The 112,572-nt window shown below is 40.6% G+C and overlaps 6 protein-coding genes and 1 long non-coding RNA gene across 9 annotated transcripts in view; 2 read left to right on the top strand and 5 right to left on the bottom strand.

Annotated features, from left to right (window-relative positions):
* Positions 1-1,670, bottom strand: part of wdr61 (WD repeat domain 61) — a 5,477-nt gene extending 3,807 nt beyond the window's left edge. Inside the window, exons 1-5 of the mRNA XM_044036536.1 lie at positions 1,581-1,670; positions 1,229-1,271; positions 1,101-1,128; positions 343-448; positions 1-14 (exon numbers count right to left, since the gene is read on the bottom strand). The exon at positions 1-14 is cut by the window's left edge and continues 159 nt beyond it. Coding sequence (XP_043892471.1) covers positions 1-14; positions 343-448; positions 1,101-1,128; positions 1,229-1,240 — 160 coding nt within the window. The 5' untranslated portion in view covers positions 1,241-1,271; positions 1,581-1,670. The remainder of the gene's footprint in view (positions 15-342; positions 449-1,100; positions 1,129-1,228; positions 1,272-1,580) is intronic.
* Positions 1,671-6,445: 4,775 nt separating this feature from the next.
* crabp1a (cellular retinoic acid binding protein 1a) lies at positions 6,446-18,364 on the top strand. Its single transcript, XM_044036733.1, has 4 exons — positions 6,446-6,768; positions 9,334-9,512; positions 15,227-15,340; positions 18,010-18,364. The coding sequence occupies exons 1-4, from the start codon at positions 6,699-6,701 to the stop codon at positions 18,058-18,060; spliced, it is 414 nt and encodes a 137-aa protein (XP_043892668.1). The 5' UTR covers positions 6,446-6,698; the 3' UTR covers positions 18,061-18,364.
* LOC122776284 lies at positions 15,334-25,340 on the bottom strand. The gene is made up of 3 exons (XR_006361192.1): positions 25,276-25,340; positions 16,325-16,452; positions 15,334-15,994 (listed from the first exon to the last, which is right to left on the bottom strand). It is a non-coding gene; the product is annotated as an uncharacterized LOC122776284 (long non-coding RNA).
* A 199-nt stretch (positions 25,341-25,539) lies between these two features.
* On the bottom strand, positions 25,540-42,512 carry sin3aa (SIN3 transcription regulator family member Aa). 3 transcript variants are annotated; one of them, XM_044036038.1, is made up of 22 exons: positions 42,459-42,508; positions 38,980-39,056; positions 36,427-36,643; positions 35,993-36,175; positions 35,159-35,265; positions 34,434-34,728; positions 34,017-34,265; positions 33,669-33,821; positions 33,324-33,479; positions 33,113-33,202; positions 32,738-32,856; positions 32,431-32,641; positions 31,999-32,115; positions 31,464-31,702; positions 30,828-31,011; positions 30,114-30,690; positions 29,703-29,872; positions 29,440-29,613; positions 28,895-28,987; positions 28,533-28,627; positions 28,125-28,317; positions 25,540-27,435 (listed from the first exon to the last, which is right to left on the bottom strand). In XM_044036038.1, exons 3-22 carry the CDS (start codon positions 36,610-36,612, stop codon positions 27,205-27,207), a joined length of 3,822 nt encoding a protein of 1,273 aa, XP_043891973.1. In that variant the 5' UTR covers positions 36,613-36,643; positions 38,980-39,056; positions 42,459-42,508; the 3' UTR covers positions 25,540-27,204. The 3 variants fall into 3 exon arrangements, with proteins under 3 accessions (XP_043891973.1, XP_043891974.1, XP_043891975.1); XM_044036039.1 differs by lacking the exon at positions 38,980-39,056 and having other exon boundaries at positions 42,459-42,512; XM_044036040.1 differs by lacking the exon at positions 42,459-42,508 and having other exon boundaries at positions 33,113-33,199; positions 38,980-39,209.
* Positions 42,513-43,140: 628 nt separating this feature from the next.
* Positions 43,141-68,574, bottom strand: ptpn9a (protein tyrosine phosphatase non-receptor type 9a). Its single transcript, XM_044036129.1, has 13 exons — positions 67,994-68,574; positions 58,826-58,969; positions 55,433-55,522; positions 52,588-52,712; positions 51,572-51,677; positions 50,870-50,980; positions 49,432-49,748; positions 48,553-48,640; positions 48,154-48,223; positions 47,915-47,993; positions 47,660-47,810; positions 46,573-46,780; positions 43,141-45,416 (listed from the first exon to the last, which is right to left on the bottom strand). Exons 1-13 carry the CDS (start codon positions 68,024-68,026, stop codon positions 45,226-45,228), a joined length of 1,713 nt encoding a protein of 570 aa, XP_043892064.1. The 5' UTR covers positions 68,027-68,574; the 3' UTR covers positions 43,141-45,225.
* A 4,518-nt stretch (positions 68,575-73,092) lies between these two features.
* Positions 73,093-80,263, bottom strand: snupn (snurportin 1). The gene is made up of 9 exons (XM_044036277.1): positions 80,169-80,263; positions 77,999-78,163; positions 77,513-77,696; positions 77,086-77,190; positions 75,077-75,173; positions 74,798-74,895; positions 74,556-74,633; positions 74,033-74,113; positions 73,093-73,868 (listed from the first exon to the last, which is right to left on the bottom strand). The coding sequence occupies exons 2-9, from the start codon at positions 78,154-78,156 to the stop codon at positions 73,554-73,556; spliced, it is 1,116 nt and encodes a 371-aa protein (XP_043892212.1). The 5' UTR covers positions 78,157-78,163; positions 80,169-80,263; the 3' UTR covers positions 73,093-73,553.
* A 767-nt stretch (positions 80,264-81,030) lies between these two features.
* Positions 81,031-98,006, top strand: snx33 (sorting nexin 33). Its single transcript, XM_044036276.1, has 2 exons — positions 81,031-83,357; positions 95,124-98,006. The coding sequence occupies exons 1-2, from the start codon at positions 81,926-81,928 to the stop codon at positions 95,375-95,377; spliced, it is 1,686 nt and encodes a 561-aa protein (XP_043892211.1). The 5' UTR covers positions 81,031-81,925; the 3' UTR covers positions 95,378-98,006.
* The last annotated feature ends 14,566 nt before the right edge of the window (positions 98,007-112,572 follow it).

The following is a 112,572-nucleotide window of genomic DNA, read 5'->3' on the forward strand; positions in this document are numbered from 1 at the left end:
GCTTCTCATCTGACCTGCATTTAAACCGTGACACAGAGTGTATTCAGCCTTAAGTCAAATCAGCTTTTTTTCCACAATACATTTAAGAAGGATTTCTAAAAAAAGCTGGGATCCATATCAAGAAACTTCACTTTTGAAAAAGAATTATAAAAGTCCACCTGTTTAGCATTTATGAGCAGCGCATAAACGTTTCATTACTGATTTACAGCACATTGTGTATGTGTAAATTCAATTCAAAAGAAGAAAGCAGACAAATAAAAAATGACAGTAAAGAATATAAACTATATAAGCAACTGTTGTTGTTAGTATTAATGAGAAGCAGTGTTAAAATGATAAACACACCATTTCCAGACTTTCACCATGTCATCTAGTGAACCAGTGACGATAGTTTCCGACCCATCTGCCTCACTTTTACCCCACGCTGCCGTCCAGATGGCATCATCGTGTGCTAAGACAAAAAACAAATCCATGTTACAAACTGTATAAGAGCAAAGGGTGTTTGATGACAGAAAATACTTGGTTGATAACAAAAGGGTCTAAAGCATTTTGTATCCAAAAATCCATGTGTTATCAGTATGACTTTCCCAATATGAAGATGCAAAGACACAAACCAAGCCCCAAAAAACAGTTTTTGCATATTCTACATTGAAAACAGCTCATACTGTTATCTTTATATTGTGAGTTGTGCATAATGTTGACTGTATGTCTATTATATATGTTATTTATCATAGCTCTTGCTTGCATTTTGTTTCCGTTCATATTACTGCTATCCTTTGCCCTTTTCCCAGAGGGAAATTTGTCTTGGACAGCAGTGCCACTTCGGGTGACATCCAATTTAATAACAACATACTTGACTCATAAAAACAGTAGCAATTGAGGTGCTGAGTGTATTCAAATTCAATAAAAAAACATTCAGAATTTCTAAAACATAAAACCAAAGATCATAACCAATAGACAAGATGAAAAGAACTCTAAAATAATTTCACAAGTTTCATAAAATAACCATAAGTTCATGAATAAAAAAAATGTTCTGTATAACAAAATGTTAGAATAGTGATTTCATCTGAGTCAGAACAACGTTTTTCTGTAATGTTACTTACCATGCTCTTGCTTGAAAAGGATGCTGTACTGAAAATACAAACACAAATCCAAAGTTAATCTCTTAATACAGACAAACACACGGGCAACAAAATCAAGGTCGGCACAGGATAGAGACTTTGAAACTTACTTGAGTGCTCATTGTTTTTGGTCCGAGAGTAAGATGGTTCAACCTAAAAGCAACATGAACGGTTACAGTTTGATTATTAGTATTAGATGGAAGACACGTTTAAACGTAATGATGCACCTTGGGCCAGAGAAGCTGAATGTTAAATGTTAAATTAACTGCAAATTTAATTTTCATCCAAACTACTATACGAGTTGAATCACGGCGGCTAACGGCGGCTAGCTGCGGCTAGCTCCGACCAGTAGCGCTGCAACCGGTTCCAACTTTAACGCCAGACTCTGGTTTTCGTAAACCAACCGTCCTATGCGAGCTGATATGAACATTATGTATAATAACATTAATCGCTTGTACGTACCTCCAATTCTTTTAAAAGAAAGTTTTTAATTTCAAGAGCTCAGCGATTTTACATGTGAAACGCCATGACAACATTCAACGTAACTTCCGCTTTTCTTCTTCGCTAGTTTAAAAGTGATTCCGATATCATTTACGAGGCACACTACCGCCACCAGCGGAAATGGAGGGATAACAATAATCGTATTAGTAAGTATTATTATGATTTTATGCCTAACCCTTATTATTATTATTATTACTATTATTATTATTATAATAGTAATAATAATATCAATAATAGCAATTATTGTTTGAATATATATATATATATATATATATATATATATTCACACACTCACACATCTGTGTATGACAATTGATATATAGTACTGTCTATAGTGCACATGGGGAAGTAGCAGATAAGCAGAAAAAACATGATAATATTTTGACATTTGCTGCAGCAGCAGTCTGGATTCAAAATACAGTTTGGGTTTTAAATAACTCCTGAAGTGAAGTTGCAGTTGACGTTTGCTGCAGAGAGAAAGTATGTCATCATGCATTTCTTGACAGCTCAGGAGCTGAGTGAAAAAGATGAGAGATGACCTGTTAAAACTGCATCTTTGTGTTTGGGTGTGAGGGAGAATTTATGTCCTAAGTTTCCAAATGATTTGCCAAAGTTATCCAGTAGCTCATGTTAATTTAGGTTCCAAAATCTCAAAATCTCAGCCAGAGGTTTAACCTTGTTAGGACAGAAAGTCCTCAAAAAACAGTACATCAGAAAAACCACACTCCACAAAAACTCATGAAATCACATTTCACGGTACTTAGAACTGGCAGATATTTGACATTTTTGTCACAAGTGTCCACATTTAAAAACACTTTTCTTCAATTAAATGTTAAAATAGTTCAGAAGACTCTAAGGATTGTGAAAATAACTGGGAACAAATGATGGATAGAGCCTTGAAATACAACTCTCTTCTCCCTAATAATGATGTAACTGGCAGAAATTTTGAACCACAGAAACAAACTGAAATGCAGATGGAGACAGCAGGAAGGACATTTTAAGAGTGTTTCTTTTAATGTACTGTATTTCTTAAAATGCTTCATATGAAGCACCGGATGCAACTGATCAAACATTATCAGGCAAGTCTCTCCTTATTTTGGGGGAACTTCTATAGCAAATATGTCATCAGATGCCTTTTTATTCAATTTTCACTTTCATTATTCTGAACAAATGCATCAACAACAATGAAGTTGTATGCTGTTGCAGCAGAATCAGCATCATTCCCTGTCTTTCCAAGAATGTCTGAGAGCCTATGCAGCCTTCAGTTAGCTTGAATCAAAACTTTTCAAAATTACACATATGTTTAATGTCTGAAATCCATGGCACTTGTACTTTCCCTGTTAGTGCTGCGGGCAACAGTTACACTAATGGATATAATAATGATGCTGCTATTTTTAAGCCAAGTGATTCATTCATGTTTTCATGGAAATATTATGAACCTAATGACATTTCATTAGCAGCAGCATGGAAGATATGCATGGTTAATGTTGTCATTATCTTTGACTGAAAAAAGGAAGTCTGTATTCTTGCCTCAAGACATATGTCCTTACAATATCAGAGAAATATTACTGTAAGGAAATTAGAATAGTGCCTCACTGTCGAATGTTTAGATATCAGCTAAACTCTTCAGCTACTCAGTGCTTCTGTATCTTTACCAAAAAAAAGATGGAAAGTGGAAAATGAATGCAGATGTCTTTAAAGCATCAGCTCCTTAGGGATTTTTAAATTACCAGGCTTGCTTGATTGTGAGATTTACTCTTGGCACATGTCAATGGAAATGAAACCGACTAATCTAAAAAGCAGAAACTTTCACTTGAAGCCGAGGTGTCTGTTTCTAAGAAGTTCTGAGTCATTCAAACCCTTGAGTTGAAAGTATTTTTGATCAAACCTCCTCACTTAGAATTGAGAAGTGTAAAATTGCAACACACATGACAATATTTACAGGTAAGAAGTTTAATTAGGTGATGATACACACAAACAATAATGAAGAAGATGGAAGGAGTATTTTGAGGAGCAGATGAATGAGGAAAAATTAGAAGACAGATGAAGGGGAAGAGGAAGTGCACAGGATTAGTAAGGAGGAAGTGAGGGCAGCTCTGAAGATGATGAAGAGTGGAAAGGCAGTTGGTTCCAAACCAGTGGAGGTATGGAGATGTTTGGGAGAGAAAGCAGTGGAGTTTTAGACCAGATTGTTTAACATAAAAAGTTGTTTTATCCATGTTTTATTGCGGAAAGGCACCTTACATGTTATAAAATGTTATTATTACAATCTTGGAGAGTGTGAAAATGCCCGAGGAGTGGAGAAGAAGTAGTATAAAGTTCAAGAAAAAGGGTGACGTGCAGCAAAAAAAAAAAAAGAATACCACAGATGTGATGATTGCTTTGTTGATGGAGAGGGTCAGAAGGAGTTGCACCGTGTCTTTGTGGATCTAGAGAGAGCTTATGATCGGGTGCCAAGAGAGGAACTGCGGTACTGTATGAGGAAGTGGCAGAGAAGTATGTGAAGGTGGTGCAGGACATGCATGAGGACAGTGAGACAGTGGTGAGGTGTGCAGTTGGAGTGACAGATGGGTTCAAGGTGGAGGCTGGTTTACATGAGGGATCAGCTCTGAGACAGGTGGGGGTCTGCTCTGGAGAGGAGAATAATGAAGATTAGTACGAGCAAGACATAATACCTGTGTGTGAATGATAGGTGGTACAGTGACGATGCAGTGAGCAGAGGTAGAGAAAGTGGATGAGTCTAAATACCTGGGGTCAACCATCCAAAGCAATGGACTGTGCACAAGAGAAGTGGAAAAGAGAGTGCAAGTGACAGGAGCAAAAAAGCAGCAAAAGTGAAAGAGAAGATCTACAAGATGGTAGTGAGACCTGCTGTGATGTATGGCTTGGAGACAGTGGCACTGTCTAAAAAAAGAGGAGGTTTTGTATGAAGTACCTTAAAGGGATACTTGAGTAAATATACAAGTATCTTACCAGAAAATGACTTTGGTAGAATTCAAGTTAAAGTATATGGCATTTACTGTACTTAAGTATCAAAAGTAATCTTTCTGGTATAAAATATACTTCAAGTTTTAGAAGTAAAAGCAAAAGTGGTAGGGTGAGTTGTCTTTCAACTGGAAGGTTGAGGGCTCAATTCCTGGCTCTGTTAGTCTATATGTGTCCCGGAGCAAGACACTTCACATCATGTTGCAGAGTGAAAGACTGTAGTGTAAAGACTAGAAAAGCTCTATATAAATACAGTACATTACCAACTCTTCTTCTTCTGATTTAATTTGGTAGTAACGAGTAACAAAGATAGTTAGAGGAAATGCAGTGGAGTAAAAGTGGTGTAAAAGTTGCTAGAAAAATAAATAACAAAGTAAAGTACAAATACTTCAATTTTGTAGTACAGTGACACAGTGTTTGTACTTCATTACGTGAACACACTGAAGACAAACCAATACAGTATGCAAAAGCACATTTAATTTTAGCTGTATTTGCAATGTATATCTGTTTTCTACAGAAGAAGGTAAAACATTGTAGCCTAAATCCATATTTGTAATAGAAATACTGTTCTAATCGACAATAGTTCTAAGAGAACTGGTGCTTAAAACAATTTCACGACTGTATTTAGTATATGTGTCAATAGCCATACTGTACGTATAGAATATATTAGTTTTTAGATATGGAGAGAGGGACAGGAGGTTCCAAAGAAAAGATGAATAATGCCTTTTCTTTCCTCCTTTAAAAAAACAAACCAAAAAAAAGATTTAAATATACAATCTAACCTCCCTGTTCACCCCAGTCATTTTCACACAGTCCCTAAAAGGCTGCTTTTTAAGCTTTTCTTTGTCACACTCACTTGGTCATTTATAATCTCCATTCATTATTCATTCTTTCATTTACTGTCAAGCAGCTCACTTGGGGCAGTTTGGGGTTAACAAAACACTCACTCAGCGAGTGAGCACTTCACTGCTAAATATGCAAAGACTATTCCAAAGCTTGCTGAACCTCCGCAGTGTAAAAAGAGTTCAGTTGATTACACCATTACATAATCATTCAAACTTGTTCATAATTAATACAGTTTGCATGTAAACAACTTATCTACTTATCCACCTATGTCAAATTAAGATGACATAGGTGCAAAAAAACAGACACATTACTTTGAAGTTCAGTTTTGTTTTGAAGCAAATGTTCAAATTTGAACTGTAATATCTTTTTAAGTTAGCAGTGAAGATCAAAGTACAGACGTATTACTAACATTTATTGGGCTGCATCCAGATGAATCATTATTTTTGTTAAATGTGTGGCTCTGGATTGGTTTTGGGGTAATTTACTCAAAGTGTTAATATCGTGTCCATATACAATCAGCGGTGCAGGACAAGTTGGATGACTGAAACCAGGTTTTTAGTTTGATGACAGTAACTTCACAAAGGAATGATGTGTGAAAATACAACAACAAAAAAAAGTTTTACAAACTTTCGCAAACTTTTTCTCCCCTCAAATTAATTTTGAACAAATTGGCAGTGTAAAGTCTGTGACCGCAGCACCATTTCTTTGCAAAAAAGATGTCAATGATAATGAAAACCGACCTTCAAAGCTAGGAATGAACTCTTAAAGAATTAATTCAGCCGTTTTGATTCCCATTGAATGCACTTACGTCACTCTTGCTCTACTGTATTAATGGGACATAGCTTTCAAGGGGAGGGACCTCCTTTGACTCCCATTAAACACAGTAGCTATAAAGGAGCTTAAGACAAGACTGCAGCCTGCACAGTGACACACACGGACGAGAAGGCGTTAGAGTGTGTGTGCGAATGTGTTTGTGTGTGTAAGCCTCGTCTCTCTCTGTGTCTGTGTGTGTGTGTCTGTGTGTGTGTGTGAATAAATAAAAGAATTGGGCAGAAGCACTTTGGTGTAACTGTGTGAACGAGAGGCTGAGCTCAGAGCAGAGGAGACAGGAGCACAGGGAAGGAAGAGGAGGAGGTTGAGAAAGAGTCAAAGAGAGACAGAGGAGAGCAACGAGAGGGAGAGAGAGAGAGAGACGAGAGAACGTGGAACAGGTTCTTTCTGCAGCCCTCACACTCAGCCTCAGCAGATATGCCTAACTTTACTGGCACCTGGAAGATGAAGAAGAGTGAGAAATTTGATGAACTTCTCAAAGCTCTGGGTAAGACCCTCTCCTCTCCTCCCTCCCCTCCATATTACAGACTACATCTCTGCATGAGGTTGACTATCCATCATGACCACATAGAAAAAGGCTTTTCTTGTTCTCTGGGAATGGTGTCCTGACTCCCGACAACATCTTATTGTCTGGAGAGGCTGCCTGGGAAAATGAGGCAGGGATTCACAGGGAGATGCTGCTGAAGGGGAATAGCTCAGCTTTACAGGAGATATGAAAGTGTGGATGTTGAATAGCAGCCTAAACAGACGTGTATTGTTATATGTAGAGAGGAGAGAGGAGGGAGGGGCACAAAATTATTCATGTTAAGCATTTAAGTAGGGCATGCCTCAGCTATGCCAGGGAAGCCCAATGTTGTTCTCTTTTGTGCTGTGTTTTTCATTCTTTCTCAGGCTTCTTGGTCCTGGTGTTTGCAAAGGTTTAGACTGTTACAGTTTAACTGGGTCAGTCGACTGTGTTGTAGTGTCTGATCACATCGGGACAAAAATCATTCACCATTCTTCAGGCAGACGTGCGACTGAGAGAGCAGCAAGCAGCCTCAGCTGTCCAGGAAGTGTTCATCCCTCGACTGCCAGGCGATTATAACTTTTTAGACATGAATGGTTTTCTATTTCAGTTTCATCCTAAGAAACACTTGATTGTGTATTTTGGCACGAAATGGACTCCAAAAGTGTCTGGTGCAATTTATTGCCTGGCATATACACCCAGTTTAATCGTTAATGAGGTTGGTGAAATTCAAAAAATATTAACATAATACATAAATCCAATAAAGAGCTCAAAAGTAACTGATCATCCACACAAACATTACATTACATGGAAACAACATGCTGTGCCCACAGATCAGATTTAAAAACTTAAAAGGAAGGCATACTTTAAGAACACAACAGACAGCAATTGTAAAAAAATATATACGAAATATACGAAAAAAACTATAATTTAGTACAATAATAAGTATAACCCATTCATTTGTGGCCACAAATTAATATATCATGGCCACAATTTAGTATTTCTTGCTCATGTTATACCTATTTCATACCACAAATGTCACAATTGTATTTACTACAAAGGCAGTGGTTTGTCCACCTCAGGGGGAAGAATGTTCTCAGGAGGTGAGAACAGACCAGCTGTGAAAGTAAGAAGTATTCAGTGATATTGACCAGCACATCGTTGGTGTCTTTAATCTAAATTCTTCATCTGAGCTCTGAGTTGTGTCAGTTTTAACATTCAGCTCCTCTTCACCACCTCTCCCCTGCATGTTTATAAGGCAGCTGCTCTGCCGACTTTAAAAGACTCACACTCACTCACTCACTCGCTCACACTTCATTCGTCCATTTAGAAACACATGAACCACATCTGCTGGGGCAGATCACTCGTCCGCTCTGACGCGAGAGGTTTGGTCGATGGAGATGCACAACTTGCGTGGATGCCAGTGCTGCAGGGCTGACACTTTACATCAACTTCTTCATAATTATCTGTTGACTGGTATGTTTCCCAACTGTTGGGGAGGATTTTCATATTCAGGATTCATGAGCATGTGTTGAGAGAACAGAGCTGTGGCAGCCATGTGTGCCTATAAGGCTTTAATGCAAACATAATATAAACTACTAAAGATAGATAAAATTCAGCATCATGTAGGGAAAAAAATAGAAAATAGAAAGTTATAGGTTTTTTCTACGGCAAAAGAGGGCATGGAAAAGAAAACGCCCAGACCTTTGGCAGCACAAACAGCCAGATGCCCTTCCAAAGTCAAACAGGGCAAACCAAAGTGTTTTGGCCGTGCCACGTACAAAATCACCACTTCACCACCAGACAAAAGGAGAGCCAGCGCTGATCTGCCCTGACATCCTCAGCCTTTTCTCCCAGACACGGCTGAATAATTCTCCACACAGACTCTGGAGCCAAAGTTCCACAGACTTTTCCCACTTTTAAGAAATTGCTGAGGTCTCTGTCAGAGCCACATGTAGAATTTGATTATTTTCTTACCCTGAAACATCTGCATTTCTGTCATTCCTGGTTCCAGTTTAAGTTTGCACACACACGTACTGTTCATCAACACGGAGAGACAGTTTACTGAATCAGGATGGGGTCGAGGGCAAAAATGGAAACACACGAAAACATGCCAATTCTGAGTCTGACAATGTGAAAAGAGCCAAGAACCCCATTGAAGTTCAAAAGTATTCCAGGGACCCACTTACGTGTTTCTTTTAGTATAATCTGACCATACATTGTTCGATTACAAAGTAATTTATAAACTATTTCATTTACAATACATTTACTACTCATTTACTACTAATTTAAAAATATACTGTAGATGGCAACTTTAACAGATGAATCACTGATGCCCTCACAGCGCAGCATGGACCCCCAAGAGTCCCGGACCCCAATTTGAGAAGCAGTCTTCTAATATGAAGCAAAAGCAGTGACCTCTCACACGACTGTAACACATAAACACATAAACATCCATTCCAACCGATTTGACTTTCTACAGCTAAAAAGAAAATCTCTGTTTCTCTTTCTTCCTCTCATGTCTCGACCTGCGTTGCACCGGCTCAGGGGTGAATGCCATGCTGAGGAAGGTGGCTGGGGCAGCAGCCTCAAACCCTCAGGTGGAGATCCGTCAGGACGGTGAACAGTTCTACATCAAGACATCCACCAGTGTGCGCACCACCGAGATCAACTTCCACATCGGTAAAGAGTTTGACGAGGAGACGGTGGACGGACGCAAGTGCAAGGTGGAGTCATAAAAGATACTAGATATTTGAAACATGCAGATTTTGACATGAAACTAACACCCACAGCTTTGGGGAACACACGTTTCAGAGTTTAAAGATAAAACTAAGGGGACTTTTTTCACTTTTTTCTCAGTGATAGAAACACAACACCATTTGTGTTCATTGTTCTCTTTTGCTACTCGGACAGTTTTGGCAAGAAAATGTCAACTTGATTTACAGGCTGCTAGATGTTTCTCCTGTTGCTTTACTCTAAGTTGAAGTTAAGAACTCCTGGAACTAAGAGAAATAATACATTAAACCCAATACATGCAACTTAATTGCACACAAGTGATTTTAATGTTCATCAAAGTGTATGCACAGCTTGAAGCTGTTCAAAACCTGTGCCTCAGCAGTGACGACTCAAAAGAAATCTCACAAACACCATAATTCTTCAAAATAATGTACCATATTCACTAGCACTGTAATTATTTAACTTAAGCGCTGATTCATTTGCAGTGTAAATAAAGTCTGCACCGAGTTGCTGCACAACAACAATGCAAGTTTGTTTTTGGACATTTAAGTCTTTCTTTGACAGTGACAGAGGTCCTGTGAAAATCACTTCAGTCCTACCGATCTAATTTAATGTATTTTCTCATCAATTAGCATCTTTTTTTATCTCCCCACTTATGTGTTTGTCTGCATTCAAGTCCTGAGAATTCAGAGTGCTCTGCTGCTGTTGAGAACTCCAATGAAAACATTCACATCTCCACGCCCGCTCGTCTATTGGTATCGTGCTCACGCCTGTGCCGCTGGATTAAGGGCAGCTTGAGTTGGGATGACATGAGATTCCCTTTGAACCTCTTCAGGCCCTTAGGGGGGAATTTCTCACACACACATACACAGCCAGGTGCATAGATTAAATATTTTGATTTAAAATGGAAAGGAAATCATCTTCAGAATCATCATACAAGCGAAATTTCAAGGTCAGACGGAGGATTGATCGGGAACAACCTGTCCGAATGTGTCTAACATTTGAACATGTTTTGATGTACAAACGTACCATGTACTCTAATCAAGCCTCAAAAGCTTAAGCAGTATAGATAATAGATGGATGAATGGACCGGTGGCAGCTAAATTTAATATATTAAAGAGGCCATAGCCCGCAAGTGCCAATAAACGCTGCTTTTGAGTGTGTATCTGTGTCATTACCTCGTTTATGAAGCCCTAAAGTTTAATATAAAAGTGAGATAAGCTCATGCTATGGCCTCTTTAAATAATATATAACAAAAACATCTTACCCTTATCAGATGAGAGACGTTTAGTTTCAAAAACTGGGTCAAGACTGAGTTTTTAAAACTTTTACATGATTTATGTTCCGTTGATTTCGTCCATTGGAATAAACACTCCGTTTATGCTGCAGCGTTATTATACCAAAACAACGTGGGAAGAGGGAAGTTGATGACATGATGTCACGGCAACAATCTGCTGCCGTTGATTCACTTTGAGTAATGAGAGTCTTTCATTAATGGTCCAGAGGCAGACGTTTCTTTATCATCCTCTGCTGAACAACCGTCCTGGACTAAACCAGATACAATCAAGTATTATCCTTCACTCTCCTCTTCTCTCATTACGCTTACGTAAAGTTAACTGAAAGGCATTTTTCGGGCCACACAAAACCTGCATTTCCATCGAGAGTACTTTCCCGAACACAAATAATACACAACTTGTTTTTGCAACCACACACAGAACATTAAAGGCTTAATTACGAGATCTGAGCACACAGAGCATTTCAGAATTTTCCGGAACAACTTACATACTCTATGTGTTGCACATAATAATGGAGTGGCTGCAGTATATACATCTATCAGTACGTACACACTGCTCATACAGAACAGGCTGCAGTGGCTGCTGCAGGGAAGAAAAGGAGTGTTTCATAACAGATGCAGGATCCTTCCCATCAGTGTTGACAGTCGCTTGTCGAGTCTCATTAACCAGGAGATACATTTCAGGTTTCATGGACAAAATTCATATGTCTATACTACAGCAACACTATAATAGCACTTTAATAATGCAACCCGAATTGGACATTTTCACATTTGCATTAATGTTCTCTGATTACAGGGATTTACCAACTATTATTGAAGGCTTAAAAACCAACCGTTTTTTTTTGGAAAATCCTTTTACAGCTCAGTCTCTACTTGTGTTGAGCTTTTTTTTAAAAAAAAGAGATAGGATTGTATTAAACATAGTTTGTGATGAAAAACTAGTCACATTTAATAAATCAATAGTTTGTTTGCTTTATTTCACCCTCTAATAACTCACATTAGTAGTCATCCGTGTGCAAGTGAATCAGGTGATAGCATCTTTTGTTTTAGATTGTAGTGATAAGCATTAGAAATCACACAATTTGCATTTAAGGACAATTAGAGCGACCCTGAAATTATGAATACATATAAAACAACATTCATAGAATAATGTGTATGACCACAGTCATTTTCTGAAAACCAAAAAAAGAAACATCCTCAAATGTATACATTTACTTAACTAAAATATAAGCAGCAATATGCATGCTTGTGGAGAATGCTATGAGGATGTTTGATTAATTAATTAATTATTAATTAATTAACTAAAACAAAATCGGCAGAAAACCCCCTGCGACTCTGCACTTTCCCTCACCTCTACAAAAGCATTTTAATGTGGTTTCACTGCACATTGTTGGTTTTCAGCAGCTGTTTACAGTGGAAAAAATGACATCAAATCACCACAAACTACTTTCCTTGATACAAATGGCAGAGAAGTGTGGACATATGGAGGATTTGGCCACTGGAGAGCAGTGGCCAAATCCTCCATATGTCCCCACAGATATTTCCCCACAGGAGAAGCTGAGACCAAAGCTGAGCTGTAAAACAATTCATTTGATTTTCCAGACACCAGATAAACGATAAAATAAGACATCTTAGTCGTAAAATGGTCTGTTTTAAAAAAAGACAGAGTTATGGTTGCATATTTACCTTAATCAAGTCAATGACTATGTGAAGTTTACAACAGAATTTAGACTCTTTTACCAGCTTTGCTTTGCTTTCAGTGGTGAAACACATGTTTGGTGTGATAAAGTGGTTAATACTGTAGCTCAAATCAGGTCACCGGCCATTTTCACATCACAACCTGCAATTGCTGAAACCCACTTCATCTCACAACCATCATTTCCCCCCAATTTTAAACATATTTTGATGTTGTGCCATCAAAACGCTGACCTGACATTGTATTATAAACCAAACCAGGTCAATGCTGTGACGCTGAAGCTTGAAATCAAATGAATATTTGTAGCAAATGAGTGGTGACAACTCATCTTGTCAGCAATGTGGCAAAAATGTCACAGAGGGAGCCGGCGTGCCCTGCTCACTGCCCAGTTCTCAGCAGACCTCAGGGCACAGACAGAAGGAGCCACGCTGTCTACTGGGTTTGAAAATAGGTCATTGTGTCTTCACCCTGTGACTGCAACACAACAAGTGCACTACACAAGTACAACACAATTAAAAACACGTCATTATCTTAATAGTTCTTGACTGCAACATTGTGCATTTTCTGTAGCAAGCATAATCTGCAGAAAGCAGCGAGCAATGATACTGGATCAGGTGCTGGAGTGTTGGTGGACTCTTAGGTGGAGCACTGGTCAGGAGTTGGGCTTTGGCAGAGGCCGAGTGCCGCCATAGTTCCAGGGATTACATGCTGATCTCTGTCTGGCAAAGAGGAGAGGGCTGATTAACACTGCAACCAGGTTAAAAAGCTCCAGTTAATCTGTTGGAGTGCTGTGAGATCCCTTCTCACTTCCAGGAGAAGAAAGTGATAAGGTGTTTCCTTTCAGTCGCAAAGATGACAGAGAAACAGACACCAGACAGGCTTATGTGGAGCATGGGCGTCGTAATGAGGTGATTATGTAACTGCTTTGATGGAAAGATCAAAAACCAGCACAAGAGGTTGAACTTTGCTGAAAAATAAGAGTGACTGATACGAGGCTGCAATAGTTTCAGCGCCATCATTTCTGTGCCAAACAAAAAACTTGGAGTCATGATGGCACAGGGGAGAATAATATGAATCGACATCAAAATCTGTTTAACTGTCATGAGCACAGCTTTCCACCACAACTGTAATAAGACAAGTAATAAGAATTCACCAAGGTGGACTGAAGCTGCTCTGCACGACCTACTGGTCCAACACTTTGCCTTTTCCTTAACTCCCTCACACTTCTGTCAGTGATCCAATAACGGAATGCCAAAAATACTCTTGACTCTATCTCTTAATGGGTATGACATTTTGTGGAAAAATCAAAGTTTGATTTATGGAACAAAAGAAACAGCATCTGTTCTGGTAGTGCGGACGGCACCTCGACATAAGTGGTGGAAATAATGAAATTAGGGAAACATTTAATAAAAATGAAAAAGAGGATCCCATTTTTCGATCGTCATTATTTCCATTAAATCTATGTCAGGTTATTAGCCACGTTACGAATGCAGGTGCAGTTAAGGAAAGTAAACATGATCTGGCATTTGCAGAGATGCTGGATACACATGTACGTGTTGCTTTAACACTTGACTTTGGGCCGTTCTGACTAAGAGTTTTTAAGTTATAGTTTTAAGTTAGTGAGGTCCACCATGTCATATCATGTTGCACATTTTATGTCCTCATGGCAAGTCTAAATTTAAGCTGCTGAGATCAGGAAAGGTGATGAACAAACACATACAACGCGAAGTCAAACTGTGGGAAGAGATGAGTCCATAAGACCTCTAAAATAACTGCAGTGAACATCCAACAAAAAAATCCTTAAATCAAGCAGGAAATTAAATGTTCTCCCGCCTCTGAAGCAATGTTTGTTTCTGGTCAGCAACGAAAATTGTCTAAAAAGAGACACCAACGCCAAAGGCAGCAGCTGTTTTGATAAGTAAAACTCTACAGAAAACAGGACAGCGTAAAAATAATAATCTTGGACTAGCTGCAGGGATTTGTCTTGGTCCCAAATCTGCGTGCACAAGCAAGAAACAAGCTAGAAAAAAAGACCATGTGTGAGTTTGTATGCAAAGAGGAAATCCATCCAAGTCAGGTGCTGACTTATGTTAGCACTTAGAAGGAGCCGTAGCTAATTGAATCTCGGGGTTCTGGCTTTTGGGGAATCAGGGTAGAGTTGTAGAAAGCTGTGGAGAGAAAAGCCCTGCTGTTGCTGCTCTTGGCAAAGTCTTCGGATGACAGCCTGCAGGGCTTTTATTACCTTTGATATGGTGATTAACATTTGCCTCCAACAAACCGAGGCTGCTGCCCCATCCAAACCTGAGGAGCAAAAAAAACAAAAAAGTGCAAATGATCAAACAAATTGTCCAGGAGAAGTATCACAAATACAAGAGAGTGCAGACTGGGAAAGATAGGACAGGCAACAGCAGCAGTGGTGTGGACATATGTCTGCGGACCTAACTGAGGAGGCCATCATGAGGTCAATGTAGCACCTGATACGGATGAGTTCTCTCGTCTCATTCCTACCTGTTACATCACTGCTGGTCGAGCTTGTTTGCTCACACCTTCAGATCACTGGGAGACCACCTGGGGCTCCCTACGGGCCATGACGTGCCACTGCATCCGACCACAGCCCAGCACACCCACAGGGATCAGTATAAACTCTGAGTTGGTATTGCCATGACTGACACCATCATGTTGATCTTCCCACCTTGTCACGTCTCCCCCTGCAGAGTCTCGCCACCTGGGAGTCGGAGAACAAGATCCACTGTGAGCAGACTCTGGTGGACGGTCCCGGCCCCAAGACGTTCTGGACCCGAGAACTGAATGGAGATGAGCTAACACTGGTGAGTACACTACTTCCTGTTACTGTGTTTGTTCTGCACCAAAAGACCAAAGCAAAGTTCATGCTTAATTGCCAATAAAACAGAATGAAATCAATCAAGACAAATATAAAGTTTATATTACAGCCTGTGGGTCCAGGTATGGAGGGAGAGCATGATCTGGTGGGCAGCTCATTTGTATGGTTTATCTGTTATGTGGCTTGTTCTCATTGCGGGCTCAGAAGTCATCAGATGCATTAAAATGGGATTTTCAGGAGGCAAGTGTACTCTGTTTGAGCAACGGTTTAATGAAACAAGGCAGAGAGTGAATGAAGTCACCCTGGAGATTCATCCATAAAGGAAATGAATCTCCAGCAGCTGTTTCCCAAGGAGCCCCAGTTTTCATCCACCCTGCAGAGAGATGTGAAAGGAGAGCAAGAGGAGCTGCTCTGCTGACATTGCAGTAATACCCCCTGTATTTAGCTAGATTAATATGGGCTTTAGTCAATGGGTCCAAAGCCCCTCCAACGATGTGCAGGGGGAGAAGTCCAAGAGCAACGGATCAAGACGAGCAGTTCTCAGGGATTCAACAGTTTTCCTCTCTCAGAGTTCAATGGTCCCACACTCTGCTTTGTTGTTTCTTGAGTACTTTTAAGATGAGCATCCAAGAGGCAATGACTGAAAACAACAATGTAAAATGGTTTAGATGCTGAAAATGAATCTCAGGATGTTGGCAGACTTTTACACTTTAAGCCACAAGTGCTGGATTAGACCAGGGACAGGCTTTAATCAGGCTTTAATCATAACGTCAGTGCAAAAGACAGTAGAGTAAGTATGTGTAATCTTTTCCTGTGTTGGGTTCAAAACAAAAGCAGAATATGTTACATTATACATGATCTCAGGGCACTTTACATGGTAAGGTCAAGACCTACAATTAATACAGAGAAACTCAACAGGCACACAATGAGAAAGCACTTGGCAACAGTGGAGAGAAAAAAAACAACTCACTTTTAACAGGAACAGAACCAGAGTCAGAGTGTACGGACATCTGTCTCGACAGGTTGGGGTAGAAGAGAGGAGAGATGCTGGCAACACTCTAGCCAGACTAAGCTGGAGGAGCTGAAGCATTAATGCACCTGTACAAAGTTAACAAAGTTAGGACATTTCATACTTCATGAGAAACTCAAGTGCAGAACTCCTGGGAAGTCCTCATAGGGAACGAGAACATTTCTGCATTAACCACACCCACTTCAAATCACTCAATAGTTCTGCCCAGACGACGTGTCAAAAACAAGCTGCAAGAACTCCCAACGAGGGCTGCAAGAAAATCATGACATCATTCTTTTCTCTCAGCCCTGGGAGACAGAACACTTTTCGGGACTTAGTGGAGATTGATTTGGCAGAGCTGTGACAGCTGCAGTGTCTCTATGTGTTTCTCTGCTTTTCTCACCTCAGTCCTCGCTGCTGTCACATTTTATCATCCTCTGACCCTCAGACAGACTATATTTAAACTGCAGTTATTTTTTATTTAAAAAAACCCAAAACAAACCAAAACAATCACACTCGTCTACCACAGAGAAGAATTTCAAGATGCTGCAGGTTTAAGGAATCAAATCTTCCTCACAGTACATGCAACTTGCATTTGTTGCCATGACAACACCAACAAGTAAATCTGCTCATCCTCCACCTGAGACAACTGCCCTAGTTTTGGATCCACACAGCAGCTTTGACAGTGTCACTGACAAACATGAAGGTTGTTGAAGACTCCTCAACTTTCCACGCACTATAGGGTGGAAATACATTTTACAAGCAACAGGACGGAATTAGATTTCGAAAAAGATATGTTTATTTTTGCAATTTTTCTGCTGAAAATCCTTCCCCTTTTCCATGATGCCTATAAAAATTATTTTCCAACGGGATGACAGTGAAACAGTCTTTAAACTCAACTCTGTGACAAGAAATAAAGACAAATTCACCTGTATGCACCACATGAACGTGTCTATTATTCCACAGACAAAGCACAACAACGTGACACTGATTAAATATATGCGTAAACATTAAAATCCTGCACATTTTTAGAGCCAGTCTGCAAAAAAAAAGACATGAGTCATCTGGAGCCAGAAAACCCTTTTCCTTTGGGACGACATCTGGAAAATACCAAATCATGAATCATATCTATCCAAACAGGCGACTGCACCATCACAGCCGTTCAGTTTAATATTCAAGGGACTATCAATCATAGAGTAATGGTCTGATTGACTGTGGCAGGTCACACTGTAAGTGGGCCACATTTCCATATGATTTGCATGAGCCGTTTAATTGGCTTAGAGTAAAAAAAAAAGAAGAAAAAGAGAGAGCAGGCACAGAGTTGTATGGACTTTCTGCAGCCACATCAACCCACAAAGAAATGATTCAGATGATGGAACATCAGAGGACGGGACTCATTTCAAGTCTGTGTATTCAAAGGCTGCATAAATACCGTTGACCCAGATTAATGGTCATCATTTTGTCTGCTGTGACAAACAAATTTCCTGACTGTGACCTCAGACCAAACTTACTATATATTATTATATACAATTGTATTTTTTCCTTAGGTGTGATTCTGCATGTTTCACAACAGTTCAAAGACCTTAGTTTTTGTGATTCATCACCGACTGGTGTCTAAAGTGCACAAATGTCTCTGTTTCCTACAGATATTTGGGGCCGATGATGTCGTGTGCACACGGATCTACATGCGGGAATGACACACCTGGATCAGGACAAAGCAGAAACCCAGTTGGACCACAACCCACCACACTCTGTCATGCTAACACATTTGCCAAGTATCCCGTGTAATCTGTAGGTATCAGTCTCCATATAGCCTCCACACGCAACAGCGTACAGTGTTTTCAGTAATCTGGTTTATCCGTAGTGAGTATTGTGTCTGCGGTGCAGTAGCTGGACATCTCAAGTGTCCACATCAGCAACTCTTGTGTCTACAGTTGACGTACCATTCAGTCGAGTTATTTCATGTTCAATCAAAGGAAACAATAAAAATGAGACAAACAACATCGGAGCCTCTTTCCTGTTAATAGTTATATCACATATTTATGAACACACTCTGCTGTGGTGTTGGGTAGAAGACGATGATGACGATACTTGGAGGAGGTTTTAGCCAAAACCTCAACTCAAACAGGGGACGAGTTTATGTTTACGATGGATTTAACACCTGTAGAGTACTATATTTGATATATGCTCTCTATATGACGGCTGTCAAGGCATTTGTTTTTTTATATTTCCATTTTATTTGGAGGCCATTTCCTCTGGTTAAACCTTTTAGGAAAAAATGGATACTGTACAATCTACTGATTCCAATCATGTGAAATGATACAAAAGCTCCAGAGCAGCTGTACGAATGTACCTTGAGGTGACGCACTCATTCTTCTTTTCAGACTCAAGTTATAGGTTATAAGTAAATCTTTAAGATATACGTCCTCCTTAGTGACGGGTAATTGGGTGACACAGCTAGGTGGGTGGTGTTGAGTGAGGGGTAAGGTGAAGGGTAATGTCTGCTTGAGGCAAAAAACGTTACGTCATATTAGCTCAGGTTTTCACAGGTTTGTGACTTTAAGTGCTGTTAGTGTTAATGGTCTCAGTGGTACAGTCGACCCATAAATTATGGACATTTATCTAGTTTAATTTTGCAATCTTACCTGTACAGTAAGCTTTTTAATTAAATGAATTCAACAAAAACAAAAACACTTACTGAAAGGTCAAAAATATAACAACAGGTGTAGGGATATTAGGAGTAATTATAGACAAGTCCAATTCATGATAAAAAATCACACTTATACACATCAAATCCTTGAATGTTAACTTAAAACACCTCTACATAACCATGATATTCCAGCTTTCCCTCACTTTCTCTGCTTCATCCCAGACGCTCCTTACAGAGAGAGAGAGAGAGACATCTTTGTGTCTGCATCAATCAACATTTCCAACAAATGCCATCGGTCGTCAAAACCAAGAGGCTTTCAGTCTCACCAAATTAGCTTTAAAGTAACAGAAAATGTGCAGACCTCTGTCATTGTTTACATACTGTATTTTTGGGGAATTCAAAGGGAAGTAGAAATGTGTGCACTCGCCCTCTGGCCCTGTGATGTGGAACACACGGACACGACAGCACTTGAAGTGGTCAGTTTGTCAATCTGACCTCTTTCACATCACTGGCTTCATTTCTAACCTGATTGTCCAGTCATTCATGCTGCTGCTAGTTTCGCCAACAAAGTGGTCACAGACGGGGACGATGACGTCCTACAGAGAATCCATTGACAATCAGAGGCAGTAAAACATATGATGGGCCCAATGACGCAATACCTCGTCCATTATCAGGAATGTGGGATAAGATGCCATAGAGACTGAAGGTCATTTGAAGGTTTGATGGCTATCCATCATGCAATCTACATGCATTTTCCTTTGATACTATAAAATCAATGAAGAGTTAAAGTACTGTGGTGATTCATGATCGCAGACCACACAATAAGTGTAAGGGATCCCCACAGGAAGAGCTGAATAAAGTTACTGGGTTGATGGATGGACATGGATGGACCACGTAGAATGAGTTAATATACTTCAAATTAGATTATGAATAAAGATAAGCTACTGTAATCCATTTTACTGCTGTCCTTGGACGTATTTTCTGCTTGGGTGCATGAACCAGGCAGTGCACTACTATAATGCAAATGTTTCTGTTGGAAATGATTCAAGGCACTCCCTCAGAGCAGGTGCACAACAGATTAGGACATAGTCTGGGCTAATACCGCCTTAATATAAAGGAATGTGTGGCCACCTAATTAGTAGTCACGGGCCTTGGCATGGACTTCTATGGGGTAGATATGATGAGAAAGTGGCACACCATCAAAAACAAAAAGCCAATCTGTCTCCGTCTTTCACAGCTGCCAGGGATTAAAAGGTTGTCCATTCAACACAGCGCTTGCACAGTGAATCGACGACTGTTTCCATTAGTCAACACCAAGGCTGCTGGGACGAGTCCACCCCTGCTTTTTGACCTGGTATCCGCTGAAAGAATGAGTTTCCTTCTCAGTGCACCACAATGCTCTGGGAAGCAAGGGCTATGGCGGACGCCTGCTGTGATGTTAATTTAATGACGAGCTGCTGTTCGGATGGCAGGTCCAAACAGCCAAATAAAGGGATTGTTGTGTCTTTGCGTGCGGAAGAGGCCCCTCCGCCTGTCTTACTGCTCTGTTCTGGGCACCAAACAGTGGAGCCTCTGTGAGTGCAGTGGAGTGCAATTCTGCTCCTCAAAGACAAAAAACAACAAGAATCTGCCCCTCCTCTTTCCACTTGGTGTCCCACTTTAACTCCTCCTTGAGTCTAATGGTTTTGGAGTGACGTGCGACTGAAAAAGGCACAGATTTGCATGCAATTATATTACATTATACTGTGTAGTGCGAAGGGGCAGGTCAAGTGAGAAAAGGTCCATCTTTTGGAAAAAAGGACAAAATTAATGATATTTATGATGATATTTCAAAATAAAAGTGTTTGTTTTGATAAGGAACAATAAATAGTTCACAATATGAATGTATTTATGATACTAAATGAATCTATTAATTTTAAAACTTCATATAAAGTGGCGGGCCGCATGAAACTGATTAGGGGGCCGCATGTTTGAGACCGCTGGCCTAAAGAAACCATCAGCTCGGCAAAAGTTCCACCACCACCCACCAGTTTAGACAGACTTGATTCAACTTTGACCATGGTCGCGTGTTACGATGTCTCACTCATAATTCATAATCAGACTACTCTGTCCACTTTGGACAAAAGGTACCGTGATGGACATATCATGTGAGGAACTTAACTCAAGCATTAATCAGACTACTGATGGAGTGTGTAGTGACGTCAGCCACGTTGCCTGATTTCAACACTTAATGACTTCAGTGGAACACAACAACACAAGTGTGACTTGTCATATAGTGACATTGGCAGAAGGATAATGAGTTCAAGTGACCAGTAATGCACTAACCCCATTAATCAAATAAATAATAAAATAAATAAAAGGATACTCCTCACAGCATCAGCTACAAATACAACTCCCTAAATAAATACATTTAAATCCAACTCAAAAAAAGTATTAACTAATGTAGTTTTAACATGTGTAAGTGGGATTTTTCACAACCTGCCAACTCAAAGGTTTGCTTTTATGACTGATAAGTAATCAATGTAAGTATGACTGTATGATCTATTAGCCCTTCATAAACCTGTTAGTCACCATGTCGTATTAACAAGTGATTCCCAAAGGTTTAGAACCTGCCTTGTTGCCGCGTCCTACAAAACGACAACCTATGAAAATCAATCAGATCAGTCTTGTGTGTAACTCGGTCAGATGGTGCCGACTAACCCTCCACTCTGCTGCTGCAAGACGTGCTACACACCAAGCACATCAATCGGAGCAGAACACAGAGGGAGGATGGAAAAGGTCAGGTTCGGCCAATTGTGTGTTTAGAGGGTAGGGTGGTGGTGGTGGTGGTGGGGTTGCTGTCACATTAAATTACCCAGCTTGCTTTGTGCCTCTGACGTCCCCAAAGACTTTCATCTTGTGATATATTTCCTCACCCTTAGGTCTTAAGGAATTGCTTTTTTTCAGGAGGGGACACACACACGCATGTGCACACATGCGCACACACACACACAAAATGATGTCACACAGCTGAATAACATTGTTGCCCAAATCATAACAGACAGATCCTAGTTGTGTGTTAAAATGAAATGTGTCTGTCGATATACACATACTCATTCTTTGTTGTCTGCTTTAGCACATTAGCTTCAAGCCATCAATATTTTTAGATGGGTCATTCCCAGAGATTGGGTCGTGTGAGATTTTTTTGGGATTGTAACAACATATTTGAAGATTCTTTTTTGTGTATATGCTTAAAATGGCCCTGTGATGGACTGGTGACCTATTCAGGGTTTACCTTCCCCCGCCTTTCACCCAATGTCAGCAGGGATTGGCACCAGTGCCCCCTGTGACCTTCATGTGGAGAATCAAGCGGTAGAAGACGGATGAATGGATGTTTGTTTATCAAAGCTTTGTCATCTTTAAAAGAAAAAAAACATCGAGCCGGGATTCTGCAGGGAATAACAAAGGGGAAATTATTACCAGAGATGCTATGGTATTTGGTAACCTTCACCACACGTGTCCAGCACTTTGGCTCACAAAAGACACATCTTTTATGAATATCCATCCATCCATCTTGTACTGCTTTGTCCTCCTCCACATGTGGGTCATGGGGGGCGCTGGTGCCAATCCCTGCTGACATAGGGTGAAACGGTGGGGAAAACCCTGGACAGGTCGCCAGTCCATCACAGGGGCACAAAGAGACAAACAACCACTCACTCACACATCTACTATCAATTTAGTGTCCAATTTCCCCAAATCTGCATGTTTTTGAACTGTGGCAGGAAACTGGAGAACCCGGAGAAAGGAAATCATGAAGGTTTTTTTAAAAAGTGCCAATATATCTAAAAGATGTTGAAATAGATCTCAAGAAAAGTGTATTCTTGAAAAAGGTCCAGTTGTCCACAAAGTCACTGAACCTCTACAAATGGATTCATTAAAAATTGAACCAAATCGTAGGACACTCCCTTCAGTGTGGATCACAGTGGTGGAACAAGCCACAGCCATGCTGTCTCTACTCCACATGTGTGAGCTGCATCTCATTAAAGACATAAAAGCACAAGGTGAAGCGTGAGTCCATCTATTTCAAGCATGAAAGGTCAAGATGTGGATCAACACCTCTGCCGGGAAGTGGCTTTTTAAAAGGTTCAACCTGTTTGGTGGAGAAGTCTGTTCTTGAAGTTGGTGAAGCCCAGCTCATAAAAATCAAATATACAGCACAGGAGCTTGCAGGGATTATGGAAGAGTGCCAGACCTCACGAATCTTGTTATAGATGAGAGAGAGAGGAGCCTACAGTAGTAACGATTCCTCATCATCAAGACAAATCAGCCGGTAAAGCAGACGACACACCTGGACCATGCAAATGCAAACAAACAGACAAAAAACAACCTCCGGGTGCAGTGGGTAGAAATCACCCTCACTGCTGCGAGATGGGTGATTATAAATTATTAAAAGCTCCTCTGCCTCATGCCATGTTTTCAGATCATTTGTTTTTTATCGCTGACAAGACTACGCGGCCTGTGAAAGAGTGCGAATACCAGGAGAAATCTAAAATACAGCAAACACTGCGATAAGCACACCTGCACAGACACAAAAGGTCAGAAATCCATGAGGTCACTCTCAGTGAATAAATTGCTCTGCATTGTGAGCGCCAAACTCCTCCGAGCTCGAGGGACAATGTGCGCTCTGTAGTTGTGACAATAGCGCTGCTCTCGGAGTCAGAAGCTGCTGAAGCACCGAAATTAGGGAGTTGAGAGCTGTTGAAAGTTCAGGAGTGTGTACTCCAAGGAAGTAATCATGCAGAAAGGCTTTTGGTAGAAGGGGGAACCCTCGACCCACTCTTCAGCCACTGCTGCCTTTGAGAAACTCATTATTGGCACTGGCAGAGGGAGAGCTCTGCTGGCATGTGTCAGCTTCACTCCTCATCAGGGCCTCAGCACAGTGGCAGCCAAGTGGGTGAAGGGTATCTGTCTGTGAGTGGATGTGTTTAGTTAAGGGTCTCAAAGGTGCAGGTACAGTAAACAGTGTGAAGTTGTTCTCTTTTGCATCTCTTTAGCCTCGGTGAATGGTAACAGAAGCAGCCGTAGAGGCCTAGGGGAGTCTGCCAAGTTTCCCTGTAGAATTGACTTCATCTGAACCTCACACCTGAACACTGCCACGAAGAGTCTGTCAGAGTCTGACGGACTATCTCCCAGATGATGCTTAGAGCTTTAACTTAAATATATATACATAACTTACAGAGTGTAGAACTGATTTAAAGAATAGTAATAGCTAAAAATGTCAAGATTTTTTGCCAATTAAATGTGAGGACTTGCTACTTGTAGTTTCTATGCAGTTTGTCCCCTCGCATTTTACTATTCTGTTACTATTTTACTTCTATTTTTATTGATTTTGTTGCTGTGCCCTTTGGTTCAACCGTGGTTGTTTTTAAATGTGCTCTAGAAATAAAGTTACCTTGACTGGATAGCAAACTGAATACTTATTGGTTTTAAACTTGCATTTGAATAAGAAAGAAGATTTTTTTTTATGAGCACCTAACACATTATAATTGGACTGAAAACAGAAATGGACATCAGTCCTAAACTGTGGACCAATATTTACAGCTGGAGACCCGGTGAACTTCAGAATAAGTTAATGATAATCTGTCAATGCCCACATACTCAGGGACTTACTACGGTCAGTCCATCTTCAGACTAATTAGGTGTCAAAACAGCTGGTGTAACGTGCAAGTGATGCTGGTGGGTGGTGTGATGGCTCCCTCTGCAGGTTTTGAAAACAAAATGTTTTCAGAGTTCACAAAAAAAGTCTAAAACCACTTAAAGTGCTTAAAATTTCCATTTATGTGTATGTAATTATTATTTGTGCTTATTTCTGAAAGAAGAAATGGTCTGTAGTTTTATAAACAGTGTGTATTTATGCAGCGCTTTTCTAGTTTTAATAATAATACTATACTTTCTTTTTAATTCAAGTCAGCTTTTTCATGAAGTTGACTTTGACATTTGTCAAACTCCACAGAAGCCTACACAAAATAAACATTTTGAGCATCTCATATTGAAAGAATTACAAGCTACTTTTGCAGTGAGAACAAGGAAGTCAGGTTTCTTGTGTGTATACAGAGTACACACTGGGGCTGGTGTTGGTGTACTGCAATTTGGGATTAAAAGTTCAATAAGATTACAGATGTTCTCTTTGCTGGTTCCTCCCAGAGTGAATTGACAGATTACAATTAAATTTGGATGGGAGTGCAGATTTGGGAATTAGGCAAATTGGACACTCTCAATTTACCGTAGGGGTGAGGATGATAGTGGATGGTCGTTTGTCTCCATGTGGTCCTGTGATGGACTGGTGACCTTCCCATGGTGTACCCCACCTTTGGCCCTACGTCAGCTGGGATTGGAACCGGTGCCCCCCCGACCCTCAAGTGGAGGATAAAGCGATAGAAGATGGATGGTGAATGAGGCCTGTTTGATTGTGGTAGTGTATCACAAACAATGGAAGTCAATGGTGGGAATAAAAATAACTCACTCAACAAGTCAACAAAAAGCTGTGTAGGCTACAAATGTTGTTTTTATTGTTACTTTAAATAATGTCTAAATAAAGGGACTAAAGACATGCTTGTGACGTGACTTCTTCCATTATCAAAAATATGGTGTTGGGTGATGTCTGCAGCAGAAATCTATCCAGGCAGGGAAGCGTGCATCACAGGGTGAGACTGTTGTGGAGTCCGTCGAGACTGACCTTTGAAATGAGTCTCACCCTCACCTCGGACGGTGTCGGTTGTCAAAAGGTGGGCAGTGATTGTTAACCAAACAAGGGTCACATTCAGAAGAAATAAAATATCATTTTTCAAATATAAAAACCGAAAGACCTGGATACATTTCTAGTTTTCTTTTACTACAGAAATTAAAAAGGGAAAAGACATAAAAGAACACTCAAAGGGGGGGAAACATCTATAATCAACTCCCTTTGGTAAAAACTGTAATAAATGGTCTTGCTTTTGTCTTTTTCATATACATACTAACTTTAGCCATGTATCACTAAAGTCCACAGTAACCTTGGAAAGTATTACTAGCACAACAACACAGATTTGTCATAAAAAGTCTGAGACTATATACAGTGTATTTACAATGTGAATGGCATGTGGACAGTCCTCCTACAATGAGACGTGTGTGTGTGTGTGTGTGTGTGTGTGTGTGTCTGTGTGTGTTTGTCCGTGTGTGTTTGTACAAGCTGGTGTGTTGGCAGAAGGGCGTTTTTAAAAGGGTTGGACTTCCAGGGCGGCGAGGATCATTTGTGTTATTAGAACTATATATAATATATATACACAACACATACACTGGAATACATGTCAGTATCTGACATTCACAAGCTGTACAATTTTACAGTCCGAGACCAAACAGTGTTGTGAGGCTACTTTTTTCATTTCTTTTTTTTTTTTTTTACATCAGATGCAACAGTGCATTTTGATGTTAACCTGACAATATTGTTTGGGGCTCAGGCACAGTTTCTAATAATGCTGCCATGTGTTTTCAGAAAAGGAAATGTAACCTCCTCCTTCCCTCTAGTGATAGGTACATATTTGTGATTTGGCCATAACACAGGAATGTCTGAACCAGACTTGTTTTGAGCTCCCTCCAACTGTTCAATCTGGGGAACCAAACTATTTAAAACGACTTTTCCCTATTCCTAATAAGTGCACTTGTCCACCATATTGTTTTTCGCTGATACTGTAGAATAACACTATCATAAAGAAATCCCTGTACGACTGATTGCTATGGAGTGCTTTCTCAGATGGCTTCAGACAAAAGGTTCAGTCAAAACGAAGCTCAGTTGTGATGAAGTACAAAAAAGCACCACTCTCGTCTCCCTCAGGCTCACTGTTTGTATTGATAAGCCCTGCAGTAAAGGCTTAAGGGAACTTTGTATGAGACGTGGCTCTGAGTGCTGGTAAGAGCTCATGTCTGTGACTGGAACATGACCATTCCCAAGTTTTGGCACCAAAGGCCCTGTGGAAAAAATGGGCCCAGCTAAAAACGCTGGTAAAATCAGTAATCCTGCCGCCCCAGGTTCAACGTAACACGGTAGCTAGCTTAATTGTGCTCCCATGTCTGCTTTAAAAACACATCAATAGGCCCTTGTCCCTACCTCTACTCCTGACCTGTTTGACGTCAGCCCAAAACACCCCCAGTCAGTCTCTCTCCAGTTTCTCCTCAGCTACGGTGACTTGCTTGGTGTTCCGTATTTGACACGGTACTTGTTGATGTTCACGAAGTGTACGATCTCGGGCTGGCGAGCGGTGGTGCAAGGTAGTAATCCTTCACGCCCTTCACCCATCAACCACTTGTTGGTCTCGGCGTTCATGTCGCGGGTGACATGCTCCTTGACCCACGTGTCCACCCAAGCCTGGAAGCGTTTGTGCAGCCGTGTGCTCACCCTCTCATGTGACTGAGGGGGAAAAAAGAGGAAGAAGTTCTTGATATAAAGCTGAATTGGTGAATACGTGTGTTAATACTGCTATTAACAGTCATGACTTAACTGTTTGCTAAATGACTTGCCTCAAGTTAAATTGAAAAAAACTAAATATTGAGCATCACTGATTGATGATTGTGCATTAGAGCTTCCCTCACGTCAACTCTCAAGTGATTTACAGTAACTGTAAACTTTTTAAACCAAATTTATCTCACATGAGCAGCCAAACTCTGTCTGTAAAGCTTTGTCTCTTGGCTGGTTCGCATGTATGATTTCTCTCAGTTCTGTACATTGATGAATCATTTCATCACTTTTTTGAAGTAGCTGTCGGCTGCAGAATAACAGAGTTTTTAATATGGTGATTGTTATTTAATGTTTTTAATGTGCTCGACAACATACCGTCACCTTGTTATTAGTCTGAAGTGAATCAGCAAAGTGATGGGAATTCACAGCCAACAGCAAAGCACTGAAATGTTAACTGTGACGTTCAAATAATGCATTTAACAATTAAATCAGGTTGTTGCATAATTCAGTTAGTAAGTTATGATAAACTTTTATTCTGGATGGTATTTTAATTAAAAAAAAAGTCAATGTCATGATCACAAAAGGTCAGAGTAAAAAGAGAGAGTACACAGAAACATGAATACACAACATGTAGTGAATACCTGGTGAGCTCTCAGCAGTGCAGTGCGTCTGTACATGTAATCCTCAGACTTGAAGACGTATACCATCTTGTAAGAGTTGAGCTTGAACATGCACTCCATTTTCTCTTTTTCCAGGGACTTCTTGCCGCCCTCGCACGCCTCCTTGTCCAGCTGCTCTCGGCCCTTCTGGTACTTTCTGATCCGTCTCAGATTCCTGATTATGAGCACAGAGATGGACGTAAAGAGAGTAAGTAATGAGATCCAGCAGGATTGTATCAGAACAAATCAATGAGAGTTAATTCAATCAAAAGGACTCGACTTTCATCGTTGAATGTCAGATGACAATAATGTAATCTAAAACGACACTAAGAAGATAAATCTTGAACATTACCTTCATTTGTTTTCAAATGATCCGATGTGACAACATACCTGGGAAGAAAAACTGGTTTCTGAGCAAGATGCTCCCTTAACTCAGGTGTGGTTGAATCTGGGTTTAAGTAGCGTTCGACATAATCCGACCAACGCTGCACACACAGAACGAGAAACAAAGGTCAAAGCTACAAAATATGAATATAGACGCTAATACAAACATCAGTGTGACAAGCTGAAATAGCGGATTCTTACACTTCTTCTGAACTGAGCATCAACCTACCAGGGAGAAGGGGTTTAAGTTCAACCAAAGGCTAAATGCTTTGGTTGTGAAATTCTGTAAGAGTAACTTGTGGAACGCCGGTTTAAAAAAAGGCTATGTTGCTTAGTTATCTATTCTTGGGTGGAGAAAAATAATTTACCTCTGCCTCCATGGGCTCGTCAGAGTTCTCCTCTTCCGTGTCCAGGAGCTCCACCATGAGATGCACTTGACCTCTGTTTCTCAAAAACATCACCTGAGAAAGTAACAAGGCGCTGATTCATTCACTTTATGAAGACCACAATGTCTTAAAGGCTGCAGTATTTTAGGCTAGAATTCATGATCTTTGAATAATAATGTAATTTCAACAAATCCTTCCTACCCTTTTTTAATTCTTGTCATCCTACACATTTTTTAAGCAAGGAAAGGAAATGTAAAAATATAAAAATAGAAAGAAAAAAACTTTAGCTACAGCACATGTCTGTCTGCCTACAGTCAGTTTTTGGCTACAGCTACAACTGTATTGAACCTAAAAAGATATCATATATAAACACATCAGTTCTAAGTGCATAACATTGGTAAGCAACTTATTAATGATTGCTAGTGTAATTATCAAGTGGAGTGCTCCACATTCTACTTCTACTAACATCTCCAGTTATCACGTAATATCATTCACATCGACAGTAGCAACCGTGTGTATTTATTTACCTTGAAGCAGTTTTCATCAGACATAAGCTGCTCGGCTTTCCGCTGGTAGATAGCCTCGGCAGAATTCCTCGAAGACTGAGTGGACATGGATCCTCCACTGGCCCCAGTAGAGTTCTCTGCCAGGAAGAGGTCCATTACTTGGACACAGATCTCATCGCTCACGATGTGTTGAAGCTGGGTGGAGAGAAGCGTTGGTGATTGATTGTCCAGCACTTAATATAACTCTAGGGGAACTGTTGCTAGGAGAACAAAAGAATTCTTACCTGTCGGACGATGCTTTGGATGAGCTTGTCCATCGTGAAAGCGATGTAAGCGTGGATGGTGAACATCTCCCTCAGCGAGTCCTCGTACTGAGAGGCCTCCATGTTTCCATCCAGCAGATTCCTAACCATCTCCAAGAAGGCCGAGTAGTAATCTTCCACCTCAATGTCCACTATAGGGATGAAATATTATCAAAATTCAGAAGGCAAAGTGGAGAGAGTGGTGACATTTTCAAAACCCATCACTGTATATTGCCGTCTAACCTAATTAAAAATGTTAACTTGTTCTGCTGCAGTCTCTTACTCATTTATAACAATCTAGGAAAAAAGAATGAGAATTATGCAAAAAAATGATAGGATGATGATAGGAATGGGCATGAAATGGGCATTCATCAGGACATAAACTGCACTCACTGGGCTCCTTCAGTCTCAGCTGGATGGCTGGATTGTCGTTCTTCTCCCTCTTGAGTCCAAGGACTTCCCTCTCCCAGTCGCGTTCTCTGACGTCCTCTTCGATCTGTCGCTCCGCCTGCCCGTACAGCTTCAGCAGTCGCGAGCACAGCGTCTGGTGCAGTCGCAGGAAGATGTACCAGTTGTTGTTGACGTAGAAGAGGTTGTAGGCGTCGTCGCAGCCGCGCAGCTTCTGTGCCGCCGTGTTGCTGAACAGCAACTTGGATTTAGAGGGGCTCCCACTGCTGGGGACGCCATTGTGCTTTTTGGATGCTCCTTCCTCCAGCTCCATCTCCTCTTCCTCCTCTTCCTCCTCTACGTCAGAAAGCTCACCACGCTGCGAGAACAGCATGTCGGGGATGAAGTGGAAGATGATTTGTTTGATTTTGAATTTTTCCTCCTTATGAATGCTTGTCTGCCGCTTGACATGGTGGATAATGAGTGCTGCAGCATCCTCCAGTATCTGACTGTCTTCGTAGGCCAGTGTGAGGTGGGGACCTGCGGGTGGGGTGGTGTTTTCCTCAGAAGCCTGCTCCTGGTGCTGCAGAGCAGTAGATAATTCAGTGTCAGCATTTTCAAAATAGAAAATTAAAAATTCAGCTGTCAATAACTGTTGCCTAAAGCTGATTTCATTACAAACAAACAATACATGTTGGTTGACTTTGTTTCATCGCTTACCTCATCATAGATGCTTTCTATTTCATTCAGTAAGGACTTGGATCGAAGCACTTTGGTGTCATTCTGTTTGAAGTGGATGCCTTGATGGTCAAGAGATTTGAGGTAATACTTCTCATTCTGCTCCCTCCATATCTTGTTGAAGCCCCGTTGCGCTTCCCGCCACTCTTCCTCCTTTGTCTTTAACCTGGATAGAACAAAGGTAAAAGTTCAGTATGACACACATTTTATATCACTGCAAAAATATGCAAACATTTGCTGCAACATGAGGCATTACAGGGAGGATTCTATAATAATATTAAAGGAGCGACTTCTTGTCAAATCTTTCTGCACTAATGGAGATTTTAGTCTATAAAAGCACACAGTTATTCTAGTAATTCTCTGGAGCTCTTTATATATCCACTACAAATACATCAAATTGCTTCTTCCTCTCTGGTGTGGACTGGCTGTAGTCCAGCAGGAGATAGTGTGCACACACATTTCCTGCATTATTAGTTTACAGTGGAGCTTGTAGGTCCTACAAGAAATCTCTCTGATTTGTAGTTTTTTTTTCCATTTAAGTCAAAATGTTTAGAAGTAACAAAAACATTTCATGATTTAATCAGACAAAATTATTCAGCCCTTGGTTAGGACAATCACCTCTTCAACACAATGGGGACAGAAACTGAAGGGTTTTTCTTCAGGCCATCGATGATGTCCGGTGCTTTGTCTCCATATATCCTCTGGACGGCCTTGCGGTGCACGACCTCCGAGGAGCCGCCCAGCGTGTTGTCCAAACGGAACTTGGCCTGCTCCTCAGCTGACATGCGAGACAATTTACGCTGTACGGTCTCCAATACTCTGATGGTGGACAAGTTGGTTTCCAGTACTACATCCAACTGGCGGGAGAAAAATACATATAATAGTTTAGTACGATTGTTTCTTTGAATGTCAAACCATTTTCTGTAAACATAAGTCTTGACTGACATCCTTTGGATAAATATATTCAAAAAAAAAAAAATCAAGAAAACATGAATGGCACACATATCTGGTACACATACAATCAAACTACGATTAACATTCAATAAACCGAAACATTAAATATTGCACAAATGCACATTATCTTCCAGGACAATGGTTTGCTATTCATCCTCCTGCTGCTGTGGTGACATCAACAGATAAGATTCCTGCTCACCTCAAAGCGTTCATCCTCACATCTGTAAATATGCTCCTCATACTGAGTTTTCTTTGAGCTGACAAAGGTGGAGTCCTCAGACCAGGAGGGGAAGGACACCCAGGTGTCATTTAAGACCTGAAGACAGCAGAAACAAACTGGAATGTTAACATGACAACAATGAGAATGAGATTATGACTGTGTACCTTAAATTAATGGGCATTCCATATCATGTTACATCTGCTGATTGTGTATTTTATCCATAGTGTTTCAAACAGAGGTACCACTCAGAACACAATTTTATATCATACCAATTTGAATGTTCGTATTTTAAGTTGTCAATAGTTAATAAACAGGTGAACAAATAAAGATAAATTAATTTGTAACACGATTTAGAGCAAACACTTTGTCACATTTTTAAATGTTCAGTGTGTCAAAATATTCGCCTCTCACCTCTTTACAAAGCGGAGTTCTCCCAGTGCATTTGGGCTGCTGGTAGCTTTTGGGCAGAGCTCTGTAACTGGAGCCTAGTCTCTTACAGGAAGCATAATCAATCTCCATGGCGATGCCCTCAGTGGCCCGTTCCTTAGGATATGCCTCAATGTGGGACATTTCCCGATATCCCAGGAAATTCTTAAACCAGTTGAAGAGTTCGGGAAATTTACTGTAAAACAGAATAAAGTAAATGTAAGACATGTGACATAAAAAGCAAAAACAAACAAAAACCTCTTTATATCATAAGCTAAGAGGAAGAACTCACCCTAAAAAGGGCAGCACCAGCTGCACCAGTTCAGCCCTGGAGATTACCTCTTGATTAAAGATGACCAGACACCGCAGGAAGTTGTCGTAGGCCTCTGCACTTCGCAAGGCTTTGCGCACCTGTAACAGACAACATCAAGAAGTCAGTTTGACGGACTCATGATTTTGGAAACATCAAACTGGCAGTATTTTGTGTTTAAAAAATAAATGCTACTACTATATATTTACTTAACTAATTGAAGCTAACTTACTAAATGAACCAGTAAATCTTACATTCCGAAGTTGTGTGAAATCATTAGAGTGATGTGCATTGTTTATCTTTTAAGGTGGACTTTCGACAACATAAAACAGTATTTTAATTTAAGATGAAATTCACCTTCTCAAAGAACAGAGATTCTGTGCCAACTCCATGCTTGCCAACTTCTGCCATTGACGGATCTTTCAAATTCAGTAACTTGGACTTCTTCTGCGGCATTCCCAAAAACAGCAATAGAAGAACATAGGTCCAATTATTACACTTCACTTTAACAACGGCAGACGAACAGAAGGCAGCAGGATTTGACCATAGCTTAAGCAGTAAGTGAGACCTTAACAGGTGGTGTGGACCCTGGAGTTGGATGGCGTCGGATCTGGCAGCCGTTCTGATTGGGCCTCTGTTTGTTGTTGAGCTGCAGCTTTTTCGCAGTTCCACCGTGGTCGTTCCGTACAGACTCTACCTTCTCAGCTGTGGTCTTATTTAACAGCTGAGGAGAATTCACAACGCTCGTAAGACTGGGGTACATGAACATGGTGATATACATTCATACAGCAGCTGAACAAACGGTCTCATTTAAAAGTAAGTTACCACTGTATATAGGAGCATAATTGAGCTATTATGGAGCTGATATTAGTGAGGACATTTCAAGTAGTACACATATCACGACGACTCTTACCACTGAACTGTTGGCGTCAGGCAGAAATTGTCCAAATTCGGACAGCAGGTCCTCTTGATTTTTGAAGAGCCTGGCCACCTGAGCATACACCTCCTGCTCCGTCAGAGCCGGTGTGTAGTTCCCTCCTGCCTCCTTAGCATTACGCTGCTCTTTCTGTAGTGGATGAGCAAAAGATTACTGTAATGTGAATGATATACGTGGTTACAGAGCCCTAACCCTAGCTTCCAAACTGCCCTTCCAGATTGTGCTTAACTGAAAGTGCAACATTTTATTTAAAATAACGAAAAACTACTTTTTATGGTGCGAGAGTTATGTTCCACATGGGACTTTTCTGTTCGGGCCACTGACCTGGTAGGTGTGGAGTATCTCCAGGAAGGCTTTGTAAATGTCAGGCTGGCCCTGGAAGCGATTCTTGATTTTGTTGACGTAGTTGATAGCGTGGTTGAACTCCACAGGCTGGTTGTTCTGCATGGGTGGTCCAGTGGGGGTCCCACTGAGAGGGGGGTGGAGCTGCATGGGTGGGGAGCGGGGAGAGGTGTGCCCAGGTATGGACGGACTGCTCTGGATGCTCGGTGTCAAGGCCTGGGGCTGGAGAGGCTAGAGCAAAGAAATTTGGGTCTATTAAATCAGATGCTGTACCATAAATTAAGTTTTTTTTTTAAACTTGAACCAGCTCCACCATTACACTTTTGAGAGCAGAATAATAGTTTTTTTTCCAAATTGGCTGGTGTTCAGTCACTCCACACTCTTTCATTTAGTACTTACTTTGGTCATTTTGGCAGGGGTAGGCTGTGTTAAAAGAGGGGAAGCAGTGGTGGTTGGTGCAGATGGGAGCTGCGGTTGGTGTTGGGTAGCTGCTCCTGTTAAGGGGATGTTCTGCACTGAAATGCCATGAGGAGTGATATGGTGAATCTGACCGGGTGTTGTCACATTGACCAAATCATTGGTCTGGACCTCAATCTTGTAGCCTGGTGGCAGGAAAGTGTTGAAGCCCATGATGAGGTCAGGATGACCTTTGAACAACTGTGACACACGGTTGATGACCCCTGGAGTGTCAATACTGGAAACAGACAAACAGAATTTAAATCTACTTCAGCTGTTAAACATGAGGTGTGACTGAGGGAATTCAGATCTCACAATGCTGTGAGGTGTGAAAAATTTCACCCTACAGCTTCTGGGAAAAATATTTTTACAAGTGGCAGACTAGTCCAATTAATTCTGCTTAGAGAACACTTTATCTTGCAAATTAAATAATACAAGAATAAATGGGATTTGTGGGTTAATGTATACAAAATATTAGTTTCCACAGTTTTCTATAAGCCAATGACATGCTAATTACATTAGTACTGGATTGTGCAAATTAGAGGCACCATGACACTGACTTTCAGAACAGAACAGTCAGAACTCATGGGGTGAAATATAAAAGAACCTTTTGATTTATAACCCAGTGTTTCACAGAATATACTTTTGAATTTAAAAGGCATCCTCACCTTTGAGACTTGAACTCTTTCATTATATCCAAGAAGTCATTGTAGACCTGAGGCTGGTTGCCAAACTGCAATTTTACTTGGTCCAAGTAAGACAAAGCATCTTCCACCTTTAGAGGAGAAACAAGTCAAGTCAACTTCATGTGTATCACGGCATTCTTCTGTTATATTCATGACAGACACTGGAAGCTGTTTTATTTTAATCAGCAAGTACACTAGACTTTCTTAGAAAAACATTGGAAGCACCAAAGAAAACTTTCCGATGCTCCAGATAAATAAAACCTTATTTACAGAGGATTGCACTTTCAAAAAGACAGTTAAAACATGGAATGCCGTTGGAAAGATTACTTTTCTTTTGAAAGAACTGACAGACAAGAGGGGAATAGTGGATTAGTGGAGTAAGCGGTGTCGATTTTCACATGAACAAATAAATAAACTATGAATTTGTGTCTTGAAGCTATGGAAGTTTCTGTTTATGTAATTAATTATGTAATCTCCTTTTCAGACAAAAGATCCACGCTGCAGGTTTAAAATTTGCCTCACAAGCTACTTAATAGACTGATGCTTCTCTACAAGCCCTACTGAGCTATATTCACTGCTACAGAAAACTGAAGATATGTGGGGAAAAAATGTTTTTATACTACGAGTGAACAGACAACTTGAATGTAATGTGTGCTCAAAGTAAAACCAATCAACCCACAACATATTTAATGTGCTAAAAATACTCAAATAACACAAAAACCTCTTACTCTCTATAACTTATTTAGCCTGTAAAATCATCTGACATTTTCAGGTGCCAGCTGCAACAGCCTGTCAAAATAAAAGTGACAAACTAACCTTGAGCCTTTGAAACTGCTGCTGACCCTGTGCAGAGGCCTGAGGAGCAGCTGTATGACTGTGTCCTGACATCACTGAGGGCCCGTGAGATTGGACTGCTGGGTTGTGATGATGGGACCCACCATGGACGGCTGGGCTCGGGGTGTGCCCATGTCCACCACTGTTCTGGGACACAGTGGGAACCTGGGAAAGCAGATTAACTTATTAACTTTTGAAAAGTATGGAAAATGGTAGCTGGATAAGGGCTGCGCTTGCAGTGATGCGTTTTAGAATAATTAGCAAATATACCAATATGTGATGGAAAAACCTGGGAAACATCAAAGAAACCTTTTAGACGCTCTTAACATTCAGATAACTGATATGTGTAATGATGGAAAATGAACAAAGTATCCATAGCATACAAACAAAAAAAACACACTTGCTAACAATTATACCTGGTATCCCTGTGGGACGGAGTACTGAACGCCTGCCGTGGGCTGCATGTTGTCTGGCACAGCCTCATACACAGCTGGAGCCGGAGCAGGGGCTAGAACGCGATGCTGGAAAGCCTCCACGTTACCAGTGAGGCGCCGCTGCTGAGATGCAAAAACCGTTTCCTGATCCTCCAGTCGCCGCTTCATTATGAACACATACTCACGAGAACTGAGAGCCCTGGGAAAATAGAGAACAACATGTAGACCCCAATTTCACATCTCTGTAAAATTCACTGAAATCAGCTTTTTCATCTCATTCAGTAATTTATTGTGCAATATTTGGCAACATTTTTTCAGCTGTGAATTAATGAATAGACACAGTTCCAGCCAGCCACTTGGCTAAGGCACAAAGCTATTACACCGTCTGTGGCCATAGATTTAATGAAACATCCAATGCTTTTAACAGTGCAAATAGGGGCCAATTGTTTTACTTGGGAATGTCAGCAAAACATACACTCAAGTATTTAAGATTAATTAATAGACAATAAATATAATATAATTTGAGCTGTTAATGTGAGAAAAACCCTACACTCTGCCACAAAATAGGATTTAAACTAATAGCTATAAAAATTAAACATAAATAAAAATATTCTGAAGGATAGCTTTAAATACATAAACAGCAATGCACCATAAATCTCTTCATTGTGATGCAGGTGCACTTTAGATGCTTCCGGCACATAGTGTTGTTGCTCAGAAAACAGCTTTAGACACTGTACATGTGCAAAAACAAAAAACTAATTCCAGGCTCATGTCAAATCATTGCCTGTTTAATGTCTATAAAGAACATTGTACTGATCAGAGTTACCAGGTCTGACCTTATTTCAGTTGATAATCCCTACGTTTTTGTTAAGTTTTGATACAACTTCAAACACAGTAGAGCTGTCCCTGGTACAAGAAAAACTGCATCAATAATTCTCTAATAATTCTAATGTTTCAAAACCTACTTTCCAGAAGGGACCAATTCTATTCTAATTCTATTGCAACTTTCACACATCTGTCCTTTATTACTAACATTTTTAGAGGAGTGAATTTTGCCAGCAGCATTTCGATTAGTGCTTGATTATGCAGATGTCATTTACAAGCATCTGCACAGTCCTTTAAGCCTCTCAATGCACTCTGGTGGCAGTGTTATGGCCCTTCATTGTGTCCTCTCCTCTCTCTATAAAACTATTCTAAATAAACGACCAGTTAATTGGTCATAGAAACTTTCACTACCACGCTTGCCCAAAAACACCTTGCTTTGGACGTTAGAGTTGTACCTTTTAAGTCGCACAAGTTAGGCAACACCCTCGAGGTAGACACATTTTATCCACTGAACAGTTTTTATATCAACTTCCTGAAATGAATGCTCATACTTCTCATAGTGGGTCTATAAACAATTTGGTGCAAGAACGTAAACTTTGCGCTCGTCGCATTTTATTGTACACACTGTGAACGGAAGCCCCGCTCGCAGCTTGTTCCCCAAGTTAAATAAAGATCACCCTGCTAACACAGGATTGTTAGAAGCAAAAATAAGCTGTCACGCAGGAGTGGAGCTCTAAATGTTCAAACGTAGCGAGCAAGATGTTCAAACTCGCGGTGTCTGTAGCCAATCACACACAGACAGTGTACGTCAGCAGCGTTGCAGCGAACAGGTGCTGCGGGAACGTGCAGAACGCCTCTCTACCATTCACAACTTAAGCAGCAACAGCTCCTCGTCTTGACGAGTGTGTTTTTTTTGAGAAAAATAAACGGTGGTGAAACATCGACAGAGGTGAAAACGTCAAGTTTCAAAACCCCGACGACGGAAAGAAATAATGACTGTAAAACTCGAAGTTTACTTGGTCAACGACTGGTTCTCGGGTAGCAGAGCTGCTCACAGACACAGTCGGCCCCTTCGCGGCCACTTGTTTACAGATATAGTATAGCCCCTTTACTCTGTTGGTGTAGCGTTTCAGGCACGAGCAGGCAAAACACGGCTGTGGTTGCTACATGCTAACAATCGTTAGCCGACCATCCACCCCCTTTTACGGCCTAGCAACACAAGCACCGACCTCGAGTTACAGAACGACGCTTCCCTTCAACGCCCGCCATTTAGACTGTGGCACGCGAGTCCAGCTAAAACGCTCCGTTTCACGCAGGTAAGCGCTGAAAAGTGGCGCACTGCTCACCCGGACGCATTTCATACTGTCCGCTTTATAACTTTACTTGGAACTTGTTTTACCGACAGCGTTTACGAGCTGCCAACTAGCTGCCACTGGCTAATGTAAACAACATGGGCAGTCCGACCAACCGAGCACCGTTTGGGGCTAACAGGGAAGCACATGCAGCTAAGCATTTGCGGCGCGAGTCGCTGCTGTTCAAACATCTGTAGCAAGAAATAACCACCGGGTTATTTGTACACTTGTGTCCGGTTCCGCATAACAAATGAAGGGGAGAAACGTCGACCTCCCGTGTGGTGTACTCAAAACGTATTCTAAAGGTATGTAGGCAGCTAGCTGTGTTAGCTTACTGAATGAATACAGCTGAACTCACCCCCTCTCCGTAAACAGCGACCCGAAGTTCGCCGATGATGCTCTGATGATACGTTTCTGATGGGTTCTCCGCAATGCCTTAAGGTAGAAGATATGGTAGTGATAAGCAAACTTATCAGTGATTTAAGTAAACAATTCTGGTTGTGGGTTGCAAAGTAAAAAATCTCCCCGAGAGAGGAAAACAATCTCCGCTCGGTTAGCGATGGGTGGGGGCGTGGTTTCTCGCATTACTCCGCCCTCTCTTAGCCGCTATTGGTCGGTTTGTCCAAGGGGTCCGCTTCGGGGCGGGGCGGACGCGCCAGATTGTACGATTCAGCTGTCAATTACGGATAATACGGTTCAGTCACCAAGCACGCCCATTTTAAGTTGAAGCGCGACATCAGTGACTACAACAGTTCAGTGTGTACGGAATCGGTGGCGTACTGATGTCGATATTTTAAAACTACACCTTTTTATCAGTAATGCAAATAATTCAAAAGTCCACTGACAACAGAGTTTAATGTGACATTTTAGATGCCATATCATCTCTCCATCGATGTCTCTTTTAGTGTTATAAGTCAAAGCAAATCAAGGTTATAACGGGGGACTTACATAGGTTTATTTAATCGAAGGGTGATTTCATTAATCAGTAGATTAATTATATATTATTATTATATTATCCAGTAACATGCCATTTAGTTGGACAATTATTAAAATAGCAGAATCTTTTGAATCACTCGTCAGTGGACACAGATGTATTGTGTGTTATATTTATAGTTTAGTTAATTTAAGTATAGACATGTTTGCAGTGTTTTAGATGTTTAGTGAAACAGTGATCCAACAAAGTGAAAATATGACTGACATTCTGAAAAACTGTCTCAAATATGTTCACAATTCAGAAACTTAATTTTTTTTTCTTTCAGTGTTTATCTGCCGAGCTAATGTTACTGGCAACACATACTAAATAGAAGACACCATAAGTGCATCTCAGAACTTAAAGGGATCTGCAAAAAGATTGGTTTTCTTTAGTGTAATTAAGGATTAAGGACAAATAGTTTTCATTGTTTTGGAATTATTTTTTATTAAAAAAATGTAAACATTGGTGTTTTCTCTGTGTGTATATGTATTTCACAATTCCATAATTAGTGAACAAGTACTTTGCAGCTGAAATATATTTCTTATATTAAAGTTGCATAAAGGAAACTGTATATCTGCAAAGCATTTACTGGTTGCATCTTCTTCAGTGTCATGATTTTTCTTTAACTTCCCTGTTTTATCGCCTGCACATTAAACTGAATTTCTCTGTGTTTTGAATGATTACATTTGCCAACAAAGTTATGTTTTCTGAGCCTTGTGTCTCTTGGCAGAAATACCCAGACACTAATTTCCATTAAATTCTGTGAGGGGGTGGATAATGACCCAAAAGATGAACCCACAACTTTTTTTTTAGAGTGAATCTGGTTAAAGGGGAAAATAAGGAATGGATTTACTGAGAGAAAACACTAGGCACACCTGAGATATAGGCTATAGGGCACAATCCTTGCCTTTTGCCTGTAGGTGACCCCCCAGTTTCTGAGAAAAAAAATCACATCATAATTTTTCTGCCCAGCTAGCATGTCAAACTAGAGGAAGATTATGTCTATTATAATTATTATTTTTAAACTTTTTTTTCTTTGAAGGTTGACGCCTTCAGGTGTTCAGGGGACCACAACATATGGGAAAACAGCCAAAAAAAGATTGTGAATTTTTATAAATTGATAGCACTGACAAAATGTGATTTCTGAATGTGTCATTTTTAAAAAAAAATGTATTAATGTAAAAATAACTTAGTAGGTAGGATTAGGGGTGGGAACCACACGGTACCTCATGATGCGATACACAGTCCATGATACAACAATTCTGTGATAACCAATATACTGCAAGACAATCATATAGTGATACATCACGATAATTGTGTAACTGAAGAAAACAAAACGTCGATGAAGAGTTAAAAGTGCAGATTTTATCTATCTATTCACAACATAGAGAACAATGTACAAGGAAAAAGTCATTTATCCAGCAAAGATGGTCAGCTGCAAACTGCCACAAGATAAGAAACGCAGAGCAATACAATTTTAAAATTGAAATAAACGATACAAAATCTCATAATATTACAAATTTATTCTCGAAAGATTTGTTTTTTTTTGTCTTTGTTGTTTGGCCCTGATACTCCGCCATACTTTCATACTTTGTAACTTTAAAATTTTTTGTCTCTCAATCAGTCACTTCCTGGAGTTTGGTAGCACGTGACTCTGCAGGAGGAGGAGGAGGAGGGGCTGCCTTTTAGCCCTCGTGTCCCTCCTCTTTGTGAACACTGCAGCCAATCATTGCACTCAGGCGTCTTTACAAATCCCCAAAAGGTGGAACTTCCAAAATAAACCCTCGCCCACGACAGGCGGAGCTGCTTCAACAGCTTCGGATTCCTGCTCCCGTTTTCCAGCACAGTTACACAGCGCACACAACGACACACGTTCAACATTAAACTAAACCTTTACACGAGACCACACCGAAACCAGCGCTTGACCAAAAAACACGCGCAACGTTAACGATTATTGTCTCTGTTGCATAACAAGTCGCTTATTTCCCCTGAGTTGTGTGCATAATCATGTAGACTCGTGCAGTAGTGGTGTGCACGGTCAGGAGGGTCGAGCTGAACCTGCCTCTCTGCACTCAGCGTCAGTCGACGTGTTTGCGTGTGTGTGTGAGCTGCGCTCAAACAAAAGGGTTTACGGGACAAAAAAACGCATCATCTGTCCACGCGTTGTAGAAGCGGGTGGACACGGGAAAGCCAGGCCTCCAGGTCATTTTTTTAGGACACGGGTTTAGTTCTCCTTTCTAAACAATGCCAAAGTCGAAGGGATAGGGAACTACACGGTGTCGCTGCGCAGGAACATCGGCACAGCAGAGCCGCGCCATTCTCATCCTCTGCGTTTCCCCAAAATAACGCAGCCAAACACACACACACACACACACACAGAGCGGCTCCATTTTCTTGCAGAGAGGACGAGGACTGGAGGAGCGCGCGCCACACAAATCGTATTCTTTGTTTACTTCAACAGCCGGGAGTAAAATGTCTAACATCCCTCACCACAACAACTCCCTCCCCCTGTCGATCCATTTGCAAACAAGCGTTACATGCTCGCACTCAAAAACAAACAACCCTGCAGACAAAACGCTTCCACTTTCAGACAACGGGATGCCTCCGATTATCCGCGCGCGCACAATGTTTACAAGCAGACACAACATCGCAGACGAAATTCACATTTTGCCACATCTACTAACACAATATGATTTGTAATCTGCAGTTCTGTTCTGCCGATTAAAAGCCCGCGATCGATTCATCTTTGCGCACAAAGGGCGCGAACGCCCGCAAAACATTTCACACCAATGGCGATAGGCATCTTTCACTGCTCATAGCAGCGATCCTGAAAATATAATTTAGTTTAAACAGCTGTTACATACCCAGGAAAAAGAGTCCTTACTCCGGATTCGTGTTTGTAACAAAATAGTTGGAGACGCCCCCCTCCACTGGCATTGGCGCACACTGCAGTCCACGTCATTTTCTTTTGAATATAACCCGGTAAAAGTGAGCCAGCGTCAACACCTCATAAAAAACTGTGCAGGACACACACTCTCAGGGAAAGGCCAAGAAAAAAGTCTGATATATATAATGATATATAACAAGGTGTTGGATGACAAAAGGTTGATTTTTGCACCTGAAGAAATTTGTACAATCAAATCAACACTTTACACAGGGCCAGCACAAGTCTGTATGGGGCCCTGAGCACAGGGGATCAGCAGTATTAAAAATAAATGTATTTAAAATACATATTTAAAATACCAAAATTAGATTTTTGTATTTGTATTTCATCACAGTGATACAAATGCCTTGATATTCGGTATCAAATACTTAAGTGTCATGTGTTTCTGTATTTTCAAAATACTGGATTTTATTTTGATACATTTTTAAGTCTGGTATTTGGTATTGTATTTGAAAATAGAGGATGCCCACAACCCTCATGTGGAGGATAAAGCGGTAGAAGATGATTTTTCAATCAATCAAAAACTATTTTATAGAGAAGTCTTATATTTGGTTGGCAAAAAACAAACAAACAAACAAAATAAACCACACACACAGCCTGAACACATTGACATGGTTTGTATTTATTACAGTATAGCTTGATTTAATATTCATACAAATGATAAAGTCATAGGTTATAACAGAACAAATATAAAATTAAAGTAGATAACTGTATAATCCTGGGTAACTGTATGAAAACGGTTGTTGAATACAATAGAAAAATAAAACGGGGGCACATTTTGCATCTGTCACAGAAAGGAAACAGAATTCTAAAAATCAGACGGCAGACTTAAGAATCGCTTCACTACAAGCAAAATTCAATATGAATTCTGTAGCAAAGAACACATTTTTCACCCGGCAACAACATAATGCAAAATATGATACACACTCACAAACACTCAGTACTTGTACACTTACTCGATAATCATGGCAAGACACTGGGACCAGATGAAAGCACTGATTACCACCACAGTCAGATGAACTTATGAATAGTAACACAATAACAATAATAATAATAATAATATTGTAAATATAACTGACTACATTTCTGACTCTCAAGTGCACAAGAAGGACTTTGTAGGGTGTATGTATAGGCACACATTTGTGCATGTTTTTCAGCTATTAGTCATTCATTTTGGTTTTCCCTGTAAAATCCTCTTGATCTGTCTTAATGAAGCTTTATGCAGACGTTTACAGTGAGTCCAAAGAAAAGGTGTGTTACCAAATATTTTTAAGCATTGCTAAATTTAACAACAATCAAGTTATCCCAGCAACACATGAAGACCTAGGGGATTACTATCAAGATTTGTCATCCCATCCTTAACAGCCACTGTAATGACTCATTTCAGAGCACACTGGGAATAGTTACTTAAAAGTGCTAAAACATGACTTGTGTAAAAAAAAAAAAAAAGAAAGAAAGAAAGAAAGAAAAGTATTGCACTATTCATGAGGTCTTAAGTGATGACACTGCAGCATGGACTGCTCTAAACAAGGGTGTATGTGTGTACGTATGGCAGGTGTGGTTGTGTAATACATTCCTACTTTCACTAAAACCTGACGGCAATGCGAACCAAAGACACTGGTCACTGTCTGTGCTGCCAATCACAAAGTCTCCAGGTTTCAGTGAGAGGGCAGGGATCTGTGTTTCAGTGGATATACTGGGGGGAAACAACAAAACAAAACCCTGAAGATGGAATCACATGGACAGCAGTTTAATGAGTGATCACAGACAGGACATAACAGCCATTTTTGGGGGAGTGTATACTGTAAGTCTGGTCATTTTTGGATGTTCTTCAGGCCTCCATACTGTCATCTAGTGACACCTCGGGTAGTTTCACCTCCTCGTGTTCAGAATGACAGACGCAGAACAAGTTCGTACCATCCACGAGACCATCTGCTAAAAAAAAATCCCCCTGCAGTGAAGGCAACGTTTACTGGAGACAGGAAAAACTCTCCTACTGTAGCTTTTTGAAAGAGTATTTCAGTTATGGAAAATTGGACTTTGCAATGAACTAAAACCCTCTCCATAACATTATTTGTGTACAAAAAGCACTTGTGCAGAAGGGAAATTGAGCAACAAAACCTTTCTACAGCAGTTGTGACACGGCCATGTTGACGCCGACTTCTTGTTCTGCACTCATAAAAACATCAGTGGAGCTTTAAATGAAGTGGGACAGAGGGTTAATTACTGATTTTGGGGGTGTACTACACCTTTACACAAAAGGTCCTTAAACAATACTTAAAAGAGTGGGGAATATATAAACATAAGGCTAATGAGCATTACCTCGATCATTTCACCCAGTGTCCCTGACCACAGGCCAAACATCGGCACTGGAGCAGTGTGTTCACTCTGCCACATCATTTTCTGAGAAATGTTCAGCAAAAACAAAATGTCACATTGTTGGCGGACAGAATGTTATCACAGTGAAACATCACAATTTCAGCAGTAGAGCGTTATATTGTTGGTATCATGTCTTGGTCTGGCCAGTGAAGAATGGCTTAAGTTTCATATGACAGCTTCTTTCCTGGAGTCACTAATTGGTCACATAAGACGGCGTGGGGTTAACAGGTTGACCACAGAAAGCTCGGGGCTCATGGGTTGGTTGTGGAAGTCGGGGGGGTGGGGGGCGAGGGGTTGGTCGCTGCGGCTCACTGATTGGCAGGGAGCAGACCCTGTCTCTGGGCGTGCTCCAAGATGGCATTGTAGCAGAAGTAGTACTGGTCTGGGGTTTGAATGCTGAAGGCTCGCTGTGTTCGCATGCGCCGCACGGTCTGGCACACATTAAGTGAGCCCACGTCCTGTAGCTGGGACAGACAGATGTCCAGGGCACAGAAGGTACCTGCCAACAACAGGTTGTTGTTGTTTTTTTTTTTAAACAGATTGAAACATTGTTGATTACATTTTGCATGTTAAGACTGACCAGTGTAAAAATATAATAATACAACCTTTATATCCAAGTTTTACTGAACTAATAATAGTGAGGTATTCAATGTTATCAACATTCTGGAGGATGTTGTTGAACTATTGCCGCTTTTCCACCACATGGTCCCGGCACGACTCGACTCGGGACGGCATGGCTGGACTCTACACTGTTTGGTTGGTTTTCCATTACTATAGTACCTCCTCAGTGTGGGCGGAGTCATCACAGCACGGCTGCATGAAACTGCCGTGACTTTGTTTTACACGTGACACACACAAACTAGTGACTCGTAAAGCAGTTGTTTTCAGTGTAACTGAATCTTTAGAATCAGTTGATAAAAAAGATTTGTTCAGTACTTCCTGCATGACCGGAGCACAGACTCCGACTGACACAGTCACTGAACTGAAACACAGCAGCAGGGGTTAGTGATGTGATCGCAGGCTTCCAGCAGTGCTATTGCTAAATACACCAGACTCCTCTGTTAAATATTGAGATTTTAGACATTTCCAAGCTAAATGTTGGAGAGTAAAGCAAGTCTTTCTTTAATCATTGTTCGGTTTGATTCTTGTGTCGGACGTCACGCACATGCCTCTTCCAGTGACAACACTCTGACCAATCAGTGGCTGGCATTCTGATGACGTCACAAGCAGGTACTAAAAAAACTACCAGGTACTATCGCTAATGGAAATGCAAAAAAATCATACCATGCCGAGTCGAGTCGTGCCGGGACCATGTAGTTGAAAAGTGGCATTAATGATGTGACCTTCATAACAATTATACCTTGATTGATATAACACTTTTTCAAAACAGGTTACAATGACAGAGAATTAAAAAAAGAGTGCTTTGGGTCAGATATGCACTGTATTCTGGAGCGCACCTGCTACAAGCCTTAAAATGTATAGATTCAAAAAGTATAATATGTTCCCTCCTGTCATGATTCTGTCTGTAGCGTTTAGAATTAAGTGCTTGACACTGTTACATGTTCATGAGAGGAGTGACAGCAGAGCTTTTTGTATCACTAGCTTTAGTTAGGTGTTGTTGGGCAACTGGGGGCATGTTCAATCTCAGGACTCACCTGTTCTTCCAATCCCTGCACTGCAGTGGACCACCATTGGGGGTCCCAGTGGGTGGCCGGTCCACTGAGGTCCCAGAGCCTTCACCATTTTCCTCTGTTGTTTCTTCACGGCTCCCAGGAAGTCGATGAGAGTCACAGCTGAGGTGGGAACGCCATAATCCGGCCAGCTGAGGTACTGGAAGTGACTCACGTGTCTCTGTTCACACGTCTGAAACGACCAAAGAAAGAACACGGCCGTTGACGAGCAGTATAAGGAAATAAATCATACTTAATTTGAAAGTGAAATTATTTTTACTTTGGCAGAAATTAAAGATGAAATAATTATTCTTATTTTTTTTTCCAAGAGTACAATAACCTCATGTGGATGAATTGTTGTTTTCCCATACCCCAGAATAAGCCTTTTATATATTCTGTACATATAGTGTGTATGTAAAAGAGTGAGGTCAGCTCTACCAACATTTTGGACCACCATGTGTCTACAATAAACAAACTTAACATCTTATACCTCAAACTTGCTGCCCATATGTGACCGAGTCATGAGTTACTTCTGTATTTTTTCATTTCAAAATAAACACTTATTTTGAAATAATTCATTATTGCAATATCACGATGGAATATCATGATGTCATCTTAACTTCATACCTCCTACCCCTTGATTTCTCAAAAGAATATCGACTTTTTTTTCCACATGTCCCGCCCAGTACTGACCATATTGGAAACTCAGTGAGCATCAAAACAGGGGTCACAAACTCACTAACGGCTCCACACTGTCATCAACACACTTGGAAGGGCAGTGTGAGGTGACGGACTGCAACATGCAACTTCACCAGTACATTTTAAACACAGCACCTTTACAATTTGAGCTGAGCAACACCGAAAACAAACTGATCCTAACTTTGTACTTGTTATCCAGTTTCTTTAATCTGTACACAGGCTTTAATGATTTGGTGTGGAGCAGTGACTACACTCACACAGAGAGTCTGGGTTACACCTTAGAGATGTTTTATTTCTCGAGTCTTTTTGAGCAATTCAAATGATGCACTTTCCACTCAGGATCTGCATCCGTGTGGTGCTTCATGGCTTTTACCTCAGTGTTGTGCAGTTCAAGGGTTGTGTGGTTGTAGTGGGTGTGGTGGTCCACCCTTTGGTTCACCACTGCCATGTGGCCGTACACCTCTTGTCCCCCTTCATCCAACGGCCAATACTGTCCACATTTCCTCCGACTGCCCTCGTCCGTCCTGCGGCACAGAGACACGAGGACACATGATGAAATAAAACCCCCGCAATTCACACCTTTCGGCACTTAAACGACAAACCACTTGGAAAAGTCTGCTGAAATTACCTGGTAGTCATGACAATAACTAGCACATTTTGCTCCCAAACCATTCTCCAGAAATCCCCATAGGTCTTTTCCAGTGGTCCTACACAGTGCAACAGGAGAAAATGATCTTTATTAAAAAAAGTAAAACATCCAGTAGTTCAGTGTAGTGGTGCATGTCTACTTGATTGTGTAGAAATACCAGCCTAATGAGTCACACCTGGATTAATACATATATTCTAAACGTGTGACAGTTGATGTACCTTGAGTACCAACGTATGCATTCTTCTGCTTGTAGCCATCCATGAAGCTTGCATTGATGTAGTCCGATCTCTGAGGGAATAACAACAAAGTGTTATCCTGAGAATTGAAGGCAGTGCAATTTTAAGATAAGTCTTAGGAAGATAGTTTGGCTCAGCTGTCTCCGTGCGGCTGCAGAAATATTCACTTACTTTTTAAGCACATGCAACCGAATCCAAGTACTTTGTTTATACCTTTTGCTCAGACTGCCAGAATTCTCGCTGGCGCGAGTCCAGCGTGGCTGCCTGTCAAAACTTTGAAGCTTTGAATATTTCTTCGGCAGCCGAGTGATCATGAATGCAACTAGTCTTTTTCCTTTTCTATGAATGACACTCGCAGTGTGAGAAATGAGAAGCACTGACCTCATTCCGTCTGGGTTTCAAACGAACTCTTGTTTGATCAAGGCACAGCACGTCTCCATAGCGATTCCTTTCCTGATTGCAGGCTGCTCTGTAGACAAATAACACAAACACAAAAAAAAATGATGAACCTGATGAGACGTTTAATATTGGGGCCACACGGTTGGCGTAGTCGGTTCGCGACCTGGTCAGAACAAGGAACCATTTTGCATGGAGGATTGCATCTCCATGTGTGCGTGGGTACAAAAACATGCAGATTTGTGGATTAAGCAAAGTGTTTATTTGTCTTTATGTGGCCCTGTGATGGACTGGAGATAAAAAATTCTATTTTTATTGATTCTTATTTTATTGGTTTATTGGTTTTCCTTAATGTTTTATTGTGAATTTTACTCCTGCAAACTTATTGAGTGTTTTTTATTCTTTCTTTTTATGTGAAGCACTTGCAAAGTAACTTGCAGATATTGTAAAGTGCTATATAAATAAACATTGATTGAAAAAGCACACTGAAAATACAGTCAATTCATTTGAAGATGGTAACCATTATTGCTGGGATGAGTACATGTTGCTCAAATACAGTATGTTGTTGACTGTAACAGTAATAGGACGAAGAGTTCCTTACCTACAAGACCTAAAGGCCAGGAGCTACATTATATTTAAAATCATCTAAATAAAACGGAAACACACTGCTCCAGTCATTTAAATGTTTAACGTGCCAAGAAAGAGCTGAAGTCAAAGCAGTAGTTTCAGGGTTTACTTCTGTCTGTCACTCTGAAACATCCCATAAAATGGCTGCTTTTGTTTACAAGGGAATTATTTCATTTTTTGAAATGAAGGTCAACCTTAGGCCTTGTGCATATACAGTATGTGCAACCATGAACTCACTGTGCACAGTGGAAGGTTCCAGGTGGCAGTTCTTTGCGGAGCTCGTCATACTCCTGATGGATGCCCGAGCGCTGGAGCCTGCCGAGGTGTGTCAGCAGTTCCTGCGGGCGCATGGACTCGGGCCCGGGGATGTGAATGGAGGTGTCCTCCAAAGGAATGGCCACCAGCTCATCCACGGGGTCTACGCTGCCGTTCTGGCCCGCCAGCAGCTGCTGGTTCCAGCTGTACGCGTCCAGAGGCAGCAGACCGCCAAGGTGCTGGGGGAGACAGTCTCTGGGGAGGTGTTGACGCAGCTCTGCCATTTTTACCATCTGAACCTGGGGTTAGAAAAAAGACACAGCAGGGTTTCTCAGGACCTACTGAAGAAACAGTTAAGGGTGCACATGCGGCTCAGATCAGTGCAACATGTGGTAAATTGCAGTGGGAATAATACACATCTCCTTATATGGACATCCTGGGGGTGTGTGTTTAAAAGGTCACATATTCAGGCTTTTAAAAATTTGTTTTTTTTCATCTTCTTATGTGTTGTTTAGTCAAAGCTATGAACCATCTTATATCTCATTTTTAGTCGTGATATAAAGTAGCGATAATTGTGCAGAAGTCACAAAATAGACTGTTTTTTCTTTTGTTTTTGTTCCTAAAAATGAGTCAAGGGAAGTTTGAACTGTGATGTATTTCCAAATTTCACTAATTCAATCTGATTTTAATCTGAGTACTTTTTGCTCAGGTGTGTTTAAACAGTTGGTGAAAACAAAAACAAAACATTTCACCGGATTGTGTAGGTTGTGCTTTACGTTTTGATATAGTAATGGAAAAAAGCAGCCTGAATGCTCTGTGTTCTAAAGGGTTAAGACTCCAGGTTCATTTTAGACATGAAAATGTAAATGTAATGGGAAGTCAATGAAACTTAAGAATCAAATTCATATCTCATAACTAACCGTGGAGCAAAACAACACAGTTGACAAAGACGTTTTATTACAAATCACAACCTTCAGTGAAAGCAATGTGGTGGAGTGACAGATCCCAACGACTCATGCTGCCACACGCACAGGACGTATGAGGCAGCAGAGGGGTTTACTGGGTTTGAGAGAACCTTGCAACTATTAGGGGTGAGTGAGTCATCTTCTAACTGGAAGGTTGTGGGTTTGATTCCTGGCTACACTTAGACTAGATGCCAATGTGTCCTTGGGGAAGAGGCTTAACCCCACGTTGCTCCTGACGGCTGTGAATGTGCAGCGTGTGAATGGGTGAAAGGAAGATGAGTGGTGTCAAGCAGCTTTGAGCGTCCATTAAGACTTGATAAACGGGATATAAATACACCCCATTTACCGTTTGTTCCTGGAAAATCCAAACAGAATTTGTGTTTGTGTGTCAACATGAACGTGGAGCTGAAGAACTGACGTGTGTGAAAATGAAAACAAAGCGCTTGTTCATTTACCCTCTCCCTGAGTTTCTCTTTGAGCAGCAGACTGAGCAGATTGTAGGGCACTCGAAACCAAACAGGAGCCCCGACGATCAGCACTTTCTTCAGCCTGGCGGGGAATGCCCCCTGGTGGAGAAAAACAGCACCACAAAAAAAAAAAAACATGTTAAATGAGACTCAACAGTAATGATTTTAGTCTTTTTTTTTTAGATCCTAATATGTAAAGACTTGTATAATTACCTCAGATCTTTCTATTGTGGTGCATATAAAATAAAAACCTTTCTCCTGAGGACATATCACCTACTCCAGTCAATGCTGAGATCAATATGTGGGCACAGTACACCGTGCATGCCCCTGCTGCTCAGTGTGGTCACATAAGTGTTTGAGGTCGACTTCAGATGACATAATAGAAGATCCTTAAAGGGTAAACCACTTACATATAGACAAGCATGGCAGGTAACTGCCACATTACGCACCGCTCTGAGTAACACAGCCGTAATGAATGGATAAAGTCATTCCTCCCTCGTCTCATCAATCTCGCCCTCTGGACAGCCACAAAATTCCAACCATGACACAACCATGAGTTATGGATGAACATATTCCTGGTATGAATCTGTTTAAAAACTCATTTTAATCAATATTTAAAAAGACTGCTGCATGTGCAGCAGGACACTGTACATGTAGACAAATATTTCTTGTGCCCCATGCGAGTCTGACCTTGAGTAAGTTGAGAATCTTCTTGCTCAGGTCCAGCTCGAAATTTGTGTAGTTGGAGCCGGCCATGTCATAGATGAACACCAAGCCATTCCTCTGGGTCTCAAAGCTACAGAAACAACCACAAAAAAAGGTCAAACAATAAGAGTTAGACTTTGACGACACAGTATAGTTGATGTGGAAGACATGAAAAGCTGTCTATGAATACTTTTAACTTGAAAATGTATCCAACTGCGAGTAAATGTCAGGACGAATAAAGGAATTGTTGTATTTATTAAAGGTTCGAGGTAAAATATTAAGCCATCAGTTGTTGAATACCACCATTAAAAAAAAAAAGACTCTCTCTCTCACTCTCAATTGTGTCTGAAGAAATCTCTGATACCCACAAAAAGACCCAGGTGAATTTCCACAGTATTGTCACCGACAGCGGCCTTACTGGAGTCACGCTGGTGTGGTTTGGCAACATTTCTGAGCCATTAAAGACTGAGATGGACAGAAACAAAGAAAAAAAAGAATCTGCTTCAGAATTCTTTTTACACAGGAGAGAGAAAAGGCCTTAAGTGTTAAGACACCAGCCACCTAGCACATGGTCTGCTCCACATTCCTTTCCTCTGGGGGGAAAAGAAAACGCCTGGAGGATCATTACAGCTCAAATCATCCGTCTGACACTTTTCGTTTTACACTGAGATGCTTAGACTTGTGACCAAAATGCATATTTATATATCTTATTAATCAGTATATGCGAGTTTGGCATGAGTGGACGTGCTTTTTTTCTTTTTTCTTTTACCGATTGTCAATAATTCACTGAGTTTAGAGAATATTTTATCGCCGTGACACTTTTTTGTAAATGTATGGCCTTCGATTAAAAAAACAAATGTAGGTCAGCGAATGAACATGCATGATGAAGAGCAGATGGACAGAAAATATTTCCTGTGATATTTACAAATGCAAAGTATTTATAACAGAGAGTGCACAGGTTTATTGCAGATGAAAAGTGGATTATATTCTATGGAGCTCACCTTTCCACGGCCCGATCCAGGAGGTAGAAGAGGGCCTGAAGCACCACGTGGTTACCTGTCTTGTTGGGGTGGTGAAGTTTAGCTGTATACAAGGCAATGGAAGCTCCTGAAGGGTCCCGCACACTCTGAAACGACACAATATGAACATATCATATGAGCTGCGAGTTTTCACTAGCAAACCTCACATCTCTTGGTTGGTGGGGCAACTGCTCTTCACTCGCTAAGGTTATTCAGACAGGATGTCTGGAAATGTGGGTCTGAATGCTCCGCGGAGTTTGTTGTTCCCATATGACGAACACAGCGGGACATTGTCTGGGTGAGACATGTGCACAACAGCAGGAAACCCTCTGGAAGATCAAGGTGAGGGAGTGACGCCTGGTTGGAGCATGAAGGAAGCAGGAGACTCACCCATTCACCCACCATGGATTATCCTGAATGTCTCCTGCTCAGTTCTCATACTCTCACTTGGACAAGATCCAGAGACTTTACAGGAAAGCTGGCAGGAGAATATCTAGAGTGACTTCTGCTGACGAGTGCAGTACGTGTCTGAAAGCAGCTTTACGATAATTAGCAAACAAACCTTTTATGTGGAACACTTTTGTTCTTAAATGAAAACAACTCGTACAAGTGGAATTATTCAGACTTTCCTCAGAAATCATGTGGTACTTTTAGCCACTTATTGGAGATTACTGAGGCCTGTTTTTTTTACGCAACAGTGCCAAATGGAAGCTGCATGCAGAAGTGAAGGGTGAACAATGACCACAGGGGGGCACTTCAGTTCATATGCTGGTTACTGGCACATTGCCAAAGGGGGCTGTCAACAATTCAAGCAGGAGGAACAATTCTCGCCAGCACTGATGCTGCATGTATTCTTTCTTCCTGAGAGGGACACAGAGGGCATATTTTTTGTATATATATATATATATATAGCATATTTTCTGCTGGTGTCACAACGAGAGGCTCTTCTTCACCAGAGATACTGTGGAGCTGGTCTTTGTGAGCAAATGTTTTCTTGAGGATTGGGGGGGGTGGGCGGGCGGGCGGGCGGGGCTAAAAATACCTCAGACAGGATATGAAGCCCGCTGCTGAGGCTCGGGAACACAGACGTCAGACAAGAGGATATACAGCATCAATGCCACTGTGGCATGTCAATAGGGAAGGAAGAAGGGAAATGCAGGAGAGTGGGAGTGTGTGTGTGTGTGTGTGTGTGAGTGAGTTGGAAGTGGGCATTTGTCTGGTTGTTATTTTGGCTGACAAAATACTGCATTTTCTCTGGCACGAGAACACCACTTGGAGTGAAGTTTAAAAGGAGAGCCTGATTGAGAGCATGCCTTCAGATGAATAATGTAAAACCGTCTTAATACATTAGCAAGTTGGGACCCAGTGAAGTGCAAGTTATTGACTGATGGATTCTTAAGCCAAACTCCATACAAAGCAACTTAAATGTGCGTATAAAAAAAAGAAGTTACGAATCGGAATATTTCTGTCGGTGCCGTCAGTCTGAGTGCTCATGTTCAGACACAGAACTGGAGAGTGCTTAACTAATTCAGAAAAGAAACTGTGAGACTACGGTGGCAGTCTCCGGCAAACAAAATGATGAGCAACAGCTGAGTGTGGGGCGAGAGTCAGCAGAGACACTAAAAGATCCATGATATTCTACATTTGCTCTACACCCACAAAGCCATGACAAGAAGACCTAAGCCGGCAGTCTCGAGCTCACGTTGTCTGACATCAGCAGCGTGTCTGTGGCTCTGAAGTTTTGTCAAACCAGCAGGAAACTGCAATATGTCCTTTTTATTATTTACTGTTGACTATTCTCAGCTGTGGAGTAATACACGATACCTCACTGGTATTGTGGGATCGACACACTTGGATCCATCAACTCTTTCCATCTGTTTTTCGCTAAAAACATTATCTAAAAACATTATGCTGCATGATAGCATGATATTGGACTTTTAGCCGATATCTGATATAGTGGAGGTGCTTGGGCCGATAACTGATACTGATACCAATATACAGTCTTTCCTTTTGCCCAACTGCAGAGGTCATGTAGTCCCTTTATTGTAATTAACATAATATTTTTAATGTTCACATTGCAGCAGATGTGGATATATAGTATGTTTATTGTGCAAAATAATTAAGCATAAAAAATAGCTGTAAGAAGTATTTTAGTCATATTTGCTGATATCCGATAATCCATTGTAAAGCTAATATCTGCGCATACCGATATTGTGCCGACAATATCGTGCATCCCTAGTTTCCATCAATTCATGAATAATATTTACTTTATGTGTCTACATATAATTATTATTATTATTTTCTGTACTGTATGTCTCTGGGCATCTGAATACAAGTTTAACTGTAAACCTGTATGTTCATGTATCTATGTAAAACTTAAAGGGGGGGAGGGGGAATTGTGGGTGTGGGAGGGAACAGCTCAGCTTATGTCTGCTTTATTTACACCGACATTTAATCATTTTTTTAATATGCTGTGTATTACAACGCAGCCACAAACACAAACTGACGGATGTCTGCCATTGTTGCTCCTTGTTTTACTGTGTTCTTCTTCTTCGCTGAATTTATTGCTGGGCTATGACGATGTCACACTATTTACGGAGCTGACCAGGCTTTAGATGCAAAGCAGTTACGGGGGTTTACCGTTCCAAACTGAAATCCACTCTGCACCTTGGTGGAAATGCAGCTGTGTTGTTTTGTGTACTTCTCAGTGAAGACCCCCTTGATAAACTATCTCAAGGGTTTACACAAATAAAAAGGAGGTTAATCACATTCTATATGACCACACAGACTTCATGTAGGGGATGCCAAAAGGGACAGGGACACTTACCAACACAGTAAACTTTCCACTGAGCAGCTCTGAGCGCAGAGGCTCCTCGTGAGGCTGAAGTCTGACGATTCCTTCTTTGAGACGCGTTTCCTGGAGAGAACAGATCACAGCATGTGAGGCTGATGTTACTGTAACAGGCCGTCACTTTGGTTGTGAATTCTTCTCGGTGAACAATAGAGCATTACATGCCTGGCTTTCCTGTGGAGAGAATCCCTCTCTGTTAAGTTTCCATTCCCTTTTTTTCCTCCCCCAGGGACTTTGTGTGGGAGTTTCTTGAACTCACTGTTGAGGCCAGGCTTAAGAGTTGTCGTTTCCTTCTACAGTTTTATTTACTGGTTTACTTATTTTCAAACGTGTCACTTTATTATTACTCCTTTTAAACATTTTGAATGTGTGCGAGTGAGAGACAAATGTGAAAGTACACATATAAGCTTTTGAAAAACATCATAGTTATACAGCATTTACTGAAGTCCGGCCATAAGTCACGTATTATCCGTCAAATGTGGTCCTGACCAGTGAAACTGAGCTGTCATGTGATTGTTAAATGCAACTAAATGGAAAACATGATCATTTGGAGCCAAGTTGTGGATAATAATTTTTTTTCTTAAACAGAAAAAGCTATTCAGTGTTTAAACCTATTCGGTTTAACTTTATTACATTTTCAAGGAGGAGTGTATTTATATAAGATTATACACTGTATTATAATAGAACAAAGTTTAGAAACCAGCAACCTATGGGCCAAAAAACCAAATCAAAAACCTGAAAGATGTTAAAACACTCCATAGAGCTTAGGTACAGTCATTATATCCATCCAAATAAAAACATCTGTTTATATATTCTTTGACCATGCTCATGAGTCTCAGACACCAAGAACTAGCTTTTTGGCACATAAAATGGTCTCATCTTGAATAGAAAAAGAAAGGTTTAATCATGTGATATCGTAGGGAAAACCACATTATCTACACACATAACACATTTTTTTGACAAATGACTTGTCCCCAGTTTCCGTCCTGCTGCTGTCACCGCTTTAAAGCGTGTTAAATGAACTGTGGCATGACTGCGTAGTTTTAATCCTTCTCAAAGTCACATTCGAGGCCTCTGTAAATGAGCTGCGTTTATGCAGGGCAACCATTCCCTGCAGAAACATGAGCCCACCTTGGTGGCTGGAAACATCTTTCCCCCAAAAAAGTAGGTGGTAAAAGTCCTGCCCCGTCTCGATGCTATTCAGGTCATTAGAGCTGGGAACTTTCCGTTTGCTGCAGTGGACTAACTGGTGCAGATCTGAGCAGATAAATCCAATTTGTGAGTTCACATTTGGCCAGAATGAAATTTATAGCAGTATAGACCCATTTAGGGCCAAAAATGAGGCTCCTCCAGTGTCTGGTAGTCATTACGTGGCTTAGAGGAGAAGGTCTAACTTATGTTATTATCTCGATGCTATTTTCGGATGATGAAGTAAATGGGACCTGCAGTCGGATCCACGGGCCCCGCACTCCCAAGGAGGTTTCATCCTGATAATCAGATTCCTGTTTGATGGTTGTAATATCATTAAGGTCACCGATGAGTCACTTTAAACACTACTTTTCATTATTTTCTGGCCCCAGTGAGTGGTGACACTACTTCTGTAAGTATGGCACACTATCAGAGGAGCTCTCTCGGTAGGTATTTAGCAAGCTATATATATCTATATATATCTATATCTATATATATAGATATATATATCTATATATATCTATATCTATATATATAGATATAGATATATATAGATATACATACATATATATGTGTAAGTGTGTATCTATATATATATACACACACAGTATATATATACATATATACACGTATATATATGTATATATATATACACACACACACACACACATATATACATACATATATATACACGTATATATATATATGTATGTATATATATATATATACACACACACACATATATATATATATATACACACATACATACACATATATATATACACACATATACACACATATATATATACACACACATATATACACATATATATATATATATACACATATACACATACATACATATACATATACATACATACATACATACATACATATATATACACACACACATATATATATACACTACTCCAATGTGAGTTTTACACATGCATGGGTCTATGGTTCCCCTCATGGAGGTCATGGAGGTGGTTAGGACCGAAGCAAACAAACAGGAAACAAAAAAAGGGAAACAGCCATGCTCGTTAGAGATTCTGTATGTAGTTGTTTAAGCTTCAGAGAGATTCAGTGTGCTGGGAAATCACATTTAATAAACATTTGTTTTATCGTCGAGCATGTGTTGAAAGCATTGTGATCTATTTTTGTGTTTAATATCCTTAGAACCACCACTTTTTTTCCTCTGCTGGCAACACTTTGGAGTCTTAAGTTTTGTGGAAAGCTGAATATGTCTGCACATTACCTCTTGAAATATCCCCACAGTGTTTAATTAAAGTGTGTCGAGTTGGTGTGTGTGCAAGTTAGTACGTGCGTGTGTTTGGCCTCGGGTCTCTGATTCATCAGTTCAGGCAATCTCTTGCTTGGCGTGGCCGTCTGAATCACTCTACCTCACAGTCAGTCTGCAGGTCTGTGCCGTTTAGCTTCTAATGTTTGTGCACTGTGACATGTCTCAATGTTCTTATCTCATGCACCTTGTCTGATTAAATAGATTTTGGTGTATACATCAGTCAGTACTTCTGTACTTAGTGTTGTGCCTCAGATTTCTTTAAAATACCTGCTCCAGGTAGATATAACTATGACAATTAATGTTTTATTCTTTGTTACATATTGTTTTGCAGTTTCTGTCCATTTGACGATTTGACTGTGTTACTGTGTCAACATTTCCAAGTAGTAATAACAAGATATTATTAGTCTACATAATAAGCTAGAAAAAGGTGGAAACACGGAGAAAAGTGTTCCAGTGTAGGTACAGGACCTTTCAGTATTGGTGGGATGTTTAAAACAGATGTTTCTAAATTTAGATGACTAAAACCTGACTTATGTTTTCACTGAAACAAGCTTGAAATGAGTCATGTATCTAAAACTATTTCTTCACATGCTGATATTTGTCTTTTCTGGCTTGGTTGTTCCAACACAAGCATGGAACATTGTCCCTTTTTTTATTTTATTTTTTGTAAAGCTATGTCTACCAAAGTTCTGCTGATAGAAGCTGTGGCAGACATGATGAACATCACAATTATTTCACATTTCAATGTTGCCAGAATAATAAAATAAAAGGTATACTTCATCTTTGCATATCTTTGATTGTGACCTCATTTGCATATACCTTTTTTAACATAATACTGTATTTTGGCAGGAAAATTGATTCCATCTCACTCTCCTTACCCTGTAGCTGTGGAATAGCTCGATGGCTCGGAGGACATCGAATTTGCGAGCCATGAGGAACTTGACGGCCAACTCTCTGGACAGCGGTGACACTCCATGCTGACTAGTCCACTTGTTGATTTCCTCCAGAAACTGCCTGGTCGCCTGAAACAGACACATATGTGGTCACAAACTCCTGGAATCGAAAGGGCCAAACAGGAAGGAAGTGAAACCCGGGGCTTTAAACTTGATACATCCTCAAGGGAAGTGCCACCTACAGCCTCGCAGGGTGCTTGACACACTATGACGGCCTTGCAACACAGACAAGAGTTAAGGATTGGTCACTTAATTGGAGCCATGAACACACCCAGGGACAAAAAAAATAAAAATAAATGTTAAAGAGTGCATTCATGTAAACGACAGAACGTAGGTGAATTTTGTGCCAAAAAAAAAAGTTGCACAAGAAAAGATGGAATCCTGCTGAACTGGTGTTTATGACTCGAGGAGTGCAGTAATGACAGGGTAATAGTACTTTGCAAAAAAGCCAGTCACATGTGTATTTGTTGAAGGCAACACTGTGATGTTTGATGAAAGGATGTTTTTGATTTGATATCCAAACCTGATTTCCTGTCCCTCTTGGCAAAGAACAATATGATTAAATGTCCATCAAACTGTGAGATTAGAACGCTGGTCGATGCTTATTTGTTTATTGCAAAATCCGAATGCAACCTCAGGCGAGAACCACAGAAGAGGAAATTAGACATCAATTAAGAAATTAGACATAATGTCAACAATTATACTTGTATTAAATGTGCACTCATTCAGTTTTATGGACATTTGATGTGCTTAAGGACTTTTATTTTGAAAATATCTGCCGACAACAGGAGGTTTTCAGAGCTTTTATTTTGAAAATAGCTGCTGAGAACAGTTGCATTGCACCAGGGTTATGGGCTTCAAAAAAGAAAAGAAAAAATATATTATTATGAGCAGTAGTTAATAGAGGCAGCCCATGCCGCAGTGGGAAGGGTCACTGGAGGGTTGCCAGTTTAAATCCCAACAGATCAAGGGCTGGAGTTCCTTAATTGGACACTCGAAATTGTCCCCAGCCACATCCTAGTGCCGGTCCCAAGCCCAGATAAATGGGAGGGTTGTGTCAGGAAGAGCCTCCAGCATAAAACAATCTCTTCCAAAACAAATCAAATATGTGACTCACTGAAAAAAAAGAGTAGGTAATCTGCTGTAGTAACCAAGAGAGAGGGAGAACCCAAAAGAAAAAAAAGATTAGCAGTTAATAGAAAAATGTATTTTATAAAAGAAAAGTCTTAAAATCAAAACGTGTTTTTTTGTTTTCACACTTTTTGCCCTTCAGTAAAGTGATTAAAAAACACTGCACTTGTAAGTTGGAAAACGTTTTTACCATAAAGGCCTTGTAGCCATCTTACGGCAGTCTCTCAGGCGCTTCCTGTCCCTCCCCTCTGCTCTTAATATACACTCTCTCAGGCCAACACCCCTACCGCCCTCTGCCCTCACCCAGTGAATCGTCAAAAGGCGACACAGGAGGCAATGAAAGCTCACACTTTAAACACAGGGTTCCGCTTCTCTGGTCAGGCCCAGCAGCAGCAGCAGCGCTGGTGGTGGGGCATGCATAGGAGACAGGAAGTCAAGTTCTGGGAGTCGGCAGCTCTTCAGGAATACAAAACGATCACTGACGAATGAGCGGCGAGCCTGAAGACAGGATGCCACTGTCTCTCCGCAGGAAAGCCAGTGCTTTTACAGACAGGTGTGTGTGTGTGTGTGTGTTCTGCTCTGTTCAGATGCCTTAACATGCAAGGGATGGGGCTGAGTGCATCTGACAGGACTGAGGTCGCTTCATGTCCCGATTCCCATGGGGGAGAATGTGGAGGGCCGTTTTTCTCTGAATTCTTTTACAACATAAGGGAATAGATCTCTAAGGGTTATATTAAATTACCCAAATACTGGCATGAAATACAAGACATTTATACAAGATGTGACACATAAACTACGAAGAACATGCTCAAGGGATAGTTTAAGTTTTTTTAAGTGTGGTTATTAGGCAGCATCTATAGACAACATCCATACTACTACTACATACATAACTTCTGCTCCAGATAATCCCTAATAATCGTCCCCGTCTCCACAAAATGGAGAGATTTAAAAAAAAAACCTGCTGGCTCCAGGGCTGCATTTCAATCAGGATGGGCAAAATGGTCTGTATTGATAACCACTCAAAGCTCTTTTGCACCACAACATTTCCATTCACCTATTTCCTCACACATTATGAGCAACCTTTTTTTTTTTTTTACAAATCTATCATACCCATTTACTCACTGGTGGCACAGCCATCAAGAGCAACTTAGAGTTACTTTCTTGCACAGGGATAAGCAGAGCCGGGGGACTTTCAACCTTAACGGTTAATATCCGAATCGCTCCACTACGCTCTAAACAGCCATTAGAAATAATGATACACTTATTTGCATTTGTGACTCGACAATCGACCACATTGCCCATTTGATAAAAATCCTTGTTTTTACTTTTCACCATTGTTGTTTCTCATTAGTAGAATGAGAACGTAAACAACTGCAGAGGAGACAATTAACTGTCATTATTACCATGGACACAGATTACTCTTAAATTGGAGATGAAACGCAAGTGTGGACACCGATTTATCTGACAAAAGCGGTTTCTTTTAAGAGAAAACAGTGCTGCGAATTTAAGCTTACATGAAGCCAACTACACGCTACGTGCTGTTAGTGCTGAAAACAGCTGGGACAGATGGGAACAAGCTCATTGGAAAATGTGTCTTCCAGCAGGGACATCAGGAAAACAAACAAATGCAGCCACTTACAAGACTCACCTCATAAACATCTACTCCAGCTTAAACGTCAACTATTTTAAGAATATGTTTCCCACCTCGTCTCACACTCTTTAATCTGCTCACTCCCCTGCACCAAAATCCATGGATAAATTCTTGATTTTTTTTTTAACTACTTTGGTTAAGTTAATCTACTGATGAGGCAGTAAACTGTGCGGCAAACACTGACGACGCCCAAGCACCTCATACGACCCCACATACTGACACATTTCACTGAGAAATTGGTGACTGATCTCATTTCACTCTATAGCTATACTAAGTTGACCTTTGACCCTTGGGGAGCAGTAGGTGTAAAAAAAGCATTGGAGCCGGCCCGTGTGTCCCCACATGAGCCATTTGTGGAACTAATGTGGCATCAGTTGACTGAACACCAGACCAGGAGCCTGTATGTGGACCGGGAAAGATCAAAGAAGCCATTCACATCTCATCTCCCAAAGAACCTTTAAAAACAACAACAACAACATAGACATAGGTCATGATCTCCATACAACCAGCTCTTGTCACACGACTGACACTCAACTCTCGGGTCACATGATAAAAGCTGAACCAGCTGCATCCTCTGAAAGACTGCTGCGTACAGTGAAAGCTTTAAAAGGGGGACTGAACTCCATTTGTCAAAGACTTAATTCAACATTAAAAGTGAAAAAATGTGTTTCACGAAACATTATATATTTGAAAAAAATAAATAAAAAAAGAGTTGCTTGTGTGAAAACATACAATGGTGTCATTTCTCTAGTGGAAATTCTAAGAGGGATGACGACACTAATGCAATGATAAGATTTTCCTCATAATACAACTTTCAATGAACGTATTAAAGCAGAAAGAGAGAACTCAGCAGAGGTGGAAATCCAATGCTTTGGCTCAGAGCAATGATTTGCCTCAGTTGAAAATGACTCGACAAACAAGACTGTTGCAAAGTCAAAAAGGAACACACACACACACGTGACTTTAATTTTGGCCATCTGCTCTTTGTTGTTGCACTGTGACGGGTTAATGCTTCAGTGTTGGCCAAAGACAACTTCCTGTCAGACTGCTGTCAGGTACGCTCAGGTTTCCCACATTTCTATGCTCTGGCAGCTGCTCTTTCTTTCTGAGCCTTTTGAAGAGGAGCCTGCCAGCTCAAAGCAGTGACCCTCGGTTCCTGGAGAAGCCGCTCTTGTTTGGATTTTCTGCACTTGGGCCCATATCCGCCGAAGTGGAATTCGGACTGCAGTGGAGGACGCGCTCCAGAGGAGTGATTTATTCAGTTCCTGGAGGAAGCATAAATATTTGCTTGACCTGTTCCACTTCTGATGCGACGGGAGATGTTTTTCTAATCAAAGTTCTTGATTATTCATTGAAACACTTAATTCTGGTTTAAAATGCCTGACATCAAACATGTAAATAGAGAGAGGTGAGTGCAAGTACAGCATCAGTCTGGATCAGGTCAGAAGTCTTAATTTTCCCCATCTTTAGTTATTATTCACTGATTAGATTCTCAGCGTTCAGCATCTCTTATGCAGGGAACTAATGGACAATGGTGGCTGAAACTGAAAGTCCGGTTACTTCCACACGACTCCATTTTCATATAAAAATGCGCAAATTCTGGCATTTCTGAGTGAGGAAATCTCACTTCCTTCTTGGTTTTTGTTGATCACAACTTGATCTGAATAAGTCAATTAAATGGACTGTTAACACTGACTTTCAGTTTTAGGTTCAGTAGAAGCTCTCGGTGGTTCTTCAGCAGAAGTTCAAGGATCCGCTTTTTCTAAACATGTTTTAATCTGTAAATTCCTTTTTGTAACTGTTGTATGTTGCAAAAGTTGTACGAATGCAGCCTTAATATTTCTATTTTCAATGTTTATTTGCCCTGAATCATTTTATGAATCCCTGCCACCTACAACCTTGACGCTGGGCTCCATCCCACCATGATCTAGTTTGGCCTTTTCTCAAAGTACTGCAACACTTGGCGATTGTTGCTTCGAGCAGCTAACCACGACTACATTAAGGTAATATGTTGTATGCCGCAAAATGTATTTAAAAACAAAGATGCAGCATTTACTGTATAATGTATAGATTAAAGTTGATAATAAAGTATGGAATCCTACATTGTGCTGCTTTAATGGCGACAGAAAACAACAACACCATCCATATTTACTGTGTATTATTCACGTGACCACAGGAGGGACTTTAACAAGCTTTTATCAAGCTTTTAACATTTATTCAACATTATAAGAACAGATGGGATATGACCATTTGCAAATAAATTTTAGACTGTTGTGCCAGTCGTTGTGGTTAGCACTCTTGCCTTTGCAGCAACAAGACACAGGTTGAACAAGGGCCTTTCTGCATGGCGTTTGCATGTTCTCCCTGTGTGTGTGTGTGTGTGGGTGGGTTTTCTCTGGCTTCCCACAGTCCAAAAAGATGCATTATGGGGATTAGGGAAATTGGTCACTCAAAATTAAATAAATAAAATCAAATAAAAAATTCACACATTCACACCTATGAATGAAACCAATGTGTCATAAAATAGAGCCAAATTCAGATTTTCCCTCTTTCACTTTAAATATCTCTCTCGCCAATAAAGAAAGGCAGTATAAGATGACTTAAGCCACGACATTGTCTGTCAATAAAAAAATCCTCCTCCTATCTACGATCACCCAAGTTCCCAACTGGAAAACAAACAAACAAACAAACAAACAAACAAACCTCTACCTCTGATTGGCTTGTACTTGTTGCCATCAGGATCAGAGCCAATCAGAAGTAAGGTGTGGGTGGGGAAAAACTCTGCAGTCACCTGTGTGTCTGTGGGGAAAGGGAGGGGTTTGAATAACATATCAAAAATATTTGCTTGACAACTCGTGGAGCTGGGAGCGAGCCCAGATACACAAGCCCAGAAAACCCACAACTCACAACCACCAATATTTGTAAGAAACTTTACGGAGAAACAAGCCCAAAGTCGCTTATAATAAGCGGACTTGACAACTCTGCCAGCTGCCTTTTTAACTCCATCATTCATTTGACTAATTGCCTGAGTGGATCAGCTAAAAACAAAAACCTCTCTTTTTTAAGTGCTTGAATAGAAAACATTGTTGATCACTATTAAAATGGCCCAGTGTGTAATCATTAGTGACACCTAGAGGTGAGACTGAAGATCACAACAAACTGAGGACTTGTGCGTCAGGGAATGACGGACTTGACTCAACTCTCATTTTCTTAATCTTCTGCTTCAGAGCACATGCTGCCGAAAGCAAGGCCCTAAACCAGGGTTCAAATTATATAATCTGATCTGATGTGATCTGATAAGCAGCCCCACATTATATCGGGTAGATTGCAAATTCACTCATGGGCGATGTTGTAGTTTGGTTGTAAAACATGTTTCGGTCAACTAGTTTGTCTCCCACGTAATTTGATTTTTGATTTACCTAAAGTACACATAAAAAGGGCTTAAACCATCTTTTATTTGAGTGATGAAGCACTTGCACAAACATACATATTGGTGGTAGTATATTCATTTCCTGCCAGTAAACCCTCCGAAATGTCACACCCTTTTATCCTGCAATATTTTAAATGTTTTTAATAACGGCTGCGCTTCATTAAGATGCTGATGCGGTACGGTGCACGCTGACTTACTGGCTGACCTCCCCCGTTTCTATCGTCATGATCTTTTGTTACAAGAAATGGTCAGTGATGTCTCAGTATTGAGGCTTTGATGCCTTGTATCAACATTCCAGCCAGAGGGAGTCACAGTGTGGATGGGAACACTATTAATGTTTCAGCCGAAAGAAAATCTATGGCAGCATGATGGAAACAGTGGAGTGAGACTGTTGAGTCATGGTGACACTTTGACCCTAGAGACGGAGACGTTTTCTTATTGTTGTTATTATTATTATTATTATTATTGCTGGTAAGTTTGAGAGGGAATCACGAATGTCCTTGACATTGTTGGACTGCTGTTGCTAAGCGCCTGTGCTTCATTTCACTGAGTCCCATTGGGCACAAGTCAATACCAAAACAGGAAGTCAGCAACGTCACTCTCTCCCTATTCCCTACTTTCTCTCACTCCACTGCTTCCTGGGAGTAGACACAACACACACACACACTCTAAAAAGCACAAACTAGAATCACACACATGCGTGCACACACACACACACACACACACACTGTGTAACTCATAAACTCCCCCTCCTCCCGAGTCTTGTGGAAACGCTTTTAACAGCTGCCTTTAGAACGAAGTTCCACTACACCAGTGTACACTCCCAAGAGAGCCACCACACCACACACACGTGTACACACACACACAATCCACACAAAAACACCCCCCACATAGCTGTACATGTAATGAGGGCGTCCGGTACCCTAGCAGGGGCCCTGGCTCACACAGGAAATGGAGTAGCCAGATAAGGCTTTCTGCTGACCAGATGATGTGAGAAAGTCAGCGGAGAGAAGATGATGATTTACAAAATAATAATAATAATAATAATAATAATAATAATAATAATGATGCATATATATATATATATTTTATCACAATATGGTTTGTTTGTGTGTGTGTGGCCTGATTATTTTATCACCCACACAGTGACTCTTGTGAGCAAAACGAACAATGTACAAAAGGACAAACAGGGTGTTTTCTCTGCTCTTGTTGGATTTCTCACGGTTGGATCTGTCGCACGTGAACTACATAACCCAGATGAACGCTCTTATTTCGCACCAGATTATTAGATACGAGTGGTGAAAAGTGAGTGCAGTCTTAAAACGTCAGCTGAAAACAGTTGTAGTTCACTTTTTTTTGTTTTGTTCAAAGTGTTAACAGATTAAACAGACTGACCTACTTACTCACTGACTCTACAGTCTCCAAAATGAACAGTGAAGTTTTAGTCTGTGCGTTGACTTTTACTACAGATGCACAAATGTTTATCGGTGTAAACCAACAAGTTGATTCACATCGCATTAAGAGTTAAAGATAGGATTCATTGAAGTTTTAGTCACGTGTTACTTGACTTCCTTACTTACAATTATGTCTTCTACAGAGACAACTAAATAACCAGCGCCATTTATCCACTAAATGCCAAGAAATTGTTTTAAAAAATGTTCAAGCTCTCTAAAACTTTTAAGCTTAGTTTAGTATCACATACAGTCAACAAAGAAATGCAGTTCAAACATGTATGAGAATGTGGAACTAAAGAAAAAAGAAATGGAGGAAAACATGCAAATTTGATTTTTGATGGTTAATTGATTTACTGTTTCACCTCCAGGCTACTTGTGATAAACTGCCAACATTCAGGGAAAAGAAAAAGCGCAGCAAACTCAGATCTACCTCAAATTAAATTTGCTTTTCAGAGCCAAAGTTGAGTCTCATTTTCTTCAAGAGCAAGCTATGCTTTAGAATGATATTGGAAAACAAAGTGTTGATTCTCTTTCTAAAATTTAAATACACACAGAAATCCAGTATTTCTCCTGGGCTTCATGTGTTGATGTGCGACTTCCTGCATTATTACCTTCACCAAGAAAAAAGTAAAGGATAGATTTAGATAAAATTTTACAAGATATGATTACATTGACACTAAGAAAATGAGCAGCACTGGCAAAGGTTTGCACTCTCTCTAATAATAACAACAATAAGAATATTCTTTAAGAAACACAGGTTTGGAAAGTCCTTTGACAGCAGCTCAGACCCAGAAACTTTAGAACACCGTGAGAGAATTAAAAACGAGAAGTTTCACACGAAAGCAAATACGAGTAAATAGTATATTCAATGGTTAGATGGTTCATTTTTACAGATTAATTCCACATTTCCACTCATTTTGCTGCATTTCTGAATAAGAGGGAAAAAAAAGTGCAAATTAGACTCATCTTTACCAGAAGCTAAAAAATCGTAACCGTGATTATCGCGATATGTACCCATGAAGCAACAATTCCGAAAGGGCGGCGAAGTGTTACATGTGCAGAGGCTGCTGCTGCTGAGTGAGTGAATGAGTGAGTGAGTGAGTGAGTGAGGGCGAGCTCGGCCTGTTTCGCAAGCGTTCAGCTCCGGAGCCGCTGGAAAGACACTGACAGTGATGCAACGTGAGCAATAATGCGCCAGAAATCAATACTACATTTCCGCTCTTTACTCCGGGGCTCATTTCGCAACACATCATCCACCATTGCGCACCGACGTCGCCAGTGGCTGCGGTGCGCACATGCAGTGCACACGGACACAAACACCTCCAGGTAGGGCCGAGGCTGCTGCTTCTGCTGCTGCAGCCTCAAGCTCGCAGAGGGGGGAGAAGAAAATAAAAAAGAGTGTAAGCACTTAGACTGCTGAGGCCTACCTGCTCCTCGTCTGCTGATAAAGTAGCTGCCATGATTTCCGTCACTTCCACGATCCCTCTTCACCGAGACGCGTCCTTTTTTCACCAAGTGGAAGATAGCGGAGACGTGTGTTTGTCCCTCGTGTAGAGCAAGCAGCGGGGGCTTCAGGGTTCGTGTCCCTCTCGCTCAAAGTTTAAGAAGACATCTGAAGAGCTGCAGGATGAGCTCAACCTCTCTGTCTGTCTGTTTTCCTTTTGTCACTGTTTGACTGCGTAACACGCAGGCAAATTAGCCCGAGTCTGCCATCCAGAAGTGGAGTGGAAAAAAAAAAGGCGATGATGTAAAAGTCAGATTTCAGAAGAGACGGGGGAGAGAGAGAGGAAAGAGGGGGGGAGAGGACAACACTCGGGCGGAGAAACGAGGCTTTCAGTTCGGCTTCGATGATCACTGGGCTCGGACCGTGATCTGCCGCTCATCCATCAAGGCTTGCACGGATCAGATGGCTGCAGCTGCCCGACGGCTCCTCCATGCCATGAGCTGCTAGTTTGTTGCTTTGAATGTTGCCTTTATGTTGTGAGAGGGAGGTAGCTCTAGTCTGCGCGCGCGCGCACTCACGCGCACAGAGAGAGAGAGAGAGAGATTGGATGATGATGTTTCTGCGTGTTGCTCTACCCCCTGGTGGTGAGGACCAGGAAATACCAGCAGCTCATCTACCCCCGCCTTCATTCATAAAAATAGGAAACCAAACAGGAAAAAAAACAAAAAAAACATTTTCAGTGTCAGACCATAGATAGATAGATGAAACATTATTTGTATGACATGGTCCTTTGTCTGAAAACAGGCTTTGTCAAGCAACATTACCAGACCTGTTTTTGTTTTTGAAACACATAAAACATTGGGTGTCTGCTTTTTTTTTGTTGCGGCCTTGCGTACAAACCTGGCAACCGAGTGACACCAACACCATTACATGAACTTTCGACTTGTCAAACCCCACAAAGGAAGTCAGTTGGATGCTATTTTAATCTAGTTAACATGTTGTTTGGTCGAAAGCTGGTTATGGTGCCATTTTTTAGCCCAATATTTGAAATGCATCTCTATAGTTTAATGTCGGCCTAATGTCAGTATTTCATTTTAAACAATTCAGCTGTATGAGATGAAACGGTCCATAAAAAGCATTAAAGCATATTTAAATGTGGAATATCTGGTTAATCATCTTCATCCTCTATATTCATATACGGCTTGACTCGTATAACTTGCTTGATTCTTGCAAGAATGACTTCAGACTTGCTCGAGAGACTTGAAGGTTTAGACGTGTGACTTGCGTATGTGTGACTTGCCCCCTTCTCTGGTCTCTGTCGCCTCAGTCTTGACATAAAACAAATCACTTCCTGTGTGTAGCGCGGAACAGCGCGTGCTGTTATTGCATGAAACAAAATGAGAGGAAATTACTAATAAAGGGAGCAGGCCCTTCCCCAGTAGCTGACTGCAAGAATAGTAATTTAATTAGTGAATGTCTCAACTCATGCATCCCCCGGCTACATTCCACACACTTTACAGGAACTGCATGACATCATATGAAACAGAAAATACCCAACAGGATGATAAAGTTGCTGTAATATGACCTGCGCACAGGTCTAACTATAGGAATATTATCAGCTCCTGATGGCTTTCAGAATGGAGGTCAGTTCAGGTTTAGTCAGGAGTCAGCATTTCCTGCAAGGTCACTGATGTGCTACCGTGACGTGTTCCTAATGACACTGTAAATGAGGATGAGAAGATCTCTCAACGCCGTGTCGACCTCCTCGCATTTAATTTCCATCAAGACCCCATAATAGGTGGACTGTAGATAACAGTCTAGGTTAAAAACCCAAAGGAAAAAGGGAGTGGACGACAATAGACTGACAAAATTTCATTGATAGACTCAGGTCCTGTCCACTGCGGCGAATCAGCCTCTTAAGAGATAAAAAACCTCGGCTCACACCACACAAGACATTTAGTTTCTGAGAAGATCACATGACTCCGTTTAGTCTAAATGGGTTAATGTCCATACAAAGGCTTCATGGAAATGCCTTCTGTGAACATTTTGTATGAAGATGTCAAGGCATTTTATGCGACAGCATGACTCGAGGATGAGCTGAAATTACAAAAACACTGGATGAAGTTTGAAGGATAAAGAGCTGAACATGTGATTGCTATTATGTTCTTAGCTTCGCGAGACAAACATGCAGTTTTCCCAGACATGCTACCTGTTTGCAGTGACTTATTCAGGGTATACACATAAAAGTATATATCTTTTATTATTTCTCTGTTAAAAAACTAAAAAATGTATGATAAAATAAAATATGTATTCAAAATATCTACAGGAAGTTGCTTCTAGCGATCTATATTTTTCTTTCGCTCTCTTTTTCAGATTAATACCAGGAACTAAAAACCAACCTTGGAGGTCAATGACTTTCAGAAGAAATAGATCTGCTCCACTCCCTAGAAGTCTTGTGACATTAGGGTTTTGATACAGATCAGAGAGGCCTGAAGTTAACAACACTGCACGCATCAGTCCATGTGTGGGAGCCTCTGAAAAGTGTTACTTTGGACTGACGTGCTCAGTTCCTGGAAAGTGATCCGTGCTGCTGACTAATAGCTGAATTCTTGCAGAAACCACACGCCTCAATCTGCTCTCGCTGACAAAGCCCAAGAAGTAGGTGACTGAATGTGTGTGTGTGTGTGTGTGAGAAAGAGGAAAACAAACATCAGACTGCTCACAGTGAGCATTATTTATTAAACATCGCCCTGATGTTCAAACATTATATCCCTCAGATGCAGTGACATAAGAGGAGATTTATCCTTAATCTCTGGGGAGACTTTAACCTGATGAAGGTCAAACCACAACCAATTCTCCTTTTTCTTGAAAACATCCTTAAAAACCTGATTGTATAACCAAAAATAAACAAATACAAAATAACACCACTTGTGTTTAGCATTTGTTGTCCGACCGTGTAGAATGGAGACTGCTTACCATCAGCTCTCACACAGAAGATGAGTCAACCATGTTATTTCTTTTCACCTGTCGATGTTCCGTGTAGGTGGCATGAACCATATACCACCACAAAAGCACAACGAGGGGAAAACAAGAGTTATACTTTCCAGCGGTGGCTCAGACACGAAATGTGTCTTTTCTCTGCAACAGAAAGAAAGCAAGAAAGCAACATTACACTTCATCATATTCAAAGTCTGGGTATTCAAATGTGCAATTTGCCTTAATTTCCTTTGCGAATCTAAGTGGAATTAAGTTAAAACTCTTTACAAATCCTTGTGCAATAAAAGAAGCACTTTTATGTCACTTTTACATTGTGGTGCCTTTAGCACTTTGAGACTCATGGTCCCCATTTCCTGGCCTGTCTGGCCGCGTCGCACATTTTATATTGTTAATAGTTTGTCTTTGTTTACTGGAACACAGCAATTATGTTTCACCCTGAGCTGTTGTTATTTTAATTAGAATATTTCCTGTTTTCTTCTTGTGTAGTTTGTTGTATTCCATCAAGCTGCCAAGGGGGCAATAGATAAATTAGCAAATGGCTGTAATCTGGCATATTTACATGTTGCAATGTCCCCACGTCATACATTTAAATAATAAAAAAAAAGCCACCCCCATTCATTGCTCACTGGCCCTCGTATTTTTGAGGCCTTATTCAAGATTGGTTTGCCACAACCACCAAATGTCTCTTTCTCTCTTACACACACCACATAGAGAAATTAATGTACACATCCTTGTTTTGTTTTTAACTTGTAAACAACATAGATTACAACAACTATATAAAGAAGTTACGAAACAATGTAACAGTTGTAAGACGCAGCCGATTAATGCTATGGCCACTTTGTGGTTGTTGCCCTGAGCAAGTGCACAAAGTGCTTAATCCACAGGCCGAGGTTGCCAGAGCCTGCATCTCTGTGACGCTGTGCTAATGCACTGAGCGAAATCAAACTTAAATAAGCTCGGGGCCACTGGGCATCTAGTCCAGTCAGGAGGGGGCCAGTCAATTTAACTATAGTCCAACTGTCAAAGGGAAAAAAGTCACGGTTTAGTAGAGGTATGGGACAACATTCCATCATGATATTGCAATAAAAATATCTGTGAGTTTGTTATCGTATGGAACAATGTATAGTTCACGATAAAAACCTATTGATGATGCAAAATTGATCTATTCATTAAACAAAAAAAAGTGCATGTTTCTCCCACATTCGTCACAAATGTATCAAAGTTGTGACACGAAAAGAGGCAAAGTGATGTAAAGTGAAGTGAAAGCTGAAGCTTTTATCCCCAACACCACAGAGTCACGGCTGTCAGACCAATCATTTAAAATATCAGACTTAAAAGCAAAATAATAGATGAACTGACAAAGCCGGGCCCTACGGAGTCGAGACTTTTATTTTCTCAACATCTCAAACCAATGACTTACAGATCCAACCTCAGTATATTAAAAGGTGAAAGCAGAAAACATCTCAATTATGATACAAAAAAAAGTTACATCAGGTCACGTCCCTCCCTCAGATAATGTAAAGTACTTGACACAATAAAGATCTCGCAACCTACGGCAGGTGTAGGCGCTGCTGCGATAGGTTGGCACAGGTCACTAAACAAAGTTCACAACCCTGCCAGACAATCCACACATCTTTTCCCGTTGACAGATTGCATCTAGCCTTTTCAGTTATGCTAATGGCACCGTGAGCTCAGTGCAGAGGGGAACAGATGCACGTGAATTCTGCTGATGAGAGGTGGTTACAGCAGTGAGTCATAGCTCACCATATACTGGAACGTCAGCTACTTGCAGGTATACGGACAGCGCTGTGTGAGAAAGCACAATCAGGTACATGGTCACGGAAAGGCAACTATTATATAGTGTATATAGTGTACATCAAACATTTATAGTGTATTTTTTTTACATTCTATCCCTATATTTGTAGTTTTCAGTCTTTGTTTTATGACAAAGCCAAAACGACTTAGATGTATATTCATAATTGTATAAAAAGCAAAGGAAAAATCGGTTGGTTAGACTTACCTTTCTTAAAATCCAGATTAACAGACCATTCAATTAAATACCCACAAGAGCACAGTGCACAGGAGTATTGTCCGATAAAAAGTTTTTTATTTAGAAATAAACATGTTAAAACACATTCTCAACTATTTTAAACATACTACATTATTTTTATTTTTTATTTTTAAAAAAATCACTACTGCTGTTCAGCAAGATCTGAACACAACACTGGTCTGAACAGTCGGCTCATCTCACCTAACAAAAGTGAATCCTCAATAATCCACCACAGCGGCTCAGACTATTGCTGCTCATAATAAAGAGTTTTGGTGAATAGACGCGAGGAGACGAGATGTTCTTTCTGTATGTGAGATCAGATTAAAGATCACCAAGTGCAGAGCAGCAAAATAATACTTGATCAAATATTTAACTGCTGCAAGCTCTTATTCTTAATTGCCACTGGTGATCATATCTGCAGCAGGTAAGAAACGATGTCAATCTTATAGCCAACGATAAAAACACATGCAGCATAGCTCTCTCTTAAGCCTCCCACTTAGACCTCCATGTTGGCTTCTCTTATTGGCTTTTGAAAGTTCGGAGAATCGCCACCGTCCTGGCTGGGCGTCGACAGGTACTCTAACTCGTAGCCACCGCTTCTGTTGGCTGGGCGGACTTCACTCGATGTTTTCTTGTGTTCCAGGATCTGCTGTAGCTGGTGGCTTGCATATTCAGGCTTTGTGGTGAGGGGTCCTGCAGGGACCTCTATACCCAGGATGTCAGTGACCATGTAGGGGCGAAGCCAACCAACTAGTGGGGTGCTGCCAGGAGTGTAGTGGGTCTGTCGGTGGTAAAAGAGGAGACCGTCCACCTGCAGCCACAAATTCAGAATTAGGCCAATTGAGGTCTGACGTACGATGCTTTTCCGTTTGTCTTTCATAAAGAGATAATGATAGGTGTTAACGGATTTATAGTTTTATTTATAGCAGGGCAAGGTGTTGAAAAATGGTCACAGAGATAAAGATTTGTACTTACGTTGAAGCTGTACTCAGCTGCCAGGGCTTTCTGAATGGATTCGGTCGTGCAGTCTGTGCTTTGGAGGCTCACAAACCGGAACTGTTGCACCAAACAAAGTCAGAGCACCATGAAGTTAATTATGATTATTATAATTTGTCTACAGTCAAATAGCTTGCAATGGTGAGATCTAATTCCTGATGCCTGATTCGACATCTAGTGGATTGGGCAACACTAATACTTGAAATTTAGAAGCAGAAACCAAAGCTCACTCAAGTTCCATAATCTTCAAGCTTTGTGTGTAATAATCATTTTTAGTCCATAATTACTCCCAAATAGCATTCATTTTCCCTAAGGAAGTTTAGGTTCAAGTTCAGAGCTGTATTTTTCCCCACGTGAGGGGAAAAGGTGCAGCAACAGTCAAACACAAAATGCCAAAAGCACAAGATTAAATAAACATGTTACAGTGTCTTAAGCAACAATACCGAGTACAGGAAACTAGAATAAGAAGTGCAAAGACACTTTTCCGGTTGCTGACACTCACAGGGTTGCGTTTGGCGATCTCTGATAGGTCGTCTGTCTCCTGGACTTTAGATTGAAGCCAGTAGAAACGGAACTCGGTCTGTTGATGAGAAAACAAGTACTGTAAACAAAAAACTCCTATTTCCAATCCTGAGCCAATGAGACGGGCAATATGGTCAAAAGCACATCTGTGGCCCAGACGTTGTTACTTAAGCAATTAGACAAGCATTCCTGGATTGCTCTAGGACTAGAGGCCAGTCTTACTGGGCAATCGTAGACCGGGTGGCCTCTCCAGCACATGACGTCCAGGATGTAGTATGTTCTGTCCACTTCGCTGTATATGCAGTCCAAGATTGTGTAGTCTGAATGTTGAAAAAGCACTTTAGGTTAAGGAATTAAACCCGATTCTATGAAACATAAATGAGGTATTGAGATATGGAAACTGCTAGATTATGGTTAGAAACTGCTAGATTATCACATTTCCAAAATGCAGTCATTCCATTTTAGGGACAACTGTCCACCAGATTGAACCTGCCCACTTACCTTTTCCCATGGCAGAGTTGTGTCGGTTCCCACCAGGCAGCAGGGAGGGGAAACGGTTCACACAGTAGCCACTTTTAGTGTATGCCGCAGTGGAACCCTTCAGGAAAAAAAAATAAAAAAAATAAAAATAAGGAACAGAGACGCTACATGATGAAAGAGACAATGGCTTCCGCTTTGTTAGTTTATCCATGCAGCATCAGTTAAACAGGATTAGATATGCCATCTGCCATGTCTTTATACAAAAACAGAGAATGAGTTTTTCTTTCATAGTATTTCTATTGATTGGCCTTATGGTCTTTATTCACGCATCCTTGTGTATATTTAACCATTTAGCATGTAACACATGGTTTTGAAAGCTGGCTTTAATAACATTATACATCCAACTCTAAACCTTACACTTAGACCTTCATGTAAGGTCACAGAAAACATGTTCATGCCATGGTTTACAATACTGATAGGTTGATGATTTGAATAAATCTATAAAGAAATCAATAAAACAAACAAAAAGGCAGATATCTATAATATCTTTAAAAGGAAAAGCCTCGTCAATTAGTTTGTGAATTCTAATGTATGTATAATAATTAATAGTATGAGTATGATACTCCTGAATTATTACCCTGCCCAATTTAAAATACAGTATATCACAATTTATGCTCATATTCACTGGCGCTATATTCATGCATTTACTTAACTCACCGACTTTAATTGCTGGAGTAATGAGAAAAAGGGGATCAGCTCCAAAAATACTGGCAAATATAAAGGCGAAAAATGCTACACTGGTCAACTTAAATATACAAGTTGTAATAATAATCACAAGTAGGGCATTTGTCTTCTACAGCATGTGTTGCATATGTTTAAGAACCCCAAATTCTCAGTTTGCACTTGGCAGTGGAGTGTCATAAATTTGTCATCTGTGAGATCAAGTTGTGAACTACTGACTGAAGAGCTGGTTGACTGTAGACACACAGTCTGTAGATGGCTGTTGCATCACAGGGTGTGTAGTGTTAGTGGCACTACAACAACACAGGTTTGTGTGTCCTGATAGAGGAAAACCGCAGGGCCAGTGTGACAGGATAGGCATGTTGTTCCAGTTATAAGTAATCCACAACTCATACTGATAAGAATTTCCAAGCTTTTGTTTAAGACTAATAAACTGCAAGACTAATCCAAAACCAGGATAAATGAGCCATTTGTTTTACATTTTAAACCCTTTGTCACCTTGGTGACAAACTCTCATTTTGACCCATTGACTACTGAGACACTGTGGCTCAATGCAATTTGTGTTATCTGTGGTTCTGGCACAACTTGCATTTGATACTTTCCTCAACACTTCATTATAACATTATATCTCTGTCGTCCTATAGAACTGTTTCCAGTGGCTATTTAAGCAGCTGCACATTTGTTTGATTACACTGGTCCACATAGCGACTCATACTCAAATTACACAAATTACATGATTCGTATGGTACTCAATGTGCACATAAATTAACATCTCATCAGCATTATAATAATTAAATCACTTCTGGTTTCCAGCTTTCTCTACCACAAAATCGGGGGAAATTCTTCCTGTTCCCACATATTACTAAGACTGTGCGAGGTTGTTCAGAGAAGAGAGATTAACACAACTCAACTCATTCTCTTTGATACCAGGAATGCACCAATTTACAAGAAATGGGTGTCAAGAGCAGCAATCCTCACAAAACACTTGTTCAGTAAAGCTGTAATACAGCATTCAAATGAGAAAAGAGTCTGCCTCTGTGCTCCAAGTAAATCAAATCTGGAAACTAGTGTAAGACTTTCCATCAGGGTTGGAAGATGACACATCAAAATCAGCAGAGATGTAAAGTGATTCAAATTAAGAAGTCGGTCACAGAATAATTCCAACTGGTTTTGACAGTTTTATATGCAGACAATTATCAATGTAGGGCACTACAGTAAATATCTTCTTGAAATTAGGACTGCAGCAACAGAACATGTAAAACAGTGAAACCGCAGTGACAAGTTCTTACCTTAGAGGCAACAATGAGAGATCTTTTCCCCACAGGACAGACAACCATCAGCCAATCAGTGTCCAGCTCTGATGGCACATCCACCAGCCACTCTGACAGCATGATCTGAGAAGAATGCATATCATCTTTTTATAATCAACAAACTAAGCACTTCATCTTACATTTGATTAAAATTAAATAAAATAAAATAAAATAACATGTAAAAAATATTTTTTCAACATTATTGTGACATTCTTTATTTGTCTTTTACATTCTAATGCGCAATCTAATGCTGGAGAGCTGGGCTGGTTTTCTAGAAACTGTGCTGTCATCTGCTGGACTAAAGGAAGAATGCAGCATAATCATAGTAAAATCAAGCAATGTGGTATCCCTCACTCCTTACGTGAGTAAGAGTAATATAGGTGGGTCATAATATTCAAACACTGACCTGGTTAGCATAATGTTTTGGCAGCTTCCTCCTCTCAATCTCCATCTCCTCTTCCTCTGTAGTACCATTTTGCTCCTGTTCCCCCTCCTCCAGTTTCTCCATGTTCTCCTCCCCATCACTGTCTGCTCCAGTCCAGTCCCCATCAGCCAGACGCCGCGCATGGTTGACATAGTTTAACCTTTTACTGAGACAAACACAAAAAAATAAATATTCAAAAATATTTGAATATATTTCGCTGTGAAATGGCAACAACATCACCTGTGGAATTTAAAGGTGCACAAACTGTACAGTATGTATGTAGCTAGAAACAGCCCAAACCAGATGTGAATCATGATGGAGGAAAGACCTCCAAGGCACTGCGAATATAAATGCAGCGGAAACCTTAGCCTCTTATTTACACCAGGTTTAGGCAACAGGAAACTGAAGTAAATTTCTGTGTATCTAAACAAGGATTATTTGGACTGGATAAATAATAGAATGTAATACCTTTTTTGTAAGTCAAGGAAGCGCCTCCGCCGCTCACTCTGCTCGAGGATGCTGTACTTGCTCTTGTACTGGGCCAGCCGAGGGTGGGGGGCAGCTGTACTGTTGGGCTCCTTGGACACAGCAAAGCTGGCCGAGAGAGCTTGGGTCAGGTCATCCATGGGGACTCTGTCAATCAGTGCAAAGGTAGCTTGTGAACATTTGTTCCCTCTTGCCAAGAATCATTATCCCCCTCACTAGAGGCCATTGCTAAATACATGATTAATAACCCTGAATAGGCAACATAAGATTTCAAAAACCAGGTCAGGACGGGCCCTTGATCTGCAATCCCTCAATGCCATCAGAGCAGCCACAGACTCAGAGTAGATTATACGGTTAACAGGTCTGACCTCCTCAATCCACTGCATTGCCCATAAGATCACCAGTTGCTTTGTGCAAGCTGCCATATGAGCAGGAAATTAGATTATTTTTCTTATACCCTCCAACCACCAGCAATCTTCCAATAGTCATTTTGCAGTACAGTTCTGCTTGAGGCAAATTACATTACATTACATGTGTCTCTGAACACAGGGGTACCGGTCTTAACCACTGAGCCACTCCACCCCCCCAAATCAACTTTGGGGGGTAAGTGGCCCATAAGTGTAAAAATGTCATTCATCATAAAATTAAAAAGGACTGGACTGACGACCAATCCATGGGGTGTGCCATTTTCTATTTCAGCCATTTTTGACAACACCCACCCAATTCTCAGGAAGGTCTTTATCCAGTAAAACATTCAACCATTAATAATGCATCATGAAGCTTAAATAAAACTCCTTCCCTCCACAAAGAGTCATACAAGTTTTCAATATCTAATAATACCCCGCTTCCAACTGCCTTATTAATGACTCCTCTCCTCACACACTGGTCTAAGACACAAATAGAGTCCATTGTCACTGTACTAATTCTAAAACCATTTTATTAATATTTCACAAAGTACTTGTTTCAAGAAAATAAAACAACTAAAATAAAGCTATTAGTAACCAATTCTGTCTATTAAATTACAGAGAACAGATGTTAAAGCTATGGGCTGATGTGCAGGACAGGATGGATGTTTTCCTGATTTTTAAATTTGGTATCACCACTACATGCTTCAATTTTACTGACATCCTAGCATCCCAGATGTAGTTATAGGGAGCAAGGACATACCCCCAACATAATATAGTATATAATAAGTGTTCGTAATTTATCATAATCCTGGTCTTGAGGTGTATTAGCCCCAGCCTTTATTACATCCGTGGGCTCTTTTATGGTAAAACCCCCCCCCAACAATCCACAAACACATTCAATGAACAGTCTTCTTCAACGATATAACCTAATTTCAATTTTCTATGTTTATGGTTTCCTCTCGGGACCTTCAAGCCCTCTTCTCCTAGAGTATGCATGCTCTGAAAAACCTTCACACACTTCTCTTTACTGTTTATTGCTTCAGTAAAGAAATGTAATTGTGACTGGTATGAATTGTAGTTGTATATGCAATTTCAGATGAAATTCAGTTTTCACTAGTCAGAACGTGTATGTGGTTTGTCATTATATATATCTAGAATTCAGTTTTGTAGTTATCTTTAAATCCAGTTTCAGTTATCAATTCAAGTTTGAGATATCTACAACTTTATTCTTACTTTGTGAAACTTCATTCAGGATATCTAAAAAAATACAACGTAGATATCTTCAATTGAGGATAATTAAAGATATTTTGAACTTGAATTATGCCTAGTCAAAATTACGTTGTAGATATAAGAAACTGGATTGTAGACATCTATAATGACAAACCCTACACACGTGAAGTCATTCTGACTAGTAAAAACTGAATTACGGATATATGTGACGTCATTTACACTGGTAAAACAGAATTGCAAACATCTGTATCTGTATATAACTGTAGTTTTGATTAGCATGTATGACGGGGTCTGTTTTGCATGATTTAACGCAGAAACTTTCCGAGAAGATAACAGTTCATTTTAGCAGCTAGCATTATGCTAAATGTTCTCGCATACAGTTGTGTTTACGCCGACCCGACAAACGCAGCGTTACTGTTTCTGTTTTATCACACACGCATGATTATCAACCTCGTCTTAATAACTGTGCAGTTAGTGTGGACGGACAACAGAGGATAAATCAGCTACTAAGGTACCTTGGACATGGATGGATCACCGCTGCTGCTCCTTTAGCTGAGGCGTCACGCTGTCATCTTTCCCACCAGTTTTTAGTTGGCCGACCAACAGCAGCAAACTATCCCGGGGTTTCACAGAGCAGTTATGTACACAGGGTGGGAAACATCTGAATATCCAAAAAATAATTACCTTCCATTTTGGTCAACATACTTTTAAACTATGTAATGTGATGATTTAACCATGAGGTTTAACCTCATTTGCAGAGCAGTGTTACATTGTTTCTCACAGAAAAAGCGAAAGTGCATTACTGTGTTTCCTAATAAAATACGAATTTGCAAACGACACACAGCCTGACCATTCTTACTAACCGTGCATAGACTGAAGTTATTAAAATGATTTACATAAATAATATCAGCAAACATAACAATGAAACTGTCAAAGTGATGATAACTGGCGTTCAAAATGATTATGATTAAACTGTCAACACTTTTCAGTCAACAGCAGTCCTTATACAGTCTTTTTTGGGGACCTCCATTTATTTTATCTAAACTTCTCATTTACAACACTGTAAGGCATTTGAACATCTTGAGATACACAAGAATATAAACAACACTATAGAAGACAATTAGGTAAGCTACAAAACATATGGAGATATGGACATGAACGACAAAAAATAAATGAAGCTAAAATAAATAAACACATAATAAGACTTGGTATTCCGTTTGAGAGGTCATTTCTTGGCACATTTTGATTTAATTCATTTTACGGGACATAATTATTTGAAGCCTTGTGGTTCATATTGTGGTTATTCCCAGTTATTCCTGTTGAGGGCGATGTTGAGTTAACTTCTCCTCTAGTCGAAGACCATAAAGGAGTTGATGAAAAAAAAAGAGTCGAACTTGCATTCAATTGTCCAAGCCTAACGTCATGGAAAGAGTTACTTTGTTGCAGAGCGCACAGGAATAAACCGTGTGAAACAACAGTTACCCCGCATGCGTGGTGATCGTGGGTAGGATTTGACTGTTTGCGTGTTTGTTAGTTTGTTAAATTAAAAGGCTCGAGGAGAAGATGCGCAGGAACCTGTTTACAAGGAAAACGCAGCAAGTTTGAGTCTGGGGGGACTGTGGAGCAGGCAGTCTGAAAATGCACACGGATACCATTACTCGTGCCTCTGTTTCTCCTCACGCTAGACCAATTAGTCCTGGAAATGTTTTCGTCAAGGATCTTTCCTGGGCTCTGCGATGAGAAGCAAGTGTCCGAGGTTTCAGTGACCAGATTCTGAGGATTAAAACCTGCATCGCTGCTGCTGGAGGAGCTCCTTGATACTAGTTTTGTTTCTGGAACCTGTTGAGTTTGTGATGTGAAGTGATGTTTAAATGATCTCCGTTATGGAGGAGTTAAAGCTTTATAACGCTGTTGTTATCTGTTAGCATAGAATATAAGACGATATAGTGCGTTAGCCTCAATGGGCCGAGGATGCTAGTGGTCACAACAGGCTTTTAATTTAGACTGAAATGAAGTAATAGCTTTACAAAACTGTTCACTCTGCCTGTGTTTCTAAAGAATCACATCATTAAATTTACATGAAGGTCATCTTGTGCTGTTGTTGTTCACCTGATACAACAGCTGACATGTAATTTGATATGAGTTTTAATTTTACAGTGAGCTTGTGTTATTTGTTTCCAATACTGCATGCATCAAGCCAGTAGCATCACCATAATCACTATGTGCATGTAGGAATTGCAGCTTTTTTTTGTTGACCGACTTTAATATCAGGATGTCAGTGAAAGCTAAAGCCATCTACACATTTCTGAGTGAAAACAAAGAGGAGATCAGCATCCAGGAGAATGAGGAACTGGTTATTTTTGATGAGAAGTCAGTAGACGGCTGGTTCCAGGGGGAAAACAGCCGAGGGGAGAGGGGTCTCTTCCCAGCATCTTATGTGGAAATAATTCGCACTCGCTCAAACTCTAATGTGACTGACTGCTCCATCAGCCCAGCAGGCTCTTTAGAGAAGGACTCCTCCTATTTCCCCTCTATTCCAATCACCCCTCCTCATTTGCAGCAACCATATGATGATGACGACGATGATGACTGGGATGACTGGGATGACAGGTCCACAGTGGTGGAGGATGCTGATTATAGCAGAAGCCCCGGGGCTAATGGACATGCCCATCGAAGCCCAGTGTCTAACAACCCAAATGTGCACTACCGTGCCAAACCACACATGGAGCGACAGGACAGCATCTCCAGCTCCAGGAAAGGCAGTATGGTGGGCAGAAACTTGAATCGGTTTTCCAGCTTTGTCCGCTCAGGGGTGGAAGCATTTGTACTGGGTGATGTACCCATGATGGCAAAGATAGCTGAATCATACACCATCGAAATGAGTCCTTTGGGGCCCGGTTGGCAGGCAAATCCACAGCCTTTCTGCTGCTCCATTGAAGACCCCACAAAACAAACAAAGTTCAAGGGCATCAAGACCTACATTTCATACCGGGTCACGCCAAGTCACACGGGGAGTCCCGTCTACAGGCGTTACAAACACTTTGACTGGCTGTACAACCGCTTACTGCACAAGTTCACTGTGATCTCTGTGCCTCACCTGCCTGAGAAGCAGGCCACGGGGCGATTCGAGGAAGATTTTATCGAGAAGCGCAAGAGACGACTGATACTGTGGATGAACCACATGACCAGTCATCCAGTCCTTTCCCAGTATGAAGGCTTTGAGCATTTTCTAATGTGTGCTGATGACAAGCAGTGGAAACTAGGGAAGAGACGGGCAGAGAAGGATGAGATGGTGGGTGCACATTTCATGCTTACCCTCCAGATTCCTAATGAGCACCAGGACCTTCAGGATGTAGAGGAGCGGGTCGACACCTTCAAGAACTTTGCTAAGAAAATGGATGACAGTGTGATGCAGCTCACACATGTTGCCTCAGAGCTTGTGCGTAAACACCTGGGTGGGTTCAGGAAAGAGTTCCAGCGACTGGGAAATGCGTTCCAGTCAATCAGCCAAGCATTTATGCTGGACCCTCCCCACAGCTCAGATGCCCTCAACAGCGCCATCTCACACACAGGCCGCACCTATGAGAACATTGGAGAGATGTTTGCAGAGCAACCTAAGTATGACCTCTTCCAGATGCTGGACAAGTTGTCACTTTACCAAGGCCTGCTTGCCAACTTTCCCGATATTATTCATCTACAGAAAGGTAATGACCCCATCTATGCGTAGTTTCAATTTCCTAACCTTTGTTCCCCCAATGTCTTTGTGAAAAGTGTGATAAGTGGAAACAGATATATGTAAAATGGTGGAAAAATAAAATCACCACAGATGTTTGGATGCATTCTCAGCCTTACATCCCTTTTTCATTCTTGCAGCTACAATGCTCTAATCAGCTCATAGTTAAATATTAAACCTTTATTATTATTATACAGTTTTTGTTTTTCCAAACATCTGGCCACATTCTGGAGTTTTCATGCACATCATTTTAGACTTTATAAGAGAATATATCTGTCTTGAAGATAGAAGGCCCCTCATGTTTCCTGCAGATTATTTCTGGAGCTAAATCCTCGGACACAGACGTAGCCCAGCAATAATAACAAGTGAAACTATGCATCTTCTTGTCCTGCATGGTGTTGTGGCATCTAAGAATGTGGACAAACAGCTACTGCTCAGGGAAAGCATAGCAAATGCCTCAATTGTAGTTAAGAATAATACACAAAGTGTTTGGTGGTGATGGGATCAGACTAAGCTGATGGCCAGTGATCATGTTTTGTTTCTCAGGCTCTATTATTTATTTTGCTGTTGATGACAGTTTAGGTCCACTTTGGCCTCCAGCATCTCCCTTCGCCATCGCCACACATAAACACACACACATGCAGGTTTGCGCAGCTATGCTTCTTCGGACACTGCATTGATTTCCATTCATTTTGACGACCTAAACAAAGGGTTATCCCTTACCTTAACCACAATTCGAATCTTGGCCCTGATCTTAACCAGATCCTCAGAAATGAAGTTCCACCTTATCAGGACTAGGTTTTGGTTTCCATGAGTACTACTGGTCCTGACGAGGTCATTGTTTATGCCAGAGAAGGTCCTAAAGAGGCAAGAAATAAAAGTATTCTTTTATCATAAGAAATATTGATGGGTTTAGATAACCTGTGCAATCATGTCTGTGAAGAGAAGGTAGCATATGAGACAAATCATCTGTACATCGCTTGTCTTACATTAATAAGTACATTGCAAGATAATTGAAGATAAAAGATACTTCAGTAGAATATGATAATATGAGGGTGATATTCAATAAACCTCCATACAAAAGCCTATCTGCCTATACTGTCAGTATACAAAGTGTTAGTGAAAATTATCCAACTGTTTACCTCAGGAGAGATACAACAAAATGGCCATTAATATTACATTGATGAGGGAGTTGTGTTGTAGAATAAATGAACCAGCAGCCATGAAGTGAGAGGCACACTGGAGTATCATTGGCAGGTAGTGGTTAGGACTGCCTTGTGTTGTCAGGTTAATTGTGACCACGGTCCTCCTTATTCAGTATTTAGGTTGGGTCAGTAGTAGAGAGTGATAGTAGTGTTTCCAATAAAATAAGCTATGAGTGACGACTCCAGTCGCAATAGCTCTGATACTTTTGTGTCGATAACTTTTCTCCCTATGCAACTTTTGTGACGAAAGAGCAGGGTGCCTGTGTTTGGGCACAAGTGGTTTAGGGTTTTAGTTACATTTTAAATGTAAATTGAACCAATTAATCTGCAGCATTTGAGCTTATAGCAAACATATGTGGTAGGTTATAAAGTTGTAATCCTTAGAAACAGTCTTTAAATTTGTTTGTTTCGACAGTCATAGAGTTTCGACATCAAGTTTTTTTAATGTGACAACTTGTTGAGGGAAAACTCCATGGACATGTTTATTGTCGCTGTTGTGGTGTGTGGTCAAAAAGTAATGTGCAGCAGTCCTAATGCCAAATACACTTATTACTTATTGAGACCCAGCCTTTTCTCATAGCTGCTGTCAGATATGCGAAATACATCTACCCTTTGCACCAAAGGAATCAAAATACTGGATTATTGGCTTTTTAAAGTCTCCATAGTAGCATAATACTTTTTAGTTATTAACCAGATTGACATGAATTCATAAAACGCAATGTTGTCCTATTACTGAAACATTCCTTATTTGAATACTTGCGGCTGTGCTTGTTATGGCTGATTTTCATAAACCACATGGTAAAACGTTCGTTTTCAGGTTTACAACCCAAGCATTGTTTTTGTGGAAGTTATCCCCAACACTGACCTATCAGCATTCTATGTCAGTAACCGTATCAGCTGACAGGTGTTAGCACAGGAGGGAAAAAGGGTTTATTATGAGGAAGAATGCCGTTAATAAAGGTTATTCTCCTCTTCATGCATCTGTCCCTCATTATCATAGTTCATTTGGGATCCAGTTCAGCAAGTTACATGTTGATACTCCACCCAAGAAGGAATGAGAAAACCTAAGCCAAATGAATAATATTGAAGTCACACACATTGTGAAAGTGAAAAATTGTGAAAATTAATATTACAGTAAGGTGATGTAAGTTAATGTAGGTAGTTCAGTTTTCAGACTTAAACCTATATACAGTTCAGGTAAAGTAAAAAAAAATTACCCTTTTTCTGCAGAAGTTTTCTTGTTTCAGGGGAACATGATTTCCTAGAAGGGGAACACAAAAGGGAAGAGGTGGAATACAATTAGTATGTTTTTTCAAACGTGTGTGGCATTCAGTGTGCTTTTACCAAATACTAGCTATATTTCAGTTAAGGCTTGCATATGGTCTAAAAAAAGTAGGGCTATGTAGCACATCCTTTGTTTGGACTATGAATTGGCATATTAGGTTATCATTTTGTTCATTTATTGGTAATCTGAAAGCTGGCATCTAATTCCTGCACAATTGTTCCATTATTAAAAATACAGAATATCGAGCTCCGGTGGCTGATGTCACACAAGCAAGGTAACACTCCCTGGCATGATACTACGCTGCTTCCTCTTTATTAGACAACACATAAATCAGCAGAAGAAGATGGAGCAATGGGAGCAAAAGCAAGGAACAGATTTTGTGGTTAACTCTCGGTGAATAATGGACTCAGTCCAACGGACATACAAGTCTGTGCAACAATGTGAGCACAGCAACTATTTATATTACACTGCCTGTTGCTAATGCTAACGCGATACTTATCCTTTCAGTGACAACAACATTGTCTTTAGCCGGTAAACTCTGAGTTAAATGTTTGTCACAACGCCAGATATCATCCATTTGTTTCCCTCCTGACTCTTGTAAACTTTCATTGACTCTCTGGAGTAAGAGGAATGGAAGCTAATCTGGAAGTTGAAAATGTCAGGATACTGCAGGTTTGGAATAATGTCCACTCCTGCTGTTAAAAAAACACAGTGGGAGATTATAAGGATAAGACAACACACTCATAGTATGGAATATTTCCTTCCTCGTACTTCAGTTTCAGCCCTGGAAGTTACAGTATAGCAGAGATAGTAAAGTGGATGACGTAATTTAACGGTTTGTTACCTTGATTTTCTATGGATTAAAAGAGCGTTGGAATAGTTTTGGCTAATGCAAGTACACTACTCAACTAAAGATACAAGCTAGTCTTGTCATTTTTAGATACTTGAATGTATAAATGTTCCATATTTATCTTTAATTGAGGACAGTGATAACAGTCTGTGGTAAATAAAAACGTGAAGCTAGGAGATGCTTAGCTTAGCTTAGCTTAGTTTAGCAGGGGGAAACAGCCTAGCTCTGTAATTTAACAAAGTCTGCCTACCAGCTCTCACTAATTAGCACATTCTATCTTGTTTGTTCAAACTGCTCAACATGGACGTGTTAGTATAATTATTTGATATTTTAACTGGGATTAGACACCAAAATATTGATATTTGATAACGTACATGAGGAGGTTGTGCAGCAATGTTTTTATTCAGGCAGAGACTCAGCTGTGTTCCCTGCCGGTCCAGAAAACTCTCCTTGATGTGACTTGTGTTGTGCTGAACCAGATACAGCTGTGGCAACACAGAACACGCAGAACTGAGGTCAACCTTTTATTGTGTGCTCCTCCTCCTTTCTCTTCAGCTCTTCATTGCTTTGCTCCTGTCTGACTTTCCCCTATAGAAGCAGTTTTTTCACATCTCCTGGGGAGCTTTTGATCTGCAGGAATGTTACCTGTCTTTCAGATGGTGGTAGGCAATGATTGCATTGATAAAATGGGCGTAGGGAGAAGGAGATTTGGGGGAGAATGGCAGGGTGTGCTCCATAAATCTTTATCTTCCATTTTCTCTCTACGTTGCTGGCTTTCAGTGTGTCATAAAAAAGATTCACCTGTATTCTGTTCTTCGTCTTTTTCCCTCCTGTTTCCCAAAAGGACATCCATAACATGATTGTGTGTCTATGCTGCTGCCCTGGTTTCAATCATCAAAGTAAAACTGTCTGGTCCAGAGGCTTGGATTTCTTATAGCACAATGCATCACTTTGAACCACTGCCAGAACAAATCTCACAGCTAGACATTGAATTCAATAAAATACTCTAATTGTTCAATTACAATGCATTGTTATAGAATGAAGGCCCTCTGAGGCTTTTCCGTGAAAGGTTGATGTTGATGTGAGAAGTACTGCCTGCAGTTGCCTATTACAGTTACTTTTTGGTTATTATGGTCGCTGAAATGTGCTGTGGAGTAACTTGTTGAATCAGTAGTTCTGCATCAGTTATATTGTTCGTAAAAGTATGGAATCACTCTATACCCAATAGTTACTGTGACATATAGCGGAGTCCAAACAACACGTGTGGCTAACACAGTTGTGACACTGGATGTGACACTGTAATCTGCTGCTGGAAATCTTTGCACACTAAGAGAGGAAGGTGACATAAAGGGGTGTGACTATGACCGGACAGCAATAGGATCTTGATGTGGACACCAGAGATGCATGTACATAAATACCAAGTGTAAATGTATGTGGTGAAGTGCTATCTGATCACAGAAAACACATCCCAATGCCATGTGTAAAGCAGGCCTATGTGTGAGAGCAAATTAGATAAGTTCAGTGCATTTTTTTTTGCCTGGCAACAACCCACTAATAGCAGACAAAACCACCTCTTGAATAGTCACAATTGTCATAGGGAACACAATACAGTGAAACCAAACCTCACCACATGTATCAGTATAACCCGTTCACTTTTGTCAGATGAAATCGGAGCCATTGGATCACCATTAGACTCTGCATCACCTGTGTCTCCAAATGGAAGTGTGGATGAAAGCAAGGCATTCCTGACTGTTAAATTATTGTGTCTGGACCAATAAAAACAGGAATTTCTACATTAGTTTAAAGTTGTGGGTTAGTTAGAAAAGGCCACAGCACAATGACTATAGTTAAAAGTCCCAAATTACAAGGGTGTGAATGACACTAACCCCAAAACCAAAAACAAATGTTCTGTGCTACATTTGTAAAGATAAAATGCACCAGGCTTGTATTTGTTCTGCTTTTGTCATGACTAATTTTCTTGGTATAGAAAGTGCTGTGCTTGTCTTTACAGCCCTTTAGCTGTTGCTGACACTGAGCTAAAACCCTCTGTGATCTGCACTATTCAGTTTGAAAATGAGTGAGATCCCTTGGGATGTCTCCAGCTTGCCAGCCAGACTTTAATCTGGACAAAAGGTGAGTTGTCCACCATATGGCAACACAGTACAAAACCACACGTTGTGTCAGTTTGAAGGGATGGGGAAAACATTACAGGAAATGTGTTCCGCTTTATTTGTTTTTGGATTTTGCCTGTATGCAAAAGTATATATATTTTTCTGAACACTTCTCAATATTGTCTAATTCTTTACCAAGCAGTGACCAGGAGCAGATGTTTACAGGATGATACATGGCATGATATGGTACTGATTAACATTCCATAAACTGGTTACAAACAACAAAATAGCACGTTGTCAACAAGTCCACAGAATGAAATCTGTAAAACCATTCTAATGAAAGCACACTCTGGTTTCCAGTGTAGTGACCCAGCTACGGCCCCTCTGAATGTTGATTGTATGTTATTTTGTTGGCTACACTCCCCTTTGCTGAGGGTGGTGACTTTGGAGAGCAAACGTTCTTTCTCTCCTGTTTGCTCACTCATAAATCCTGACAAAGGCTAGGCCCTTGTCTTCACATACACTGTCCATCCAAATGCTTCTGCATTCCTGTCTGTGTTGGCCCTTTTCAATGCTGTTTCACACTAAAGCAGATCACAGATGTCTCCAAGAACCCAGTTTTTACCACTGCTACACAGTTCCAGCACGACTCGATGCTGCATGGTTCTTTTGTTTGGTTTTTTGATTAGCGATATAACCTGGTACTTTTTTTGAAGACACCACCTCCCTTTAATATAACTTATAATATAAGTATACTTATATTAATGGCTAAAAGTAGTATGCATAATGTGAGAATGGTAAAATTTTTGGCAGCTTGGACTACTGCTCCTAAATGCAGTCTAAAAATATGACACTGTTTTACACTTTCTCCCTCCAGCATTAAGTCAACCAGGCAAGCTGAGGGCTTTCTGTGAGTATTCTGCCTAATCGTCTACTTGCAAAATAAATGCAAGCAGAGTTAATTGGAAACCTTGCATTGCTTTTATGTACGAATGTGTTTTTCTGAATATCGATGCCTGTTCCGAGGCCACATATTCTGGGTTAGATGGGATGAGCTAGATAAAGGTTGGAGGGAGAGATTGGTTTCTAAGTACTTATAGTCTGTATTTATATCGGACTCAACAGCTCAATGTTCTTTACACAACAGTCTTACGCTATATTCACCCATTCACAAAAATTCATACAGCTACAGTGTCTTTGCCACACATTTTTCTGTCATACATTACTCACACAGTACCACCACAGCTGTCAGTCAGGGGCAATTTGGAGTCAAGTTTCTGGGACACTTGAGCACACAGACTGATGCTATAACCAAGGATCAAACCACTGACCTCTCATTAATTCACCCCCTGAGCCTCTGCTCTCCACAAGCTTCCTCTGACATGAAGGAAGTTAGTCATATTTATTGATGTTTTGTTCATTTCACTCCTTGGCATCATGTTCATCAGTGAGTCTACAGATAAATAGTTGCTTTGGCTCTGTATTTGGAGATAGGGACATTTCCCCCCTCCAGTGCAGCTTAAGTGTAGCTAAAACAGCTCCTAACTTAATCTTCTTTGTTCCTCTGTTCCCCTGAAATAAATGATTTTTTCACTGTCATAAAGCCTCTGGGTGTTCACCAGTTGTAGCTCCCGCCATGGTAACACTGACAAGATGCTTGTGGTTGGCATCGAGATGTCATATCCCTCAGAGGAGAGTGTTGTTCTAGTTTTCTTTTATTGTGTCCTGTTTTGTTAGGAGAGCATTAAGAAGTAAACATACATTCATGTTAACAGGAAATCCTTGTCATTTGAAATGTTGTTTTTTATAAGATGAGCTAACATGCTGAGTGTTACTGTTTGGCTCGTCAGTGTGTTTACGTGCACGTTAGCGATTGAAATAGAGCTAGTCTTAGTCGGACTAACATGCATAGATAATGCGATTCATAGTCCAATTACTCCTGCATGTACATGCTTAGTTGGACTGGAGTTGGACTTGGTGTTCTGCGCAAAATTTCCTCCCCGGACTTTGACCTGGAAGTAGAATCAGACGGAAATCATACAGTGGCGGTGGCATTTTTCTTCGGACAACACAACAACCACAAGAGTCATACTTGATCTAATTTATCTAGTTTAACAGGGAACTGATTCAATACGCACACTAGCTTATAGAGAGATACAGCGCCACCTATACTCAGACTCGGCAAGTTGTCCGATTGCCTGTCTTAGTCGGACTACGGTCATATCTCGAACTGTGCATGTAAACGTACTGACTGAGAGTAAATGTTAGGAACATTGAGGTTTTGTTTTTTTAATCACTTTGTTTTTTTCTTCCGATATCTGAGCCAATGATTCTGACTGTTTCATTTCATGTAAATGTAGGAGAAACTTTTCAAGTGTTCCACAGTACTTTATCCAGTCAGGGTCAAGGGTTCATGAGGTGACATAGGGAGAAGCGAGAGGAATGTGCAACAGACAGGAAGCTTGTTGAAGTTTAGCCAAAAGACAACATTGCTGCAGGTTTAAGAGTTATTTCCACATCGGCAGCAGAACAGACAGCCTTTGCCTCGAGTTATTATCAATTATTTAAATGTTTATGTTCTGAAATAACTTTTTGGAGGGGGAACTTGGTGAAGCTGAAACGCCTTGCTTTCAAACCTGAGCTGGTCATTTCCATCTGGAAATCCATTTTTAGTCCCGTTTTCAATAACATTTATACAAATGTTGGAAACTCCAGTTTCAAAACAGGAAAAAAACAGCACATCCACTTCTTAAGACAGGTACATATGTATATACATACACTGTCTAAACTTGCAGGAATGATTTCATTCCTCCAACAGGCAAACAATTTATAATATCTTTCAAAACAAGGAGCCATCGTAAATAGTGCGGAGTGCGGCTGTAGGAGTGAACCAACCAGTGAAATCAAAATCATGATGAACTATGACTTTAAGAGGGATTCTCATTTTGAGGAAAAAAGATAGAACATGCACCAATAAAATCATTCTTGCAAGTTTAGACAGTGTGCCCTTTGCTACTCAAGGACACTTCCTGATAAGCAAATAAGGAACGGTGATACTGTTTACACATTGCACCCACCTCCCCCCCTTGCCACGATATGCAGAAATTATGGAAATATGGAACGGGACGTTTGGCAACCCTACCATCAAGAGCATTGAAAAATACAACCGACGGCAACACGGCTGATACAAGTGTGGATTTATGATGCAATCCGTGTAAATGTGAAGCAGGTAATCAAAGTGATCGCTCACATGAACATCTGTTGAACATGTTTGTTTTTGTTTGGCTTTGGTTAATGGATTTATCTGGAGAAACTTAACAGTTGGACTCATTGTCAGAAGCAGAGTGGCCGAGTGCAACATAGGATGTCACTTACAGAGGAAGTGGCCTGATTGAGGGTTTCTGGTAATTCTGGTAATTCCCTGTGCAGCCTAGAGTGGGTGGTTTTGTTTTGAACATTGCTCATCCCTGAAGTAATTAGAAATAAAAGTGGAAAATTGTGCCGCGATGGACAAAGGATACTTGAGATGGCCAAAATCAGTTTTCTAAGCACATTCCAGTTTAGGACATAAACTCTAGCTGTGTATCTGATTGGCTGCTGTAAACATAATTACTGTTTGCTTACTCAGCAGGGGTTTTTCACATTTGTGTATCCTCAAGGCTTTTAAGGCCATCTTTAAACACTGGAAGATATTGCAAAGTTCTCTTGACCCTGTCATGCATTCTCAAAGTAGCATCTCAGTTTTTCTTCCTGTCTCTCCTCAAAACTTCCCTCTCCTATTTTTAGCTGCTTGCTTGCCTCTCTTTTTCTCTATTCCCCTCTTCAACAAGTTTAAATCTCACTGCTTACATGCTGTAGAATAAATCACAATGTGACATTTAATACAATACATTTCAATAGAATCGTACAGATTTATCAATCAAATCAATTCAAACTGACACTGTTGTAGACCCAGTTACCTTTTTTCTTCATGTGGTTGTTAACAATAACTGTTGTTGTTGGACTAGTTATACAAATTAATGTCAGGGTTGTCATTTCCTGTAACGATGCAAGCCATTACCCTAATATTTTCAGATAATAAAATCAGACAGATCTCAACAATAAAACATTAACAATACTTAACCAAAGTTAAGACAAGTTCCAATTTCCCCACATTTTTGGACAATAGAAACAAACTAGCCTCACAGATGTAAGACATTGTGGGGACTTTTAAAATAAAGACAGTTGGAGATCTAAGGTCAATTCCAGTATCTGAAACACAGTATAATGAAAAGTCCTTCATTCTGGTGTTCACCATGAGATGAGAGTGCTTTGAAAGGGAATGGAAGATGGTGATCTGGTTTACTGTATGTTCAACTCAAAACATGCCCCTAAGTACAACCTTTTATTATAGATGAGCAAATGTGGATTTGGACAGTGTACTTTGGACAACACATGCACCTAAATTAAGAGAGAATCCATTGTTGATTTTTGGAAAAACTCAGATTGACACGTTCATTTCCTTTTCATCTTCTCACATCCTAGTCTGACCCATTCTTAATCCCCTTTGGAGTAGTATCTGCCCAGTACAGCCACATGAACCTTTCACATTTAAGCCGTAAACCATGTAGTTACTGGTCTGGTTGAGCAAGATAAACAAATCTGGTGACTTTCCAGAGCCCTGGCCATGTATCACACAGCCATTGTCAGTGTGACAGAAAGAGACAGAAAGACCTTAGTGGAACAGAGGGATTGGTTTAAAACATAGAAGGAAACATACGCAGCTTCTTTTTTTTTTTTTTTTTGCAGCATGTGTTTTGTAGTTTTGTGTCAAGTTAAAAACCAGATTTAGCCACAAGGACAAATACATCAAGCTGTCTATGTGATGAGATTTTCAAAAATAGTCCTTTTTTAACCATAAGGAAACTGTACAGTTTAGTTTTTTTGTAGATGTATTTACTTACTTTTGTCACATTTAGCTGCAAGAATCAAGCCGTCTTTGTGATGAAGATTTTGCAATAGTTGCAATCGAAAAATATGTAACACCTCCCCTCACTTATTCCCCTCCCCATACACACATCCACATGACCATAAGCATTTTTCCATATATGTGATCATGCACATTCTCCCCTCATGTGGAAATCAGAAAACGTGAATGTAGGTCAGCACCAAAGACTTTTTCTCTCTAACAGACATTTGCCAGGCATTCCACGCAAACTCCAGAGCCCACAGATGCAGTTAAGGGAGGGGACCTGCACAGTGCGGCAGAGCAAATTTGAGTCGGAGCAGCTCACTTGTCCAAACTAGTCCTGCAAGAGCCCGATTATCTGCGATTATCCGATTATCAGCGTCTGACTGGAATCTGTGTGCGTGTCCTTGTTTTGTGCTCAGGATGTATGAGATCGAGTCACACAGTCACTAATTTGATGGGCAATGTAGTGTGGCGACATACCATCAGGCCCTCATGTTCTGCATATGGAAAGCGACGTCATGGCAGTCTGGGCGAATGTAGTTACAACTTGTCCTCTTCTTACGAGACATTTGGTATGCAGTGAAACGAAAAGGAACTGTGTGGACCTGCTTCTCCTTTCGCGTGTGCAGCTTTCTGGAGCTGCAATGAGAAGACTTTGGCATACCATTACTGCGGCAGTTGTTTGCAATGAGGCACGTCATACTGTAATACAGACACACCCAGAGAGCAACTAAAGCGTTAGCCAACAGCCACATGTTACAGCTTTTCTGTGACACCATGCATGTATTGTTGACACCCTAACGTTGTACTGTCTCACGTCTCATTATTAGACATGAATGACTTAAAAAAAACATCTGTATTTAAGTTGTGAGCCCACACACGAAATAAAAGTGTCAGTTTCCCTGTTGCTCTGGATAATCAGTGGAACACAGATGACCTTTGTTCTTTGAATTCCCCCGGGTAACTCCGTAATGTTGCTGTTATATATGTTTATGTAGTTTTTTCTGTTCTACTGAGCAACACACATTAAATTCACCTGCATTATAGCGTGATGAAGGCAGGGAAATTCCTCAGAAATGAAACCAAAAGTGTCTGCATGGCTGGATGCCACTGCGCACAGGTGATCAGATATGGAGTCAGATATAGAGTCTCAGATTGACATCTCAACAGGTTTGCGATGTCAATCAGAGACTCTGGTAAAACTGGTAAAAACCTGGTAAAACTGAAACAACCGGCATCACTACATACCAGAGTGAGGGTCGCCGGTTTAACATTTAGGTTTGTGTTCAGACTATTCCAGCTAATTAAAGATCATCATTTTCTTTCTACCCCCAGGCGCCTTTGCAAAGGTGAAAGAGAGCCAGCGGATGACTGATGAAGGGAAGATGGACCAGGACGAGGCAGATGGGATCAGGAAACGCTGCCGGACGGTTGGGTTTGCCCTCCAGGCAGAGATGAGCCACTTCCATCAGCAGCGAGAGGTGGACTTCAAAGACATGATGCAGGCCTACCTCAGGGAGCAAATAGCTTTCTACCAACGTGTTGTTCAGCAACTGGAGCGCACCCTGCGCATGTACGACTGTCTGTAGAGACACCAAACAGCTGCCCAGTACAAGAATGCCGAAAACCGCAGGAGAGATCAAGTCTCAGCGCTTGTTTTATCAAGGCATTTTATGTCGGATACATTTGGCTCAGTTGAAAAACACTTGCAGACGAGTACATTTACTGGAAGAGATAAAAAAAGCCGGTCAGTCCTAGGGGCCATTCACATTTAGCATCTTTGGCATGCACAAATGAATTGTTTCAACGCGCACATGCACAAAAACAAGAGTGACAAAAAGTGACGCATATGCTTTTCTGGGAGCATCCAACCTGCACCGGGATGAAAGAAACCTCAGATGTGACATTGTGCGACCCCCAAAGCGCCTTAGTTTAAAACACCTCTGGCTTCATCCATGCATTTTTAGATGCTACATGCAAATGGCCCTTTTACACTTTGATGGATTCATAGACATTTTTTTTTAAAGACCTACTGTACCATTTTTTCTTTTTCTGAAATACACATAGGAAGAATATTGTAATTTAAAGTGTTTGTAATATTAAAATAAGAATTCCGATTTTCACTTTTACAGTGGACATATAGGTGATCGTAGTGTACCACATGACAGCCACGAAACGGGTTTCATTTTGAAATTGTCCCCCTTCTCTCTAACATCATGCACTTTGGCTATTCCACAGACTGATTCAAGATGTTTTAACTATGTTTAACAAAAAAATCACAATATATAAACATTCCAGATGTTTCTTTCTTTTTAATTTAGCATTGTAGGAGTTTATCAGCTCAAACAACTGTAGGGTAAGGGGAATTTCACCATCACTGCCTTTGGTTCTTGATCAGGACTCAACTCGCTCAGGTGTTCACTGTTTTGTTTTTACTCATTTTATATCTTACTAAAAATCACAGCACCCAGACGCCATGTACTTCAGTTTCATGTGCTTCTTTTTGTTGTTTTTTTCATAAAGCAAGTGCATTTGAGGATCTTAGGCATTCTGATGGATTATTGGTTAATGGAACGTCTTGTCTTTTTGGGTGAAGTGTTGGAATGATCCATGTTTAGAGACAAGTTTGCACGTTTTATGTACTGGCGGGTGAGGGTATGTGTTTATGTGGAGGTGTGTGACAAAAGTCAACAACTGTGCTGATCGATTCTTGTTGCCATGGCGGGAAAATCAAACGGACACTTCTGTCTTTTGATGTCGCAGTGGATTTATTTTGCATTTTAATATGAACAATAGTCAGATGGTTGGGTGATGCAGAATCTCCCATAATCATTTCATTGTTAAATTACTTAACAGATTTTTTTTCTTTAGTATGATTAGTTAGAACTACATTTATTGCACAAATAAACCATTGTCTCTTAAAAGACAAAATATCAAAGTACATTTCTCATATTTCTGAATAAATATTTGTTACCACCCTCATGTTAAATGTGAGAATATTCAGTTAGCATGAGGACTGCCAGATTATTTGTGTAGGACCACAGTCTGTGGATTTATGTGGCTTTATCACTGCACTGTTGGGTGTATAAGGGCCTGACTCACATTCGTACTGCTGGGTTTTTGTGGAGAGTAATTAATCGGAAGTATCGGAGCTCGATACTGAAACTTAATTTATTGATGGCTGCCAGGACCATAGAAGTGTTTTCATTCCATCAGCAGGACCATGTTGTGTGCTTTCTCCACATCCAGTGATAATATCTGTGCCCCTGTCATCTCCGTCTGAGTGAGTGTTTATCATTAAATAAGTGGTTCCAGGCGTATTACTCAGTCTCCTTAACAGGAGAGATGTTTCACTGAAACTTGTTTTGCTTTGCTGACCTTAGAGATGTATGTGGAGTCTGCGTCACTGTTACCAGCATTACTTTAAGAAGTGTACTAGTACTTTTTTCACTTTTTTCTTTCTTTCCTCAAGTGGCTCTGAGTGTTGATTAGTGGTGAGACACTGTTTGTTTTGATGGAAGTGGGGGTTGATCTCTCACTGGTGTGTTTGGGTGTGAATGAAAAATAAAGTGAAAATGAGTTTCAGAGTTCGGTTTCTTCCAGCACAAAGACGTGCTGAGTCAGAGTGCAGCAAACAAAATGGGGCGTGCGTGTGAGTGTGTGTGCGTGTGAGTGTGTGTGTGTGTGTGACTCAGATTTGTGTTGTCTCAGTTGCTGGCGCTGCTTAGCCCACTTTTGCAGCCTTCAACACAGTCCCGTCTCAATGTTGCTTTGTTCATTGTTTGTTGATTTTTGAACAAACCTCTGCTCGTCACGTCAGCATTACACTCATGCAGTTTTTTGTTTTTGCAAGACCAAAGGTTGTTTTTTTTGTTTTTTTTTGTCTTGTTTTTCTTCTCTTCTTTTTAAACTCTGTTTTCTGGTTCTGTGATAGAAACTGGAGTCTGTGAGGAGAGAAGAACGAAACATTCCCCAGACAGGTTTCATAATGACACTTGGCTCCCGTGCTCCAAAGCCTCGTGAGAAGTTAAATGCCAGGCATTTCACATAGGTGACTGTTTGTCAACATGGATGTGTGAGCTGGTGAACTGCTGGAGGTTCCAATGCTTTACTTTATGTCTCTGAAACAAACAGATTTGTGATTTTTCAGTTCGTAGTTTGTCAGACGATTGTCGGGAAGGGGGTTCAAAAAAATCTTAATAAAGGTTATGATGGTGATTTTGTTCTGTCTTTGTCATCTATTAATAACATCCAGTGAAAACACTGCAATTTGAGGTTTATTTTTTCCCATGAATGTGATGTGGGCACTGTTTAAATATATATAAAATGTATCACTTGAATTATTTACAAAAATAACACATGCCTAAAAACTGACACGAACTGTATGATATGATATTATTTTTTGATTTGAAAGAACTCACAATGTCATGGTTTTCCACTCACATACTCAGTGGGTCATGATTGTTGTGAATGGGCTGTAATGACAGATTAAATCCAGGACAACAGATTGTTCGGAATATAATCAAAACAATTCATGACGGCCAAGAGCTTTCGTTCACATCTTTGTTCGTGTAAACACACTCGACATAATGATGTAATTGCAAAACTAATGATACACAAAGAAAGATATTTGCACTACTTGCCAAAAGTCTGAAAAGAGAAGAATCTTTTTTTTTTTTCATGCTGGAGTCTGGGAATGAGTAATCATTTTTGCTAAGTTTATTATCGGTATGTTTTTTTAAGCCACATTATAATGCTGTGGCTCTGCAGATGGCAATGCTGCACTGTTGGTTGGTGGTGGACCACTTTGGCCCAGACTGAAATATGTTGAACTACTGGAGGGATTACCATGATGTTTTGCACAGACATTCATTTTGAATCAGAGGCAAATCCAGCTGTTTTTGAGTATCCTGCAAATGTTCTAGTGCCTGCATGAGGTTGAAATGTGTCATTGTATAAAGTCTTAATATCAGTTGGGTGGGGATTTCATAATGTCACATTTTCCCCAAACTTAGTACAAAGCTATTGGCATTCACGCTCAGTACTCCATTGGCTGTTGCTATTGTTTAAAAGGCCACTCTACTTAAGTTGTATTATTTAATAAGTGATGTAGTGCTTCTCTGGTTTAAGTGCACTCATGTTGGATCCAAGAACTTTTCATTGAAAGTTTCCTCCTACTGCGTTGATTCTTTGAGACATTTGAAAAACACCTAACTCAAGCCGAGTACAATATGTTATAATCCAAGCCAGGCCTCTTTCTTTAATATGTTCCAGATGTTTTTGAAGCAAACAAACAAGTGTTACTAATACAACTTGTAGTTCCTCCTTGATTCTTAAAGATCACTGTCTATGTCCTTGAATATCACAGGTGCACTTGGCCATCTTATCTTATCTATCCTTCAAAATGAATCAATCCAGATGTTTCTATTCCAACAGAATTCTTGGGTCTAATTGCATGTGAAGCCATCGCAGGGTATGATAAACTGAAGAACTGGGATGATGTCACCTTCATGACATTGTGCCAGGGCAAGACATGAGCATGAAGAAACCCAAGAGACTCTGTATTTGAAAGAGATTGGTGAAAGCCAATGTAGAGTAAGTTTGTCTGTCTCATGCTTATCTGATGCTCACCACAAACCAGTTGTGGTGCCAAAGGGGCCTCAATGATAGTCAATTGACGCATCATAGAAGCTGTTATTAACACTTGCGGTATTGCGAGTCATTCTATTAGCGGACTTCCCTGCAGCAGCAACTCAATTTGTGTGATTGAGGAAGTGGAGGAAATGAAAATCTGTTAAAATTGTCACCCTTGTAGGCTTTTTCCATTTTTTTCCAAGCTTAAACGAGTTTACCGACTTTCCATTAGAAAGGAACAGCACAAGTATGGTGTAAAAGAGGAAGTGGTGCAGTCAAATCTAAAAGTGTCTGGAAGGATTAAACTCCTTCATTTATCGCAACAAAATAATCCTGTTGGTACTGGATTCCTAATAATGGGTGTCACATTCAGATTACTCTTGACTCTTAACTCTATTTCGTGCCATCAACTTCCAAAGTGACTCGCTTTGTGCCTCTACAGGGAAAAGCTGTTTTCTTTCAGGTCTGCAGTGTGGCTGCAAGGGCAGATGGTAAAAGCGTTATGACCCAAAGTGCCAACAGATGTCTATTAAAAAAAAAGGAAAAGAAAAAGATGATGCTAAGTGAAGGAAAGGAGCTTTTTCATGTCTGCATAGTCAGGCAAGGTATCACATCAGGTACCTTGATATGATACCTAAAAGAACACAATGTACCCAGAGTCCTCATTTGTTTCCCTTCATTTAAATTATGTCTGAGCTCAAAGCATTGAAGCAAATGTGTCCAATCTCAGCTGTAAATGAATTTCTCTTCATTTGGGAATAAGCTTACCTGGGGTGTGTGGTCTGCAAAAAGGAACTTTTTGTCTCTACAACTTTGATGGATGACCATCGGAATGTTGTCTCACCTCTGAACTGTCTGCAGTGACATGGACTTGACCTCCACAGTGCAGAACATTACAGAGGCGTCTTCCTCCTCCTCCTCCAGCATCTGTACAAAAAAGGGCAACAGATGGTCAAAACACTGCACATGGTGAGTCTGGTAATCCCTCCTCCTGCCTAATGCAGGGGGCCAATCACAGCAGGGCTACAAACCAACATTCAAACCAGATTTGTGGCTCCATTGAGTTAATTTAGAAGGAGAATAAAGGCATTGTAAGTCTTTTGGTGTAATTTAAGTCTCCTCATTGAATTACTAAAACAACAAACAATCTATATTCATGAAAGAAATCCTAATTTTACTCCCCCCCCCTCATGTTTGGATCAATTGTGAGCTGTTCCTTCACTCACAACATTTTATGTTCATCTATTTACCAATCATCCAATCTAATGGTGGATTCTATATCTATTCTTTATGTGCTGGTAGACTGAGACAGAGAGAAAGTAATTAGAGAGAGAGAGAACAAGCGCCATAAACAGTACAGGTAGGTCAAGTCAACACCTTGCAATGACAGTAATATTATGAATAAAAAATAATTAAACCCCCAGACCCTGGCTCCATCCATACCCCAGAGACCGCCTAGACCAGACCCACAGTCCACCCGGCCCAAACCCCAAAGTCCTCCAGGACAGGGCAACCCCTCTGTGTCTACCACCATATCCCCCCAGAGATACTTAAATTAAAAACAAAATATAGAGATAAAAATATTTCTGACTCAAAAAGGTGGAACTATACGTGAGGGCAACACATTATGCAATAGTAAACACTGCAGTCCAAAACAGGCTGCAATGATATGATGTAGCTTTGGTATGGCACATGCCATGTCTAATGCAACAGGTGTTCAGTGTGAGGTACCCCATGGTTTGGTGCTGGGCCCACTCCTCTTCCTCTTCTCAGTGTATACTTTCCTGTAACTTTAAGACTGATATACTTGGTCACTAATCACAGTCACAGTCCTATTGGTGACTCAGCATTGCAGACATCTTAGAGATCATATCTACCAAACATCTGGCAACTTTTAGTCACATCTATTGATATTCAGCAAGACTACTGTAGTTTATTAATTTCTGGCATCAGTGAAAATTTCCCCTCTTGTCTCACATCTCATCCACAACTCTGCTGCCAGGATTTTAACTCTAATAAACATGATGACATATTTGTTTCCTTACCCTGGCACCCTGTTGTTTTTAAAGTAGCTTTTTATTATTTATTGATTACTCACAGAGCTGCAAAAGGCCTCGCTCTAAGTTTTTCTTCTTTTTTTTCCAGATCTCTTATTTTCCTTTGCCCCTCCCAAACAAAAGGGGTGAATAAACTGCCTGAGGAGGTCAGAGCTACACATTCACGCTGTTGCCTTTTAAATCACTTATATCATTATACTTCGTTGTTTGTGTCAGGATAAAGTAAGATAAGGCACATGACATGAAGGTCTGAAGGACCTTGACTGGAAAGACCTTACATCTTTGCCTGCTTTGTCTCTCTTTCTGGCGTTTTATGTCTCTCCATCTGCCCTCGTTCACCTCCCTGATTCATTTCTGTCCACCCACTCATTGATAAAGAGGAGGAGGTGACCTGTGCTTTCAACTGATTGGTTCCAGATGCATCCTACTAACAATCAGAAGAGAGAGCGAAAGAGCATTTTAGGTTTCTGAAGAGGTTTCTTACCTATGCAACCTACATCATGTGATGCTGTCCCCTATTGTACACAAGCTTAGTCACAAAATATACATGGGAATATTCATCTAGGCTGCACCAGCTCAGTTTAGCTGCATTATAATAAACACTAAATAGCAGTGATTGCTTCTGTGTGGATCAAACGTGGTCACACTCTCATGGCTCCACTGTTTGGTCTGATAGTCTTACAGGGCACTTTTATTGGTCAGATACAAATTTTAGCTGAGTCATGTTTTGACTGTGTATTTCTCCTTTTTGGGAGAGTATTTGTTATTTGTAACACAGTTGGAGAATTATGTCTTTAAAATGACTGGGCACAAATGTGTTGTTAACAGCTTCATAAGTAGTCCAAAATGACTGTATCGGAAAAAAATATCGGTATCTGTAGATACTCGAGTTTGTGATATTGGGCACAAAAAAAAAGTGGTATCGTCCCATCCCTAGCATTAACATTTTTTACACTCTCCCTGACACTCAGCTACCAGAGAGGACTTTCCAGTGGGTCGGACACAAAATGACTTCACATTCTTTCCAGATAATCCTTTGCAAGTTAATGAGGTCACACCAGTCTCAATAGGGCTGCAAGGTAAAAAAAAAAAAGAAAAAAGAAAACCTAATAAAAATCATAAAATCGTTTGTCCTTAACTACACAAAAAGCATTTATAATGAAATCTCAGTGTATATTATGACCACGAGAGGCTTTCATTTGTTTATGTTACTTTACTTAATAATGTCTTCTAACTTCAAAACATGCCCTTTGGGCTTCACATCAAATTTGTCCCTGTCAGCTGACGTTTCCCACCAGTGGATCTCCAGCCAGGCTGTCAGCGTTCCCTCTGTAGACAACAACCATTTCCTCAGAACACAGTCTGCATTCCTGAGACATGGGTTAGTCCACTGACTGTAAACAACATTGTTTGGGTAACAAAAAAAGGGGTATCTCATTGTCCGATTCTCCTCTATAAAAATCTTTAATGTGCATCTTCAGCTTGTTCGACTGCCAGTGTCTGTAAGTTGGCACACGAGCTGTTTGTGGCTTATGACGCTGAACTGCAAACACTTAAGAACTTCAGACAACTGCAGTGGATCTGCTGCGACTGTGTTACAAACTCCAGATTTCCCCCCCCTTAAGACACTGGTGCATTACTGAGCTGAAAATTCCTGGAGAAGATGTAAAGTCCTTGGTTTTGGTTCCCGGCAGAGACAGCACGCAGTGAGTGGAAGTAATTAAAAAAAAATTCTGAAGAATGAATACGAATAGGAGACAATTAAGAGGCAGCTGAGGAAAATCTGACTGAGAATGTTCATTTTCACAACATGAAACACTCAGCCTGACACTCTTTATGCAGAGAGCCCATGTCTTAAATTTTGAAGACTGTACTTAAGAGACAATGCACAGGGCTATGAGGCAATCATAAACAAAACAGCTCTCAGTTCTCCCATTAATGTGTGCATAATTGTTTATTTCATGACAGCAGATGGCAGGACCTTTGACTTTACACTTAAACCTTGATAGGAAATGGACTGGAAAAATACTGCAATAATGAAGCTGTCATTGTGTTAGCATCAAAAGCCAGTGTAAAAAAATATCGTGGAAATAGCTTCGCCTTGACTGCAAAAATGCGAGTACAGTTGTCGATAAGGGATGACTGTTTTGTTGTGAAGAGTAGAAGCCAAAAACAGGTTTCGAAATCCAAAAATCTGAGCAACTGGCAAAAAAATAACCCAAAACAAAACAAAATCACATGCTTACTGATTGATGAACAAACTGATTTAACCTTCAAAAGGGAAGAGCGATGGCTGAGCGCTGAAATCACAACAGCCCCAGCCGTCCAAACACTCCAGTCTGGTCCGGTTGTCTCATACTAAAAAGGCTCTGCCCCCAGTTCCACAGGGACAGAACAATCTGTCTGTGGAATGGACAGAGCAAATGCCAACACTGGACATTAAACTGTAGAAATTACAGAAGCAAGCGTGATTAGAATGCTATTTTTGTTCCAATAACAATGACATCCAGTCATAGTTATTCAATACTCCCTGATGTGCAAAACACATTGCTTCATATTTCCACACAACTGCAGTTTAGCCAGTATACATCACCACTCACTTTTAATGAGTTTCACTTTCCTCGCCCGCAGTGTTCAAGATTGGGACTCTTGAGATCTTTCTTTTTCATTTTTTTTTTTTTTTTCAATTTGTTTTCCTAATCTAGGAAGAACACCAAACTGTTGTCAGGCAGCTTGTTGGTCAATGTGCATGAGAAGGCAGATTTAGGCATTCATACAGGAGAAACTTTGCATAAGAGCTAAGGCTAGTTTCCCCAAGATAACAGGCTACACTCATAAGTGTTTTAAAAGATGGTGAATTTAAGTCATTAAGTCAGATATTCCCTTGTTAAATTCTATTACTCCATAAGAAAACCAAAGCAGGACCAAAACTAAACAGACTGCATCCTTCTTTTATCAATTCAATAACACTTTAAAAGGTCAAATTAAAAGTAGGAATTAGATGGTATCGGTGTCGGTGTTTAATCTGTTCACATCAAGCCCTGTACAAATGTCAGAGCTCGGGGGGGGAGATAAGAAAAAATCCTCGTGCTTGTTCAGCTGTGGAAGTTTGCCAACATTTTTCCCCTCTCGTCTGCAGCTCGGTGACTTTTATTTTTTGTTCCACTATGCTCTGCTCACTGATTGTGGTGTTAAGCATTCCTGGGTTGTTGGAGACTAAACTGTGAACAGATATTACCATCAATTAGACAGACAGAGTTACACACTTAAACAGTAGAAAAACAAACGTTCTCTCTTTGGTAAATTTTGTCATGACAAGAGAAAAAAAAAAAAAAAGATGGTCTCATGTATTTCTGTTTTAGTTAAACATCTTTTGACATTATGTCAATTAGTAGCTGTATAATTAGCACAAAAAAGAAGAAAAGCCTTTTTTTTCCGTCCACTGTGCGACTTCACATTGTGGCGGCCTGTATAATAACATCAGTGATGAAAAACAGTGGAGTCAGACAGCTTTGAGTGAATTTCCAGAAGCCCTTTCCCTTAAAATAACTTCCCAGTCAGTCCCTGCATACCACGTCTCTGTATGTGCGTGCCGAACCCCCAGCCCGCCCTGCTCTGACCACCACCGCGTCTCTCTCTCCCTGCGCATACACCTTCAGAACCACTCTTCCCCTGGTCCGGTGACTGTTTGTTGCCTTTATCCTTCGCAAAAACCCTTTTTGCCTTTATTACAAAACCGCCGTTCACAAAACAAAAACACAAAACTGTGACTGAAAACCTGTTCATGCAAGGGCTTTTAAACTGGTGTAGTTTGTTTTTCCGCTGCTTCCTGTACTGACACAATAAACCCTGGAGTTAGATCTCCACCCCATCAGCTGGAAAGGAGCAACGACACTGCAGAGATCTGAGCTCCTCTGTAGCTCTTGGGGAGAGGTAATGAGGGTTCCACCCTGGTGTTTTCCTGCTCGGTCCAGCTTTTTGGCCAGCCTTCATGGACTTTGAGGGCATTCAGATGGATGAAGGGATAGTGAGGAAGGAAGTGTGCTTTCTTTGACTGTGTCTTGTCTGCTTGGTGTTTTCATATGTAATGTTGCAGGCAAGGTTGGAAGGCAACGTTAATTATGTCCTTGGCTCTTTTCTGCAGTGCGTCCCAGCCCACTGCAGGGTATTACACACACAGACAAACTCTCAGTCGCACAAAACACAACAGACATTTCCATGACAATAGTGTTCCAGCCAGTGGGAATAACAAAGCCGGGCGACCACAGTGCATTTCTCACAGAGGAGGAGGCGGCGAACGTGTCACTCAGAGCCAGACCAGCGGAGTCATGTCATGTCACAAAACCAAACAAATAAGCAGGAGGACTTCAGAGGGACGTTGGTGCAGAATGAATTGTTAAAATCTTAATTAAGGGATTAAGAAACTGCGCCATGTTATTTGAAACTACACCACGACAAGAAAACAAAATAAAACCATTCCTGCAGGATTTTTACAGTGATTCTTTCTGTGGGTATATCTCTGATGTCAGAGAGTTTATAAACCACATTCAGTTGAATTCATGCCTCTGCTCCTACAGCCACTATAGGCGTGTTGCCTTTAATGGTGTGCACGTCCACACAGAGTTAATGTGATTCTCATTAAAATGGTATAAGATGCCCAACTGTGAGTGGAATGTAGCTCCGGGGACATAGTTTATGGTTCAAAGGGAGGCACAGAACTATAGCATCCATGGTCGTAATGTAACATAACCTGGTCCTTAATGGTCTCATTAGCTTTGTCATATACAATCATCTCACTCATGTTTCACGCTTTACTGACAAAAACCTTTAAACATATCCAGTAACTTCTTAAATCACCATCTATGTGGTTTGCAGGCTCTATTGTGCAAAAGCTACAATGCTATTTATTAACTGGGCTGCGACACATGGTGAAGAAGTGGCTAGCACTGTTGCCTTGCAGCAATAAGACTTGGGTTTGTGACACAGTCCGACTGAGGGCCTTTCTGAAACCGGAGAACCCTTTCTCCGGGTTCTCCGGTTTCCTCTCATAGTCCCAAAAACATGCAGAGGTTAATTGGACCCTTAAATTGCCCATAGCTTTTTATATGAGAGTGAATGTTTGTTTGTCTCTGTGTGTTTAACCTGTGACGGACTGGTGACCCTTCCAGATTGTACCCCGCCTTTTTGCCCCATGTCAGCTTGGATTGGCCCCCGCGACCCTCATGTGGAGGATAAAGCAGTAGATGAATGAATGAATGAATGAATGTTAATGGTTGCAAATCATAAAGAAAGCAAACACAGCACATGGACATAACGCGTCCCTGAGTTGACAGCTCTTGTACTCCACAGTTAAATATACAGTTATATTATTACTACTGATGTAGAAATATTTGTAGTGATGAATCATGACTGCTCTTCACTTATAGATTGTTTTTGGAGTGTGAGCTTTAACACAACTCTTGTTTTGTTGTCATTTTGTGACATATTTGATGCGTTTAATGTTATTCCGTGACTCAGGAAGACAAACTAACCTCCAGTGTGTTGGAATATGTGACATCGCCACTCAACCTCCCCTCTTCTGCACTTTGTCAGAGAACGACATTGGCCTTCACCAAGAAGTAAGGATGTCGTTCTTCTTTGTTTGGGCAGTAAGCTTCCACTTCAAAACCCTCTGTGTGATTTGCTGTAGAAACATGACAGCACAAGATGGAGATCTCCCTGAAGCCTAACGTACATAAAAAAAGGGCTTATTCCGAAGCTATGAAACCAAACAGCCTTTATTCTAAAGCAATCATACACTTACACAAACATACATACGAGTATTATATTCCATTTCGGCCAATAAACCATCCCAAATGTTACACAATGAACCTTCAAATGAAAGTAAAAGAATGTTTTCATCAGGAAGGGATAGATGTAGTGTGGACATTTTAAGAAATGGTGACAGGATTTGTTCTTTTTGAAGTTAGAATGCGCACACACACACACACACACACACACACACACACACGCACACACACTGTACAGTGGGTAACAGGCAGAGCCACAGAACACCATGGTTCCTCCAGCTGTCTGTCCTTATGAATGAAAGAGCTTTCTTTCTCCAGGACTGACCGCAGCAGCAGGGTGGTGTGTGTGTGTGTCTCACCCAAGCCCGGGGGCTGACACTCGTCTTCTGACCCGAACATACGGCCCCAGAGAAACCACCTCCTCACTAACAGCTGTGTTTTACACACGTTCACAATAGATCTCTGAAACCACGTTTACAGTATGCACAAATGATCATATTATGACTTATTATTACTTTAGAACATTTTATTGTCTAACTATGGTTTGATTTGGGATGATCACAACAGATGGTGAAACATTCTAAATCAGTTTTTCTGGTTACTGACTTTCACACGGTCAAAGACAAGCTCGGAGACAAATGCAAAGTTCAATGTCCTTCAGTTAAAATTGGCACACAGGAAATGAGTCCACACAACAAAAGGGACTGAGTGTAAAAGATAAGACGTAAACTTACAAATATTCAGAAAGGATTCAAAACACTGTGGGACTCTTTATGAAAAGGCTGTTACATGCACTCAGTTGTACGAACTGAGGCAGGAACCACAGGAGAGAAAGCTGCGAAGATGCCTGAAATGAGACATTACGTATTAAAAAGTAAAAAGAAGACAAAACTTACAAGGAAGAGATTCAACTAACGGGATGTGACCCTGACTTATTTGCTAAAGCTCAGACTTAAGGAGATACACATTAAGTAAATTTTGATGAACAGGGTCAAAAGGTCAATCAGCGTAGGTCGACGTCTCAGTGAAAATTTCTTTTCCACGTACAGCGCTGCCTCGTCTTCCCTGTGACACACTGTTTTCCACTGAACTGAATCAGAACTCAACTCGGCCCAAATCTACACAGCACGACACGACGGCTCCTCCCAGACTGTTTAGATTCGCAGCAGATACCTGAGAAGTGCAGCAGCACGGCAGCTTCTCCAGATGTAACGTCAACCATTTTCCTCCCGAATGAGAAGTGAACAGGAACTTGCTGGTGACCACATGAATTTGAGAGAAGCTGTCTGGGGGATTAAGCTCGACAGCACTGACGCACCACTCAACCAGAACATGTTTTGTTTTTTTCTCTCTCTGAGGTTGCATCTTTCCGTCATGACGTGAGAGATGTCAGGGGAAGGTGAGAACAGCACGCATCGAAACACGTCCAGGTCCTGTGGTTTGTTCCGCTCATTCCACAAATAGCGTCTCGAGGCCTGATGGAGCCTGGAGATAATGTAGCCGAGTGAAATCCAAAGTAAACAGGCATGTTTCTTGTACTGGGGCTGACTCAGAGCTAACGCCAATGTCAACACACGCAGCTCAGACTTAAATTGACGGTTAACAAGCAAACTAATATTCTGAGAATCTGAGAGGCCGACGAAAAGCTCACTCGGTTACCTGACACTAGTAACTGTAAATGATTGTTTTTGAATCAAAATGACACCACATTGCGTGTTTTTAAGATAAACTGGCACAAGTACACTTTTGTTTCTTGTCCTTAATTCCCACAAAAGGTTCTTTTTCATTCCTTTTTATCTTCACCAGCTCCTCCTCCTCCTCCGTTCCTTGAGTGTTTTCATTCCTCTCGGTCTTTAGGGAGAAAAGAGGAGGCGTTTTGTTTCCAAACTGATGCTGGATAACATCTGCCAATCAGCAGCTCAGCCTCTCCAACCAGGCCAAAGCATAAAAGAAGAGTCATGGTTTGGAAAAAAAAATCCAAATCAGGAATCTGGGATCTACCAAAACAAAACTTCCAAAACAACTTCAAACTCCAACACATACGTACAGTCCAGTGTGGGAGGAGAACATTATTTTCTTCCTTGCCCATGTTCCCACAACAAAGTTGGCCGTCGAGCTGAGATAAATATCACCATAATCACTCCTTATAATATATATATATATATTTTAAAAAGCTTCCTCTTCAGTCAAGTCTTTTTCTTTAAGTTAGACTTCCCTGCTGATGATGAATATGTTTAATTTTGCTGAGGTCACATGCACTAAATATACTGTGTGCTTCATAAAAATCCCATGGGTTGCTGCTTGTGTCACAATCACGTTCACCTCTATTTTGGCTCATTCAAAAATAGCATAATTCAAATTGGACCAAGTCTTTCTGCTAGTTTTTGGTTTTCTAAACGTTCAAAGTCCGGTCTAGAATCGCAGTGACTGTATGTGAGGGATCAGATTCACTTTCATTCTTTCCTTGTGTTCTCATATATTTTGAGTTCAGTTCAGAATTACACAGGAAAACCTTCTGTGGTCGAGGACTATGACCTGGATGACTGGGAACTTTGTTGTGATCGCATGAAAAACACATTCAAACTTGAGACTTGACATCAACAGCACAGACAATGACATAAGCAGACACGTGGAGCAACAGCTGTGAGGGACGGATCCAGCTGCAGCCCGAGCTCGTTCCTCAGACCACGCCTTTTAAACAAAAACACGCCCATTCACGACAGGAGAAGACGTCCAAAACACGCCCACATCTCCACCCCCCTCCCTCTGAACCCTCACCCTGCAGTGTTCATGCTTCCTGGCTGCAGCGGAATATTCCTGTCAGCATATAAAAAGCTGCAGAGTGAGCAGAGACTTTTCAAAGCTGAGAAAGACGTTAAACGCAAAGGCCACTCACTGGAAACAATGACGGACGGAGGCTGCAGAGAACTGTCTCACTTCTCTGGCTTCTTCTCATGTCTGTCTGACTGTCTGCTGCTGCTTCACCCTAACGCCATCTGGTGGTCAAACTATGCACAGCAGGAGATAATAAAATGTTGACAAAAAGACGTTTCCCTGGGAAAGTCGCGCCACTTTTTTTACGTCCAGATTTACCCTCTAAAGATGCTTTTTTTTATGACGCTTTTGCCTGATAAATTAAAACCAGTAGGTTCAACAGCTGTACACTTACTTGTTTCCGCCGAGGAGGTGATGTTTGTGTTTGTATTTGTTTGGGGATGTCAGTTATTTAGACCACCAGCCAATGGAAGGTTTATGCACAGCTGCTCTATATCAACAGCATTGGTAATGAATAATTACCAATACAATTAGTTTCTGTAATGGTTAATACACCAGTATGTAGAAGCTCTTTCAATTCAATGATATTTTTAATGCAAATGTAGTGTTTTAAGAGAAAACATTAAAGCACATTATTATTTCTTGATTAAGATGTCAAATTATAGCTATTTACTTGCATTCCTGAACAGAACATGTCGTTTTAGTAGTTATTTCTGACTTCTCAGAGCCCAAATTTGGGTCACAAAAGGTGAATTCAGTTTATTATTTGCCAAATAAATAACATTTTAGTTTAAAACAGGTTTTTGAAAGATTTCTAAAACATTTGTTTTCTCATTTTTATTACAGGAGGTCTAATATATAGCCAGTTATGAATAAAGGGAGTGTGTGCATTTGCTTGTCTTCATTTCAATTCATCTTCAGACAGTCCACAAAAACACTACACTATAAAACTGTAACGTAAAAATGACTGCTGCTAAATAATCACGTTAGATTGACTTGTTCTGATCGAATGCAGCACTTTACAAACAAAAGTTGCAGCGTACTACACTCAAAATATCCCAGGCACTAGAGCAACACAATAGATATTGTCTCAACACAGTAGGATAGAAAATAAATTATCAACTGATGTGGAATATCTTGCCTAACACTATGTGAACAATACGTTTCTCTGTGAGACTTGATTTATGATATAAACCCAATGTAATGGAGGTGTATTGCACTTATTCGTTCTTAGAGGACTGCCTGCATCATTTTCAGCCATGAGCTGAAGCCTCTTGGCCGAGGCAGGAGTGAATCAATCCCAGTAATCCAGCTGTGACAACACAAACGTATGGATCCAATTAAAAATAGCAAAATAATAAAAAGACTCATGCAATGTGATAATGTATTCTTCATGTGGGACGTTAACAATAGCTTCAAAACAAATGGAGAAATAATGTTCCTCCAGAGATGCAGGGAAAACGGAACAAACAAACAAACAAACAAACATACTACACATGTGTAAAAGTCACAACAACGTACTTGATCAGCTGCTGTGCATGTTTAACCTCGTGCAACTTAGAGAGGGAGAATTTCGGCAGACGTTACAAACTGATGAACACTTCGTTTCGTTGCATTGAACATTTTATTTCCATTAGTGCTGCGAACAAGCTCAGAGGCATACTGAGGCATACTGTAATAGACATTTGTTTCGTGTCTGCAGGATTGAAACGCTGGTTTGTGTCGCCACATTTTTTCAAAGGCAACCCGCATTTTACAGACATTTAACAGTGAGTATGAATTGATGTGTGGGGGTGAGAGAAACAATAAATAATGAAAACAAAATGAGGAGTGATGCTGAAATTTGACAACGCTCATACACACACACACACACACACACATACGAACACTTCATACTTTCTAGTTGACCAAATTAAATGTGGTTACATGCACATAAACATGTGACACCCCCGGCCCCTGCCCCTTTCTCTGCGATACGATTGTTAGAGATCATTTTCCTGGAAATACACAAGTCTCCTGACACACAAACCTGTCTCAACTCTGTGCCGTCTGTACAGTCTGCACTTACACTTCATGCTCTCAGAACACTACAAAATAGAAAATCAAAAGATGAATATGGCAATAAAATAATTCTATATTCAGTATATGACTAATGAAAAACAAGGTGTCATTGGTATACAGTATGAGAAAAGAAATATACAGCAAATTGCAACACACTTGTCTTTTCTATAGTGGACCAAATAAAAAAGTAGAAGTATTTCTTAAATTCTCATTGTTCTACCTCAGCATAAAAATCACATAAGTTAACTGTGAGTGACAAGAGAAGATGACAAGACAAGTCTCATTTACAGTAATGCTCAATATACACAACAAGTCCAAAGAGTTAAAAAAACAACAACATCCTGTCTCAATGTATGAGAATATGTATATTCAGCTTACACGTGGAATGTTTGAAATGATAAAAAAAAAAAAAAATAGCTTTGAAGATTTGAACTCTGTCAGTGTCTTCATATCAAAATCTCACCAGTG

This window comes from Solea senegalensis, linkage group LG10, assembly GCF_019176455.1.
Source record: "Solea senegalensis isolate Sse05_10M linkage group LG10, IFAPA_SoseM_1, whole genome shotgun sequence".
NCBI lineage: Eukaryota > Metazoa > Chordata > Actinopteri > Pleuronectiformes > Soleidae > Solea > Solea senegalensis.

What these genes read in the sequence shown, in the direction of transcription:
- crabp1a (XM_044036733.1), top strand. Translation starts at nt 6,699, where the DNA reads ATGCCTAACTTTACTGGCACCTGGAAGATGAAGAAGAGTGAGAAATTT. An exon ending in TGAACTTCTCAAAGCTCTGG is followed by an intron (nt 6,769 to 9,333) that starts GTAAGACCCTCT and finishes GCACCGGCTCAG; the next exon opens with GGGTGAATGCCATGCTGAGG. An exon ending in ATGGAGATGAGCTAACACTG is followed by an intron (nt 15,341 to 18,009) that starts GTGAGTACACTA and finishes TGTTTCCTACAG; the next exon opens with ATATTTGGGGCCGATGATGT.
- sin3aa (XM_044036039.1), bottom strand. Translation starts at nt 36,612, where the DNA reads ATGAAGCGGCGACTGGAGGATCAGGAAACGGTTTTTGCATCTCAGCAG. An exon ending in AAAGAGTTCAAGTCTCAAAG is followed by an intron (nt 34,729 to 35,158) that starts GTGAGGATGCCT and finishes GTCTGTTTCCAG; the next exon opens with TATTGACACTCCAGGGGTCA. An exon ending in TCCAAAGCATCGTCCGACAG is followed by an intron (nt 29,614 to 29,702) that starts GTAAGAATTCTT and finishes CTCTCCACCCAG; the next exon opens with CTTCAACACATCGTGAGCGA.
- ptpn9a (XM_044036129.1), bottom strand. Translation starts at nt 68,026, where the DNA reads ATGGCAGCTACTTTATCAGCAGACGAGGAGCAG. An exon ending in AGATTCTCAACTTACTCAAG is followed by an intron (nt 50,981 to 51,571) that starts GTCAGACTCGCA and finishes TTTCTCCACCAG; the next exon opens with GGGGCATTCCCCGCCAGGCT. An exon ending in GGAACCTTCCACTGTGCACA is followed by an intron (nt 48,641 to 49,431) that starts GTGAGTTCATGG and finishes ATTTGTCTACAG; the next exon opens with AGCAGCCTGCAATCAGGAAA.
- snupn (XM_044036277.1), bottom strand. Translation starts at nt 78,156, where the DNA reads ATGGATGACCTGACCCAAGCTCTCTCGGCCAGCTTTGCTGTGTCCAAG. An exon ending in TTCCTTGACTTACAAAAAAG is followed by an intron (nt 77,697 to 77,998) that starts GTATTACATTCT and finishes TGTTTGTCTCAG; the next exon opens with TAAAAGGTTAAACTATGTCA. An exon ending in CAAAACATTATGCTAACCAG is followed by an intron (nt 77,191 to 77,512) that starts GTCAGTGTTTGA and finishes CATTCTTCTCAG; the next exon opens with ATCATGCTGTCAGAGTGGCT.
- snx33 (XM_044036276.1), top strand. Translation starts at nt 81,926, where the DNA reads ATGTCAGTGAAAGCTAAAGCCATCTACACATTTCTGAGTGAAAACAAA. An exon ending in TATTATTCATCTACAGAAAG is followed by an intron (nt 83,358 to 95,123) that starts GTAATGACCCCA and finishes TTCTACCCCCAG; the next exon opens with GCGCCTTTGCAAAGGTGAAA.